Raw genomic sequence first — 144,179 nt, 5'->3', positions numbered from 1 at the left:
TTTCTCCCTCTAAGCAGAAGACTTTTTTTTGTTTTGTCCATTTCTAATGGAAATATCCCTGGCATGTAGTAGAAGCACTGAGTTTAAGGTTTGAATCTGGACTCTTCTGCTTACAATTGTGAACATGAAAAAATCATTTTGAGATAAATCTGAGACTTAGTTTCTTCATCTGTAAAAGAGGGTTTCACTAATCTCCAAGGTTCCTTCCAACTCTAAAATCTTTTGAGTATATATGAGTAATATTAAATGTATTACAAGAGGGGGGGGGCTACATATGAACAGAGATAAATGGACAGATAATTTGGAAGAAAGACATAGGGGGACAACTAGGTGGCACAGTGGATAGAACACCAGCCCTGGATTCAGGAGGACCTGAGTTCAAATCCAGCCTCAGACATTTGACACTTACTAGGTGTGTTACTTTGGGCAAGTCACTTAAGCCTCATTGCCCCACCAAAAAAAAAAAGATTATAAATTGAGAAGAAGGTGCTACCGGGCATTGCTAGAGGGTGTTTCCTCACCTCGGAGTTCCCTCTAACAATGAAATTGTAGGTCCAAACACCGTCTGGACAGCTAGATGGCCTGCAGTGGATATAGTGCTATGTGAAAAGTCAGGAAGACCTGAGTTCAAATCCAGCCTCAAGAGACACTTACTCCTATGTGACCCAGGACAACTCCCTTAATCTCTATTTGCCAACCTTCCCTCAACTGTAAATGGGGATAACAGCATCTATCTCACAGGTATTTCAAATGAGATAATATTGGGCGGCTAGGTGGTGCAGTGGATAAAGCACCAGCCCTGGATTCAGGAGTACCTGAGTTCAAATCCGACCTTAGACACTTAGCTGTGTGACCTGGGCAAGTCACTTAACCCCCATTGTCCCGCAAAAAAAAAAAAAAAAAAAAAAGAGATAATATTTGTAAGACACTTAGTACAATGCCTAGCACATAGGAGTTATTTACATGTTTGTTCCCCTGTAATGGGGATTTTGTGCAAGAGGGTGTAATTCTTTAAAGAGGAATTCCTAAGAACCCCAACCCCTACCCCAAACCCATACCCCATTTCCCCCATTACACCCCTTTCCTATCTAATAGGCATTCTACATATCTCACTTGATCCTCACAACAACCCTTTGAGGAACATGCTATGATTATTCCCATTTTACAGATTAGGAAATTTAAACTGAAAGGAGTTAAGTGTTTTACCAAGAGTCAACAAGTGTCTGAGGCAGGATTTGAACTCAGATTTTCCCGATTTCAAGGCAGGCACCAAGGTCCGGCTCTTTAAAATAAGCAGTTATAGTTACTAATCTATCAAAATTGCTTTTTAATGTAAACAGTTTTCAATATATGTTTAAAGAGGCTTGGTACAACAGTAAACTTTTAAGGAAGATATCTTTTATTGCCTTCCTTAAACAGTATAATGAACATAATTTAGTTCTCTATAGTAGCCATCCATAAGTATGCATAAACATTTCCTGGACTTTTTCCGTCCTTTACAATGACAAAATTCTCCCCCTCCTTTTGCTTGCTTATGTTAACCTGGAAATTAAGGAAACAATCAATACAGGAAAAAATAAGATCTTTAATGGGGCAGAGGAACGATAGCTAGGAATACCGAAAGATGGGAACAGAGAACAGGGTTTGTTTTGTTTTGTTTTTGTTTTTGTTTTTGTTTGTTTTTTTGGCAGGGCGAGGTGGGGTTAAGTGACTTGCCCAGGGTCCACCTAGCTGCCCGGAGGACAGGGTTTTTATAGGATAACAGAACAAAAAGGGAACCAAAAGATTGCTCCAGAGTGGCATACAACTTCTTAATGGAAATGAACCTTTAACAAATGAAACAATAGAACTGCTCCTAATTAAGTATAGGAGCTACTGACTCTGAATAGAAACTCCTTAATGTAGATGGACTCTTTTACATAATAACAAAGTCCAGAGAGTAAGGTTGGGGAACATGGGTAGGGGGAAAGTCCATAAGTCTATCAAGAGTCTGGAAATGACAAAGACAGTCTACCCCAGGAAATTCATTTGTCTGGGAAAGAGGGGACTGGGTGGGGAATCAGTTCTCAGTTAATTTTGTAGTTCTCACTATCTTCCAGTCCTCCCTCTCCCACCCCATCAGAGTTTCATCCTCTTGGTGATCTCCCTACTCCCTCAAACCTTCTTCATTTGCCACCCAAGGCAACTCGGTTGGAATCATCAGTCAATTTCAACTGTTTTTACTAGCATCCCAAAATGTCTTAACCCCTTGCCCTCTACCTCCCCCACTTCATTCATTAATGCCCACAGTCCCTGGCAAAGCAGTATTTACCTTCTCTGCTCCTGTTGGCAGGCAGCTAAGCATTGATGTGGAATGCCTGGAAACTTGAAGCCACTACAGATTCATGCTGTCCTACCTCAGCTGGGCCCACCGTGCTCTGGGACTTTTTATCTCACTCCCCTTAAGTGCTGATGGGAATCTCATCTACTCTTCAAATTCCCAGCTGTAGCCCAGCCTTCCCCACCTATAGATAAAACTTTGTTTAATTCTTTACGGAGAATGTAGAAGTTGATAGAAGCCACCCACTTAGTCATTAATTCCATTTTCCCCTAACTTTTGTCTCAAAGGGGAAAATGCCTATCCTCCCGCAGTTGGGAGAATGCTGTGGGACCCCAAGAAATCTCAAGATCCCAGCCCCCAAGGAATCCTTAAAATTGTCCCAAGGGAAAAGCACTTCAGGAATAAGGTGTGACTGAATATGATATAGCAGATAAGCTATACCAAGGTTTATAAGATGATATGCAGTATATGGATGCCCCATTATTCCAAAATCCTCTTCCTGTAGTTTCCCTCCCAGTGCTTGGCCATATTTTTCTCTCTCCTAATAAATCTCTTTTTCTTTTACAAGATTCATGATGCGCTTCCAATTCTTTGGGTGAATTAGCCCCCTCTCCCCCATCCAGGTCACAAATCCCTCCACTTGTCATCTCAATCACATCTCCTTCTGCCTCCACCAAAACCTGGTTCTATCAATTACCCCACCTTTCTCTTGCCTTTTCAACCTTCTTTCTTCCAGTTGTTCTTTCCATTTAGCCTACAAACGTGCTCAGATCTTCCCCCATCCAACTCCCCCAAAAAACAGTCCACCTTTTCTTTTTGTCCAGACTTATGATTTTATCAGTAAAATGAAGTCACTTGACCAAAACCAGATCTACAACTGTAATTTGCCCAAAGTCTCATATCCACTATGTAAATCCTATCTAAAATCCTTTCTTTTACTGAAAGTCTTTTCCCATCCCTCTTAAGTCAAGTACTTCTTATTTATCCTGTCTATAGCTTGCTCTGTATATTTTTGTTTGCACATTGCAATCACCACTAGATTGTGAGCTCCTGGAGGGTGGATTCATCTTTTGCCTCTTTTTGTATCTCCAGCACTTAGCACAGTCATTGCCTGGCACATAGTAGAAGCTTAATAATTGTTTAATTGAGAAGTTGACCTTGAACCCAGGCCTGCCTGACTCTGAAATGGGCTCTCTATCTACTATCTCTCTATCACCAGAAATCCTCAGTCTTAAATAAAATAAATAAAATTTAGACTTAGAATGTAGAATGAAACAATTTTTTTGGATATAGTCAATAAGGAATATTTGTTAAAAGGGTGTTTTTTTCTAATGAATATAAAAATTTATTAAGTGTTTGCTATGTGTCGAGTTGTGTTAGACAAAAGATACAGATAGAAAAATCATCCCCAAACAAACATTAAAAAAAATTCTAATGTTATCGTTCAGTTGTTTTTCAGTTATATCTGACTCTTTACAATCCCATTTGAGATTTTCTTGGCAAAAATACTAGAGTGGTTTGCAATTTCCTTCTCCAGCTCATTTTACAGATGAGGAAACTGAGACAAACAGGGTTAAGTGAATTGGCCAGAGTCACACAGTTAGTAGGTAGGTATCTGAGGCCAGATGTAACTTAGGAAGAGGAGTCTTCCTGACCCCATTACTGTTGCTCTTATCCACTGTGCTACTCCTTACATTCTAATAGGGGAGACTAAACACAAAGGAAGTGGGAGCCTGGGCAATTTGGTCTAAAAAAAATAGAGAGAGAATGGGGAATCTCGGGGTGGGAATGGGGGTAGGGGAAGGCTGGAGAGGCAGACCGGTAAGGACATGGAGGAAGTGGCCACCAGGTGGCCAGATGGAATAAAGGAAAGTGTGTCTTGGGTTTTCTTGAAATAGTGGGACAAAAGAAGCAGTCATCAGACAGGAGAGCTGCTCTTCCCCACTCTGTTCTTCCCATGGGGGCAGAGCAGGGAATAGAAGGGAGAGAAAATGGATTTTTATTAACTGAGGGGAAAAAAGAGAAAAAAATTTTAAAGAAAAAACAACATTCTATTGACCTTGCTATATATTCTATCTAGTATTTCTTTCCTCTCCTTCACTCCCATACTTCCTGAACATTAATCTTTCCTGACAGTCAGCAAGAGGTTCATCAATTTGGGGCTCAAAAGAACCTTAGGAGCTAGGTGGCGCAGTGGATAGAGCACCGGCCCTGGAGTCAGGAGTACCTGAGTTCAAATCCGGCCTCAGACACTTAACACTTACTAGCTGTGTGACCCTGGACAAGTCACTTAACCCCAATTGCCTCACTAAAAAAAAAAAAAAAGAACCTTAGGAATTACCTAGTTGTCATGGGGTGCAGAGCACCCCAGAAGTTTTCTGGGTCACATCAAGTATGCTTCTCCTTGAGAAATTAAACCAGAGGACAGATAACGCCTAGAGAGATAAGCTGAACCAAATCAGACTGAGCTAGCTTGGGATTCTTACCCTTCATTCTGGTCTCCCTTACCCTGGGGAGATCAATTTGGGTGTGGCTGCGGCCTTTGCATTCTGAAGAGGAATCTGTAGCCACCCCTCACCCAATTCCCCCAGCTACCACCAGTGGGGGATGGTCCTCTCTCAGGAAAGGAACAGATGGTCCACCCCCATCAGTCCTCTATAAAAGTACCTTCCAGTCTCCTGTTCGAGGAGATTTGGTACCTCTGAGCCATGTGCTTTATGCCAATCTCCCCATGAAAGTCCAAGGATTTCTTTCATGGTTTCCCTCCCCCCACCCTTCCCTTCCCTTGCTACCACCTTATTCTAACTAAGTTTTGTGTGCAAGAGGGTGTAATTCTTTAAAGAGGAATTCCTAAGAACCCCAACCCCGTACCCCATTTCCACCATATCTTCATTTTATAACTAAGAACCAAAGAAATTAGCTGATTTATCCTAGATCACACAAGAAATAATCCAGTGCTTTTTCTACTACACCACAGCTCAGCCCATATACCTTTATTAAGTGTCTACAATGTGCCAGGCACTGTACTAAGCCATTAGGGATACAGAAAGAAAGAAAAAACAGTCCCTGCCCTCAGGAAGCTCACAATCTATTAGGAGAAACAAAGCAAACAAGTTACATACTAGATAAATAGGAAATAATTAAGAGAGAGAAAGCATTAGGATTAAGAGGGGTTATGGAAGGATTCCTGTAGAAAATGGGATTTTAGGAGGGACTTTTTAAAAATCCAATAGGTGTTGAGAGAGGAGAGCATTTCCAACTGCTGCCTCAAAGGCCACCAGGAACCTCTTCAATGACAGGTCTTTCAGCTTTTCTCTATCTTCATTCTCTTACAAATCACTTTTATGGCATTGATTCTGCACACTCTCATTTCCTTCTTGGAAGGTTCCTCTCAGGGCTTCATCCCAGGTCTCCTCCTGTCTCTGTAACTGCTCCTCTGTCTCTTTTCTCTCATCTTTCTCCCTCAATCCACTACTAAATGTTGGTATCCTCCAGAATTCTGTTTTCATCCTCCTCTCCTTATTTCTTTCCCTTCCCTATCATGTTTGTTCTCTGGGCTACAACTATCAACTCTACCCAGACAACTTCCAAATTTATAGCTCTGGCCCCACTCCTCCTAAGAGGCAGCTCTAAATGCCTCTTAGACATCTCCACTTGCATTTCCTGTTGGAAAATTAAGGTTAACACCACAAAGATTCAACTCATCACCTCCCCCACCTCAAATATGCTTCACATCCTAATTTTCATATTTATATTGTTTTTTGAGGTTTGGGGGGTTTTTTGTGAGGCAATTGGGGTTAAGTGACTTGCCCAGAGTCACACAGCTAGTAAGTGTTAAGTGTCTGAGGCCGGATTTGAACTCAGATCCTCCTGAATACAGGGCTGATGCTCTATCCACTACACCACCTAGCTGCCCTCATATTTACATTAACACCATTCTGGCTCAGAACTCTGGAAGCCCCTCTGATACCTCAGTTCTTCACTTTGGCCTTGGAATATTGCCCTTTCTAAATGATTTCCAAAAGAAATGACAAACCACTCCAGTATCTTTGCCAAAAAAACTCCAAGTGGGGTCACAAAGAGTCAGACATGACTGAAACAACTCAACAACTATAAAAACCTCTAATCTCAACTCTTTCCAATTCATCCTACCCATTGATGCCTAACAAATCTTCTTCAAGCACAGGTCTGCTCTTGTCTCCCTGCTGCTCATAAGTCATATAGCATACCAAATAAAGTTTACCTTCTTGACCCTCACATTGAACTTGACTCCAGTTTCCATTTCCAGACTGATTTTTCAATCCTCCCCTATTAACCATTCTAGGCTCTAACCAAGGTAGACTACCTGCATCCTCTTCATATTGTCCTTACAATTTCCCACCTCCCTGCTCTTGTGGAACCAATGACGCACCTCCTCTGCCTAGAAAGCCAGTTGCCTTCCTCCATCCTTGACTCCAGATCTACCTATACGATTCCTACCCATGCTTCAAGCTTCATTCAACTATCTTCTTCATAAAGCTTTTCCAGAAAACACAGATATGCTAGGGAAGAAAAGAATTTGGTGATAACTGAGGAATATAGTAACACTACTTATCAGGGTAGAGAATTAAGCAGGAAATTGAAATGAGGATGGGGGTACAACTGAACAACATATATCCAAAAATCACATCAGACATTCACCAAACAAGTACCAGTCCAGAAACTTGATCAGGCAATCTCACCCTCCCCTGAGCACTTTGTAACTCTCTCATGACAATTATCCCTTTTATATCCTATGATAGTTATTTGCACATGTTTTATTGTCCTCATCAGAACCCAAGTTCCAAGAGGGTAGGGACTACATCTCATTTGTTTTTGTTTCTCTCATGTTACTCAGTAAATATTTGTTGAATGAAAGAAAGAATAATTTAGAATTGGACCTGTGATTTCATTGGCATTAGAAATTCCTTAGTGGGGCAGCTAGGTGGCGCAGTGGATAGAGCACCGGTCCTGGAGTCAGGAGTACTTGAGTTCAAATCCGGCCCCAGATACTTAATACTTACTAGCTGTGTGACCCTGGGCAAGTCACTTAACCCCAATTTTCTCACTTAAAAAAAAAAAAAAAAGAAACTCCTTAGTGAGGAAATTAGCAATGCAGGTAAGCACCTTCTCTGAAACATATATAAAGATGCCTGGATCACTGAGAAGTTTAGGGACTAGCCCAGGGTCACCAGGTTGATATTATAGATAAGAAGCAGACTTAAACTCCGGCCTTCCTAGCTCTAAGACCAGTTTTCTAACCAATATATGATATTGTCTCTCAAGGTTTTTCTTTTTATTGTAAACATGAATTACTGCTCTGTGCAGTTATTCTGGAGGTGGGTATTAGAATATACAGGGAGGCCGGAATGTGTCTGATTTTTGTAGATTTCCATCTCTCTCGTTTTGTGCATGTATATGTATGTGTGTTTGTGTATGTGTGTGTGTATGTATGTTTGGCTAGTCCTTGCTACTAAGATGTTCTGAGGTGTGAAACCAGAAAACCAGCCCTGCCAGACTTATGTCTAAATTGAGTAAATAGACCCTGAAGGAGGGCCAGGACTCCCAGGTGCATTAGCTTTTAGCTTACTTCCTCATTGTTCTTATCTGTATTCTGGAGGCCCAATATGACCTTTGGTTAAGTGGAATCCTAACCCTATCCTCATCCCTGCCTTATAGCCAGTTCTCCCAAGTCTCCTAGATACCAGGCAGTTCTTCTTTACCCTCCCTCAGCATATTTGTGTTCATCTTATCTAACTCAAGGTTTATGAGAGGTTCATATCTTAGATTCTTAGGAGATTGAGAGGATCTACCCCTTGGAAAAGGCCTACATATGGTACTTTCCATTCTAACAGATAAAGGAGGGACAGATGGAGGTAGAGATGGAAGGGGGAGAATGAGATAAATTTCAGTCAACTGAGTTCCAGAGGGATTTGTTGGGGTGGAAGATAATCGAGCAAAATTCTAAGATGAAAATTAAGATTCCTAGTTCTACCCTCTGGGAAGCACAATCACTAACACAAACTGCTAATCAACAGCATCTTATTGCCCCAAATTGCTTCAAAGTCCTGGCCAATTCCTGAAATTCTGGAGTTGTTTGGCTTGCCCTAAAGATTTGTGAGGTTAGGGTGGCTTTGGCAGGCTTAGGAAACATTTTCTCAAGGACGAGATGGAAGTCCCCATATTTCAGGGGATTCCTAGGGAAAGGGCAGTCAATTCAATGCCTTTTCTTTTCCCTAGCAATTTAGAAAGATGAAGTCAGAGGAAGGAGCAGAGGGAGGTAGTGAAGTCCCTAATCCTTTTTCCCAGAACTGCCTCAGAAAGTGAAGTGCAACAATACACTGAACTTGGAGTCACAGGAGCTGGGGTTCAAATCCCACTTTTGACACTATCCTGTGACCTTGGACAAATCACTTAACTGCTTTCTGCCTCAGTTTTCTCATTTGTAAAGTAGAGGGGTTAGATTCCCTTCTTAGGAAAGAATATGACTACCTTCAGGAGGATGAGTCATCCATACCTGGTAGGCCAGAAGATAAAGATCTTCAGTGCTTCAGTGCTGATTATTCACTATAGATTAAGGTGAGGGGCGGCTTGGTAGTGAGGTGGATAGAGCACCGCCCTAGAGTCCGGAGGACCTAAATTCAAATCAACCTCAGATACTAAATAGCTATGTGACAGGTCACTTAACCCTCTTTGCCTCCCACCCTAAAAAAAATAATAATAATTAATTAATTAGGGTGAGAGTAAAATCTGTTCACAATATTGTAAGCCCTCAACCCAGACACTGAGTATAAAAACTGGAGGATGAAGTGGGATTGGAGATGTGAAAAGAGAGGGCAAAATTTGAAATAGCTGAGGGGAGGGAAGGGCTGGGGCAGGGTAGAAATTGACTTTGGGATTGCAGGAGAAATGAATGTAGCAACAGTGAGATATAAATTGAGTTTTGACAACATGAATTTGGAATTGCTCGATTTTATCCAGTTCTGTATCACCCTCTGTCAGTGCTTGGCCACCTGGGAATAGGAGTGGAGAAAGCAAATCTGATATGATCCAGGGTTGGAGTATATACAAGCATTCACCTGAAGGTCAAGGGGTGAGAGAGCCTAAGGTGAGGAAAAATGCAGCATTGCCATAACTGACCTGAGGAAATAAGGGGAGGGAAAGAATCCAGTGAGACCAGGAAAGGGCTAAGGGTCTGGATAAAATGAAAGGGCACAAATAGGTCATAGGAAAGTAGAGAACTGGTTCTTTCCAAGGAATCTGTGGTCAGAGAAGGGATAATAAATAAAATTCTCCAAGAAAGAAGAAAAGCCTAGTGATAGGAAACCTAGAGTATGGCTTGGTTGGTGTGTGGCTGATATGGAACAGAGATAAAGGTCAACAGAGTGAGGAAGAGCTAGGAGCTATAAAGATGAGCAAAAGAATTTAACCAAGTTATTAACAAAGATTAGAGGAAACAGTAATACAGGAGGGAAAGCAGTGGACTGGTAGTCAAAGGATGTGAGGTCAAATACTCATTTTGCCACTATATGACTTTGGGCAAGTTGTTTGGCTTCTCCTGGACTTGTTTTTCTCATCCATCAAATGAGGAATTTCGAGTAAACAACCTCAAGGTCCCCTCCAGTGCTAACTCTATGATCATCTTCTGATAATATACCAACACAGCTGTTCTCTGATCATTTTCATGTCACCCTCCTACTCTCCAGTGTGGCAGGTCCTGCTCCTTCTTCCTGGAGGGTATTCACTTGACTGGGTAACTACCCCAGTCCAGACCACCACTCTGCCTCTGCCCAAACTCAGGTCATGCTGCCCACTGGCATACCTCTTCTTCTGCTTCCATCTCTAGGCCTGATGAAAGTAGTCAGGGGCAGCTAGGTAGTGCAGTGGATAGAGCACCGGCCCTGGAGTCAGGAGTACCTGAGTTCAAATCCGGCCTCAGACACTTAACACTTACTAGCTGTGTGACCCTGGGCAAGTCACTTAACCCCAATTGCCTCATCAAAAAAAAAAAAGAAAGCAGTCAAATCCATTCAACCATGCCTGGAAAGTACAGGTCAATCAATTATCCTACAACCCCAGTCACTAGTACTGTAATATCCCTGATCATAACACCTACCCTTGGCCACTCTTCCATTATTTGTGTTGCCTACCCTTATTCAAGTATAAGGTCCTTGTAGCCAGGGAAGGTCTTAATATTTGTATATCTGCATGCCCAGCACTTAGCACAGTCATTGGTACACAGTAAGAACTTAATAAATTTTTTTTATTCATTCATTTCTACATTTTTAGAAAAATGATTCGGGACAGCTAGGTGGCGCAGTGGATAGAGCACCAGCCCTGAATTCAGGAGGATCTGAGTTCAAATCCGGACTCAGACACTTAACACTTACTAGCTGTGTGACCCTGGGCAAGTCACTTAACCCCAATTGCCTCACAAAAAAAAAAAAAAGATTCATCTTGGCCAAGTAAGATTAAATGCAAAATGCATTTGTATTAGGAAAATAAGGTGAAACATCACATTGAGGGGGAACAAAAATCATGCTCATTTTGTTATGGTCTGAGGTACCCCCACCAATTTTCCCCATAACAATTTCAACACATACAGTAAATACTTTTGACAAAATATAGTCTCTTTTAATGACTTTTAAATGACTTTTAATGACTTTAAATATATTAAAAAAGAATAGGAATAGAAGGATTTTTTTCTTTAACATTATGTACAAGATTTACTTGAAATCAAGAATTGATATTGTGTGTGATACAAAAAAATCAAAAGTTTTTTCACTAAAACCAAGGAGAGAACAGTTATCCATTCTTGATAGAGGCATTTAACATTGTTTTAGAAATGCTTGCAATCATGAAAAGACAAGAAGAAGAAATAAAAAGGATACATTTTGGTTAGGAAAAGATTAATATCATTCTATTTGCAAGATTTGAGTGCCTCTGTAGCTACTAAATCCAAGGAATTCAAAAAATGTTGAGATAAATTAAATAAGGTTGTAAATTAGAAGATAAATCTGCAAGATTATATTAATTTAATACTACCAATATATAAAATAAGAACCTCTCTTTATAAACACTTTCATTTTAAAACATCAAGTGTTGAGGGATTTAAGACTTACTAGAAAACACTTGAGACTGTCATAAAGATCATTACAGAAGTCATGCTTTTATGGAGACTGTACCCCTCACCCCATTTGACTCATTCTTTTTAGTTTAGGTTGGTTTTTTTTAATTCTTTCTCGTCTCTCCCACCACTAAATTAGGAACTTAACCTTACAAAAAAATAATAATAAAGAACCTACCAAACAATAATCTCTAAACTACTTCTGTGACTCCAAATTCTCTTCCAACCTGTACCATTCAGACAGTTCATCAGCTGGATACATGTGTTTGTCCAAGGATTCATTTGCAAGTCAATTGTTTCAAACTTAGCATGTATTTCCTGGCAGAAGCAAAATTATAGATGTTAGCTTCTCCTGGTCTGTTAACAGAGCCTGATTAACTCATAATATACCTGAGCACACTACGAGTATCATAACCACTACTAAACCAGTATGTCTATAGGAAAATTCAATCTTTTTCATTTAAGTCCTTATCACATTCAAGGCCCTGTCCTAGGTGCCTAATGTGATACTGATAACTACAAATTTACTGAGAACTGACTGATTCCCCACCCAGTCCCCCTACTCAGGCTGGTGAATTGCCTGGGACTGACCAGTCTTTGTCAGTTCCAGACTCTTGATTGACTTATGGATCTCCCCTAAGAAAACTATCCCCTCCCAATGATTTCCCACCTTACTCCCTGGACTTTATGTTATTATGTAAAACGATCCATTGTACATTAAGTAGTTTCTATTTAGATGAAAGTAGCATCTATACTTGACTCAGGAGCAGTTCTGTAGTTTCTTTTGTTAAAGGTTTATTTACATTAAGTAGTTAGTAGTTTCTGTACAAGACTCTGGAACAGTATTTTGGTTCCCTTTGTTCTGTTACCCCATAAAAACCCTATTCTAGGGCAGCTAGGTGGCACAGTGGATAAAGCACTGGCCCTGAATTCAGGAGTACCCGAGTTCAAATCTGGCCTCAGACACTTGACACTTACTAGCTGTGTGACCCTGGGCAAGTCACTTAACCCTCATTGCCCTACAAAAAAACAAAAGAAAACAAACAAATAAAACCCTATCCTTGGTTCCAATATTTGGATATTCCTAGTTTCTTGCTTTGTCATGTCAGGAGCTATAGTTCCTCTGCCCTGATTAAAGACCTTATTTTCTCCTATATTGATTGTTTCCTTAATTTATAGGTTAACAGTACAAAAATATAGTATAATGGAAAGAGAGATTCATTTGGAGACAGGACCTATATTTGAATTCTGATTCTGCCACTTAATAGTTGTGTGACCTTAGATAGATCTCTTAGCTCCTGAGGGCCTGTTTCCTTATATGTAAAAGGGGAGGGGTAAAGTAGATCAAAGCTTCTTAAACTGTGTTGAGACCCTATATCTAGGTCACAAAAAATTTGGCAATGGTAAAAGGTTATGCCTACCTATTTTATATACTTGTATACCCTGGGTCATAGGTGAAAAGGGGTTGTAAGTGGAAAAAGTTTAAGAAGCTCTGACCTCCAAGGTCCCTTATAGGTCTAAGTCTAAGATCCCATCATACTGTTATGGTAATGCAGTGAGACTCCAAGAAACCTAAAGAAAGATCCCAATCCAAGAAATCCTTAAAACTTTTCCCAGGGAAAAGCACCTCAGGAATAAGGTATGGCAGAACATGACCCTGATTTTCTGATAAGCAATATCAAGGTCTTCAAGATAATATACAATGATGAAGTATGAATGACTTGACTATTCTCAACAATACAATGATTCAAGACAATCCCAAAGGACTGTTGATGAAACATACTATCCACCTCCAAAGAAAGAACTGATATTGATGGAACAGACCGAAGCATGTTATTTTTCTCTTTCTTTCATTTTTTTTTCCTTTTAATCAAGTTTTCTTGGACAAAATGACAAATATGGTGTTAATCTGGAAATTAAGGAAACAATCAATGTAGGAGAAATAAGGTCTTTAACTGGGGCAGAGGAACTATAGCTCCTGGTATTGCAAAGCTCAAAGCTAGGAATACCCAAAGATGGGAATAGAGGACAGGGTTTTTATGGAGTAACAGAACAAAAAGGGAACCAAAAGATTGCCCCAGAGTGAGTATAGCTACTTAATGGAAATGAACCTTTAACAAAAGAAATAATAGAACTGCTCCTAAATTAAGTATAGGAGCTACTGACTCTGAATAGAAGCTACTTAATGTAGATGGACTCTTTTACATAATAATCATAAAGTCCTGGGAGTAAGGTGGGGAACATTGGGAGGGGGTAAGTTGCTTGGGGGAAGGTCCATAAGTCCATCAAGAGTCTGGAAATGATAAAGACAGTCAGCTCCAGGCAATTCATCTGCTTGGGCAGGGGGACTCAGTGGGGAATCAGTCAGTTCTCTGTGAATTTGTAGTTCTCAATGGTAATGTTTTACATAATCATACATGTATAAACCATATCTGATTGTTTGCTGCCTCAGGGAGGGGGGAGGGGAGAGAGGGAAAGAGGGATAAAAAATGGAACCCAAAACTATAAATAAAAATGTTTATTTTTTTAAAAGATGATATACAAGATATGGATGGTTGCTGCATATTTTACTGATGCCCCACCATAATTCCCTCCCTGCATTTCCCTCCCACTTCTTTGTAATGCCCTTCCCTCCTCTTTGTCTTATAAAGATACAAAAGACCAGTCTTTTTATTTTACAACATTCATGATGAGCCTCCAATTCTTTGGGTGAGCTAGCCCTCTCAAACCAGGTCTTAAGTCTGCCCCAAACATTTCTGTCATATAGGACTGGTACATGGGCATAGTGTGACATCATGTCAACAGATACAAATTCCCAACTGAGAACTACAAAATTTACTGAACTGATTTCCCACCCAGTCCCCTCTTTCCCAGGCAGGTGAATTGCCTGGGGCTGACTGTCTTCGTCATTTCCAGACTCTTGATGGACTTATGGACCTTCCCCCAAGCAACTTATCCCCTCCCAATGTTCCCCACCTTACTCCCTGGACTTTATGTTATTATGTAAAAAGGGTCCACCTACATTAAGTAGCTTCTATTCAGAGTCAGTAACACCTATACTTAAATTAGGAGCTGTTCTATTATTTCTTTTGTCAAAGGTTCATTTACATTAATTAGCTATATGTCACTCTGGAGCAATCATTTTGTTCTGTTACCCCATTAAAACCCTGTCCTCTGTTCCCATCTTTGGGTATTCCTAGCTTTGAGCTTTGCTATACCACGAGCTATAGTTCCTCTGCCCCGATTAAAGACCTTATTTCTCCTATGTTGATTGTTTCCTTAATTTCCAGGTTAACACAACCATGAAAGAGGATGAGGAGGTAGTTTCCCGGAGAGTCATGATAAAGTGCAGAGAAGTTGTTACTGTTGTTCAACATTGTGGGTAAGCATGATGTCTTTGATTTGCTTGTGAGTTAGATTTGAGTGAGGCACAGCTTCACAAGGTCATCAGCCTCTCTCTTTTCCAGTAGAGTCACTGGGATCCAGTAGCAAGAAAAAGGTCAAAATGACTGGAGATGGCCCAGGATGTAGTGGTTGACTTTAGCCTTTTAAAATTTAGGCCATTACCAGGTCTTAGTTTGTCCTAGGCCATGTCCAATGACTAAAGGCTAAGTAAGAATTGAGACAAAAGATGCCCCAATTTACCATCACAAAGATGTCATGGGGCGCAGAGCACCCCAGAATTTCTCTGGGGCACACCGAGGAATCTTCTCCTTGAGAAACTAAACCAGAGGACAGATAAGGCCTAGAGGAACCAAATCGGACTGAGCTAGCTTGGGATTCCTACCCTTCATTCCGGTCTCCCTTATCCTGGGGAGATAAGTTTGGGTGTGGCTTCGGCCTTTGTGTTCTGAGGAGGGATCCATAGCCACCCCTCACCCAATTCCGAGGAGATTTGGTACCTCTGAGCCATGTGCTTTATGCCAAATCTCCCCATGAAAAGTCTAAGGATTTCTTTCATGGTTTCCCTCCCCCCACCCTTCCCTTCCCTTGCTCCTAAATAAACTATCACCTTGTTTTGTGTGCAAGAGGGTGTAATTCTTTAAGAGGAATTCCTAAGAACCCCAACCCATACCCCATTTTCCCACTATATCAAAGATATCGATCTAGGCTTTTAAAGACTGCTTTTCTGAACTGCATTTCAAGAAACCAAAAATGAAAACCGCACTAGACAAAAGTAAATTGTCTCGGATTTTTGAAAGGAGAAGAAGAGGGGTAAAGAGGAGAATAAAGAAGTGGAGAAGGGAGAAGGAAAGAAGAGATGGGGAGAAAGGGAAGAAGAAGCCATTTGAATGAAATAGACCTGCTCAAAGTCAACAGTCTTTCTCTCTAGAGTCATCAGAGTCCAATGGCAAGACAAGTCGAGATGACTGGCAATGGCCCAGTGCAGAAGAAGTTGAGTTTTGGAATCTTGTGAGTTTTGTAGTGTATGATATGATTATGGATTTGAGTCAGATTAAACTCTGAGGATGGGGTCTGGAAGGTACCCAGCCCTGACCCAATATAGTTTAGAAGTTTATTGCTTGTCAAATTCTCACTGTCTCCTTTAAGTTTAATTGCCAATTATTTCTTTGACTTCCCAACATAGCCGAAGATAAATTTTAACCCTGTCATCCTTATCTTTAGAGACAGGGGCCTGGAGAGGGGAGTCAGTGGGAACTGTGAGATTTGAAACATCTGACTCTCACTCCCCTGTTTCCTTTTCCTTTGGTTTGACCTTGTTCCCCCTCCCCTTTTCCCCCTTGCTCCTGGAACACGTATGCATGTCTCCATACATTGATCACGAGCTGAACACGCACCTTGGATGAGACAGGATTGGATGTTAGATTGTGAGCTCATCCACCCTAGGTGTACGTGGGGACAGTCCTTTTCAAGATTACTATAAAAACCTAGAGGATTGGGCATATCTTTGCAAGACTTCAATGTGTAATTGGGTTTTGCCCGTCCTCATGAGGATGTAATAAATCTGTCTCTGCTTGACTTGGTGGTCTCCTCGAGTTATTTGGGTAAACTGAGGCAGTTTGCTCCATACACTAATTAGGTCTTGTTCGAGAGTGTAATTCTTTCTTTTTTTTTTTTTTCTTTTTTTTTCTTTTTGCAGGCAATGGGGGTTAAGTGACTTGCCCAGGGTCACACAGCTAGTAAGTGTCAAGTGTCTGAGGCCGGATTTGAACTCAGGTACTCCTGAATCCAGGGCCGGTGCTTAACCACTGCGCCATCTAGCTGCCCCGAGAGTGTAATTCTTTACAGAGGAATCCTAAGGACCCACGTGCTTTCTCCTCTCGGTTTCTCCCCCATATCAAATTCTTAACAAAACAAAGGATAGAAGAGATCATGAAAGACAAAATTGGCCATTTCAATTACATAAAATTTAAAAGTTGGGGACAGCTAGGTGGCGCAGTGGATAAAGCACCAGCCCTGGATTCAGGAGGACCTGAGTTCAAATCCAGCCTCAGACACTTAACACTTACTAGCTGTGTGACCCTGGGCAAGTCACTTAACTCCAATTGCCTCACTAAAAAAAAAAAAAAAGTAGGTTACCTCCTCATTATCTTAATCCTCTCCTTGTGGGAGGTTCATGGGAGGTTTTATCCTAATCCTAATATGGATTTCCTGGGTTCCTAAAACAACCTCTGAGGCAGGTATGTTTTTCCTTGGAGGTGTGTTTTTGGGGTTTACACCATCATAAGGTGACCCTAAGGACACATTTGGTCTTCTCTGCGCATATTCCTAAAGATATGCTTAAACTTGTCAGGCCTAGAAGGTCTCTGTGTTTATATCTCTTTACTCAAGATCTGGTTTCTAGGTGTCCTGTCATCTAGGAATATTAATGGTCAATAGTCCCTAGTTACTGTCTCTGTGGATGGTGAGGGTTGATAGGGACTCAAACCCTCTTGGTTATTGTAAGAACATAAACCTTAGTTTCTCTGTTAACCCTTTTAGGCACTATTGATAGCTACTATTGATAGGTTATCTGTTAACCCTTTTAGCCTCCTCCAACATATAGAAGAGGCCAATCCCACATCAAGCTAATGTAGGAAAAGACTCTGGGAAGAAACTGACATAAGAGGAACCTGTCAATCTTCATCATGTTTCTATCCCAGTTAGTTATAGTAGAGACTTCAGGGAGTTTTCTCTTGGGTGAGTCTAGGACTTTCTCTTGTTTGAGATAAATTATCCCAATGGGAAAGCTCCTTTACTCTGTATTGTCTGGTATATATTCTCTTATCTATACCTTCTTTTTTTTTTTTTTTTTTGGCAGGGGTATGGGGGTTAAGTGACTTGCCCAGGGTCACACAGCTAGTATGTGTCAAGTGTCTGAGGCCGGATTTGAACTCAGGTATTCCTAAATCCAGGGCTGGTGCTTTATCCACTGTGCCACCTAGCTGCCTATATCTTCTTGTTGTGGGAATGCAGTGGGACCCCAAGAAATCCTTAAGACTTTCCCAAGGGAAAAGCACCTCCGGAATAAGAGGTGGCAGAGCATATCAAGATCTGCAGGATATGGATGGATGCACCATATCCCACTCCATTATTCAAACATCCCCCCATAGCTATCTTGTCCTTCCCTCCCCTTTGTTTTGTAAAGATACAAAAGAGTAGGTCTTCTCTTACTCCAGTAGGACCTTAGTAATCTGTCCCCCCCTACCCAGGGCCATATATTCCTCTCTCCCAATAAATTTCTTTATTTCACAGGATTCATGATGAACCTCCAACTCTTTGGGTATGCTAGCCCCCCAAACCAAGTCACAAGTCCCCTCAACACTTTTGTGGCTTTTAAAGTAATTACTATTGCTATAGGTATCAGTTTGGGGTAAGCATTTATTATTATTATTCAATATTATACCAGTAAAGGATTGACCACATGTCTCCCTAACTTCTCATGGTCTCAGGCAGCATGGTAGAGAAAACAGGAAGACAGCTTCAGCATGCCAGTTAGTGTGAACAGGAGAAAAGCCCCCAAAGACCCATGCTGTCCCAAAACAGAACAAGCATGTGGTCTCAAGGAGACCCAAGAGCAGCCTCCAATACCTAAAAGGCCCATAATACCTAGAAGACACCACAAAGACCCATTCTGGCCTAAAAGAGGGAGAGAGTCTCTTAAACCCAAAGGATCTCAAATGGGGGTTTTTACCCTCTTTCAGTTCATTATACATTGATCAAAGCTAATTGGTTAACATCATTCAATTCCATTGATTGACATGACTTGAAGGTGATCTACATTAAAATGAACTCTACTCAGGAAGTGGGGAAAAGAATGCAAAAGACCTTCACTCAAGTTGCTTAAGACAAAGTCCATTAATTATGTATGGTTTAATCCCTAGAGTCCTTCTCTGATCTAGACAAAAGAATCTAGCTCCATTTCTTTTGTTCCCTTGGGTCTGTCCCAGAGGAGTTTTAATAAAGTTTTATAAAGAGAACTGGGCTTTCTGTTTGGTTGTTTTTTTGGTTTTTGCGGGGCAACGAGGGTTAAGTGACTTGCCCAAGGTCACACAGCTAGTAGGTGTCAAGTGTCTGAGGTCAGATTTGAACTCAGGTCCTCCTGAATCCAGGGTCGGTGCTTTATCCACTGCACCATCTAGCTGCCCCCAAACTGGGCTTTCTGGAAGGGGGGTGGAGGAGGGAAAGGAGAGGAAGCACTGAGAAACTAATCTCTGGATCTCCCCAAGAAATCCATTATTAATAATTATTTTCTCACACTTCTCTGATTTCTCTTTTGGATACAGTTTGGATAAATATGTTTCTTTGCTATTCACTATGTGGGTTCATTGTGGAACTGATAACTTGGTAGGAAACAAATCAAGCATTGAATATAGGGCTTGGGGGCCCTTCCCCCCTAATACTGACATAGAGATCAGAAGTTAGATTGAACCCAATCATCATGCCTAGACCAATAATATTTGAGGGAGCAGATAGATATAATTCTAGCCTGATACCCCCCTCTCTCTGAGCCCCAACTTCCTGGTCCTTCTTTTCCTGGCAAGAATGAAAGTTTCCTCTGGAGAAGGGTTGGGAGGTGGGGGACTGGGGAAGAGCCTAGAGATGTTTATTATGCCTCCTTTCAAGCCATACAATGACATCCCTTGCCACAGAGGTGGGTCTCACTATATGTAGAAACAGAAAAACAGTTGTCCCAGCTTGGGGACGGGATCAGCCCCTCTAAAAACATAATATCTTGCAAAAAGAAGTGAATAGACATTATACTCCTGATATGGTGGGAAAATGGGGTACGGGTTAGATCAGGTTGGGGTAGGGGATGGGGTTCTTAGGAATTCCTATTTAAAGAATTACACCCTCTTGCACACAAAACATAGTTAGAATATGGTGGTAGTTTATTTAGGAGCAAGGGAAGGGAAGGGTGGGGGGAGGGAAACCATGAAAGAAATCCTTGGACTTTTCATGGGGAGATTGGCATAAAGCACATGGCTCAGAGGTACCAAATCTCCTCGAACAGGAGACTGGAAGGTACTTTTATAGAGGACTGATGGGGGTGGACCATCTGCCCGTGAAAAGTTCCTTTAGTGAGAGAGGACCATCCCCCACTGGTGGTAGCTGGGGGAATTGGGTGAGGGGTGGCTACAGATCCCTCTTCAGAATGCAAAGGCCGCAGCCACACCCAAATTGATCTCCCCAGGGTAAGGGAGACCAGAATGAAGGGTAAGAATCCCAAGCTAGCTCAGTCTGATTTGGTTCAGCTTATCTCTCTAGGTTATCTGTCCTGTGGTTTAGTTTCTCAAGGAGAAGCATCCTTGGTGTGCCCCAGAAAACTTCTGGGGTGCTCTGCACCCCATGACACTCCTATGAACAGAACTCCCACATGTAACGTAAAGGCCCTTCAAATAGATGCTATAAGTCACTCCTAATGAGAATCTCCCTCTGCCAGTATAGCCTGGCACCCTCTCTGTAACTTAGAGCCTGAGGGGGCTGTTCAGATAACTAAGGAGTTAAGGGACTTCACCAGGGTCATACAATCAGGATGTGTTAAAGATGAGACTTGAATCTGGTTCTTCCTGGCTCCAAATCTATTTTCTATCCATTGCACACCTTCCTTCTCACCTGAAGTTATAAAAATAAGTCATTTCCATTTACCATACTCAGTTTGAAAGGCAGGGAAGAATGGAAGAGGTTTTGCTTTGTTGTTGTTGTTGTTGTTGCTTTCTTCTTTTTTTTTTAAGGGTAATGAGGGTTAAGTGACTTGCACAGGGTCACACAGCTACTAAGCATCAAGTGTCTGAGGTTGGATTTGAACTCAGGTCCAGGGCTGGTGCTTTATCCACTGTGCCACCTAGCTGCCCCCGAGAGGTTTTTTAATTTTTGGTGAGGCAATTGGGGTTAAGTGATTTGCCCAGGGTCACACAGGTAGTAAGTGTCAAGGGTCTGAGGTCACATTTGAACTCAGGTACTCCTGAATCCAGGGCCAGTGCTCTATCCACTGCGCCACCTAGCTGCCCCAAGAGGTTTTAATCAAATATAATTTAAATGGGGAAAAAAAAAGTTTACATATTTAAGGGACAGATTCTTTGTCCCTGATACCCCATAAATAAGATAATACAAACTGCCCCTTAGACCTGTGTAGGCCCTTTCTATTTCAGTGGTGAAGGTGTCAGAGTGACCAAAAATGGTATAGAACACACTAATGATAGTAACTTTTTTTATAATATCATAAAGTTTGCAAAATGCTTTATATCTAGTATCTCATTTTATGTTTCATTTGATCCTCATAACTATTCTGTGAGCTAGGTGCCATTATTATTTCCAATTTTGCAGATGAAGAAACTAAGGCTGAGAGGTTAAGTGATTTGCCCAACACCACTCATCTAGTAAACATCTGATGAGGGATTCAAACTTAGGTCTTCCTGATTCCAAATCTACTCACCACTCTATCTACTATGTCAATGGCTAAGAAGAACACACCTTTTGAACCATCTACAAACATTCATTTAGCTGTTGGCACTCTGAACACAAGAACTTCATTCATTGACCAACAAGTTAATCCACAACCAGGAACAGAACCACGTTGACTTTTTCTGTATAAATGAAACCCTGGAAGGCAAAAACAACCCTAAAGGGAAAAGTCATTTACTGGTTTCCTTAGGGGAGACAAAGAGTTGATGAAATTAAGTCCATTGTGTGCCCATGGACAAGAAACACTTAGTTCTTGCCTTGTAGTGTTCAGATGAGAATACACACCACAAAGATAGTTATAGTTTATACAACAACATTTGTTGCAGGGTGGATTAGAAAAATCCTATTAAGAATTTGAGATCCTCTTCCACCCCAAAACCAGCTCAACCTCTGCCTTGATATTCAATGACTCTAATACAAATGTAGACATGGGAGATTGACTCTCCCTGTTTACTATGTCATATGTCTTCTATAATTATATAGGTAAACATATATGTCATGGGGGAGAGGTGGTAATCCTTAGGTATTCCTCAATAAAGAATTACACTCTTGTACACAGTCCAATCAGAATTAAAGTTGTCTTTTATTTGGCGCTACAGAAAGTGACCAAGTGGGCAAAGACTTCACCTGTCAGAGAGGAGGGCTTAGAAACATTCTCCTCCTCCCAGAACAGAGGGAAGGAAAAAGATTTTATAGAGGATAGATGCGGTGTCTACTTGAAAACTGGAAAGTTCCCTTTTGGGGTGGGGTGGGGAAAGCTTAGATGCTTGTCATATTCCTGAGAATTGAGGGGGAATTTTTGGAAATGATGGTCCTGACCTTTGGGGTTATCTCTATCTTCTGGTTCTGGTCAGGTAGTAGCCACAAGTAGTTGATTTTCCTGCTATAGAATTTTATCGCCCCTTACTTCTTAGGTATGTCTGTCCTGATATCTAGTCAATCTAATCTTTAATAGTCCCTTGATTCCTTGATATGTCTGTCCTGTTATCTGGTCATCTTTGGTTTTGCTTCTCACAGGAGAAACTTCTTCTAATTTATTCTAAGCTCTATGTCATTTACATCTACGTATATGTAAAAATATGATTCAGGATTAAGAAATAGAAGACAAAGGCTGGTAGAGTACTCAGAAGTCATACCCTATTTATCATTATTATTTTTCCCAAGAATTATATCAGGACTAAGAACATCCTTGAAGTGACAAACACTGAACAACCTTATCAAATATTTAATTTCATGTTTCATAACGCTTGTCTTCACAGAAAGCAAGGACTTGTTACACAGAGAAGTCATTTCATAATCAGTTGTCTGTGCTCAGCCAGGTCATTGGATTGTTTATATAGAAAAGTCAAAATTTATATCAAATTATCTTAAAAAGTATAGGGTGAGAGCAAGACATGGTGTGAAATTATAGCAGTTCTAAACTGACTAATTTAAATAGGCTTTTTTGCTCTGAAAAATAGGAAATGGATGAAAGCAAAGATGTTGGTTCTGATTACATTATATCTGGCTCTTCATTGCCACATTTGGGCTTTTCTTGGCAAAGATACTGAAGTGGTTTGTCATTTCTTTCTCCAGCTCATTTGACAGATTAGGAAACTGAGGTAAACAGTTAAATGACTTGCCCAGAGCCACACAGTCAGTAAGTGTCTGAGGATAGATTTGAACTCACAAAGATGAATCTTCCTGAGTAGAGGCCCAGAGTTCTATCCAGTGTACCACCTAGCAGTACTAAACACAGTAGCAAAACATCACAAAATAACACATACAAGCTTATTTGTAAAAATAACAGAGAATGACAGAAGATTATAGTGAGGATCCTCTCACAAAATAGCAAAAAAAAAAAAAAAAAGGAAGAAAAGGGAAAATAAGGGAAAACAAATCTGAAGCTTGGCAGGAGATCTAAGAAAAGCAAAGCCTCCTTGGGAACAGTTCTAAATGAAACTAGAAGGACAAAGTATCGTTGTGAAATGGAACAGATCTTTTAATGTTTCTATAGCAATCTGTTCCCATGACTCGACAGTGTACTACATGTGCAAGTAAAAATAACAGATGAGCAAACAAAGTCAGGAAAAGTTCCTGGATCTGACCAAATACATATGGAGGAAATCTGTGTGGAGCGGTGCAAAATGTTAAAGACCCTCAGGAATTAATTTTCAAGATAATCTCAAAAGGGGGGGGGGCGGGGAAATTCCAGAAGAATTAAAAGATATGGGACAGTTTTATTATATATATATTAAAAAAAGGCAAAAGTGAAGACATCAGCAACTATCAAACCATATGCTTAGTTGTTTGCAACAGGGTTTACAATTTCAATTCTATTAATTCTTTATGAGAATCATCTGTGCACATCCAGGATATGCTCTATAAAACTATAACAAGGGAGCAAGGCAGGTTTTCTCAGAAAATTTTCTAAAAAGATTATATCTTCATGAACATACAGTGAATCAACAATGCAACATGGTAACCGCACCCCCCCCCCAAAAAAAAAACTACTGTAATGTGAATTACAAGAGGGACAGAGCTCATAGCTCACAGGAGTGATAGTCCCGCTATAGTTGGTGCCAGTCAGATACCACCTGGAGTATTGTTTTTAATTCTGGGTGTCATGGTTTAAGAAGGATATTGGCTAGATGAAGAGTATCCTGAGGTATGTAACCAGGCTGGTGACAGGGCATCAAGACTGTGCCAGAGGGGCAACTAGGTGGCGCAGTAGATAGAGCGGCAGTTCTGAAGTCAGGAAGATTTTTTTTTTGCAGGGCAATGGGGGTTAAGTGACTTGCCCAGGGTCACACAGCTAGTAAGTGTCAAGTGTCTGAGGCTGGATTTGAACTCAGGTCCTCCTGAATCCAAGGCCGGTGCTTTATCCACTGTGCCACCTAGCTGCCCCAAGTCAGGAAGATTTTAAATTCAAATGCAGGGGGCAGCTAGGTGGCGCAGTAGATAAAGCACCGGCCTTGGATTCAGGAGGACCTGAGTTCAAATCCAGCCTCAGACACTTGACACTTACTAGCTGTGTGACCCTGGGTAAGTCACTTAACCCTCACTGCCCTGCAAAAACAAACAAACAAACAAACAAAATTCAAATGCAGCCTCAGACACTTACTAGCTGTGTGACCCTGGCCAAGTCATGTAACCCTGATTGCCTAAAAAACCAATATACAAAACCATATCATATGAGCATCAGTGAAGGAAGTAGGGATGTTTAGCCCAGAAAGAAAAGACTTTAGGGAACATGATAGATTTCTTCAAGTATTTGAAGGCCTATCATATGGAAGATAGACAAGATAGATTAGATTTGTCCTACTTGGTCCCAGAGAAGTAAGAGCAATTTGTAGAAACCACAAAGAGGAAAATGGGCTCTATGTAAGGTAAAAATTCTTAACAAAGCTATTTTAAAAAATGGAGATGATGGACTGTCCCTCGCTAGGAGTCTTTAAGTGAAGGATAAATGGCTACTTTGGGGAAATGTTGTAGAAAAGGTTCTTTTTCAGGTATGTGTTAGACTAGATAACCTCAGAAGTCCCTTCCAATATTGACATCTTATAATTCTGTGACAATTAACAGGGTGGTATAGGGAATACAAGATTTGTTTGCTGCTTCTATACCATATATGTGTGTGTGTGTGTGTGTGTGTGTGTGTGTGTATATACACACATATATATATTTGTGTGTATGTGTATATGCACATGCGTGCATTCGGAGGCAATCAAGGTTAAGTGACTTGCCTAAGGTCACACAGCTAGGAAATGTCTGAGGCTGGATTTGAACCCAGGTCCTCCTGAACCTGGGGGCTGGTTCTCTATCCACTGCACCACTTAGCTGCCCCTCCACAATAGAATTTAAGGACTTCCAGCCCATACAGAGGCAGGCAGTCCAGCTCCCACACACCTATCCTAGCATAAAACTAAAAGAAGCATCAGAGCAAATGTCAATAAGAAATTATCGTAAGTGAATTCATCCACTTTGGAAATGCACAAAAAAAAGTCAGCCAGAAGCCCACAGGCAATAGGAAAGTGGGCCCTCCAGAAAACCCAGCACCAGTACAAAACAAACAAGGCAGTAACCTCCCAGTGTGAGCAGAGATTGTTCAGAGAAACTTGTAGCCTGCAAAGTTCTGTATGTAGGGGCAACAAAAGCAATAGTTCCTACAAAGAAAACACTAGAGTCATAGGAAACTCAAAGCATTGAACTTGAAAGCAAAAGGGAGTAGCAGTAAGCAGTGAACATGTAGAAGCACTAAGATTGGGACATTTCAAGTGCAGGAGCACTTTGTTCAGAGATGCTATGGAGGATTCTGAGGACCCAGATTTCTGAACCTCAAAGACACACTGGTTGAAAAAACAAAACAAAACAAAAAAAAGGGGCAGCTAGGTGGCACAGTGGATAAAGCACCAGCCCTGGATTCAGGAGTACCTGAGTTCAAATCCGGCCTCAGACACTTGACACTTACTAGCTGTGTGACCCATGGCAAGTCACTTAACCCTAATTGCCTCGCCCAAATAAAACCAAAAACAAAGATACACTGGTTGAGGGGGTTAATTTTTTCTCCTTTAGGCTTTTATTCAGTTTTGCAAGGCAACTTTCTTGCTTGTCAGCTTATATCATTTGTTTTTGGAATGTTGTATTCCCAAAACTCTTTTCATCTATGGTTAAAGGTCATATGTGATCCTGACTGTGGTTCCTTGGTATTTAAACGGCTTCTTTTTCACAATTCGCAATATTTTTTTTTTGAGCTAGGTCTTATAACTCTAAGTCTATGCTCTCCTATGTCAAGAATAAAGGAATGTAATGATCTCAACAGAATCAGAATTACAGGTAAACCAAAGAAAAATGGAAAGGCACATGATAGGTGCAAGTAAATAGTATCATATTGCCAGTGATGACTTGTCAAAAGACACAATATAAAAGCTAAATGGAATGGAGAGTGGACTTGAAGTCAGAAAGGCCTGAATTCAAATCCTGCCTCAAATCCTTACAGGCTATATGCTCCTGGATAAGTTGCTTAACCTCTCAGTCTCAATTTTCTCATCTATAAAATGGAGATAATAATAATGCCTAACTCACTGTTATGAGGGCTATTATCAGGATCAAATAAGATAACAGACATAAAGTGTTTTGCCAACCTTAAAACACTACATAAGTACAAACAGTGATGATGAGCAATTCATGTAATGTCTCTGAGTCTCAGTTTACTTGTTTCTAAAATTAGACCACTAATATCTACAGTATCTACCTCACAGGACTTCTGTGAGGAGCAAATGAAGTAATAAATATACTCTATAAATATCAAGTATTACTGTAAAAGAAATTATCAAGGAAATGTATGGACCAGAAAAGGAGGTGGGTCAGTCATGCAGTGATATCAAGGGATAAGAGTTAAAGAGCCTTAATGATGGGAGAAATATTAAAAGGCCAAGAGGAAGACATCCAGGGACATTGGGGTTGGTTCTCCACAAAGAAACGATGGAAAGGTATTGAAACAAATTGCAAAGGAGAGGCAGGTGCTGATGGACTGAAATCCACACTGCCCAAGAAAGCACCAACAGCCATAGTATAAGATGTCAGCTCTAGTGAAGTGGAAAAGTGTAAAGTCTTCACAAGAATAAATTTTAATGACAAGGAAAATTTGCTCGTCCAGAAGGAACATCCTTACTCCCCAACGGTGCTGGATAAGCAAGGCATTGCAGTGGCATTATTAGGAGAGAAGAGAGAGTAATCACCATTTAGATGGAATTTTAAGATTTGCAAAGCACTTTGCTCATAACAAACCTATGAGGAAGGTTTTGCAAAAGTTACTATTCCCACTTTACAGATGAGAAAACTAAGACACAATGAGTTTAAGTGACTTGTCCATGGTCACATAGTGTCTGACTGGGGTTCAAATCCAGGCCTTCCAGCTCCCCACTTCCAGTACTCATAGAAACATAGATTTAGAACTGAAAGGGATCTTAGAGGTCATCAAGTCCAACCCCCACAGGTACTGGAAATATGTTGATTTTGTACTATGAGATTTAGTGAGACCACAAAGCCTGCATTGTTGTTGCTGTTATTGTGTCATTTTCTTTTTTTTTTTTTAGTGAGGCAATTGGGGTTAAGTGACTTGCCCAGGGTCACACAGCTAGTAAGTGTTAAGTGTCTGAGGCTGGATTTGAACCCAGGTACTCCTGACTCCAGGGCCGGTGCTCTATCCACTGCGCCACCTAGCTGCCCCTGAGGTAATTTTTTTTACAAAAGTGGAAGCGTCAGGAGCTTGTTCAGAAAAGAATAGAGAAAGACAGGCCAGATCCCATGAGTTGGGGACTTCTTTCCCTCCCAGGTCTAGGCTAGATGCCACAGCATTAAAGATCTGTTTGTTTCAGTACCCATACTAATGAGATTGCTTCTTTGTTGTTGCCTCAATTTTGTTGGACAATTACAAAATCTTAGGAGCAAAAGAGATTGTAAATAATCATTTGGTCCATTTCCCCTGCTGTCTTTCTAAATTGCCAATGTGTAGTCTCTTATGTTTGAAAAATGATTATAAGAGCTTTATACTGAAGGACTATTTAGTATGTAAAGAAAATGGTGGCTGTTACTTTTTTATCACCATTTATTGACTATTTTTATTACTTATTGTTTATTGTTTTTATTGTTATTTTATTATGTCACCATTATTTCTTAATTAATGGTCACTATAATAAAAAGACTTTTATCTAGCTGGGCCAGATATGTAGGTATGTAGTAGATGAATATGATATATAGAGAAATATAAGGATGGTAGGGTCTTAGCAAATGCTTGTGGAGAAGGAAATGGCAAACCACTCCATTATCTGCCAAGAAAACCCCAAATGGTGTCACAAAGAATTGAACATGACTGAAAATGACTGAACAACAATAGCAATTGCTTGACAGTGTACTTGGATTTGTTCAGGCTGGATTTGATCACTTGACTCACAGGGAGGAATCTAACCCCTTGGTTTTCTAATTCTAACCTGATCTGACTCTCCATGTCCCATCCACCAATTTGGACCCCGCAATTCCAGGCATTTGGATAAGGCAGTTTCCTGATCTCTAGATTTCTGGTTAAGTTGGAAGGCTGTGGTCATTTCCACTTATATTCCTACCAGCTGTAGCTCTTCTGAACCCCTTCATTCCCCTTTCTATAGGAATACAGAGATAAAATTCATCTTGTATTCACTTACTCCGGTGTCCTCCATTTCTTCGGATGCCAAAACAAACAAACAAACATACAAATAAAAACAAACCCCTGTGCTCCCTAGGACCTCTGAGGCTCAGGTAGAAGACATTTCCTTGCCTCCTTCCTGATTCAGTACTCTGTTAATGTTTTCAGGGTCAGCCAGGCAAGAAACCCTATTGGGGAGGGTTTCAGAGTTGTTTTTCCCAAAGATCCAAGTTCAAAGGCCTTTAAGTTCCCAGATGCTAATGAGTGAAGACCAAAGGTCACAGCTCTAGGATCACCCTTATCTCTCAGATCCTCTTCCAGTTTTGTTCATTTGAATTTGCTAATTAAACTGTCTGTCTGAGTTGATTGTTGATTTACAGAATCATGGAACCTCAGACTTGGAAGGGTCCTTAGAAGTTATCCAACCCAGTCTGTAATCAAATAGAAATCCCTTCTGCTATATCCATGGAAAGTAAGCATCTGCTTAAAGGCCTCCGTCAGTGTTCAGCAAGGAACTACATACCTGACAGCCCATTCCACTAGTGAATAGCTCTAATTATTAGGAAATTTCTCCTTATATCAAGTCAAAATCTGTCTCTCTCTGAAACTTCCACTCACTACTCCTAGCTATGCCTGCTATAGCCAAGCAGAATCACTTAAATCCTTCCATGTGACTGATATTTAGGTTCAGTTTATGGCCTATTTTCCATTCATTAGCAAATTTTTATTAAGCACCTACACTGGAAAAAGATACAAAATTGAGATAAAGGTACCCACTCATCAACTAAGAGGATAGGACAAGAAACACAATAGGTATAATACACAGTTGTAACCGGAGTCCTAAAGCCCACTGGTAACTCCCTTCTTGTTGATGGAGATGGCTAGTTCCTCTTCTTCCCACTCTTATTCTCCCTTCAGTAATTTTAAGTGGGGTTAACATCATCTATCTTGAAGCTGGAAGCCAGAAGTACCCCCAAGGTACTGCAGAGCCTCAAGAGACTCAATAAAGGACTTTCTTTTCTCTCCAACTCCACCCCACCCCTCTCTACCAATGAGGAAGAGAGACTCATGTCAATGAACTTTAGGACTCAGTTTCTCAATATTGGTAGCCATAGAATTTTTTAAAGTGCCGAGAAAAAAAGACCCTATTTGGATTCTTCTCAGAGCCCTAGGGACAGAGAGTGAGTCTAGTTTCAATTCCCACCACTTTGTTGTCTGAGCTTCCCAGCAGGGGGGCCACCTACCATACAAAGCTCTGAGGAGCCAAGGCCCTGGGACTTAGGCCTGAGCAGGGCCTGGAACGGGGCCTGCACTTTGTGGGAGCCAAACTAAGCTGGGAGTCCACCTTGAGGAGCCTGAGGTGATTCCCACATGACCCCAACATTCAAACCCTGATTTAAGTTTTGTTTCTTAAAAGGTTATGTATGTCAGCACAGCACTGTTTTGTTTGTTTTTTTACTTTTTAATTTTTAAAAAATTTTTGCAGGGCAATGAGGGTTAAGTGACTTGCCGAGGGTCACACAGCCAGTAAGTGTCAAGTGTCAAGTGTCTGAGGTCGGATCTGAACTCAGGTCCTCCTGAATCCAGGGCACTCTTATCCACCGTGCCACTCAGCTGCCCCCAACACAGCACTGTTTGAGTGAGGAACGGACATTCTTGCCCAGAATAAGGTTAAGGCCTGGTCTATGTGTTTTGTACAGCCTGATTGGCTGATTGGTACCATTTGATGGGTTTGTAGCACTTTGATTGGTACAATCTGATTGGTTGTTACTGTTATTCTGTATGTAAATAGGTACTGTAATGGAAATAGGGGGATAGTAAAATACTGTAATGTGATTGGTCTGGAGGGACCCCTTGGTGGGTATAAATCAAGGTGTGGGACCTCACTTCAGTGAACTCTCCAGGACATTCAGAAGAGTGCCCATCTTTGCAAAGATGAATAAAGAAGTCTTCACCCACCTTCTGCTGCCTGCTTAGATTCTTTGAGTTTCAAGCTTCTAGGAACCCTTGAGTTGTTAACACTTGAGCTGGGCAACACTATTCTAGCTGTTAGCTTCGTTTCTAACAGTGCTACATGAGATCCAAAGAGGAAGGTTAAGGATCATAGTTCTAGATCGGGAAGGATAAGGAAACTAACACAGGCATTCAAAGGAGTTTATTACTCACTAAGTGCAAAATATAATGTGTGTGGGGCAGCTAGATGGCGCAGTGGTTAAAGCACTGGCCCTGGATTCAGGAGTACCTGAGTTCAAATCCGGCCTCAGACACTTAACACTTACTAGCTGTGTGACCCTGGGCAAGTCACTTAACCCCCATTGCCTAAAAAAAAATATATATATATATATAATGTGTGTGTGTGTGTGTGTGTGTGTGTGTGTGTGTGACCACATGCAAGATATTATGTGGGATGTCTAAATATACAGACTGCTCGTATGTGGTTTGGACAGATATGATTTGAAATTTGGTCTACTTCTGTGGAGAGGAAGGAAATCAGGTGTCTTGTCTATATCACCAGAATGCTAACTGGGAATGAGGAGGAAATAATTAGGGAAGGTGAGAAAAGAGAAGGGCTTCTGAGGTTGGGCACTCATTCCTTCAGTATCTGAGAAACAAAATGGCCTAGAATAATACCTATCTGACACTCTTCAAATATCTCTAGTCTTAAGGTATAAGCTTGGATTCAGGAGTAAAGCTGTTTCCCAGACCACTCTTTTTTTTTTTTTTTTTTTAGTGAGGCAATTGGGGTTAAGTGACTTGCCCAGGGTCACACAGCTAGTAAGTGTTAAATGTCTGAGGCCGGATTTGAACTCAGGTACTCCTGACTCCAGGGCCGGTGCTCTATCCACTTTGCCACCTAGCTGCCCCCCCAGACCACTCTTAAAGGGTAAAGTGACCCTTAACTTATACTTACCAGCTTAACTCCTCCTTAAATGCTGGTTACACAAAAGACCATCACAAATAGTGAATAAGTAGAGTAAACCCACTTATACCAGAAAACAGCAAATAGAAATCAGGAAAGTTATATGGATTTGAATAGATTAAAAAATACAGAGGCATACATGAGTTCTTCATCTGGGAGTGAAATAAGATCTTAGCTCAAGCCAGAAGAAAAATAACCACCCCTAAGGATGTCCATTCTAGCAGTCTCTAGAGTCTCAAGCAAGTCCATAGACAAGATGGTGCCAACTTCCCATACCTTTCAATCGTTCCAAACTCTCTTTTCAGGGCAGCTAGGTGGCGCAGTGGATAGAGCACGAGCCCTGGATTCAGGAGGACCTGAGTTCAAATCCAACCTCAGACACTTGACACTTACTAGCTGTGTGACCTCGGGCAAGTCACTTAACCCTCATTGTCCCACCAAAAAAAAAAAAAAAATCTATGCCTTCTCCAAATTCTCTTTTCCTCCCTGTAGTAACCTCTATCCATGTGTTTTCTCCACCCAAACTTCATAAATCTCTAGAACCAACTGAGTAACTCCCTTATGCAGAGTTGCACTTAGCATTCTCTTCACTAATCAGATGTCATGTCTTTTGCTTCATATGCAGTAGCATGCAAAATATCACAGATTTGGGGAGAAGCTAGGGGGAAGCAATCAAAGGATGAATCTGAACCTAAGTCTTATGAAATTCAGGGTCATTTCTCCTTCTACTATATCAGAACAAAAAAAGTTTCATGAAGGAGATGGTATTTGAATTAATTAGTCTTTAAAAGATGTGTAGTCAATAATCAGTAAACATTTACTAAATACCTACTATGTGCCAGGTGCTGGTGATAAAAGGACATAAAACATCTCTTGCTTTCAAGGAGTTTATATTCTATTGGGGAAGACAATGTGTACATATGGAAATTGAAGAGAAGTATACCATACTCCAACCCCAAATGATGTCACTAACAGATTCTCTGTGCCTTGATACCTTTAGTAGGTAAGAATGTCTCTTTAAGTTACACAGTATATAATAAATCGATCAAAGATGTAAAATCAATGAGCACCTCTGCTGTGAATCAGTAAATCAAAGGGACAAACTAGGTATAGACAACCTAGTTATTCAATTTGAGAAGGAGTGAAGTGCTTGGAGATATTAGATGACTAAATGTATTGGTATTTGTTGATAGAATTAGATACCTCCTGTGACTATAGCAAAGAAGCAGATTCCAGTTGGAGCATTCATTTTTCAAAATTCTCTCCTCATCTCCCTTTCCTCCCTCCTCATTCCCATTAAGGCAAGAAAAACAAACCATTACAAATATGTTATAGTCAAGCAAAACTTATTGGGCTTTTTGGACAAATTGCTTTCCAGAACTGCTGGACCAGATCACAGCTCCACCAACAGTGCATTAAAGGACCTATTTTCTCACTGCCTGACCCAACTGTAGCATTTAAGCAACTACTCTGGGAATTCAGCTTTGGGCACTTTTGGCTGAGTCAGATCCTTGTATCTGTAATCAGAGGACATTGAGTTGGTGAGCTTCTAAACCCCAATTGATCCCATCATCAAAGAGACCAGACTACCAACAGATAATGTATCCAACCGGAGCTGAGAGGACAAAGCAGATACCCTGAGGAAAGGTAGCTTCATGGAATGTGACCTCTTAAGGGTAGAAAGAAGTATATCTTTTGGTCCTGACATTCAGAGCTTATCAGAGAGCTACCCACACCTCATGCAAACTTCATGAGAACTCTGAGGGATGAAAAGACTTCTATCCAACCAGAATGTTACCCCTTTGCCAGATGTGTTCTAAGCCTACTCTTCCCTGAACTTTCTGTGTACTTGTGGAATCCCAGACTTTGGGTTTTGGGTTTTGTTGGTGGTGGGGGTTTTTTTTGGGGGGGTTGAGGCAACTGGGGTTAAGTGACTTGCCCAGAGTCACACAGCTAGAAAATGTTTGAGACTGGATTTGAACTCAGGTCAGAGACAATGACCTATCCACTGTGTCACCTAGCTGCCCCAAATCAGACTTTTGGGGGAAAATATCAATCATTCTTTTTTTTTTTTAAATCAATCATTCTTACTGCAACATCTTAGGAAATGTTCCTAATTAAAATTAATTAACTATGGGTGGTGAATTTATATCAACTGTTTAATTAATGGGGAGCAAATTGATAGGGGCTTATTATGAAAGTATTAGAAATCCTCCTTACCCTCAGGGTTAGCCCTAGAACCCCAAAAAGATAAATAATCAGGGGCAGCTAGGTGGGGCAGTGGATAGAGCACCAACCCTGGATTCAGGAGGACCTGAGTTCAAATCTGACCTCAGACACTTAATACTTAACTAGCTGTGTGACCCTGGGCAAGTCACTTAACCCCAATTGCCTCACTAAAAAAAAAAAAAAGATAAATAACCAGGCACCCCCTGGGGACTCAACCCACCAAAATGAGTGCAAGTCAGGAGGTAGCCTAGAGACTGAGAAGGGACTAAATAAGTCTTATTCTTAAAGGAAACTAGAGATTCTAAGAGGCAGAGTTGAGAGGTAGGGGTACATTACAGTCATAAAAACAGCTGATTAAAAAGATAGGAAACAGGGGGCAGCCAGGTGGCAGAGTGGATAGAGCACCGACCCTGGATTCAGGAGGACCTGAGTTCAAATCCGACCTCGGACACTTAACACTTACTAGCTGTGTGACCCTGGGCAAGTCACTTAACCCCAATTGCCTCACAAAAAAAAAAAAAAGAGTACAGGCTCATTTGAATGAAAAGTTAGCCTCTAGCATCAGCTTCAATAACTTTATATAGAATGGGTATACATAAGCAGGAGGGATTCAATGAAATTTTACAGAAAGATAAAGGTCTACATTTCTAGGGAAAGATAAGGGTCTACATTTCAGAAGGGGGAAGATAAGGATTCTACAACAGGAAGGTCAGGGGCAGCTAGGTGGCACAGTAGATGGAGCACCAAGCCTCTAGTCAGGAAGATTCTTCTTTGTGAGTTCAAATCTGTTCTCTCATACTTATTAGCTGGGTGACCCTGGGCAAGTCACTGAACCCTGTTTGCCTCAGTTTCTTCATCTGTAAAATGTGTTGAAGAAGGAAATGGCAAATCACTCCAGTATCTTTGCCAAGAAAACCCCAAATCGAGTCCCGAGGAGTTGGACATAACTGAACAACAACAAAATCAGGAAGATCAGAACAGGAGCCATAATTTGTTTCTCAACCCTGATTGTGCAGTTGGCATAACAGAGGCAGCCAGAGTTTCCCATCATAGTCTTTCTCTTATCACAGTTTCAGCAAGAGTCATAATAACAAGGCTAGAAAGGTAGTTTGAAGGTAGATCATGAAAGGTACCAAACAGAGGAGTTTGTCCTTGATCTTGGAGGTAATAGAGAACCTTTCTGACTTATTGAGGTGCGGAATAACAGAGTCAGAAATGTGCATTAAAGGAAATTGGGAAAGGTGTCTTGTAGAAGGTGGGATTTTAGCTGAGACTTGAAGGAAGCCAAGGAGGTCAGGAGGCCTCATGGGCAAGAACAGCGTTCCAGGCATGGTGACAGGGCTGAAAATGTACAGTTGTCTTATGTAAGGGATGGCAAGGAGGCTAGTGTCACTGGATCACAGCAGAATAAGGTGGAAGACTACTGGAAAGGTAGGAAGGAGTCAAGTTATAAAGAGCTTTGAAAAGCAAACAAAGGATTTTATATTTGATCCTGAAGGTAATAAGGAATGTCTTTCAGGCTTATTAAGTAGGGAGGTGACATGATCAGAATGTGAATGTATTAGCAGGAGGGCTACAATGGAATTTCCCAGAAAGCAGAAAGAAGGGAAGATAAGAAAGTATCTATGTGTTTATACATACATACATGTGCATGTATATATATGTATATATTTATGTGTATGTGTATACACACATACATATATGTATTTCAGAAGGGAGAAGATAAGGATTCTGCATTCAGGAATCTGCCCTACCTTTTTTTTTTTTTTTTTTGGTGAGGCAATTGGGGTTAAGTGACTTGCCCAGGGTCCCACAGCTAGTAAGTGTCAAGTGTCTGAGGTTGGATTTGAACTCAGGTCCTCCTGACTCCAGGGCCGGTGCTCTATCCACTGTGCCACCTAACTGCCCTTGCCCTATCATTTTGACAGCTGAGTGGATGATAGACTGGAGTGGGCAGATAGTTAAGGCAGACCCTCTAGTTGGCTATTATAGCAGACCAGGTGTGAAGTGAGGAGGGCCTGCACCAAGGTGGTAGCAATATAACAAAGGAGAAAGAGGTTTATAATAGAAGTGTGTGAAGGTAGGATATGCAGGGCTTGTCAATGAACTCTGCTCTAATAAAACTTGCCTGCTAACTGTTCCCCAAACACAATATCCTTGTCCCATTTTTGTTTTTGTACAGGTGGCTCCCTAAGGGTGGAATCTACTGCTTCCTCATCCTGACCTCTTAGAATCTCAAGAGTCCTTCAAAACTAAGTTCAGGAGACACCTCCCATAGGAGGTCTTTCATCCTCTGTCAGGGTTCTCTTTTGAAATTACTTTGTGGGGCAGCTAGGTGGTGCAGTGGATAAAGCATGGGCCCTGGATTCAGGAGGGCCTGAGTTCAAAACCAGCTTGACTTGACACTTACTAGCTGTGTGACCTTGGGCAAGTCACTTAACCCCCATTGCCCCACTAAACAAAACAAACAAATGAAATTACTTTGTAATTTAAATTATTTAAATTTTTAAAAAATTGGGATCCCTCCTCCCTCCCCCCCCCCCCAGCAGGAGGTAGGTTCCTGGAGTGCAGAGATCCATAAGATCCTAGATTTAAAAAGCTGAAAGGAACCTTGGAATCTAATCCAATCCCCCTTTTTTTTTTTTTCGGGGTAATTGGGGTTAAGTGACTTGCCCAGGGTTACACAGCTAGTAAGCATTAAGTGTCTGAGGCCGGATTTGAACTCAGGTCCTCCTGACTCCAGGGCCGGTGCTCTATCCACTTCGCCACCTAGCTGCCCCTTCAAGCCCCTCATTTTATAGAGGAGGAAAACATGGTCTAGACAGGTCATGTTATTACGTGACCTACCGGACATCACACAGATAGTAAATGGCAGAGTCAGGATTCTAACCCAGGTCCTCTGACTCCAAAACCATTTTTACACTTCACCTTATTTTTGTACCCCTATCTAGTACAGTGCCTTTCTCATAGTAGGCCCTTAATAAGTAAAGGGTATTAAACATGTTGAATTTTCCCATAAAAAGATTGTTTTCATAGTACCTTATGAATTAAGCCTGGGAAACTAACCATCATTTAGAATTTTTCTTCTGTGAGGAAGGATATTCCAAGTTTGAAATAACTGATTTACAAATGAACTCTTGCATATATACTCACAAAAAATGTCCAAGTCAAGAACAGGCTGCATGTTATTAATCAGGAGAGAAACTGGAGTTAACAGGTTGTTTAGCAATTACCTTCTTTAGGTTTTGGAGGTTCCCCCCCACCCAACCCCGCCTGCTCTGGGTCAATTAAATTCCTAATTTGGGAGGTTTGGAGGAGTAAGAATTAAAAAATTAAAGAGTGAGCCAGCCGACCAGCATTGAAACAGGTTTGGAAATATAAAAAACAAGACTTGTGTGTTGTTGTTTTTTGTTTTTTTAAAGTTTTTGTTTTGTTTTTTTTAGTGAGGCAATGGGGGTTAAGTGACTTGCCCAGGGTCACACAGCTAGGAAGTGTTAAGTGTCTGAGGCCAGATTTGAACTCAGGTACTCCTGACTCCAGGGCCAGTGCTCTATCCACTGTGCCACCTAGCTGCCCCTTTGTGTGTTGTTTTTGCAAGTTGAATTAAATAATGAAGCAACATACTTGTTAAAAGCCAGAACATAAACCTTAATATAGCTTTTACTTTCAAGATTTCTTCAGGCAGGAAAGAAGTAAATTTTCATTCCTAAATGTGAAGGGTTGATAATCCACTATAGGGAAACTGTCGTACTATGCAGGAATACAGGGTTAAGATGTGCTTTCAACTTCATACTCTTAAAGGAAGAATCCCACTGCACCCACAATGTCCCAAGGTAGCAATGGTGGAAGTAACTGGTGGTTAACCAAGGAATATTTTCCATTAGGAAGTCCTCCGGGCTTTCATCCCAGTCATAATCCAGTAATTGCTGTGTCATCTCATGAACCTCCTCATTAATCTCCTCAGCCTCTGGAACTCAACCAGTCCACAGAGATTCTAAGATCAGTAGTGCAGTTTAGATATGCCTTGGGGCTAGCATGAGTCACTAAGTAATCTTGAAATCTGATTTCGTTAGCACTCTTATTATTTACCAAGACTCTCTTATCTATAGATCTAAACTGGGCTCTACTTTGTCCTGATGCTGGGAGATTCAAAACTGAAACGCATTCTGTAAAGGCAAGAAAAACACTGAAGAAAGACAAGGGTCAACCCATGTATGTAGTATAACCTTCATGTTAAGAACTCTTTTGGAGGGCTTGAGTTCACCTTATTATATTTTCTCACTTCTTTTGGTTTATAACCCCGACCCAGGATACCTCAGAGAACATTCATGGCAGTCTCCAATGAACAGAGGCTCATTCCCCATTTGCAAACACGCAGTTCACAATCTTACAAAATCTTACTAACATTCTTAGTTTCTAAGAATGAAAACAAAACAATTCCTTGAGTGAGAAAATATTTGTAACAGAGGACTGGCCAGTACCCCCTCACACTACTGGACCCTCAGTGACCAGCTCCCCATTATACATTCATTAATCCCAGAGGTATATGTAAATCTCTGAAGAACTGCTCTGTGATTCCGTAGTTCTGTTAGCTATATTAAATGTTTTACTGATTGATTGAAAGAATGAACCATCAATTATAAAATAATAACATTTCAGAGTGAGAAAGGACTTCAGAGGTCATCAAATCTAATCCAAAATTGACCAAGATTTTCCTCTACAACATCACCAAACAAACACTATGACAAACATAGTGAGTTCAAAGTGAATGAGGACTGGGATAAAAGAAAAAAAAAAGGCCATTGAATTTGGTTATTAGAAAGTCCCTGGTGACATAAAAAAAATTAATGTAGATAAAGTGGTAGAGATGGAAGCTAGAGTGCAAGGAAATGTGGAGGGAGTGGGTGTAACCAAAAAGTGCTATCATGCAGAACTTGCTAGAAATTTTATGCACAATTTGGGTCTAAAAACTTGGGGATTGGGGTAGCTAGGTGGCACAGTGGATAGAGCACTGGCCCTGGAGTCAGGAGTACCTGAGTTCAAATCCGACCTCAGACAATGAACACTTACTAGCTGTGTGACCCTGGGCAAGTCACTTAACCCCAATTGCCTCACCAAAAAAACCCCCAAACAACAAGAAATCAAAGACCCTACTTGCTATAGTAAATCCAAAGCAAAATTAGCCTAAAATTGGAAAGGACCTGAGATATCATTAGATTATAACTCCTCTCATTCTATAGATAAGCAAACTGCTTTAGGTCAAATATCTATTTGTTTAGTGAGAGCTTGAATTAGGACCCTGATCTCTTGACTGCCACTCAAACATTTTTTTCTACTTATAACAAACTGCCTTTCTAAGTTAGCTCTCTATTTTAGCTTAAGACCGACCCAAACTTATCATTTCTGGATGGATTTGAGAAGTAAAAGAGGTTTGGAAATGTGCAGCTCTGTCTAGGACTAACTAGATAATAAATTCTACTTGACTGATCAAAAATGCTGTGTCTTCAAAATTCAAACCAATAACAAAAAGAGACCAAGAAAAGACCCAAAGGCTCCATAGTCCAAACAGCTGTTGAAAATCAGAAAATTCTATTTCATAAAGAAACCAGGAAAAATTTAGCACAAATTTAAGGTCTACTAAAATTACACTAAATCTCAGAGTTGTAAGGGACATCAAACGTCATCTCAACCATTGGTTCTAAGTCTATGGGCCATAGGTCCCTGAGGACCATAGAGTTATTACAAGAGACCTGCCAGTCCTTAAGTCCACCAAGCATTTTATTTTGTAGACTGGATTAATGTCTTTTGCATGTATTTTTGTTGCTTTTTTTTTCCTCCCAGAGGTACACAGATGCTACTGTGATGAACAAAGGACCCTATTCAAAAACATTTCTGATTTCATAGCTGCTTCTGGTTATTATGCATTTAATGAATCACCACATACAAATAGTACAGCTAGTAGGCGGGAGTCTATCAAATGTTTTGACTTCTAAAAAGGAGTCCTTATTTTTTTTTTTTTCTGCAGGCAATGGGGGTTAAGTGACTTGCCCAGGGTCACACAGCTAGTAAGTGTCAGGTAAGTGTCAGGTGTCTGAGATCAGATTTGAACTCAGGTACTCCTGAATCCAGGGCTGGTGCTTTATCCACTGCGCCACCTAGCTGCACCCCCCTATGACCTTCTTATCCTGAAACATCCCTCCAGCTTTGTGGCCCTCTTCTCCCACTGATAAGTTTCTCCTAGAATGTCCATTTTGAAGAAGGCCCAGACCAGCCATTCTCCATTTCTTCTCCAGCTCTGATTTTGACTCTGGACTCCACTATCATACCCTGATGGGTGCCTTTCCTTTCCCCTTTTCTCTCCCTTTTATGTGTAGTCTTCTACTAGAATATAAACTCTTTGAGGTCAGGGACTGTATTTCTTTTTCTTTTTTTTTTTGTTTGTTTAGTGAGACAAGTGGGGTTAAGTGACTTGCCCAGGGTCACACAGCTAGGAAGTGTTAAGTGTCTGAGGCTGGATTTGAACTCAGGTACTCCTGACTCCAGGGCCAGTGCTCTATCCACTGCGCCACCTAGCCACCCCTACTGTATTTCTTTTTGCTTGTACTTCTATTCTAAGCACTTAGCAAAATGCCTGGTATATAAACAAGTGCTTAATAAATGCTTGTTGATGACTTAAAAAGGCTGGGAACCCCTAATTTAGTCCAACTTTTGCCTGAATAGCAATCTTCTCTATAATACTCCTACCAAGGGTTCTCACATCCCCTGTTTGAAAGTCTCTACAGAGGCAAACTGAGACAAGCATACCACCTTCTAGAACCATTCTAATCATTAGAGGTTGACTCCCAAACAGGATGCTTTAGGATAGGTTTTAGTCCTCAATGCTTTGCCAGAAGAAAGAACATTTCTTTCCCCTGAAGTCCACACATGCTGCACAGGATTCCTGGAATTTCAATTAAGGATTCCAGATAATCTGGCAGTACTGCTCCAACCCTACAGCTCATCAAAGCCACTGCCAGACGCAAACTAAGGAGATGATACATTGATCTTAAATTAAAATGTCAGATAATCCAAATTTGGCTCATGCAAACCCATTTTTCTTTACCACAATCCCCCTAAGACTTCTGTGTTTTTGTCCTACACAAAGCACAGAGCTTCTATAAAGAGTTAGATTTTGGCCTGGTCTTTCCTCTCATTCCTGATATCCTCAGGGAAGAAATACTAAGTCCAACCCAGACCATTTAGTTCATTTATTTATTTATTTTAAGTGAGGCAATTGGGGTTAAGTGACTTGCCCAGGGTCACACGGCTAGGAAGTGTTAAGTGTCTGAGGCTGGATTTGAACTCAGGTACTCCTGACTCCAGGGCTGGTGCTCTATCCACTGCGCCACCTAGCTGCCCCCAGACCATTTAGTTCATCTGTAGCCTAGGACCTCTTCCTTTTACTAGAAAGTAAGAAGGTGTAGTAGAACACGGCTTAGATTTAGAGTCCTGAAAGGCTTGGGTTTGAGTCCTGGCTGTGCCATGTTAAATTTTATTTAAAATTTTAATTATTTTTTAAATTAAATTTTATTTAATTTTAAATTTAAAGTTTGTGTGATCACAGAAGACATATGATCATGGATTTAGAGTTGGAAGAGATCTTAGAGGCCATCAACTCCAAGCCCCTCATTTTACATGTGAAGGAATTGAGGCCAAGAGAAGGTAAGCAACTCTCCCAGGATCATGCAGTTAGTAAGTGACTAAGGCAGAATTTTTATTTATTAAAAAAAATTTTTTTTAATTTAGAATTTTGGGGGCGGCTAGGTGGAGCAGTGGATAAAGCACTGGCCCTGGATTCAGGAGTACCTGAGTTCAAATCCAGCCTCAGACACTTGACACTTACTAGCTGTGTGACCCTGGGCAAGTCACTTAACCCCCATTGCCCCGCAAAAAAAAAAAAAAGAAAGAAAGAAAAGAAAATTTAGAATTTTATTTTTCCAAATTACATGTAAAAACAAATTTTGACATCAATTTTTTAAAACTGTTTTCCAGCTTCTCTTTCTCCCTCCCTCCCCACCCCGCCAAAGAACTCAAACAATTCAATATAAGTTATACATGAGTAGTCATGCAAAACATCTCCACATCAGTCAGGTTGTGAAAGAAAACAGACAAAAACAAAACTCCAGATTAAGAAACTAACAAAACAAAAAATTATGCTTCAATCTGTTTTCAGATACCATCATATCTTTCTCTGTAGATGGACTGCAATTTTCATAAGTCCTTCAGAGTTATCTTGGATCATTGCATTGCTGAAGATAACTAAGTCATTCACAGCAGATCATCTTACACTTTTGCTGTTATTTTGTATACAGTACATTTCACTCTGCATCAGTTCATGTAGGTCTTTCCAGGTTTTTCTGATAGCATTCTAAGGCAGAATTTTAAAAAATTAAATTAGTTTTGGCTTTTAGTCTGTGTTTTCTTTTGTAACATGGCTGATATGGTAGCTAGATGGCACAAGGATAGAGTGCTGACCCTCTAGTCAGGGAGACTTATCTATCTGAGTTCAAATCTGGCCCCAGATACTTGCTAGCCTTATGACCCTGGACAAATCACTTAACCCTGTTTAACTCAATTCTTTATCTGTCAAATGAGCTGGAGAAGGAAATGGTAAGTCACTCCAGTATCTTTGCCAAGAAAACCTCAAATGGGATCACAAAGAGCTGAACATGACTGAAATGACTGAATAACAAAATATGGATTTTGTTTTACATGACTTCACATTTGATCTTAATCAAATTGCCTTCTCAAGGAAGGGAGAGGGGAGTAAGGGAGGGAGAGAGTTTGAGACTCAAAATTTTAAAAAATGAATGCTAAAAAATTGTATATAATTTAAAAATATTTAATTAAATAAATTAAAATATATTGGGGAAATAAAATTAGTTGTTTTTTGTTTGTTTTTTTAGTGAGGCAATTGAGGTTAAGTGACTTGCCCAGGGTCACACAGCTAGTAAGTGTTAAGTGTCTGAGGCTGGATTTGAACTTAGGTCCTCCTGACTCCAGGGCTGGTGCTCTATCCACTGTGCCACCTAGCTGCCCCAAATTAGGTGTTTTTTTTTTAATTGGTGAAAATCCATCTTCTCTTCCTCTTATCTAGTCCCCTCTCCCACTGAAAAAGAAAGAAAAACAAAACTTTTGTAACAAATAACACATAATGAAACAAACAAATAAAAAATCCCAATTGGCCATGTTCAAAAAATATGTCTCAATATGCCACTGAGTCCATCACATCTGTCAAGTTAGTAGCATTTTTATCATGAATTCTGTGTGTGTGTGTGTGTGTGTGTGTGTGTGTGAGGCGATTGGTGTTAAGTGACTTGCCCAGGGTTACACAGCTAGTAAGTGTCAAATGTCTGAGGACAGATTTTAACTCAGTTCCTCCTGACTCCAGGGCCGGTGCTCTATCCACTGCACCACCTAGTTGCCCCTTATCATGAATTCTAAAGCAGAATTTGAACATAGGTGTTCCTCATGCCAAATCCAACACTCTGTCCATTGTGCTTCCCAAGTTGCTTAATATCCCTGAACTTCCCTTTATATAGTAGAATAGATAGTCTTGAAATACCCAGAAGTCCTAGGTTTGAATCCTGCTTCTGACACTTACTAGTTGGACAATTCAATTTCTCTGCTTTCATTTCTTCATCTGTAAAAGTGAGAATAGGGGCAGCTGGGTGGTGCAGTGGATAGAGCACTGGCCCTGGAGTCAGGAGTACCTGGGTTCAAATCTGACCTCAGACACTTAACACTTACTAGCTGTGTGATCCTGGGCAAATCACTTAACCCCAATTGTCTCACTAAAAAAAAAAAAAGTGAGAATAATAATAACACCTATCAGAGAGGGTTATTGCTGAAACCCAAATGAGTTATGTGCATAGAAATGATCATTAAACCAGTGGAAATTGTTGAGGTCACCAACTGAGAAGAAGATGTAGAGAGAGAAGTGGGTCTGAAATTCTCTTCTCACCTTCACCTTTTAAAATATCCAGTTTCGGGGCAGCTAGGTGGCACAGTGGATAGAGCATTGGCCCTGGAGTCAGGAGTACCAGAGTTCAAATCCAGCCTCATACACTTAACACTTACTAGCTGTGTGACCCCGGGCAAGTCACTTAACCCCAATTGCTTCACTAAAACATAAATTAATTAATTAAAATATCCAGTTTCCTTCAAAACTCAGTTCAAGTTCTATCTCCTGAATGAGGCCTTTCTTGATTCCTTTCCCCAAGGTGCTAGTGCCACCTGACTCCTGCTCCCTTTTCCAATCAAATTACCCCACATCTACTTTGATTCTAATTTGTATTTACTTATACCTAGACATGCTATTTCTCCTATAGAATGTAAGTTTCTTGAGAGGAAGGACTGTTTCAGTCTTCATTTTGGCATGTGTGTTGGTTGACTAGATGATTATAAGTATAAAAAAGAGTTTCTGAAAACTGTCCAATATCATCTAGTCTGATCTCCTCATTTTACAGATGAAGAAACTGAGATCCAGAGAGCTAAAGTGATTTGCTTAATGTCACACAGATACTAAGCAGAAGACCCAGGAGTCAAACCTGTGTCCTCTAATTCCAAGTCCTAGTGCATTCCACTACACTCTGATGTATCTTCTTGGGAATTTGCCCATGATTGATTTCTAGAATTAGTTTAATCTTATTTAACTTTAACACAATATTATTATTTGGAAACATTTATTTTTAAGTAGAGTAGTTATAGTTTCTCCCCACAATAATAATATCTGACATTTATACAGTACTCAAAAGTTTGTAAAACACTTTACAGACATTATTTCACTTGAGCCTCACAATAACACTATGAGGTAGGTACTATAGATATTATTATCCCCATTTTATAAATGAGAAACTGAGAATCATAGTGGTTTAGTGAGCAGTTAATAATTGTCAGAGGTAGTATATAAACTGCAATGGAATTTTTATTTTTTAATTTCCTTTTATTAATTTTTCTTATTTGGGGCTCAAGGTCATTCCTCCTGCAACTTTTGGTTAACTGAAATCCTGTCTTCTGTTAATATTAATCTCACCAGACAAGACCAAAACCTGTCTCATGAAAATTTACTGAAGTGAAAATTTACTTATGGTCTTCAACATTCCTTAGATAAGAAGCCAGAGGAAGAATTTCAACTGTCCCTGACTCATTGGAGACATGTAAATCTTCTCCCTCAATCAGCTTATTTGTGAATCCTCTAAATGTAGTTTAATCTGTAACCTGACTTAGTTTTCCTATAGTCTCTTTAACTAATATTGTTTACATATGAGGTTATGATTCTGCTTAAATAAGTTTGTTAAATTTTTATGACATTTAAGGAAGCATGTGATTATGAATCTTTGTTTTAATTTTTATGGGCTAAGAAGAATGTAAATGATTGTACAATATATAAATGTACACTGTATAATCATTTCTCTGTCACTGATAGAGAATAGACATTTTGTCTATAAAGAGACCTTGCTAGGATCCTAATGATTGTTCAGGTTTATTGTTCTCTCTGAGGCTTGAACCTATGCTTAAACATAATAAAACCTAGGTTTTCACCTCTATAATTGTGTAAATATAAGGTGGTAAATATATTTCAGCAGCAGTTACCCACTATATGAACACAGAGAGGAGATATTTCTCCCATAATAAAACTATGGTCTTCCAGATTCCCAGTCCATTATATCATCATTATGCACATTGTCTCATATCTAATTTTAGCGGCCTATCTGGGGAACTTCATGCCTAGTCTCCTTTTCTCCATGGATTCTGGCCTCCGCCTCTTCCATTGCTCCCTTGAAAATGGCAAAAACAACTGTTGTATTCTGTCACCCACACAGTCCCAACTTTTGGGTAAGAATGGGTGTGCGGTGGGATTTGCTGTACTGCTTAGCAATTCCTGATGCAGTAGCATCTTACCCAAACTTTTCCTGTTGTTACTTTTTTTTTTTTTTTTTGGTGAGGCAATTGGGGTTAAGTGACTTGCCCAGGGTCACACAGCTAGTTAGTGTTAAATGTCTGAGGCCGGATTTGAACTCAGGTACTCCTGACTCCAGGGCCAGTGCTCTATCCACTGCACCACCTAGCTGCCCCCCTGTTGTTACTTTTAACCCAGTTTCCTTCAAATTATGTTTACCAAAAGAAAAGAAAATCCCTTTGAAGAGTCAAAGATATTTTCTCTCTACCCCAAGTTCCCAAGTAAGTAACTTGCGTAGACAACATTATACTTGCATCTAATCTAACCCAAATAGGAATTTTTCAGAAAGTTCTGGATAGTATGTAAATGTACTCACTTGGCTTCCATAAGCAAAATGTTACAAAGACAGTTCACTAGCAATGCTAATTATATTAGGAAATATTTTAAAGGTTTTGCAATTCCTTGAGACTAAAGCCATCTAACACTAATTTTCCCATATTCTTGCCAGGTTAGTATACACCCCTCTCATTTTGTCTGGCAGCTCAAACATGTGGTCACCAGGTCACCAAGCTATTTGCCCTGGTCTCTTGATACAGCAGAGGCAATAGAGAACAAGCAAAAAAAAACCCTAAAGTGTTTACCCAGCCAAGTGCCTCAGAGCAAAGGCTGTGACATTGGTTTCCTGTACTGAGATAACCCCCTACCCCACCCTGGAATCTGCCTCTGCCTCCAAGAACTGCAGCCAATCATTAAGATTTAACCAACCCCAGAAACAGAAGCCTTTGGGGCTCTGCACATCTTCTCAAGTCCCCCTCAGCACTCTGCTACTGGAGAGCTATAATAATAATGCTGGATATCTTAAGGGAGGAGGCAAAAGGGAAAGTTTCATGAGCAGAAAAAAACTAAATTTTCACAACAACTCTTTTAGTCTCAGGTCCTTGGGGTCAAGTACTACTGCAAAGTGGCTGCTAAAGTGATCCCCTAAAGATCCTAGTTTTCTTGAAACCGTGTAGCTCCAACTGGTTCAGCACATCCCCAAGGTTCCATGGAGACCTTGGTGCACCACGAGGGGGTTAGGAGAAAACTAGTCTAAGAACCAGGAATTCAGTCCAAGGGAAAAACTCCCTTAATGATAGAACTGACGCCTTCTTCCTTTCTCTTTGACTTTTCCTATACAATCTTTTATTAACTATTGTTGTTTTCACCTTCAAAATATTTCTCCCATCCAACCCCTACTTTGTACTGCTACCATTCTGATTCAGACTCTCCTCACTTCTGCCTTAGTGTACCTGAAAGTGCTCCAGATTTGGAATCAGAGATGTGTGTTCAAGGCCTGGATGGAAATCTTGTCATCTGTCCTGCCACCCCTTCATCCTCCTTACCACTCAACTGAAATTGTCCATTCTAAGGTTACCAAGGGACTCTTTATTTTGAAACTTTATTTTTATTAATATTGGATTTTGTTAAACTCAACCGCCCTTTCCCAGACCTCATCTTTGACCTTTTTGTAGCTGCATGGAACATGGGAGAGACATGAGGCAGGGAGACCAATTTGCAAGCTATTGAAATAATCCGGGCAAGAAGTAATAAGGGTATAAGCAGAGAGAAGGGGATAGATAAATGTTGAAGACACAGAATTGACAGAACTTTGCAACTTAATGGATATTGGAGTGGTGTGTGTGTGTATGAAGAAAGAGTTAAGTACGACTCAGAGGTTGCCAGCTTGGGTGTCCTGAGCACTATCTTTTTGCATTGCGTACACATGATTATTGCACTCTCTCAATCTGATTTACATTATCATTGTATGAATCCCTTTTTTATTTCCCTTAGAAGACTTCAAATTCACTAACACAAAATCTTGTGTTTATCTTATACACCCTTCATTATGCCTGGTACTTTGTCTTATAGACAGTAGATACTGAATGGGGCAGCTAGATGATGAAGTGAATAGTGCATTGGCCCTGAAGTTGGGAGGACCTGAATTGAAATCTCACCTCAGATACTTAGTAACTGTGTGACCCTGGGCAAGTCACTTAACCCCAATTGCCTTAAAACATCCAGGAGCCATCTCAGTTGTTCTGATCTGGATCTTGACACTGGACCTAGATGGCTCTGGAGGAGAAAGTGAGGTGGATGACTTTGCATAGCCCTCAGTGCAAGTCATAACATCACCCCGATGTCACAGTCCTCTTCGAGAACAAAGGACAAACAATAACAACAGATATTGAATAAATATTTATTGACCTGAATTGAATTGACTTGAACTGTGGACACTGAACTGGAAATCTCCAAGGTAGGCAAGTGACCAGCCAAATAGGGCCATTATTTGTGCTTGCTGTTAGCAGATTTGGGTCCATGCTTGCTTCACTGCCCCTCCCCTGCAACAGTTCTGGAAAAAATTCATATTATAAGAAGTAGAGTTCAATTCATCAGGCATTTGCTGGGTGCCTGCTGTACACTCGGCACTATTCTAAGACCTTGGGTCTCAAAAGAACAATGATAACAACACCAATAATGATGGTGATAATAAGAGATCTGTGATTGTGACAGTTTGGGAAATCCCTGTTTTGACTAATCTGTCTCTCTTTTTTGAGATGGTCTCAAGAAGTATTGACTTAGTAAGGAGATTCTCCAAATTCAGCTGGGTTGGGCCTCAGACAATGGACAAGGCAAGTCCTTTGGTCCATCACTGGACTCAAGTCTTTCCAGCATGACAGATTTTGCTGGTATGACCCTCAAGAACTCAGGTTCACTTCCATAGCATCAGAATAGTACTTCAGTAAAGGATGTTATTATTGTAAAAATAGGAGTTATCATCATTATCATTCCCCCCCCCCCCAAGGTCTCAGTGTTTCCTCATGGTGTGGAGATGACCCTGGTTTCTCAAAGTCTATACCAATGAAGCACTAGGAGGCTGACCACCAGCTGGCCACAGTGATTAATGAAGACCATCTACTAAAGGACTGAGAAGTTATAATCTCATCTGCTTAAAGGGGGACAGCACTCATAATAATGCTACAAAAGATCCTTGAAGTATATCATCATATTGCACAAGCTATGGTTCCTGTCCTCAGAAAGTTTAGAGTCTAGTTGAGGAAACAAGGCATACTTACTGGAAATAACAATGTGCCAGTCACCGGGCAAATCTGAAGGAGATACAGGGACAAAAACATAACAGTTCCTGCCCTCAAAGAGCTTTCATTTTTGTTTTCTGGAGAGAAACTTGTATATAGATAAGTACAAAACAATTTGAGTAGGAAGAACACATACATAAAAACATGTATACCAATAAGTAAATTTAAAAAATTTTGAGTGGGGGAGGGGGTTTGGGAAAGGCCTCCTTTAGGAGGTGATAACTAAGCTGTATTTGGAAGGAAGACTGTGAGGAGAGCATCCCAGACAAAAATAAAGGTTAGAAGAAGGTGTAAACCAGGGCAAAATGAGTGGCTGTGTCAATAAATGCTATAGGAGTATGGTGAAGGGAGATCATTATGCCCTAGAGGAAGTTTCATAGACAAGAGGCTACGTTAACAAGATTTGGGTTGGCAAGATGAGAAAGGAATGCATTTTAGTGTCCTGAAGAGCACATTCAAAAGCACAGAGGAATGTTCAGTGAGTGAGGACTTCACCACCACCCATGGGAGAGCCATGAGAGATTAAGTAGAGTGCAGACAGATTATGGTTGTCTTTGAAAGGCAGTTCCCAGTCCAAACTTTATTTTGAAAGCAATGAGGAAGCTCTCTAAGTTTCTGAGCTAGGGGGTGAGATAAGAAATTTCTCTTTTTGGTGGGGTGGGATATTGGGGTTGGAGGGAAGGCAGGAAACAGACTCCTAGCAGGATGCAGAATGGACTGGAGAGTGAGACAAACTAGATGTAGGGAAGCTGTTTAGGAAACAATTATAAGTTCCCTCAGTTCCTGTGGCTTCTTTCCACTGATGAGTTCCTCCCAGAACCTCCATTTTGGAGAACGGGCCTAGGTGAGCCAACCTTCATTATTTTCTTAGCTCTGCTTCCGACTTTCTGGATTTCATCACCAGGACCTCAAGGTGAATATCTTTTCCCCACTCCCCCTTCAGCTCCCTTATATGGTCTTTTCTTATTAGAATGTAAGCCCCTTACGTGAGCTGATGATGAGTGAGATGAGCAGAACCAGAAGAACATTGTACACAGTATCATCAACATTGAGTGTTGACCTACTGTGATGGACTATATTCTTCTCACCAATGCAGAATGTACAGAAGAGTTCCAGGGAACTCATGATAGAAGAGGATCTCCAAATCCAAGAAAAAAAAAGAAAGAACTGTGGAGTATAGATGCTGATTGAACCATATTATTTCTTTTGTTTTGGGTGCTGTTGGTTTTTTTTTTCTTTCTATTTTGAGGTTTTGTATCACTGCTCTGATTCTTTCTCTTGTAACAGGATTAATGCAGAAATAGGATTAATGTTATTATGTGTATATATATGTGTGTGTGTATATATATGTATATGTATATGTATAGAGATATATAGATATAACCTATATCAAATTACCTGCTGTCTAGGGGAGGGGGGAGGGGTGGGAGGGAGAAAAATCTGAAATTGTAAAGCATATATAAACAAAAGTTGAGAACTAAAAAAAAATAAATAAATAAAATTAAATTAAAAAAAAAAGGAAAGGAAAAAGACAAAAAAACCCCAAACAAACAGAATGTAAGCCCCTTTAGGGCAGGGACTATCTTTCTTTTTGCTTATATTTTTAGTCTCAGCACTTACTACAGTGCCTGGCACATATTAAATGCTTAATAAATGCTAGTTGACTATAATACAGGTGTGAGGTAATAAGGTTTTCTACCAGGTTAATTAAAGTGGGAATGGAAAGCAATGAGTAAAAGATTGTTTCTAAATAGAAACAAAAACTTTGGAGATTAATGATACACTATGAAGAGGTATCCAAAAAGTCTGCTGTTCAATCATGTCTGACTCTGTGACCCCATTTGGGGTTTTCTTGGCAAGGATATTAGAGTGGTTTGCCATTTTCTTTTGCAGCTCATTTTACAGATAAGGAAACTGAGGCAGTTAAATGACATGCCCAGCTTCACACAGCTAGTGTCTGAGATCAGATTTGAATTTAGGAAGATAAGTCTTCTTGACTCCGGGCCCAGCACTATCCATGGTGCCACCTACCTGCCCCCAAAAGACTTCATGAGCTTTGAATTGGTCTCACCATTCTAGAAGACAATTTGGAACTGTGTTTAAGTCACTAAAATACCCAAGCTATTAAGTGGACTGAGGGATCTGCTTCATTCACAGAGCTTCCTGGAGTTGCTGAGGAGCTTGTTACCAGAGAGGTTGAAAAGGTACCTTTGAGAGCCTGGAGCATGTGTGATATTCTTTTTTTTTTTTTTTTTTTTGCGGGGCAATGGGGGTTAGGTGACTTGCCCAGGGTCACACAGCTAGGAAGTGTCAAGTGTCTGAGGCCGGATTTGAACTCAGGTACTCCTGAATCCAGGGTGGGTGCTTTATCCACTGCGCCGCCTAGCTGCCCCCCATGTGTGATATTCTAAAACTGTTTCCAGTCATCTAACCACACATGGTGAGTGAGAGGCTCTGATTGTGTACAGAGGCATTCAAAAGGCCTCAATCAGCTTTCACCAAGTCTCTTGCTTTGGTCTTTTTGGCTACTTTGGGACTCCTTTGCTAACAGTGAAAAATGATGCTATGAGAGGGAGGCCTTGCGGCCTTCTTCCCTCTCTGAGACTATGTGGCCCTGAGAAATGGGCCTCTGCGTTTGTTCTCGTACACCCTGGTGTCATGGGTGTACAGCCAGTGCTGCATCAATGTCCCTAGTAAGCAGGAGTGGCCTTCTAGTCCCTGCTTAATGGTAGACTAGAAGAGGACTCTAGTAGTTATTTCACACTTGGGCATAAACTTGGTGGCATCAGTGTTATATAGGAACTGACGCAAGAGTGTATCCCTCAAAGTGTGTGTAGGGAAATGTTTGTACATTTGTTCTTGCTCTAGCTTTGAAGTAAATGTCCCTTTGTAAAGGCTAATTGAGGTTCAATGGAACCAGGCTTCTCATCATTAGCACCTAACAATGGGGAAGAACATAACTGACTCACTTGAGCCAATAGCAAGAGAAGAGACACTACCAAACTCCTCAGGGTACCCTAGAACAGAGGTGCAGGCATAGCAAGCCTGGCCAGAGTATACCCCAAGGAGGACAAAGCCCCAAAATGTCCATATACAGATGTGTGCTAACAACCAGCTCTCAAAAATTGATATATAATGAAACACTTTGTAACATTTCCTCCGGCACTTTAAGTCTAGACAATCAACGAAACAGTAACTCAAGCCTTGATATGAAGCATTTGCCAATTTTCGATGTGCAAATGCTTACACTGAAATTTTAACAATCTGCTCAGCCAGTATATTCAGCTCTATCACACCATTGCATCTACCCCCAGGGTGAAAGGGAGGGGCATCTCCTGTAGGCACTATTGATCACCCTGGGCCTGGGGGTGTTAGGTGGATTTCTTGCCCCCAAAGCTGGACTAGTGAAAGCCTATTCCAAAGGGAGTGAAACAGTTAAGAGCCTAGACGATATGAATGCTTTAAATGTGCTTCAAATCTACTCAAGCTAAGTAACATTAAACTGACTTTACATAATCTCTACAGAGCTCAAATCCTGAGATTTCCTCTCACTTGCCCAATAGTTCAAATATTTTAAATGGGTACTTTAAAAATAATTACGTGTGCTGTGCCGCAATAGTCAGCACAGGCAAGGATCCAGCAGAAGTGAAAGGGAGTCAAGACTGAATCTCAGAGGTCTGACCTGAAGAGGAAAAATCTGGGTACTTCTCTACCCCTATTCAACCCCCCAGGTATAAGCAGTAGCTAACATAGGGTGGGCCAAAACTCACAAAGGGGTTTCAATATTTAATAATTTCTTTATTTTTTTTAAAATTTACAATAACTCAGCATCATACACAGCATATATAGAGGAAATAAATTGACCTACCCTATAGAAAAAGATGTGGCTTACTGAGTAGCCACTCAGGGCAACTCCTGCTTGGAAGGTAGGGTGGGTGTGGGGGAGGTGTAGGCTTAAAAGTGGCATTTTTTTTTTTTAGTGAGGCAATTGGGGTTAAATGACTTGCCCAAGGTCACACAGCTAGTAAGTGTTAAGTGTCTGAGGCCAGATTTGAACTCAGGTCCTCCTGACTCCAAGGCCGGTGCTCTATCCACTGCGCCACCTAGCTGCCCCAAAAGTGCCATTTTTATCATGTGTTGCAGATATATGAAGGTGCCTTGGAAGTAGTTGTTTGTTATCTGGTTTCAGTTAGATAAAAATTTCACCAATAATCATGATTCTCTTTTACAGCTGCAAAATTTTTCACCTGAGGTCTAAGTTTATCTAAGACAAGAAGTTCACAGGGAGTTAAGATAACACTTGAGGGGGGGGGGGGGCGGCCACAATATCAGATGTCCAAATAAAGAGGGTAGGTAGGAACTTTCAGTTTTATTTGTGTGGTGAAAAAGAAACAAAAACCACTACCAACAAAAACCAAAAAGCAATCTCCTATACCGGGAAGTACACCGGCTTCCTAATGGACTAGAATGCACTGAAATTGTATGTGGATGCTCATTACTTTGTCTGAGTAATGTACCTGTATATTACGATTAGAAATTTAGCTAAGTGGAACAAACCATAGAGTGCTAGGCTTGGAATCAGGAAGAGGAGTTCAAATTTGGGCTCAGATACTTCCTAGTTGTGTGATCCTGGGTAAGTCATTTATTCGCCTCAGTTACCTCATTTGCAAAATAGGAATAATAATAGCACCTGTTTCTCAGGTTTGTAGTAAGGATAGAATGAAATTTTTAAAACACTTAGCCCAGTACCTGGCATCTAGTAAGTGCCATATAAATGTTAGCTATTATTATTATCTGCCATCTCTGTTGAGAATCAGTTTTATATTTTTGGAAATAATTTTTATTACCAAAAATTATATTTAACTCCTCTAAAATGAAGGTACTGATTTCCCGTATGACAAATCCTTCTTTAGAGTCAACAGTAGCCAGTAGGTATACTTGTTTTCTACTTTCCTGGCATTGCTTTTCCATTTGGGATTTTTCTTAATTGAAGTGTTCTTCATGCCTGTCACTAAGAACTTCTTGTTTTTCCAGGAAGAAGTTCAAGTGTGAATCTAAAAAACAGATCCTGAGAGATATTACATCACCTAACTTTACAGGCTTTGGAAGGATCTTTGATAATTCTTCAGCAATCATTAGGTTGTAACTTGTAAAGCTTTTGGTCACCTTTAAAAACAACTTCATGCAAGCTGGGAAACAATTTTTGTGGCCAGTACTTCTGATAAAGGCCTCATCTCTAAAATATATAGGGAACTAAATCAAATTTATAAGAATCCAAGTCATTCCCCAATTGAGAAATGGTCAAAGGATATGAACAGGCAGTTTTCTGATGAAGAAACCAAAGCTATCTATTCCCGTATGAAAAAATGCTCTAAATCACTATTGATTAGAGAAATGCAAATTAAAACAACTCTGAGGTACCACCTGACACCTATCAGATTGGCTAAAATGACAATAAAGGAAAATAATAAATGTTGAAGAAGCTGTGGGAAAATTGGAACACTAATGCATTGTTGGTGGAGCTGTGAACTGATACAACCATTCTGGAGAGCAATTTGGAATTATGCCCAAAGGGTGATAAAGCTGTGCATACCCTTTGACCCAGCAATACCACTTTTGGGTCTTTTTCCCAAAGAAATCATGGAAAGGGGAAAGGGACCCACATGTACAAAAATATTTATAGCTGCTCTTTACGTGGTGGCAAGGAATTGGAAGTTGAGGGGGTGCCCATCAATTGGGGAATGGCTGGACAAGTTGTGGTATATGAATACAATGGAATACTATTGTGCTGTAAGAAATGATGAGCAGGAGTTCAGAGAAACCTGGAGGGTCTTGCGTGGGCTGATGATAAGTGAGATGAGCAGAACCAGAACATTGTACACAGTATCAGCAACATTGAGTGTTGATCTACTGTGATGGACTATATTCTTCTCACCAATGCAATGGTACAGAAGAGTTCCAGGCAACTCATGATAGAAGATCTCCAAATCCAAGAAAAAAAAAAAAGAACTGTGGAGTATAGATGCTGAATGAACCATACTATTTCTTTTGTTTTTGGTGCAGTTGTTTTTTCTATTTTGAAGTTTTTCATCATTGCTCTGATTCTTCTCTTATAACATGACTAATGCAGAAATAGGATTAATGTTATTATGTGTGTGTATATATGTATATATATGTGTGTATATATATATATATATACATAAAACCTATATCAGATTACCTGCTGTCTAAGGGAGGGGGGAGGGAGAAAAATCTGAAATTGGAAAGCCTGTATAAACAAAAGTTGAGAACTATCTTTACATGTAACAGGAAAAAAATAAAATACTTTATTAATTAAAAAAAAAGAAAAAAAAAACTTCATGCAACTACTCTTCTTCAAAACGTTCATCTTTCATCATCTGCCTTGAAGATTCCCTAATATCTCTTCTTTGGTTTTAGACTGATTCTTGGAAATTCATTGTTCAGGTAATGAAAACCTTTATTTTTTTGTTTTGTTTTTTGCAGGGCAATGAGGGTTAAGTGACTTGCCCAGGGTCACACAGCTAGTAAGTGTCAAGTGTCTGAGGCCGGATTTGAACTCAGGTACTCCTGAATCCAGGGCCGGTGCTTTACCACTGTGCTATCTAGCTGCCCCTATGAAAACCTTTATTATTTTGATCCATCACCTTGACAAAATTTTTCATTAAACCAAATTTAGTGGTAGTTAAGAAAGTCTTTCTTTTTTTCCCTTAAATTTATTGTGTATGTGTGTGTGTGTGTGTGTGTGTGTGTGTGTGTGTGTGAGAGAGAGAGAGAGAGAGAGAGAGAGAGAGAGAGAAAGAATCTGCACTGAGACCACTTCTCTCTCTTGGGGTGGGAAGAATTTTTCTTCATGAGTCTTCTGGAATTGTGGCTAGTTATTGTGTGATCGGTTTCTAAGTCTTTCAAAGTTGTTTGTTTGTACAATATTCTCATTGTATAAATTGTTTTCCTGATTCCACTCATTCACTTTGCATCAGTTCATACAAGTTTCCCAGGTTTTTCTGAAACCAATCCTTTAATCACTTCTTAGAATACAATAGTATTGGGGGCGGCTAGGTGGTGCAGTGGATAAATCACTGGTCCTGGATTCAGGAGTACCTGAGTTCAAATCCAGCCTCTGACACTTGATACTTACTAGCTGTGTGACCATGGGCAAGTCACTTAACCCCCATTGCCCCACAAAAAAAAAAAAAAAGAATTGAATAAGAATACAATAGTTTTCCATCACATTCATATGGTCTAACTTGCTTAGTCATTCCCCATTTGATGGGCAGCTCCTCAGTTTCACATTCTTTGTCTTCTTCATTCCAGGTTCCGAGTGGTTTTAATATAAACAGTTCTTCAGCAAGTAAAACAGATCATGTAACTGATTGCAGTTTGGGATATTATATCATGTTATGACTCAGAAAATCCTGATATATGTTAAATAAAAACAGTCCTAAGTTCGACGTTCTCTTTGCCATCTCCAAATTATAGGAGCTACAGAAAATTCATGACTAAATCTTTGTCTACAGTCTAACAAAAGTGAATTAGCACAACTGAAAGTACAAAGAATCTTAGTCATCTTCAAGGTGCCAGGCTCCTACACTCTAGGTGGCACTTCCAACCTGGCACTTAAGCTCCTACCCAGAGACTGTGTGCTTTTCATTGGTTAGATTTAAATCATCTTGCTCAAACCCAGACCCAGCATGTCACTTCCTAGCCATCTTCATGCCATGCTGCTGTATCTATACCCCCTTTCCAACTCCAGCTCTCAAAACAGTAATCAAATCAGCATTACTATTCTTAGAAAGACTATATCAATCAATTCCCTATGATTCCATTTGACTTCCCTTTCCAAAACACTCCCCTACTTGAAATGTCTTCCAATGTTACAACAGAAGCTGTTAAGGACAGGAACTGGTTTGCTTACTTGTATTTGGCTTCCCAATGCTTAGCACAATGCCTAACACATAGTAAGCACTTAATAAATGCTTTTCCCGCCTTCCTTTTATTCATTCATTCATTCATTCTCAAGCCTTATACTAATTGCAACCAAAGAGTTCATATTCTCAACTACTAGAATCAAGTTTTATCTCTGATACTTAAAAGTTAATTCTGCATATACCTAAGATTATTCTAATGGAGGACATACTTTAGTGGAATACTGAGAATTTAAGTAATGCATTTACAAAGTACAAAACCCTAATTAAAAAGGATTAGAGGGGGCAACTGGGTGGCCCAGTGGATAGAGCACTGGCCCTGGATTCAGGAGGTCCTGAATTCAAATCAGGCCTCAGACACTTGACACTTGCTGTGTGACCCTGGGCAAGTCACTTAACCCTTGTTGCCCCACCAAAAAAAAAAAAAAAGAAAAAAAAGGATTAGAGATAATAATGTTTACCAAATGACACATAGCTTACAACTGAGGTGACAGAACAATCAGTTGAGCTTCATTGAGTTATTTTATAACTATTAAGCTTCACGGTATGACTGAACCATATATGAATATGCCCTAGTATAGCCGGCCACAAATGTGGCACACAAACTAAGTCTTTACATGGCTTGGGAGAAAAAGCCAACTGCTGACCTCTAACTATCCTTGCCCACTTCCCCACCCCTGCTCTCAACTAAATTATATGTATTACTACCTCATATTGCATAATCTCTATCCAAATTCACATCACTCAATAGTACTGCTTAAATTTTAAAATTTAGTATTAAAAAGTACATAAAAGCCACCAAGAAACTTTCCTGTGACATAATATGTCTCATCTGACAGAAGAGAGATGCTTGGGCTTTTTTGCAAAGAGCACTGACTTTCCAGTCAGAGTCAGATGAACTGAGTTGAATCAAATCTTGTATATTCTTGGAGGCTTCCGTTTCCTCAAATGCAAAACGAGGAGACTGAACCAGATGGCATCTGAAGTCCTTTTCAGCTCTAGATTTATGTATTAGCAGCACCCAACAAAGCAGATGTTTCTGTTAACTCCGGTTTGTCCTCTGACCCAGGTTGGTTTAGGGATAACTTGATCTACAGGAGGCTGGTTTGTTTTCAGGTGTGAAGCCAAGAGGTGGCAAACAGTAGGTATGAAATGAAGCACACATTTTTCAGACACAGGCAATAGGTTGATTTGTTTTGCACAATTATATCCATTTATTACTAGGGAGACCTCTGGGGAGGGGTTGAGGAAAGTCAGTGTGAAGTGACAGTGATTTTCCTTCAAAGAAAAATGCGATAGGGTGAACAAACCAAGAGTCATGAATTGCACAATTCAAATATGGACAAAAATATCCTTCAATCGTGGTCGTATGAGTTGAGTAAACTTACCTTCTCAGGAAGCTTAAGAAACAAAATGACAGCTCAGTTCTCCACACCCTCCCCCGAGGGGAAGAGGACAGCACACACAGTTCTGTACAAAACAGAAGTTCCACTTAGGTTGAGAAGATTTAGAACTACCATTAGGGAAAGTGCTTGACCATACAGGTAACACAGTGTGCTGGCTGAAATAACTGCTTTGCAGCCTCGATCAGGTCCAGTGGAAAGGCAGATGGGAGGATGGGAATTTCAATATGACTAGGAGCAGTTTAGCTCTAAATTTACTATTAAAAAAAAAAAGATATGCAAGTACTGGAGTATTTATTACTAGGGAGGAAAAGGACACCCCTGATCTGGAATTCAGGAAGGTCCTCTTTAAACTCATTAACACGTTATCAACACAAGATTCAGCCAATAGTCCTCATTACAATCCTGGAATATCTCCACTTCTCACCTCAACCCCCTGAAATACACTGCTCCTTTACTCCTACCTGATTCCTGTCCTAGTCTTTTATTTGGAAACTGCATCAGGTTTATGATACAGAAGAGGTAGAAGCATCAACCCTGAATTTAGAACTCCCAGAAGACCAAATGAAGGTCAGCCAAGGGAAGACTCCTCACAAAAGAACTATAAGCCTAAAATAATACAAATATCACCTCTCGTTTAGTTGCTACAAAAGTAAGGCTCCCAGCCCACAAAGTACTCCTTCAACCAGGGCTGTTCCTTAGGAACAGGGAGCTTATTAGATTTCTCATCTGTTGGGAAGTAGGGTGGTGGTAGATCCATTGTAAATCTGTGGATAAGCAGGGAACAGGCAGCTGTTGTCATGTTTCTGACTATGAACTTTTCATAAAACACCTAGGAAAACAGATCTTGGATTCCTGCCAGATAAGAAGATATTTTCTTGGGGGAATATGTTATTTGCTATAAAAGAGCATGGTTAGACAGAAGAATATTGGCTACAAAGCACCTTAATTCAGCCCGCAGGTCCCCCATCCCTATAATTTTTTCATAGACTTCAGAGGAAAGCCAGCTTTCCTGAATCTGAATCTAAAGAGCCAATCCTTGGCACCTAGCAGAAAGGTGAGAATAATGACTTTCTAGATATCTGCCCCATGAAGTCTGTGGGGACTAACTCAAACAACCACCACCTTCAGAGAGATTCAGCATGCAGAATAAAATGGGGCAGGAAATCTGAGAACGCTAGCTGATTTACTTAAGTGGGATATGCATCCCCTACATGAATGGTGTACCTGTAGGCAATGAAGAACTTCACATTGGACATGTGCACAGAGATTGTGAAATAATGACATTGACCCTTCCCTAATCCCACACCCATGAGTCTGCCCAAAGGAAAAGAGACCAGGCCTTAGATCTTAATGCTACTAAGGCTCAAATTTTGTTCAGATCCATGATTAGCCTGGCCTTCTGTTTTCAAAGAGATTCAGTTCCACTTGACCCATCTGATGCTCCTTCAGTCCTCAGACAAACTGAGAGAGGTTGGGAACTTTGATGTTGATATCCCCAATGTTGATGTTCCGAGGGATTTCAGGTAGATTAATGTTCTTCACTGCTGACACAGCCCGAGCAGGGGCTGCTGAAAGGCCACCCTAGTGGGGGAAAAGAGATATATAAACAGGATGACATCATCATAGGCTCCTGAGTGCCTGTTTAATGCTAAAAAACAAGACAAACAAATGTTTATGGTCAATGTCAAACAACTACCAGATCCAAGGATCAATGATGAAACTAGGGCCTGGAGAGACTAAGTGAATTGGCCTAAGTCACACCAGTATTAGGTGGCAATTAGGACTCAAACCCAAATTATTTGATTTCAAATCCAAAACTCTTTTCATAGCATTATAGTACCTCCCAGTTCTGATTTTCTCCATCTCATCCTTCAAGTGTAACAAGCAGTTCTTCATATAATAGTCTCAAAGCCCAGTATAGGGAACTAAATTCTGCACTTTATTTGATATGGTTTCTCCATGCCTTAAGGCCAGGCAAATGTGTTATTACATTTGGAGAAAGATCACATACTTTCTTCTAAGCCAGATATCTTAGCAACTAGACTTGCATAGAAAAATAAAAGTCACAGAGAAACCTTTTTTGGAAGGGAAATGTAACTGTCTTGCTTTATTTTCAGTCATTTGCCAATGGGATTGCAAGAGACAGGAAAGAGTTGGCTTTTGGAAAGTTCACATGGATATAATGTGGGAACCAATGACACGCATGTTAAGTGCAGTACAATTGGTAGGACTCATAATGAAAATCATATGAAGGCAGCTGGTGGCCAAAAAGTCCCCATCATGTACAACAGGCATGGGGGGTGGGGTGGAGAGAAGGATTAGGAGGACAGTTAGAACAGTTGTCAGGGATGTTTCTCAAGATCTCCTTTTTCTAACTATCCATTTCCTGTGTATTAACATAGATACTACCCTCACCCATCAAGTCTATTTTTTCATCAGCTACAAAACCACTTGATCCTGATTCATTTGCTATTTCTAGCAGCCTGCTAGCCAACACTCCTAAAGAAACCACAACTGCCACTACGGCAGGAGTCTGGAGAGACTTTCAGATCACAAACTTCCAGGCTTCATGGAAGAGAGAGTTTCTTGTAACCCGGCCAAATAGAGTCATTTAATTGCTTGAGGAAACTGGGAGAATTCAAGGGGAGATTTAGTACACTAGATTCAAACATCAACATTAACCCAAACCTAGCTTCTTGGTTTCTAAGTCATCCAGCAAGGCAGCTAAAGCAACAAAGTACCCAGGAGGCAGTACGTGCCAGGCAGATCAAACCGCTGTCCTGACCCTGACCACATCTTCCTTTAGTCTGCAGTGGCAGCAATCCAGGACACTGGACTCAACAGCCCCAGGAATAAAAAAAAATAGCTCTTATCAAGCCACCAGTTCAGCTTCCAGCTTATTCCACAACCATTATTGACGGGGGCAACCCCTTTGGAAAAAACCCCACCATCCCAACAGAACCAATGCCAACAACCGCCAAAGGTCAGATAAGCCCAACTGTCCTCCAGACAATCTGCCCCTATTTTCAGCCCCTACTTTGGAAATGTCAATGGTCCTGCCTTTTTAGGAGCTACAGCTACTAAAAACCCAGAAAAGTTCTCACCACCAAAGTCTTTAGCACTGCCAAATACCTCAACATAAGAAACAATTATGGTTTTATCAATGTACACAGCATTAAAATTTAAAAAGAGGCTGCCTTGTCACTGCACCCCAAGGAGCACTGGGCCTCTCACTGGACCCAGAGCTAAAGCCTATTATATGTGCTGTCTCCCCTAATAGAACATGGGCTCCTTGAAATCAAGAATTCTCTTAACTTTTCCATTTGTATCCTTAGCACTCAGGACAATGATTTGTGCAGTTATCACTTATAAATGCTTGTTTGGAACTCTGACTCTAAGTGTGTGCTCCATTAGAGGCAGAGGACACACAAACTAGAAAATTACACCAGAATCTGAGAAGTTGATCCAGGGCTCCTCCAGAAGCCCTGTGGCTTGGAATAGGTACACAAATAACCAAAGCATGGACTAAAACACCAACAGTCAGGGGCTGGCTGCTTTTTTTGACATACCAATTGGCTTTCCCACCCATACTGCAAGCAGGAAAATCCTGCCATTTCAAATTTTATTCCTACCTGTTTGTTTTCTAGGTTTGGTCACTGCTGTAAGTAGCTTAAGAACCAACTAGGTAGTTCAGTGGATAGAACATTGGGCCTGGAGTCAGGAAGACCTGAGTTTAAACTTGGTCTTAGACACTTATTAGCAGTGTGATCCTGGGTAAGTCATTCAACCTGTTTGTCTTAATCCTCTGGAGAAAGAAATGGCAATCCACTCCAGTATCTTCACCAAGAAAACTCCACTGACAGTACTGGCTGTTGTCCACAGGCTCACAAAAAGCCAGACATAGCGAGCGACACATATGAACAACTGAACAACAAACAAGAAGTAAGTAGCTTTGTTGGAATAACTACTATTCACGTTTATATACTGCTTTATTATTGAAAAGTGCTTTGGGGAGGGCAGAGCTAAGACACTAAGCTCACAGGGCTCCTGATATAATAACCCCAAAAATAGCAAGAAAAGAACCCTTGGGGCAGAAAAACACACAAAAATACGGGCTGAGAGTTTTCTCCAGCTATAGATAGATTTCAGGGGGCCATGCTGGGCCACGAATAAAGCCTAACCCCACAATCGGGCCGACACACCAGACACCCGCCACAGGAATTTGCCCCAGTGCCTCTGAATCGGCTGCAGCACTGACATCTTCTGGAACTGAGCGCGCGGTTGGACTGAACGGCTGGCCTGGGAGGGGTAAGTGCAGGGGTACCAGTGGATTGGGGGGAAGGATTCGACTGTCCCACCCCAGCGGGCAACCAGGAAGAAATCCTGAGGGGGGGGGGGGAACCCAGGCGGGGGAGGAGAGCAGGGGAGCAGTCTCATCGGAAGCTGAGAAGCACACCACAGAAAGCTTTGCTGGTTGGTTTCTTAGTAAATAGGCCTGAGGTTATCTCCGGATCTGAGAACAGGCCAGGTGAGATTAAAGCCTGCCCCCCCTCAACCCAAAACACCTGGGACCCTCTGAAGCTGAGTACAGGAGTGGAGCCGAGAAGCAGGGCCCCCCCCCCCCAGTGGAGAGTTTAAAATCAAGTGTAAGTGAGGCTAGGCAGGCTGAGAAGAAGCCCAATCATCCCCCAGGCCACACTGTAGCTTGAACAGTGTGTCCTGGAAGCAGTACCACATTTAAAGAAGGAGTTAAAAGCCAAGAAATAGTAAGCCAGGATGAGCAGGCAGAGAAAGCAGAAGACCATCGAAAACTTCTTTGGGGGTAAGGTAGACCACAATACAACCTCAGAAGAAGAAGATAATAACAGGGTCAAAGCTCCAACATCCAAAGCTTCCAAGAAAAATATGAACTGGTCTCAGGCCATGGAAGCTCTCAAAAGGGACTTTTTTTTGGTTGTTTTGCGGGGCAATGGGGGTTAAGTGACTTGCCCAGGGTCACACAGCTAGTTAAGTGTCAAGTGTCTGAGGCCAGATTTGAACTCAGGTACTCCTGAATCCAGAGCCAGTGCTTTATCCACTGTGCTATCTAGCCGCCCCCTCAAAAGGGACTTTGAAGAGAAAGTAGGAGAAACAGAAAGAAGATGTAGAGAAAAGGAGGAAAGAATGGAAAGGGAAATGAGAACAATGCAGGAGAGTCATGAGAAAAAAGTCAACAGTTTGAAAAGCCAAATGGAAAAGGAGATTAAAAAACTGATGAAAATAACTGCCTAAGAATTAGGATTGAACAAATGGAAGCTAGTGACTTTATGAGAAACCAAGACACAGTAAAGCAAATCCAACTGAATGAAAAAATAGAGGGCAGTGTGAAATTTCTTCTTGGAAAAACAGCTGACCTAGAAAATAAACCTAGGAGAGATAATTTGAAAATCATTGGACTACCTGAAAACCATGACCAAAACAAAATCTTAGACACCATCCTCCAAGAGACTGTGAGGGAAAATTGCCCTGATATTTCTAGAAGCAGAAGCTAAAATAGAAATTGAAAGAATCCACCGATCACCTCCTGAAAGAGATCCCAAAAGGAAAACCTCCAGGAATATTATAGCCAAATTCCAGAACTCCCAGGTCAAGGAGAAAATATTGTAAGCAGCTAGAAAAAAGGAATTCAAATACTGTGGAGCTCCAATAAGGATAAATAAAGCAAGATCTAGCAGCCTCTATATTATGAGCTATATTAAAGGACCGCATGGAATATGATATTTCAGAGGGCAAAGGAACTGGGACTACAGCTAAAAATCACGTACCCAGCAAAACTGAGTATAATCTTTCAGAGGCAAAAATGAGACTTCAATGAGAAAGAGGTCTTTCAAGCATTTGTGATGAAAAGACCTGAACTGAATAGAAAATTTGAATTTCAAATACAAGATCCTGGAGAAGCATAAAAAGGTAAACAGGAAAAAGACTTCATGAGGGATATTAAAAGATCGAACGGTTTACATTCCTACATGGGAAGATAATACTTTGAAATCATAAGAACTATCTCAATAAGAAATTCAGGGGCTGCTGGGTGGTGCCATGGATGGAGCGTCGGCCCTGGAATCAGGAGAACCTGAGTTCAGGTGTGACCTCAGACACTTAACAATTAATAGCTGTGTGACCCTGGGCAAGTCGCTTGGCCCTGGTTGCCTCACCAAAAAACAAAACTAAACAAAACAAAAATTCTTCACAAGAAATTCACAGAAGACAGGGCTGAACTGAATATGAAGGGATGATATCTGTAAAGTATGTTTTGTTCTTTGTAGGGCAGACGGGGAGGGGTGTCTTATGTCTAGGGCTTGATTTGAGCTTGGGGGGCCTCCTGGGTCCAGGGCTGGTGCTTTGTCCACTGTGCCACCTAGCTAATCCATGATGACATCATTAAAATAGGGTTGAGGTGTAGGAGGAATAAACTGGGGGAGGGAGAAGGGGAGAGATGGTCTGGGGAGAGGTATTTCACATGAAGGAAACAAGAAGAAAGCTTATGGAGGAGAGTAGAAGAGAGGGAAGGAGTTGGGGAGTGAATGAACCTTAATATCATCAGAATTGGCTCAAAGAAGGACTAACATACATACTCAAGTAGGTATAATAATATACTTTTGCCCAGGGCAGGGGGGGGGAGGGAGGGAGAAAAGGGGGGGAAGGGAAGGAGGAAAGGACAGAGTGGGGGAGAGAGCAGTAAAAAGCAAAACACTTTCAAGGAAGATGAAGATGTTCTGCATTACTGCACCAGTATGACATATGGAATTGCTTGATCTCATAGATAGGGTTGAGGAGGGAGGGAGGAAGAAAAATTTAGACCACAGAATTAGCTCAGGGACCCTGATCTCATTGGAGTGGGCGCATGGAGGGAATAGCTTTCATACCCAGTTGGGAAGAGCAATCTATTTAACACTGCAGGAAAATAGGAGGGGAAGTGGACAAGGAAGGAAGGGTGAAAAAAGGGAGTGCAGAGCGAGGGAGAGGATAGTCAGAAGTAAGGCACCCCTGAGGAGGAATAGGTAAAAAGAAGATAGAGTAAATGTCATGGGAAGGGAGTGGGATGGAGGGAAATAGTTATGATCATTGATTATAATGGCAAAATGTATGGTACCTACTTTGCTGGGCTTTTGTGAAGAAGATTCTCTGTCAAGCTTAAGGTTGATATAGAGGTTGTGATGAACAGGATGCTATGGGGAAAACCTGGAGAGACCTAAATGAGCTGAAGCAGAGTGAAATGTACTGTATACAAAATAACAGCAATAGTGGGGGATGATCTGCTGGGAAGCATGTGGTTGTTTTCAGCAAGGCAATGATCCAATGTAACCCTGAGGGACTTAAGAAGATTGCAGCCCATCTGCAGAGAAAGAACTGATAGTATCTGAAAACAGATGGAAACACATTAAAAAAATTTTTTTTTCATTTCTTCTTTGACAATTCCTTAATCTGAAGTTTTGTTTTTTTTGACTGTTTTCTCTCACAACTAGCTAATATGGGAATTTTTCCATGACTACTCATGTATAACTTATTTTGAATTGATTGAATTCTTGTGGGTGGGGGATGGGAATGGAGGGGGGAAGAGAAGTTGGAACACAAAGTTTTTAAAAAATTGATGTTAAAATTTTGTTTTTACATATATTTTGGAAAATAAAATTCTATAAAAAAAAAAGAAAAGTGCTTTGTATACATTATACCCCATATAGCCTCATAAAAACTCTTTGAGGAAGATAACTTAAGTTATCCATTTTATACATTAGGAAACTGAGGCCCAAAGAAGCTAACTGACTTTGGAAATAAATCTGTCACAAAGCTAGGAAATTGTCTCAGATGTCTACATAAACATGTACAAAGTATGGCTGATAAAATTAATTTGCCATTTTAATGAAGGGGGCAATTTGGGCCTTTCAGTGATAGGAATCTCTGAGACTTGGTGGGATAAGACTCATGATTGGAATATGGTGATGATATCCAATGAGTATACTTGTTCAAAAGAAATAGAACATATAAAAGAGTACAAAGTGACACTAGAAATTATAAACATGTCTTCATGGAAGGAAACCCAGGAATTAAAAAAGGAAATAATGTTAGAAAGAATGATTCTTTTTTTTTTTTGGTAGGTGAGGCAATTGGGGTTAAGTGACTTGCCCAGGGTCACACAGCTAGTAAGTGTCAAGTGTCTGAGGCCGGATTTGAACTCAGGTTCTCCTGACTCCAGGGCCAGTGCTCTATCCACTGCACCATGTAGCTGCCCCAAGAATGATTCTTTAATAGAAGAAATGGAGCTATATTGTAATAGGACCACCTGCCAGGAGAAAATAGACAAGGAAACAGATCACAAACCTGGCCTAGAGACATGATATGGCAGTAATGGGGGACTTGAGATACCCATATAACTGCTGAAACCCTGTGCCAAAAGCAAAGCAGCTGAAAAATTGCTGTTTTGCCTTAATGAGAATTTTATTCTTCAAAAAGTAGCGGGGGGCAGCTAGATGGCACAGAGGATAAAGCACCAGCCCTGGATTCAGGAGTACCTGAGTTCAAATCCGGCCTCAGACACTTAACACTTACTAGCTGTATGACCCTGGGCAAGTCACTTAACCCCAATTGCCTCACCAAAAAAAAAAAAAAGTAGGGAAAGTGACAAATGGAGCTGCTATTCTGAACTTGATTCTGAACTTGATTCTGAAAAGTATGGAGGAATTGGTTGCTAAAGTAGAAATTAGAACCATAAGAGGAAGTTACCATTTCGTAATAAAATCTACACTAGAAAAGGACAGGGAAGATGAGTCGGATGACGCGTATCCTATATATATTGAAAGATGACTTCACATAGTAGTAAGTCATGACCAAAAATTCTACAGGGAACTCTGACAAGAGAGAGAGAATGTTCACAAGAATTAAATTTTGAAGATAAAACAAACATATAATCTTGACAAGGAAGAAAAAGAGGGAGTTGTCTGAAGAGACTGATTTGAATGAATAGAAGACTTACTATTACTGATTTTTTTTTTTTTGCAGGTCAATGAGGGTTAAGTAACTTCCCCAGGGTCACACAGCTAGTAAGTGTCATCTGTCTGAGGATGGATTTGAACTCAAGTCCTCCTGAATCCAGGGCCGGTGCTCTATCTACTGCTCCACCTAGCTGCCCCCACTATTACTGATTATTAAAATACAGATGGATGGAAACAAGAGCTAATAAATGAAAATGAATACAAAAGCAACCAGTTAACAAGCATTTATTGTTTCCTATATACCCGGCACAGTACCAGGTGCTGGGGACAATACACACAAAAATAGAATTGTCAGAGCTCTCAAAAAGCTCAATAAGGAAAAGAATGGCATTGTTCTGAAACAAACAAAAAATTTCCATCCCCACCCTCTGCTTATTTTGAAGTTGGAGATGAAAATTTTTTGTTTGTTTGTCTTAAGGAGTAATCCTCTCTCCAAAAATTTATTTATAAAACATTCATTTTTTTGAGTTCCAAATTCCTTCTCTCTAACCCCTTTCTCAACCATTGAAAAGGCAAGTGGGTATTACATTATACCCACTAAACATATGAAGTCATGCAAAACACATTTCCACATTAGCCATGTGTTCTACATGTTGCCCCCCAAAAAGCCCCCCCCCAAAAGGGGAGGGACAATATGCTTCAATCTGTACTCAGAGTTCATCAGTTATTTCTTTGGAGGTGAATGGCATTTTTCATCCTGAGTCCTTTGTCTTGATCAGAGCAACTAAGTCTTTTATAGCTTGGTACCGTTAAACTATTGCTATTACTGTGTAGAGTGCTCTTTGGTTCTGCTTACTTTACTTTGCATTAGTTCATATATGTCTTCCCAGGTTTCTCTGAAACCATACCCCTCTTCATTCTTATAACACAATATTATTCCATCACAATCATATACCACAGCTTGTTCAGCCATTCCCCAACTGACAATATATAATTCTTTTCAATTTCCAATTCTTTTTTTTTTTTTTTGCTGGGCAATGGGGGTTAAGTGACTTGCCCAGGGTCACACAGCTAGTAAGTGTCAAGTGTCTGAGACTGGATTTGAACTCAGGTACTCCTGAATCCAGGGCCAGTGCTTTATTTTTTTATTTTATTTTTTTTTTCTTATGAGATATTTTATTTTTTCCGTTACATGTAAAGATAGTTCTCAACTTTTGTTTATACATGCTTTACAATTTCAGATTTTTCTCCCTCCCTCCCCAGGGCCAGTGCTTTATCCACTGCACCACCAAGCTGCCCCAATTTCTAATTCTTTGCCACCACAAAAAGAACAGCTATCAATATTTTGTATACATAAGTCTTTTTTCTTTTTCTTTCATTTCTTTGTGATACAGACCTAGTAGTGTTATTGCTGGGTCAAAGAATATTTGAAGTTTTATAGTCCTTTGGACATAGTTCCATATTGTTCTCCAGTTAACAGCCCCACCTATAGTGTATTAGTGTCCCTATTTTTTCCATATCCCTTCTCCTACTTTTGTCATTTCCTTTTCTCTCATGTTAACCAATCTGATAAATGTAAGGTGGTGGTATCTCAGAATTGTTTAATTTTACATTTCTCTAATCAATAGTGATTTAGAGCATTTTCCATATAACTATTGATAACTTTGATTTCTTCTTCTAAAAACTGCCTGTTCATATCCTTTGACCTTTATCAATTGGGGAATGGTTCTTATTTTTATAAATTTGGTTCAGTTCTCTATATGTTTAAGAAATGAAGCCTTTATCAGAGAAACTTGCTGTAAAAGTTCCCCCACCCCCACCCCTAGTTTTCTGCTTTCCTTCTAATTTTGGCTGCATAGGATTTATGTAAAACCTTTTAAATTTCATTTAATTAAAATTATACATTTTACTTTCCATGATTCTCTCTATCTCTTTGGTCATAAATTCCTTCTTTATCCAGAGATCTGACAGGTAAAAGTTTTCATGCTCCTCTAATTTGCTTATATCATCCTGTATGTCTAAATCTTGTACCCATTTTGACTTTATGTTGGTATGTGGTGTGAGATGTTGGTCTATGCTTTATTTCTGCCAGAATACTTTCCAAATTTCCTAGCAATTTTTGTCAAATGGTGAGTTCTAGCAGCAAAAGCTTGGGGTCACAAAGAGTCAAACATGACTGAAAAACGACTGAAAACAACAAATAAACAACAAGAAGATTAAAGGAGGAAAGATGGCTGCTAGGGAAATGTGGAGAATGATAAATAGCTTCCACAGAGACGGAAGAACTATTCAAAGGTAATTTTGCTTCTATTCTTCTCTAGGAAGAAAAATGATAAAAAAAAAAGACTTCACCGGCCTAGGATGTAGAAACTGATGACATAATTCCTATGAAAAAGATCTGAGAGTTCTGTAGACCGACAAGCTCATTAACAATACAAAACTTATGCAATCTTGGGCTGCTTTAAGGGAGGAACAGTGAAGAAGAAGGGAAACAACAGTGCCCCCTGAATCTGTCAGAAGACCCTGGAAGTTCTATATTTAATTTTGTGTGCCACACCTTAGGAAGGCCACTGAAAAACTTGCACACATCCAGGAGGTAGAGAGGACTTCACACCATCCCCTCCAAGGGTAAGGAAGAGAACACTTCAGGGGCACAGGATGATTATCTTCAAGTCTATGAAGGGTTATCATGGAGAAGAGTATGTACAGAACTAGGAATGAGGGATGGAAGCTGCAGACAGATTTGACAAAGGGAAAAAAAATGAACAATTCCAATCATTCCCAAATGGAGTGGACTGACTCAAGAGGTAAGCCTAGCATGCCCCATCCCTAGACATTTTCAAGCAGACAATGAATAGCCATCAGGGCTGGGATGTGTAAGGAATTTTTCAAGTACAGGTTGAACTAGACAGACTCTGAGTTCCCTTCCAACTCCAAGATTCTGTGATCTTGACTAAGCCAAGATTAATCCAGACTAATCCAGGTTTTCTCCCTCATCTGGTGCTTCTCCTACTAGACCCTGCCCATCCCCATGGAAGAAGAAAAGGCTGGCTGTAGGAAGACAAAGTGAAGTATCAAATCTATACATTCTTTCTGCTGGCTGTCCTTCTCTAACAAAACCACACTCTCCCCGTGGGAATGGAATCCCCGGGGCTTACTTACCTCTGATTTTTCCAATTTGTTTTGAGCTTCAATCTGAGCCACAATTTCATTCATGTTCGTTTCCAGCACCATACCACCCATCACCACTTCTTGCAGGATATAATGAACCTAAAAGAGAGTCAATGATAAGAGGAATCAGAGCTTCTGGGTCTGAACTATGCACCTCCAAGAAGAAAAAGCAGGGACTATGCTGCAAACTGAGAATAAAAAGAGGAGACATGAACTGAGCTATAGTCAATGGTGAAGGGCTCCAACCCCAACTCCTAATCTTGTGGTCATACTTTTCTTTTTTTTTCTTCTTCTTCTTCTTTTTTTTTTTTTTTTGGTGAGGCAATTGGGGTTAAGTGACTTGCCCAGGGTCACACAGCTAGTAAGTGTTAAGTGTCTGAAGCCGGATTTGAACTCGGGTCCTCCTGACTCCAGGGCCAGTGCACTATCCACTGCGCCACCTAGCTGCACCTAGGTCATACATTTCTTAACGGAGGACAGGATCAGTTTCCACCAGGTCTCAAGTAAATCATAATGACTAACCTCATTTTAAGCCACATCTAGTAGGAGCATCTAATTGCATATGAGGCCCAGCCTATATGGTTTTACCATTAAGATTGGTAACAGAATAAAGCCATATTTGTCCTTTCACCTAATAAGATAAAGAGTCAAGCTGACATGGTTGAGAAGTAACTTCATATTAGCTCTGTATAAAAGATCTAGCTACTAAAAGCAAGAGACTGAGGGAAAATTAAGTCACTTCCTTCCCTCTACACAACCTGGAAAAATTTATGGCAGGGATAAGAAACCAGATTCTTCCTAAACTATCTTTCTTTCACTCCCCCTCTCCAATAACTTTTTATTGATAGCCCTTTTTTTATATCACCTACATCATCCAAAGTATCCCACCAACATACTGCCAAAGAGTAATTCTGTGTAAAAAAGAAAAAAACTGTTCAGTAAACTAAAGCAATATATTTTAAAAGTATGACATCATATGCAGTATACCACATCTGCAGTCCCCGATGTCTACAAAAAAGTAGGGTGGGGGTGGTGAGATGAAGGTGTCCTTTTGGGAGCCAAACTTGTTCAATATAATTTCATAGCCTGTTTACTTTTCAAGACATATCAGTAGACTCTGGCTCTGTCTAATTAGTGTTTTTCACACCAAAGGTGGAGGACATTCCATACCCTACGGCTGCCAACTCAGAATAAAGCCACTTGCCCAAGCTAATTCCACAGAAACAGTTATATACTTTGTGCTCCAAGGGAAAATACTGACTAAGCAAATGCACAAGTACCAGAAGGCCCAGAAATATCCAGTTTGGGGTCTGATAGGTGAAATTAAACAAATTAATAAAACAACATTTCCATAATATCTTTTATATGACACTCAGTATAGGAAATAACAACAAAACAAAAAGATAGTAAGATGTTTCCAATTGTTGCCAAGAGCTTATGGTCTGGTTTGGGAGAATAGATACATTCCAAAAAGATAACCAAAGGCAGCTTCAAAGTAAGGAATTTAAAGGTCTTGACAGTAACTTGGAATGGTATAGTAGAAAGAGACCAGGATGGTCATATGTGTCCTGTGATCTTGGGTGGGTCAATTAACTAATCTCTCTGAGGTGCAGTTTCTTCTTTTATAAAATGGGGATAATTCTTGCCCCGTATCCCTCACTGTGTTGTTCTGAGGACTAAATGAGGTAAGGTATGTGAAAGTGCTTTGAAAACTGTAAAATGCTATTCAAATGTCAAGTATTATTGAAGTATCATTAAGCAACTGAACGTATTCAAATACAGAGAACAAAGTGATGCCGGAGGCTTCACAATTTTAAAAGCATGCATGGATCAACTTAAGATAGCCCAAAAGAGGGACTCTTGAGAATGGAAAAGATGGCCAAAACTTAAGCCAAAAAACAATGATTTAGAAACTCAGTTTTCTTATGTATAAAGTGAAGCCGTTGGAATGGAAGATCTCTACAGTGTCTTCCAGCTCACCACTCCCTCAGTTCTATAAAAATTTGGGGGGGGGCAGGGCAATGGGGGTTAAGTGACTCGCCCAGGGTCACACAGCTAGTAAGTGTCAAGTGTCTGAGGCCGGATTTGAACTCAGGTACTCCTGAATCCAGGGCCGGTGCTTTATCCACTACACCACCTAGCCGCCTCAGTTCTAGAAATTTTTATGAGAATGGTCTATGCTTGAACATAAGGAGAGCTTTAATGAAAACATGATAGAGCAAATTAGGAGAGCAAGGAATAGTTTATTTGTCAGATCTATGCACAAGGGAAGAATTTATGACCAAACAAGAAATAGAGGGCATTACAAGATATAAAATGGATAATTTCTATTGTATTAAATTAAAATTATTTGCACAAACAAAAGCAATGCAGGCAAGATTAGAAGGAAAGCAGAAAGCTGGGAAACAATTACAGCAAGTATATCTGATAAAGGTCTCCTTTCTCATATATACAGAGAACTGAGTCAAATTTATAAGAATACAAGTGATAAATGGTCAAAGGATATGAAAAGGCAGTTTTCAGATAAAGAAACCAAAGCTATCTATAGTCATGAAAAAATGCTTTAAATGAAAACATGACAAAGGAGAAAGCAGGCTTTGGAGGATGCTCTTCTACACTGGTCATCTTAGGTATTATACAACTGATTCAGAAGTATACAAATATAAGATCCTATTCTATTGTCTGTTGATTTGAGGGGGGAAATCTGATTTAGTGGAACAAAATATTAAGAGCAAAAGATGTAGCTCTAAATTGTTAATTTTTTTCCTGTGAGGGCCGAAATTTAATATACGGACCGTTAATTGAGTGACTCGCCAAACTATTGGGGTCCCGGAAATAATGAGGGACCTTTGGGTTCAAAGCTCCTTCCCCTCTGAACTGCCCTTTAAGATATTTCTCCCAGGCCAATAAGAAAGGAGCCTTACAGCTTCTTTTCCACAAAAGGATCAGATTTTATTACTTGGGAATTAATTAAACAACAAAGGTGAAATTAATAAAAATCAAAGATAAGACTAACTGTGTGACCGTGGACAAGTCACTTAATCCCCATTGCCCTAAAAAAAAAAAAAGATAAGGAAGTAGAAAAAAGAATATACAGATAAATTCTCTTAACTCTAAACTTAGCCTATGCAATCCCCAGATTGTTTCCAATTAAGCTAATTCAAAGGAATTTAGGGTTTTCTGTGTTCACTCATCAAAACCTGTAAAGTCTACAGTAGCTTACGCCACTGGAAAGGCAGAAGCCAGAGAGAGAGAGAGAGCGCGCCTCCCCTCCCCTCAAGGAGCATTCAATCTTCCTCCCCCAAAAGGGGAGGTCCTTCAAAAACTGCCTATGGAGCATTCTCCTTCTGACCTCAGTAGCATATGTAACTTCAGGGTGGGCCAGGTGTGGCCCCTCCCAAATGAGTCAGCTAAAATTCCAGTAATTTTTTACCACATATAATTTTTAACCACATTCCCCCCTCCCCCTTTGTTTCTTTGGAAAACACGTATGGTTTGCTCAATGAAACAGCCAAAAATAACAGAATATAATACCCTATGCTAGCAAACAATATGTTAATAACAATATAGAAAAGGGAGAAAGGAAAATTTTGTCCAGAGGGGCAGTCCCTCATTCCCTTTGTCAAATCTGTCTGCAGCTTCCATCCCTCATTCCTAGTTCTGTACATACTCTTCTCCATGATAACCCTTCACAGGCTTGAAGATAATCATGCTGCGTAGCTAAAGTGTCCTCTTCCTTATTCTTGGAGGGTATTCAAACAAGATGTCACCTAAACATATGTTAAAATCACACAGGATTCTATTCTGTAACCTCATAGATACATAAATGTATACATAATAATAGTAATAATAGCTAGTGTTTATATAATACTTTAAGGTTTGCAAAGCACTTTACAAATATTATTTCATTTTATCCTCACTGCAACCCTGAAGGGGGGTACTATTATTATCACCATTTTACAAATGAGGAAACTGGGGCAGAGAGCAGTTAAGTGACTTGTCCAGGATTGCACAGCTAGTAGTGACTTGAAGCGGGATTTGAATTCACATCTTTTTGACTTGAGGCATAGTGCTCTATCCACTGCACCACCTAGCGCTGTATGTGTGTCAGATGCATGTGTATGTATAAAATGTAAATGTACACATAAAATATATACACAATACATATACATGCATGTTGCTATGTATGCATAGGTATACATATATGGGAGTGCAGGTACACACACACACACACACACACACACATATATATATATATATGCATGTATTATATCTATGTAGGACATGTGCTACAGACAGACAATGAACTGGGCCCAGAACTAATAAAGAGGAAATGAAGCTAGATCACATCTGGATAACTGTGTAATGCTTTCAATGGTCCTGGCTACTTGCTGTAGCAAATGTCTGTCCATATGACCAATATTCCCCTGTTCATCTTACATGGCTATGTATCATGGAACAGGGGCAACTAGGTGGATAGAGCACTGGCCCTGAAGTTGGGAGGACCTGAGTTCAAATCTCACCTCAGACACATACTAGCTGTGGGACCCTGGGCAAATAACTTAACCTCAATTGCCTTAAAAATTCAGGGCCATCTCCAGTTATCCTGATATCTTTCTTGCCACTGGACCCCGATGGCTCTAGAGGAGAAAGTGAGGTTGGTGACCTTGCACAGCCCTCCCTCACTTAAATCCAATTCAGTGCAAGTCATGACCTCACATCCCAATGTCATGGTTCTCTTTGAGAACAAAGGACAAACAACAACAATCACGGAACACCCAACCAGGACATATATATTCAGAAAAAGGGGTGGGCCAGCCAATACTACAAGTGGATATACTCAGTAGATTCTATGGAAGATTTATAGAAACACACATGCACATACACATAAACACACACACACACACGAACTATACAAAACAGAATGTGTAAAGGAATTATAATCTGTACTAAGATTTATGATTCTATCAAACTTCACCTGCACTCTCACTTTCCGAGTATTTACACAAGGTCATCTCCTGTGCTTTGCTCCTGGAAGCAATGACATAAAATGACCAGGCGGTCGCCTCTACTCCCTCAGCCCTAGCACCTGGTTCCAGGCCATTCTCCCCAGGGGTCTGTCAAGGTCACCTGCCCCTCTTGGAACTTGTCTTCCTCTACTTCTGTACCCTCCTGAATCTACCCTTTTCCTCAGTTTCTGAGGCATTAGAGGAGTCAAGGATCAGTGGAATAGTACACCAGAGTCTCTGGATGACAGATCACTCCTGTCTGGGTATGACTAAGTTGTGCTGCCACAGGCCCTGAAGGTCCATGTCTTTCACAGTAAGGTGGGTATCTCAGATAAGCTTCTCCCTCACTTCTGACTGAATTTACCCTAGGAGCTGTAATGTCTGCTTGTGTCCTTGGTCAGAAGGAGGGCTGAGCATAATCCCTATTATCCACTGCTGCTCCTAAAACCATCCAAGTACCACCATCCCTCAATGAGCTCTTTTTTTGAGGTACATCTAGTCTTCAAAACTTATCATCATTGCCGCTAACTCCTTCCATCTCTAGAAACTAGTTGTGAGAAGCATCCATACTCCTCACAAAGGGTAATCTTTCTACTTATATTCTTGATACACACTGTCTCACCACCTTCAGAACCTTGCTGTAATAATCATCAGCTTTCTCTTCTGTGTAATTGTTAAAAACAATTTATTGTACATTGAACTTCAGACAACCACAAACCAAAAATGCATTTAGAACTATTTACACTGTCACACACATTTCTACATATAGTATATCTGAAGCTTCTTCTACCCTTCTCTGTTTGCTCATTTATGACTTTATTTATTTGTATTTCCATTTCTCTCTCTCCAATGGTTCCCACAAATCCCTCAGGCCTTCACAACCATATCAAAAATCCTTCCTTTGACCTTTCTCTCCCCCTTCCTATTTACTAGTAAACACTGGGTATACAAATACAAAAAAGTGAGACTGTCTCTGCCTTCAAAAACTTACATTCTACTAAAGGAAAACATGTTTACAGGTAAATAAATACAAGTTATAGACAAAATAAATATGTAGGAAAGGCTAGTACTAACAACTATAATAGGAAAAAGGCTTCTTAAAGGAGGACACATATATGGTTAGACATTGTTAGACTATGTTAGACAACACAGTCATATCCAGAGAGGAGTGATCTGTCATTTTTTTTAACTGTACCATTGTATTAGAATGGAGAGTTCTTGAGAGAGAGAGAGAGAGAGAGAGAGAGAGAGAGAGAGAGTATGTGTGTGTGTGAGTGTGAGTGTGTATGTGTGCATGCTCATATCATTGGGTAGAAACAGCAATGTTTTTTTTGTTTTGTTTTTTTTTTTAAGTGGGACAATGGGGGTTAAGTGACTTGCCTAGGGTCACACAGCTTAAGTGTCAAGTGTCTGAGGCCGGATTTGAACTCAGGTATTCCTGAATCCAGGGCCGGTGCTTTATCCACTGTGCCACCTAGCCACCCGCAATGTTTTTTTTAAAAGCCTCAATGAAATATTTTAAAAAGATGTCTATATTTGATATATCTACTATCTATCAACCTCTTACCAACAACCATTTGCCATGATCGTTCTACTGAAACTACCTTCTAATCCTAAAATTCAAAAGCCTTTTTTTGTCTTCATCATCCTCATTGATTATTATCTACTTCTATCTTTTCTTTCTTCCCATGGTATCAGACACACATTCCTTGTAGATATGTTTACATGCCTTTTTCAAGAATAAAATATTATTCAAGTATAATTTCCCATTAAAGAATCCACGTTGCCCTTTCCCTAAAATACTGTGTTTTCAAAGATTCTACCCTTTACTTTATGTTCTACAAGCCCGCCTGGTATAATAAGACTGCAGTTCCCACAGTCTTCCTTGTAGTCTCTCTTATAGACAAGTAATGTGCCAGTCTTACTGGCACATGGCTATTTGTATCAAGAGGTTATATATTCTGGCCAATAGTTCCATATTTGCATTCTTTCTCATTCTTTTTTTTTTTTTTTTTTGGCGGGGCAATGAGGGTTAAGTGACTTGCCCAGGGTCACACAGCTGGTAAGTGTCAAATGTCTGAGGCCAGATTTGAACTCACGTACTCCTGAATCCAGGGCCAGTGCTTTATCCACTGCGCCATCTAGCCGCCCCCCATTCTTTCTCATTCTTATAATTTTTTTAAGTTTTCAGGGATGTGCCATTTAGTTCTGAGGATTTTTCTACCTCTAATTTGTTGATTTCGTCCAGATTATGCAAGACAATGACCACAGTTTGATCTAGTCCATCCAACTCATCCCAAAAGAAATTTGAAAATACAAATCTTATTAATTTCTCATTCAGTAGAGACCCAGGAAAATAATTCTAATTTAGTCTCTATTTATACATCTTTTTTAAAAAAAAATCAATTCAGTAGAATTTAAGTTTCTTGAAGGCAAGGACTGGTCTGTTTTTTTTCATCACATCCTCACTCTAGTGCTTAGGACGGTACATTGTTTGTATTTTTGTTGCTGAATCATTTTTCAGTCATGCCCAATTCTTCAATGGGGTTTTCTTGGCTAAGAAATCAGAAAGGTTTGCCATTTCCTTCTCCAGTTTATTTTACAGATCAAGGAACTGACGGTTTAAGTGGCTTGCCCAGGGTCACAGGGCTACTAAGTGTCTGAGTTGGATCTGAACTCAGGACATCCTGACTTCCTGGTACTCCATCTACTGCACCATCTACCTGGCCATGTTAGATAATTAATAAAAGCTGACTTCATTCACTCATTCAGCAAATGTTTATTAATCACCTACTACAAACAAGGAATTACGGAGAATACAAACATAAATGCTAAATGATCCCTACCCTGAAAGGGATCATTTTTTGACAATTAAAAAAAAAAATGACATGAAGACAAATAGCTATAAGACAAAGCTATCATATAAAACTGCCATAAAAATAGTAGAAAAGTTCAGAGGAGGGAGAAATCACTTTGGGATAAGGTATTTAGGGAGGGAAGGTTTTGTGGATGAGGTAGCATATGAAGAATATATAGAATATATAGAATTTCAAATGGAGAACTTGAGGAAATTTGGCCAAGGATGGAAGAGGTAGTTGTTGAAGACAATAGTAGAAAAACAGCAGGAAGAATCATTAAGTATTAATACAGGAAGAAGAGAATACATGGAGATGGTAGTCAAAACCTAGGAAAAGATGAAATTCACAAGGCAGTAAAATATAGGTTCCTCAAGTGTCCTGAGTAAATCCTAATATGGTGCAATCCCATAAGTGAGTACTTAAATATTAGTAGGTAAGACTTTCTCCCTAATTCAATAGACATAAAGTGATAAGCAATCCCTAACAAGGCAATTCGCTCAGCTGCTCTCAACTGGCAGAAGTTCACTTAGAAATTTTTTCTTGTCTGAGTTTAGACAAAAGTGTTATTGAGGGGCAGCTTGGTGGCACAGTGCATAGAGCACCGGCCCTGGAGTCAGGAGGACCTGAGTTCAAATCCAGCCTCAGACACTTAACACTTACCAGCTGTGTGACCCTGGGCAAGTCACTTAGCCCCAATTGCCTCACCAAAAAAAAAAAAACCAGAAACAAAAACAAAAGTATTATTGATTTGTTGGCTCTCAGAAAGTCCAATGGTAACTTGGTCTGAGGATGATCTAAGCCAGAAAGAATTATATCTAAATGGGCAAATTATTCTGCCAATCTCCATGAACTAATAAGCTCTTATGACTATAATAGATGGCAAAAGAGAAAAATACCACGGATGACTAAGCCTACAATACTACAGGTGTAATACCAGTAGGAAATGATAGGAAGGAAAGAACTTGTGTACATAATCACATTCTCCAACGTCAGATACAAGAATAAGCAATAAATTTATGGTCAAATGTTAGCGAGCAAAGGTTGGGTTCTACCGAGAAGTCCCAGCCCAGTTACATCACTTTGTCAAAGCTGTCAGCTATATGTACTGTCAGCATGCTGTTGAAAGGTTTATTCCAACATCAAATGCTTGACCATCTTATAAGACTCTCTTCTCTTCCTCATATCTTCTATTCCATTCCTTAGCGAGAGCAAGGCCTTCAATTTTCTTTGCAAGAAAGGCCATGGTCTACTCTGATTAGCCTCTCAGGAAACTGACAAGTAAACCTCTCTTCTCTGAAAGCAGTGAAACATGAAAAGGCGACCAATTACTCTGTCCATTTTGCCCCTCTGTTGTTTTCCTTCAATTGAGTACCATTTGAAAGCTTCCCATAGCAACATAGCTTCATGGGAAGGACATAGCTTTGGTGTTCCACAACTGATTCTTTTACTTTTAGTCATCATTGTAAAAGAAAGAACAAGTTTGAGGTACAGTAATACTGAAACCTTCCCCTCAGTTTTATAATATTCATAGGATGTCCTTTTAGAATTTGGGGTATCAAATACCTAAAGCTGGTGGCCTCCAATTGTGTTTAAAATTTTCATGCTGAGGAGGGGAAACATTTCTGAGATGATTGCTGTGAACAACGCCTTTTATACCGGTCCCTTCAGAAAAAATATTGTTGCCTATAACAAGACAGAGACCCTTTAAGCTTGCTGAACTGATACTGTGCTCCCATAATATTTCAGAAAAACCTGGACTTATATGAACTGATGCAAAGTGAAGTGCGCAGAACCAGAAGAACACTGTATACAGTAAAAGCAATATTGTATAATGATCTACTGTGAATGACTTAGCTATTTCCAGCAATACAATGATCTAAGACAATTCCAAAAGACTCATAATGAAAAATGCTATCTACCTCCAGAGAAAGAACTGATAGAGTCTGAATGCAGATAGAAGCATATTATTTCTCACTTTCTGTATTTTTTTCATGTTTTCTTTTTCCCCCTTTGTGTCTGTGTTTTCCTTTTACAACATGACTAACATCATTGAACATATATAACCTATATCAAATTGCTTACTGTCTCAGTGAGGGGGGAGGTGAAAGAGGGAGATAGAAAATTTGGAACACAATAATTTTGTTTATTTTGCTTTTTTTGGGTTTTTTTGGAACGCAACATTTTTTAAAATGAATGTTAAAAATTATCTTTACATGTAACTGGGAAAATATTTTTTAAAAAAACTAATCAAAGAAAAAAAGGATAGCAACTATAAGACGACCAGGACTCTTCTCTAGATTTAAGGGAGGAGATGGAAAGGTGCCAGGATCAACCAGCTCCACATAGAGACAAAAGATGTCAGAAGGCTGACAGGATGTACATTTGGCTTTCCTTCTTACCCCTGAAGCCATGGTAAGGTTCTAAGTAATTCCAAGTACAAAAGAAAACTAGGGCAAAAAAACCCAAAACAAAACCAAAAACCCACTGTAGCAAGAAAGCAATAAATATGGTTCCAAATAGAGTTAAACCCACATTTCTGAGGAGTGTCTGCTCCCTTAAACCCCCACCCCTACCCTAATCTCAATGAAAAGATAAGTGGAGGCAATTCAACAAACTGACTGTGAAACTAAAGGTAATAAGCAAGGGAAATACAAATCAAGGCATTTTTGTTGATGCAGTAAATACAGCACCGCCCAATTTATGAATAGATTGTGCTTTAAAAGTTTATGTGTAATTCAATGGTTTAGAAATGTGAATGTATTTTCTCTTAAAAACCATGTTTAAAATGGTGGTTAGAGGGGGGCAGCTAGGTGGTGCAGTGGATAGAGCACCAACCCAGGATTCAGGAGTACCTGAGTTCAAATCCAGCCTCAGACACTTGACACTTACCAGCTGTGTGACCCTGGGCAAGTCACTTAGCCCCAATTGCCTCACCAAAAAAAAAAAAAACCAGAAACAAAAACAAAAGTATTATTGATTTGTTGGCTCTCAGAAAGTCCAATGGTAACTTGGTCTGAGGATGATCTAAGCCAGAAAGAATTATATCTAAATGGGCAAATTATTCTGCCAATCTCCATGAACTAATAAGCTCTTATGACTATAATAGATGGCAAAAGAGAAAAATACCACGGATGACTAAGCCTACAATACTACAGGTGTAATACCAGTAGGAAATGATAGGAAGGAAAGAACTTGTGTACATAATCACATTCTCCAACGTCAGATACAAGAATAAGCAATAAATTTATGGTCAAATGTTAGCGAGCAAAGGTTGGGTTCTACCGAGAAGTCCCAGCCCAGTTACATCACTTTGTCAAAGCTGTCAGCTATATGTACTGTCAGCATGCTGTTGAAAGGTTTATTCCAACATCAAATGCTTGACCATCTTATAAGACTCTCTTCTCTTCCTCATATCTTCTATTCCATTCCTTAGCGAGAGCAAGGCCTTCAATTTTCTTTGCAAGAAAGGCCATGGTCTACTCTGATTAGCCTCTCAGGAAACTGACAAGTAAACCTCTCTTCTCTGAAAGCAGTGAAACATGAAAAGGCGACCAATTACTCTGTCCATTTTGCCCCTCTGTTGTTTTCCTTCAATTGAGTACCATTTGAAAGCTTCCCATAGCAACATAGCTTCATGGGAAGGACATAGCTTTGGTGTTCCACAACTGATTCTTTTACTTTTAGTCATCATTGTAAAAGAAAGAACAAGTTTGAGGTACAGTAATACTGAAACCTTCCCCTCAGTTTTATAATATTCATAGGATGTCCTTTTAGAATTTGGGGTATCAAATACCTAAAGCTGGTGGCCTCCAATTGTGTTTAAAATTTTCATGCTGAGGAGGGGAAACATTTCTGAGATGATTGCTGTGAACAACGCCTTTTATACCGGTCCCTTCAGAAAAAATATTGTTGCCTATAACAAGACAGAGACCCTTTAAGCTTGCTGAACTGATACTGTGCTCCCATAATATTTCAGAAAAACCTGGACTTATATGAACTGATGCAAAGTGAAGTGCGCAGAACCAGAAGAACACTGTATACAGTAAAAGCAATATTGTATAATGATCTACTGTGAATGACTTAGCTATTTCCAGCAATACAATGATCTAAGACAATTCCAAAAGACTCATAATGAAAAATGCTATCTACCTCCAGAGAAAGAACTGATAGAGTCTGAATGCAGATAGAAGCATATTATTTCTCACTTTCTGTATTTTTTTCATGTTTTCTTTTTCCCCCTTTGTGTCTGTGTTTTCCTTTTACAACATGACTAACATCATTGAACATATATAACCTATATCAAATTGCTTACTGTCTCAGTGAGGGGGGAGGTGAAAGAGGGAGATAGAAAATTTGGAACACAATAATTTTGTTTATTTTGCTTGTTTTGGGTTTTTTTGGAACGCAACATTTTTTAAAAATGAATGTTAAAAATTATCTTTACATGTAACTGGGAAAATATTTTTTAAAAAAACTAATCAAAGAAAAAAAGGATAGCAACTATAAGACGACCAGGACTCTTCTCTAGATTTAAGGGAGGAGATGGAAAGGTGCCAGGATCAACCAGCTCCACATAGAGACAAAAGATGTCAGAAGGCTGACAGGATGTACATTTGGCTTTCCTTCTTACCCCTGAAGCCATGGTAAGGTTCTAAGTAATTCCAAGTACAAAAGAAAACTAGGGCAAAAAAACCCAAAACAAAACCAAAAACCCACTGTAGCAAGAAAGCAATAAATATGGTTCCAAATAGAGTTAAACCCACATTTCTGAGGAGTGTCTGCTCCCTTAAACCCCCACCCCTACCCTAATCTCAATGAAAAGATAAGTGGAGGCAATTCAACAAACTGACTGTGAAACTAAAGGTAATAAGCAAGGGAAATACAAATCAAGGCATTTTTGTTGATGCAGTAAATACAGCACCGCCCAATTTATGAATAGATTGTGCTTTAAAAGTTTATGTGTAATTCAATGGTTTAGAAATGTGAATGTATTTTCTCTTAAAAACCATGTTTAAAATGGTGGTTAGAGGGGGGCAGCTAGGTGGTGCAGTGGATAGAGCACCAACCCAGGATTCAGGAGTACCTGAGTTCAAATCCAGCCTCAGACACTTGACACTTACCAGCTGTGTGACCCTGGGCAAGTCACTTAGCCCCAATTGCCTCACCAAAAAAAAAAAAAACCAGAAACAAAAACAAAAGTATTATTGATTTGTTGGCTCTCAGAAAGTCCAATGGTAACTTGGTCTGAGGATGATCTAAGCCAGAAAGAATTATATCTAAATGGGCAAATTATTCTGCCAATCTCCATGAACTAATAAGCTCTTATGACTATAATAGATGGCAAAAGAGAAAAATACCACGGATGACTAAGCCTACAATACTACAGGTGTAATACCAGTAGGAAATGATAGGAAGGAAAGAACTTGTGTACATAATCACATTCTCCAACGTCAGATACAAGAATAAGCAATAAATTTATGGTCAAATGTTAGCGAGCAAAGGTTGGGTTCTACCGAGAAGTCCCAGCCCAGTTACATCACTTTGTCAAAGCTGTCAGCTATATGTACTGTCAGCATGCTGTTGAAAGGTTTATTCCAACATCAAATGCTTGACCATCTTATAAGACTCTCTTCTCTTCCTCATATCTTCTATTCCATTCCTTAGCGAGAGCAAGGCCTTCAATTTTCTTTGCAAGAAAGGCCATGGTCTACTCTGATTAGCCTCTCAGGAAACTGACAAGTAAACCTCTCTTCTCTGAAAGCAGTGAAACATGAAAAGGCGACCAATTACTCTGTCCATTTTGCCCCTCTGTTGTTTTCCTTCAATTGAGTACCATTTGAAAGCTTCCCATAGCAACATAGCTTCATGGGAAGGACATAGCTTTGGTGTTCCACAACTGATTCTTTTACTTTTAGTCATCATTGTAAAAGAAAGAACAAGTTTGAGGTACAGTAATACTGAAACCTTCCCCTCAGTTTTATAATATTCATAGGATGTCCTTTTAGAATTTGGGGTATCAAATACCTAAAGCTGGTGGCCTCCAATTGTGTTTAAAATTTTCATGCTGAGGAGGGGAAACATTTCTGAGATGATTGCTGTGAACAACGCCTTTTATACCGGTCCCTTCAGAAAAAATATTGTTGCCTATAACAAGACAGAGACCCTTTAAGCTTGCTGAACTGATACTGTGCTCCCATAATATTTCAGAAAAACCTGGACTTATATGAACTGATGCAAAGTGAAGTGCGCAGAACCAGAAGAACACTGTATACAGTAAAAGCAATATTGTATAATGATCTACTGTGAATGACTTAGCTATTTCCAGCAATACAATGATCTAAGACAATTCCAAAAGACTCATAATGAAAAATGCTATCTACCTCCAGAGAAAGAACTGATAGAGTCTGAATGCAGATAGAAGCATATTATTTCTCACTTTCTGTATTTTTTTCATGTTTTCTTTTTCCCCCTTTGTGTCTGTGTTTTCCTTTTACAACATGACTAACATCATTGAACATATATAACCTATATCAAATTGCTTACTGTCTCAGTGAGGGGGGAGGTGAAAGAGGGAGATAGAAAATTTGGAACACAATAATTTTGTTTATTTTGCTTGTTTTGGGTTTTTTTGGAACGCAACATTTTTTAAAAATGAATGTTAAAAATTATCTTTACATGTAACTGGGAAAATATTTTTTAAAAAAACTAATCAAAGAAAAAAAGGATAGCAACTATAAGACGACCAGGACTCTTCTCTAGATTTAAGGGAGGAGATGGAAAGGTGCCAGGATCAACCAGCTCCACATAGAGACAAAAGATGTCAGAAGGCTGACAGGATGTACATTTGGCTTTCCTTCTTACCCCTGAAGCCATGGTAAGGTTCTAAGTAATTCCAAGTACAAAAGAAAACTAGGGCAAAAAAACCCAAAACAAAACCAAAAACCCACTGTAGCAAGAAAGCAATAAATATGGTTCCAAATAGAGTTAAACCCACATTTCTGAGGAGTGTCTGCTCCCTTAAACCCCCACCCCTACCCTAATCTCAATGAAAAGATAAGTGGAGGCAATTCAACAAACTGACTGTGAAACTAAAGGTAATAAGCAAGGGAAATACAAATCAAGGCATTTTTGTTGATGCAGTAAATACAGCACCGCCCAATTTATGAATAGATTGTGCTTTAAAAGTTTATGTGTAATTCAATGGTTTAGAAATGTGAATGTATTTTCTCTTAAAAACCATGTTTAAAATGGTGGTTAGAGGGGGGCAGCTAGGTGGTGCAGTGGATAGAGCACCAACCCAGGATTCAGGAGTACCTGAGTTCAAATCCAGCCTCAGACACTTGACACTTACTAGCTGTATGACCCTGGGCAAGTCACTTAACCCTCATTGCCCTGCAAAAAAAAAAAAAGAAAGAAAGAAAAAAAAAATGGTGGTTAGATCTCCTGGTCAGTCTACAAGTCTATTTAACTCATAACATAGCTTAAATACATTAATGGTATTGTTTCACATACATTTAACAATCATTTTATAATCATATGGAGAAATTCCAAATTTCAGCATGAGACATCAGAAACACATTCCAAACATTTGCAGCAGCAGTAAGGACCCCCAAGCTAGGGAATGGCATTGAAGGGAAAAAGATATTATGAAGTACCACCATGTCAGTCATTTCAGAATGCTCTGAATTAGGGAACAAAGGGCAGGTGTTTTCATATAGAAGAGGAGTCAGAAGTATGAGCTATGACCTCCCCTGCCACCAGTTCTTATGTATGGATATTTGTCAAGTATAGTCTTCTACTAGGGGCTACAAAGTAATAAATAATATTTCTCATATCACTGTGTTTTAGATCAGAGATGTCAAACTCACTGGTGGGAAGCCAAGTGGCCCACCAGATTTAAATGTAATTGAGAAATGTTTAACAAAACAAATAAAAATATAATACAAACACAGATAATGTTTATTTGTGATTTTCTAAGCCAAAATGTGGTTTTAAGGTATCTATTTCTATTTGAGTTTGACACTGCTGTTCTACATAAATTGCCAGAAAGCTAGATTCTTTGATAGAGTGATTTTAAATATAAAAGTATTATACTGATATGTTATCTAATTAAATGATAGAAATTGTCTGCAATACCACTTAAATAGTAAAGTGCAGAGTGCTAATTAACTATTCCTATTAAATCAAGAGAATTACAATATTAGAGCATATAAACTTTTCCAAAAAAAAAACAGATAAAAGGTAACTGTGGGTTCCTTTCTGTCACTTAGCATTGATTCCAGTGCTCTCCAACCACAAAACTAAAATGGAAAGCATTTTACATTTTATAAAGAGGCTTGTTTTCTTGACTCCTTCATGGTTTAGTAGGTTTTAATGGTCAAATGAGATACTAATAAAGGACTTAGCACAGTGCTGGGCACAAAGCAGGTGCTTAATAAATGCTCATTTCCATCCTTTTCCCTTTCTCCTTTTAAGAGTCCCAAGTAATTGCCTTCTAGGAGAAGAACAGTAAATGTTCTACCCTTGAGGATGTGTTAAATTTCAGTTCCTGTGGGAAGCTTAGCCATTCTGGAAAAAGCCTTAGAGGGCAGTCAAAGAATCAAGAGGAAGGCTCCCAGAGGCAGCCACACAGAATCTCTAGTTCCTATATTGCAATGGACGTCCAATTACATATTTTTAATAGGAAGTGAAAAAAGGGCAAAGGATCCAGAAACATCCTCTCAGAGCCCAGTGAATAACTTCCTCCTCTATAATCTATTTGACCAAGACTTTCTTCTTTTTGTAGAGCAGTTTATAGTTTTCTCTCTCTCTCTTTCCTGTGTTATGACTTGGGAAGGTAAAGATCAATCCCACCAAAGGGCAAGGAGTCAAATCTCTAGCGATCTTGAATGTTTTATCTTTTTAAGGGGACTTACATTCTAGTGGAGGGAAGCTAAGGGTGCAGTGGATAGAGTACCAGGTCTAGAGGAAGGAAGGCTCCTCTTCCTGAGTTCAAATCTGGCCTCAGACACGTACTAGCTGTGTGACCCTAGTAAAGTCACTAAACCCTGTTTGCCTCAGTTTCTTCATTTGTAAAATGAGCTGGAGAAGGACATGGCAAACCATTCCAGTATCTTTGCCAAGAAAACTCCAGATGAGATCACAAAAAGTCAGACATGACTGAAACGACTGAAGAACAACAACAACAACAACAACAAAACCCAGTGTTGTCTCTAGGGAGAGAAGAGTTATCTTTATTATTTAAAGGCTCATGGGGTTCTTTATGCCTTGCATTTTCAGCCAAGTGAAATAAAGCCTGTCCTATGTGTCATTAGCCAGGGTGCTTACAGGCTGCTGAAGGCAAGATATGTACCCTTTTCTGTAGAGACTTAGAGAAGAGGCAGATTCTGATGTTTCCAAGGGAAATCCTAGATAGAGGTACAAATCATAAAGATATTTTAGTGAGAAGCCCCAAAGACTGAAAATGGTTTATATAAATATTTAGTTTTAATTCTGGGCTATGGATTACACATATATCAAGTGAACTAGTAGGAAAAAAGTTGACTAGAGGTCAGAATAATTAGGAAAATTTATGAAAGAAGTGGTATTTGAGTGGGACTTTGAAAAAATAGGTAGCATTGTTTAAGTGGAACTGGAAGGGAGGGCGGTCTAGAGGGTAGCAAAGGCACAGATCAATTAATCAACAAGCATTTCTTAAAGTTCTATGTGTCAGGCACTATGTTAGGTATTGGGAATACAAAGATGAAAGTAACAGTCCCCGAGTTTACATTTTATTAGTTAGACAATATGAGCATCACTACTAACAACAAAATAAATACAACAAAGCTGGGGGCGGGGGAGGGGGATACTAGCAGTTAGGATGGAAGGGCGCCAAGAAAGACTTTTTTTTTAAGTGAGGCAGTTGGGGTTAAGTGACTTGCCCAGGGTCACACAGCTAGTAAGTGTTAAGTGTCTGAGGCTGGATTTGAACTCAGGTCCTCCTGACTCCAGGGCTGGTGCTCTATCCACTGCGCCACCTAGCTGCCCCAAGAAAGACTTCTACTGATGATATAGCTTGAGCAGAATTTCTGAAGGGAAAAGGAGAGCTAGAAGCAGTGATAGGGTGAGAAAACACTGTGGACAAGGGGAATAGACAGTGCAAAAGTACAGAGATGGGAACTGGAGTGCTGAGTGTTAGAAACATGAAGAAAGTTAGTTAGTTTATTTATTTAGAATTTTATTTTTCCCAAATTATGTGTAAATACATTTTATTTTTTTTTGCGGGGCAATGGGGGTTAAGTGCCTTGCCCCAGGGTCACACAGCTAGTAATTGTCACCTAGCCGCCCCCTAAATACAAATTTTGACACAAATTAAAAAAAACAAACTTTATGTTCCAAATTCTCTTCCTCCCCCACCCTCCAAAACTCAAGCAATTCAATATAAGTTATATGTAAGCAGACATGCAAAACAAAGAAAGTTAATTTGGCTGGAAATGATGGTAGCATTTACATGGTGTGCACGGAGAATGAAGAGGAAAGTGGTCTGATTGGCACAAAGAGTTTGTGCTGGAGAATAATAAATGATGAAGTGAAATGACTAAATTTGGGCCAGACTATAGAGGACTCTAAACACAGGCAGAGTAGAATTTTGATAGAAGAGGTATTAGAAACCACTATAAGTCTTTAGCAGGGGAATGATACAAGTAAAGGGAAATTAGTCTGGCAAAAATGTTTGATGTGGCTTAGCGAAAAGAGGGGTGAAAGGAAGATGTTGCAGTAATCTACAAATAAAGTTAGTAGCATCTAAATTATATGTGATAGGAGAAGGACAAGTCAAAAAATAGATCAGTACAATTTGGTGAATTAGAACACAGGAGACACAGGAAGAATAAAAGTCAAAGATCATTCCAGGATTTCTACCTGGGAGAAAGACATATGTCACTGATAGTTATAAGAATGTTAGGAAGGGGAAGTATTTGGAAGACAAGAGCAGGAAGAATTTGTCTAAGTACTGATTCTACCATTATTTTTTTCAGGACAAATTATCTCATCTTTCCTTCAATTTCCTAAGCTATAAAAAGGACTAGTATTCCTGCTTCACCTCTGAAGGTTGTAAAGAACTACTTAAAAGAAAAATTCTTGTAAAATGACTGATGAATTTACAATGGAAATATGAAATATTATGAAGATCCATAGGGCAGGTAGGTGGCAAAGTGGATAATAAGCTGGCCCTGATGTCAGGAGGACCTGAGTTAAAATTCAGCCTCAGATACTTCCTAGCTATGTGACCCTGGGGAAGTCACTTAACCCTGTTTGACTCAGTTTCCTCATCTGTAAAATGAACTGGAGAAGGAAATGGTAAACCACTCCAGTATTTTTGGCAAGAAAACTCCAAATGGAGTCACAGAGAATCAGACACAACTGAAATGAATCAGCAACAACAACAAATGAAGATCCATGTTGGGAAGTGATGCTTCATAAACTATTCATTCTAAACCCTGAATTGAATGAAGAGAAGGGTCACAATGGAGGTACAGGGAGCAGGTACGATAAGTAGGAGGGACAGCAAGAGAAATTTTGATACACCAGCCCCAAAACTGAAAGACTTAACCCCCCAAATTTTAGGAGCTGATGGAGAGCAAAGCCTTCTTACCATTTTTGCTGAGTCATGTTGAATCAACTAACTACTGTACAAAGTCTCTTTGCTGTTCAGCAGAGATAAGGCCCCACCAAGTTTTATGAGTACTAGTTTTCCTATCTAAGATGCAAATGAAGCATATCATCATTTGATCCCAGTTCTATCAGGAACATAAAAATACACAGCGCTAGCTATGTGTTCCCAGGTTCATAAAAGTGCCTTAGATAGTATTGTAAATTGATTAGTCTTTTTAAATTGGTGCTGTGAGTCTTGTTATACACATTCACCATTGCAAACAACCCAGGAAACTGCAATCAGGTAATCAAGGTTTTCTAAATCCAAATTACAAGCAAATAAGCAACTCCTATGCCAGTTTGCGTTTTAAAAAATAAATATTTTATTTTTTGTTATTCTGAACTTAAACTCTAATAAATATTAGCATTTCACTATTCAAAAAACATCAGTCTCCCTTATATGCAGCTTGGATTTTTTTAAGTCTATATAGTACATTCAACACATCAGTTCCAAAGCCATTCCATTTGTCCATGCCTCCCTCTAAACCTCTTTCTATTCCATACTGTGTTCTCATCATTCTTTGTTCCCCCTTATCTCACCATCATAACCCAAGTTCAGATCTTTAGTCTCAGAGCAGCAGATAGCAGGTCAGTGTATCTCATTTGACCCTCAGAACAATTCTGTAATGTAGGTACTATAGATATTATCATCTTCACGTTTTTAAAGTATTAATTTTATTCAGATTTGTTTTGTTTTGTTTTTTTGCAGGGCAATGGGGGTTAAGTGACTTGCCCAGGGTCACAAGCTAGTAAATGTCAAGTGTCTGAGGTCAGATTTGAACTCAGATCCTTCTGAATCCAGGCCCAGTGCTCTATCCACTGTGCCACCTAGCTGCTCCCTTAATTTTATTCTGAATTTAAATGAAACAAACATTTCCATAATACAGTAGAATAGTATTAGAGAATAATCCCTCCCCTGCCACCTCCCTGAGGTGGCAAACAATCTGATATGGGCAATACATGTATGGTCATTTAAAACATCACTATACTTGTCACTCTGTACAAACGAACTAAAATCATAAAAAAAAAAAAAGTAAGCATGTGAAAAATAGCCTGCTTCAGTCTGTTCCATCAGTATCAGTTCTTTCTTTGGAGGTGGATAGTATGTTTCATCAACAGTCCTTTGAGATTGTCTTGGATCATTGTATTGTTGAGGATAGTCAAGTCATTCGCAGTTCTTCATCACACAATATTGCTGTCTCTTGTGTACAGTGTTCTCTTGGTTCTGCTCACTTCCCAATATATCATTTCATATATGTCTTTCCAAGCTTTTCTAAAGTCATCCTGCTTGTCATTTCTTATTGTGCAATAATGTTCAATCACCATCATATACCACAGTTTGTTTAGCCATTCCCCAATTGATGGGCATTCCTTTGATTTTCAATTCTTTTACAATTCAGAAAATTAAAGCTCAGAGATGTTAAATGTCTTGCCTGTGACTATACTTCCAGTAAATGTCTGAGGTAGGATGCTAAGCAAGATGGAATGATAAAAGATTATGATCAAATCATAATCCTCAGATGCCTTAGTTGAGGGTCTTTGGGAGCTGCTAGGGCAAAAGAATTCATCACTATGGTCAACCTGGTGATAAGTTTTTCTAACTTCCCTAGGATGTTTCTCAGATGACAAAGTCTATCACTAGGTCTATAATCTGAAGCTCTTCCAACTTGGCAGGACTTTCAACCCTAGAGCAGGCAAAATACAAGGTTAAAGCCTTGCCCAAAATGCTGTTATTTCAATACACAGCTCTCCAAGAACTAATTTATTCACATGATTTCAACTATTACATTTATGAAAATATTCCCAAATGTGCATCTGCTATATTAACCTATTTCCTGAGTTCCCAACCAGCATTTCTAACTTTTCCACCTGGATGCCTTACTTCAAGTTCAGTATGTCTAGAACTAAACACATCAAAAACTAAAAGTAATACAATCATACCTCTATAGGACCTTCATAGAATCACAGAATTTGAGAGTTAGAAGGGACCTCAGCAGTTAATTTGTCCAATCCATACACTAACAACAAATACTCACTATAACCCAATAAATGGTTATTCAACTTCTGCCTGAAGGCCTGCAAGGAAAGAGCAAAGCCACAATCTCCCCAAGCCTTCCAATCCACATTTTTTCTTTTTCTTTTTTTTTTTTTGGTGAGGCAATTGGGGTTAAGTGACTTGCCCAGGGTCACACAGCTAGTAAGTGTTAATTGGCTGAGGCCGGATTTGAACTCAGGTCCTCCTGAATCCAGGGTCAGTGCTTTATCCACTGCGCCACCTAGCTGCCCCAATCCGCTTTAAAAAAAATATATAAAACATTACCATATTAGTCATTTTTATAAGAAACCTTGAATAGAAGAAAAAAAAATGAAAGAAAGTGAAAAACAGCATGCTTCAGTCTGTGTTCGTTCAATATCAGTTCTTTCTTTAGAGGTGCATAGTACGCTTTATCATTAGTCCTTTGGGACTGTCTTGTATCACTGTACTGCTGAGAATAGTTAAGTCATTCACAATTCATCAAACAATATTGTTGTCACTGTGTGCAATGTTCTCCTAGTTCCGTTCACTTCACTACACATCAGTTTATGTAAGTCTTTCCAGGTCTTTTGGAAATGATCCTGCTTGTCATTTCTTATAGCACGATAATAATCCATTACAATCATATACCACAGCTTGTTTAGCTATTCCCCAATTGATGGGCATTCCTTTGATTTCAAATTCTGAGCCACCACAAAAAGAGCTGCTAGAAATATTTTTGTACAAGTAAGTCCTTCTCTCTCTCTCTCTCTCTCTCTCTCTCTCTCTCTCTCTCTTTTTTGGCCAGTATACTACTTTTGGTAGCTCTAATTGTTAGGAAATTTTTCTTGACATTGAACCTAAATTTGCTTCTTCACAAATTTCACCATTTGTTCTAGGTTCTGTCCTCTGGGCTACACTGAACAAATCTAGTCCCTCCATCACATGAGAATCCTTTAAATATCTGAAGACAACTATCATGTTCCCCCTGAGTCTTCTCATCTTCAGACTAAGCATGTCTTGTTCCTTCAACCAACAACAATGGAAGTCATCTAGTTTTAGATTCACTTTACAGATGAGGAAACTAACACCTGAGATGAGGTAACGTCCAGATTTACACAGCTAGTAAGTTGTGATGCTGAGAGTAAACTCACATTCTGTCATCTTTTCCCTAAAACCACTTTATCCTTTGGACATCTCCATTTTTATCCACCATACGATTATTCCTCCAAGTACTTAAGCTCAAAATATTGTAATCTTCCTCCCCCCCCCCTTTCCATCTTCTTCTCCATACCCACTCATCATTCAGGTAATTTCTACTCTTTTTTTCTAATGTTTCTCCTATCCTCCCATTCCTTTTTTTTTTTTTTTTGAGGCAATTGGGGTTAAGTGACTTGCCCAGGGTCACACAGCAAGTAAGTGTCAAGTGTCTGAGGCCGAATTTGAACTCAGGTACTCTTGACTCCAGGGCTGGTGCTCCATTCACTGTGCCACCTACCTGCCCTCCTCCCATTCCTTTTTATACCCATTGTTAAACACATTAGATCAGACCTTTATCACTTCAGACTGGGAGTATTTCAATAGTTCCCTAAGTTTTCTTGACTCCAGTTTCTCCTCCCTCTAATCCAAATGCAACATATTTAATAAATGTAAACACCAGCTATATACAGCTCACTATGCCAGGTAATAGAGGAGATACCATAATGGATTTTAGACATGTTTTTTGATTTTGAAGGGCACAGTTTGGTATGAGAAATAAATTATAATTAAAAATAGAACATAATCAAGTTAAAAAGTGCTGATGAAGAAAGATCATTTCCAAGTGAAGGAATAAAGAAAGGCTTCATGGAGGAGGTGGCGTTTGAGCTGGGTTTGAAGGCTGAGTAGAACTTCAACAAATTGGGAATTTTGGGGAAGCAGTGTGATATTAAGTTATAAATATAAATTAACTTGAGATTATAGAGAGCTTGGAATACCAGGAAAAAAAATCGTTCTTTATACTTCAGGAAATGAGAAGCCACTACATGATTCTGAGCAATCAATCAACAAGCATTTATTAGGTGCCAACTGTGCAACATGCACTACATTACGCAAAAGAATGATGTGATCAGCTTTGTCCATAAGGATGATTAATTTGGCAGTGATGGGGGCAGCTAGGTGGCGCAGTGGATAAAGCACTAGCCTTGGATTCAGGAGTACCTGAGTTCAAATCCAGCCTCAGACACTTGACACTTACTAGCTGTGTGACCCTGGGCAAGTCACTTAACCCTCATTGCCTCACCAAAAAAAAAAAAAAATCTGGCAGTGATATCAACAACTGCTGGAAAGATGGAACATGGAAATGGGGAGGCTGATTAGGCTACTGCAACAATTCAATTAAGAGATGATGAAAGAATATACTAAAGTGGTAAGAGCAGGAATGAAAAGGAAGATATAGTATCACAGAGGTAGAAATGAATAAATGTGGATGATATGGGAAAAGAAGAAGTCAAAGATGACAACAGGTTTGAGATAACTCTGAGACATCCTGGTAGAGATATCCAGAAGGTAACTGGCAATAGACAGCTGATGTTCAGGGATATAAATTTAGTAGTCTTCAGTATAGAGATGATAGGCAATCTCATATGGGCACATATGATCATCTATACTTCTTTGAGCATAATAGGGTCAGAATCAGAGTTGGGCTTTAAAGAGATAAAACTAGTTCAAATGGTTGCTGTGGAGAATGTGATAAGGAACTCAGAAAAGGTGAATAAAAGGACCTAGAAACAACAACGAGAGCCTGTCTGAAGTTAAGTGCATAAGTTTATAATGGAGAAAATGAAGCATTTTGTCTTTTTTTTTTTTTAACAATACTGAGTAGCTTCAGGGCATAGAAGGGAAATCAGGTGGAAGGTTACCAAGGGTTAAAGATTAACAGGATGGGAATGGTACAAGATAATTTCCCTAAAATACTGCTTCAAATGAGCAATTTTGGTCAAAAAGAACAGATAATGAAACAAACTTCTCCATTCTTGCTAGAGAAATAGAGAACTATGAAAAAGGAATAGTGCATGTGCTATTAGTCATAGTCATTGTTTTGCCCAGCTCAGCTTAACCTGTTTAATTCTAACTCGTTACAGGGTGGAGGGGAAAAATAAATGTAATACAAAAAATAAAAAGAACCAATAAAAAATTAAACACTGCTTTAGACATGGTTATTTCCTTATTCAAATCTTTTTACTGGCCCTCTATTTGCTCTCATATACTCAAATGGATCTAACATCTCAGAGATGTGGATGGTTCCTCCAAGAACTCAAGCTGCAGCCCACTCATCTCTGCCCTGGGAGATTCTTGTCAACATCTTTTTGTAAATTCCACGCAATCCTCCCAATATGCTGGAGGACCTCCATCATTTCTCCTAATGTCTCGAGTACACCAGTGGAGAATTCAGGTTATCTCCCTGTTAGCCTTCACTCTTGCCATATAATCAGGCCACTTTTTCTTCCTTTCATAAGTAGTCTTGATGACATCTTTGTCTTCTGTTTCAAAACACCTGACTGGTTCTAAGTTGTAAGCTGCTGGCACCCACCATGCAGCTATGCACTGCCCTCTGAGTGACATTCTTTTCCAGTCCTTCAGAGACTGCTATGTTCCATGTCTCACAGCCCTACAATAGCCCTGGTAGAAGGTTAGTATTAAAAAGATGAGTCTTCCTCTGTGCCTGAGAAAAGCTTAGCATCTTTAAAGGAGCATTCTAATTCCAGAAGGCAAATGATCCTGCTCTCCCCCTCCTGTTTAATTCTGGGCCCAACTCTGTCCACTTGCACCATCCGTTCCAGAAATACATAATCATGGACAAGCTCTGTAGGTTCTCCATCAAAACGCATGTCATAATTTGGACAAAATATTGATATTTCCTATGTGTATGGTCAGGACTTACAGATCTCCTCCAGGAGGCTCTGGATTGTTCTGGAGTCTGAGGCTACCAGCACAATATCTGAAAAGTGAGAGCATGTGGAGGACTTCATCCTCCACAGGTTATACCTAAGTGCTACAATATAAAGAAAATCCAAATTTTTGGCACTTAAGGCCCTGCAAAAGTTGGTCCCAAACTATCTCTTTCTCATGTTACAGGTTACTCAACTAGACTCCCTCACTGTGGCTAGGCAATCCTTTTACACTTCCCTAATTGATTTACTTACTATCCTACTAACCACAGTAGTTTTTCCAGACTTTTTCATCTCTCCTCAAACCTTCCATGGCTAACCCTTTCCCCACCCTCTCAGCTGACAACCTTGCCTCATATTTCACTGGAAAAACTGAGGCCATTCACTAAGGGTTCCTTCTTCTCTCATTATTATTTTTTAAAATTTTATTAAATTTTTTTTTCTAATTACATGTAAAGATATTTTTTTGAGTTTCAAATTTTTCTCACACCCTCCCTTCCCTCCCCCCTTCCAAAGCCAGCATGCAATCTTATATAGGTTATACATTACAATCATGTTAAACATATTTCCACACTAGTCATGTTTTAAGAGAAGAATCAGAACAAAAGGGGGAGGGGAGCAAGAAAGAATAAACAATAACGACCAAAAAAAGCAACAACAAAACTGAAAATAGTATGCTTCAATCTGCATTCAGACTCCATAATTCAAACTGAATGTGGAGAGCATTCCATTATAAGTCTTTTGGCATTGTCTTGGATCATTGTATTGCTGAGAATAGTTAAGTCTATCACAGTTTCTCACATTATTTTAATGCCTTGCCCTACTATCTCCTCCATTATCCCTGTCTCACACAAGGCCCCTCTTTCCAAGGCAAATCCCTCTACCTGCACAAGTGATCCCGTTCCATCCCACGTTTTCCAACAGATTCTCCTCCACTTCCCTTTATCACCACTGTCTTACTCTTCTTCAAACTATCTATTGGTTGCTTCCCTGCTGACAAAAACAGCCATGTTCTCTCCCATTGTCTCCTCAAAAAATGCTCCGATTGTTCTGTCTGTAAGCTATTCTGCTTTATTTCTGGTCCTTCTCATAGCATCTTTCTCCTTGAGAAGCCTGTCTGTGGTCAGTACTCCACTTTTACCCTATACAACAACTCTCCTAGAAACTTAAAGAAGATTAAGGAGAATTTTATGTACCTGGTTATTGTACAGACCCATTTTATTAATTTGTATCCACATTAGAAAACTTGTATACTGAAAACATCATCCAAGGACTTTTGTTTAAAATGAGTCATAGAGGGGGCAGCTAGGTGGTACAGTGGATAAAGCACCAGCCCTGGATTCAGGAGGACCTGAGTTCAAATCCGGTCTCAGACACTTGACAGTTACTAGCTGTGTGACCCTGGGCAAGCCACTTAACCCTCATTGTCCCACCTAAAATAAAATAAAATGAGGGTGCAGCTAGGTAGGCGCAGTGGATAGAGCACTGGCCCTGGAGTCAGGAGGACCTGAATTCAAATCCAGCCTCAGACACTTAACACTTACTAGCTGTGTGACCATGGGCAAGTCACTTAACCCTCATTGCCCAACCAAAAATAAATAAATAAATAAACAAAACAACAAAAAAGAGTCATAGAAGATCCTAGCTCTCCCACATATAATCTGCAAAGAACTAAAATAGACAGCAGAGCAAATAATGACCAAGAGATCCAAAAAGAAACAAAAGTAAACTTCTTCATACAACTCAGGTCTAAAAATAAAAACTAGAATCAATCAATAAAACAGCCTGACAGCTATGGGCTTTTGTTTGTTTGTTTTGGTTTTTTTGCAGGGCAGTGGGGGTTAAGTGACTTGCCCAGGGTCACTCGGCTAGTGTCAAGTGTCTGAGGCTGGATTTGAATTCAGGCCCTCCTGAATCCAGGGCCAATGCTTTATCCACTGTGCCACCCAGCTGCCCCCGCCCATGGGCTTTTTCTTTTTTTTTTTTCATTGGTGGTTTATTTAACACAAATAAAAATGTGCAAATTTTTACTCATTTTCTTCATTCCTCAGTCTAGCGTTTGGATTGGTAATCTTGATGGCTAGCTGAGTTGCTCTCTCAACTGTGACTTTCCGATTCTTCAAGGAAACATTGTGAGCAATTTCAGCACAGTAAGATTTGTTGCACATCAGCAGCACTTCTAGCTCTTTGACGTTGTGCACCAGAAACTTCCTGAATCCACTAGGTAACATGGGTTTTGTCTTCTTATTGCTTCCATAACCAATATTGGGCATCAAGATCTGGCCCTTGAATTGTCTTCACACTCTGTCGTCAATGCCTCTTGGTTTTCTGTTTGCTTGTTTGTTTTTGTTTTTTGTTTTGGTGAGGCAATTGGGGTTAAGTGACTTGCCCAGGGTCACACAGCTAATAAGTGTTAAGTGTCTGAGGCCAGACTTGAACTCAGGTCCTCCTGACTCCAGGGCTGGTACTCTATCCACTGCGCCACCTAGCTGCCCCCAATGCTTCTTGATTTACGACAGTTTCTCTTGATCTTGACATATTGGTCTGACTGTTGACGAATGAACTTCTTGGTCCTCTTCTTGACGATTTTGGGCTTCACGAGCAGTCTGAGGGCAGGCACGGTGCCAGTGAAGAGAGAGCTGCCCCTCCCCATGGGCTTTTGAAAAGGGATCCTACCAAGGAAGTTAGCTTCAACATAGGCAAGTGAGCCAGAAACTTGCCAGTGTTCTGACCAGAGAAGGTCCAAGGGGCTGTGAAGTCTTCAGTACTGGAGGAGAGGGACCTGCAATATTTGAAAGGGGAACTGCTAGCAGAGAGGGTGATGAAAACCCTCAGTGCTTTGTGAAAAAAATACCAGACATCTGTACTACTCTGACCTGATGTGCTCCCAAGGACCCTGAAGAATCCAGAGCTCTTACCCTGGGAGACCCAGGGGGTCTTGCCAGCACTACGGGTGTAGACATATAAGAGGAAGTGGAAGCCAGTGGCAGGAGCTCAAGAAATTGAAGGTCAGGATCAAACATGGCTTACTTAAGAGTGTGGAAAGGGAAGAAGAAGAGTCTAACTGGCACTAAATCACAAATAAGGAACTGAGGCAGGAGAGATGACTAAACAGAAGATACTGAAATATTATGGGTTAATATATGATTAGGATTTAAACCCAGAAGAAATAAATAATTCCCCAATTACTATAAGCAGAACCTTAGAGAAAAAACAGCTCAGCCACAAGGACAATGAAAGTACATGGAAGAAATGAAGCAAGAGATAAAAGATGAAATTATAAGTGAAATAATTGTTCTGGTAAAAAGAAGCATAAAGAAAGAAAAAATAATTTCAACAGAAGGTAGAAAATCCTTGCCTATATAACAGACTCTGAAAATTAGAATGGCGCAAAGAGGACTCAATGACACCATAAAACGGAAAGAAATAATCGAACAAAATCAAAATATTTTTAAAATAACTAGCAACCTTTCCAATAAGATCAAAAGTAAAACAAGAATATTTGGTATCAATGCTATTATCTGACATACTGCTAAAATGCTAGTTATAACAATAAGAAAATGAAATTCAGGGAGAAGAACAGGCAAAGAAAAAACAAAATTATTCACTTTTGCGGATGAGATGATAGTTTATATAGATAACCCTAAGGAGATAAGTTAAAATTAATTGAAAGAATTACATTAGCAAAGTAGCAGAATATAAAATAAACCCACTTGAATCAGCAACATTTCTATACAAGATTAGTAAAACCTGGCAGAAAAAGAAAGGAAGAGAAATTCCTTTTTAAATAACTAAAGTATCTGCAAAATATTTAAGGGTTCACCTACCAAGATACACATAGGAAGTACATAAATACAATCATAAAACACCTTTTACAGAAATAAAGATAAACCTAATCTAAATGAAGAGTTACTAATCTCTCATAAATAGGCTAAAATGACAATACTTTCTAAATTAATTTACTTATTCAGGGTCATAACAAAGGATTACTTTGCAGAGAAGAAAAATAATATCAACATTTATTTGGAGGAATAAAATGTCAAAATTCTTGAGGAAAAAAATGATGCCCTTTGGAACAGGGCCTCAGAGGAAATTTGCCTGGACTTTCACAGGGATCATTTAAGATACTGGGGTCCCTGGAGAAACTTGGTGTGTCCTATGCAAAAAGGACCACCTAGAAATTCTGTTTTGACCACAGTCAGACGTCCTTATGGGCTGAGAGAATCATGAAAATGTTTTACCTAGAACAGTCTGGTTTCTCACCTAATTGTGCAGGGATGATTACTAGTCAACTCCAGGTCTCTAATCTCTGTGGGGAGAGGCCTCTTGGATCCAATTTTGGTTTTGTTGCAGCACTTGGTAATTGATTGAGTTCAGAGTAGAAAGGCCTCTTCATAGGAGCTAAAGGGCAAGGACGAAGTCCCACTGTTGCCAATGTTGCTACACAAGCACCAAACCAAATTCGTTTGGTTTTTCAGAAAGGTAAAGGGCTGACTTCTACTGAACCCAATCCCTGTGGGATGAGGCCCATACTTTCAGAGAACACTATAAAGGGGCAGTAGGTTAGGTAAGGACCTTTAGAAAGTACCAAGATAAGAATCAATTACAATTTTAAATTGTTTTACAACGTATTTGGAAGTATGGAAGAATGTTAATTACTGGCTTTGATTATGAACTACAGAACACGGATTTTTCTGGAGACACACACCAGGGAATGCATTCAGAAAGGAAATGAAGAATTTCCCCAAGCACTGAATGAACTGTCCAGGATTTGGGATTAAAGACTTTACCAAACACTTTCCAATAGATTCTCTGGGAATAGCACCTATCAAAACTGGGGAGAGAGTGTAAGGGTGAAGTTGATTGTACCCCACCCCACTTAAAGTAATAAGATACTTTAATACTTTAAAGAAGAGAAAACAAGTATCAATTAATTAATTTCAGTGATAAGCTTTTATTTTTTTTTTCCCCCGGGGAATGGGGGTCGCACAGCTAGTAAGTGTCAAGTGTCTGAGGCCACATTTGAACTCAGATCCTCCTGAATCCAGGGCCGGTGCTTTATCCACTGCACCACCTAGCTGCCCTCCATAAGCTTTCATTTCAATCAGTGAAACACAAGACTTGAGACTAAGTAGGAAAAGTTCTTAGAAATGGAATGACATTGATGCTGCACAGCAATCATGTTTGGATTGGCTGAGGAAACTCGGTCACAAGCTGGGGCCATTTATAAAATATCTGGCTAGTTTAGAACCAGGGTTATTCCAGAGATCGAAGGAACATAGCATGTAAGCAAAACCTGTGAGGAGGGACCTCTCAGGGAGGTGGGGTGGAGAGAGGAGATGCCCCTGGCCCGATAACTTTAGTCAGGCAAACCTGGGAATGGAGTCATTATACTGTGTTTCTAAATTTAAAGCAATAAAATACTTAAATCAAGAATGAGGGTGACATTTCTAGTGTCTCTTTTTCTTTTCTTTATCTTCTGTATTTGAAGAGATTAAGTCTGTCTCAAAAACAGAGAGATAAAATCAAAGGTGAGTTTGAAGTCCTACCTAACAAAATTATCTTAGGCAAGATACCTTTCTGACACTCAGAGGGTTGTGGTTTCTGATTTACCTTCTGCATTGTTTGTCACCCAACAATCACAAGGGTGACAATCCTTTCTGATGACACATGAATAAAACATAATAAACAATCTAATAAGTTATAAAAAGAACTTGTGACATCAGCAATATCTTTATAGAGCCAACATGAAGATAAGCACTGTAAGGAAGAGCCACGACAGCTGTTTTGTGGCTATTTACCTCTCTTCAAGAACAAGTCTTATAACATGACAGTCTATTTGAATTGCTTTACTACTTTATGAAAATTATTACAAATGTTCAAATAATTACATTAGAATGATAAGGCCACGAAAGGCAGAGGAAAGGAACCATTACGTCCTGTGACATTCTCAAAACCATATATTCTTGGTTTTGTCTCTTCAGTAATGTGACAGGGAAGCAGATTCTTACTTTAGATCTCCTTGCCAGATATATGATAGGAGAACAGAAGCTTTAACAACTAATTTATTCATCATACAATATAAAGGACTTCAAATACCTATACCAGTAGCCCTTTGAGACTTCTAGGATTCTTTCTCATGATAAAAGGGGAGAGTAGCTGTTCAAAAACTTCCCTAAAGTCTTTGAAAGCTGATAAAACTGTCCAAGAGTCCAAAGAAAAGCAAAGAAAGAAGGAGCAGGAAGCCATGTTTTTTCTGCACATATTTTAGGCTCTCTTCTAGAACTGTAGGAATCATATATTTCATAGAGTCCAAAAACAAAGCCATGTAAGGATACCTAGTTCCATTCCACAGTTCTTCACTGAGCTTAATGACAAGACAGGGTAAAATGCTGAGACAAAGGAACTTATTCAGAATTGAAAGAAAATGTCTTCAAAAACAATACTATCAGGGCAGCTAGGTGGCACAGTGGATAGAGCACTGACCCTGGATTCAGGAGGACCTGAGTTCAAATTTGACCTCAGACATATAACACTTACTAGCTGTGTGACCCTGGGCAAGTCACTTAACCCCAATTGCCCCACAAAAAACAAAACAAAACAAAACAACCAATACTACCAATGATTTGCCTAGGAACATTTAATTTCACCACAAGAAAAGTCTTTTAGTAGACTCTAACTTACCTCAAAGACAAACTTCCAACAAGGACAATGGATCCCAGTGATGGCTCTTACTAAAGGGAGCATCACTAAACATGAGTAGTTTTATGGAAGCAGACCTCCAAAAGAGCAATCTCATACCTGAGATAACAATGGGTACACATGTTTGTCCTGGTAAGATAATATAGGCTCAAACTCACATGCTGTCTTCCAGGTTCCACCTTTGAACATTTAATTACATCGGGTAGCCTGCCTTCGAGGCAGTGAAGGGATAGACCATGTCCCATAGTTGTAGTTGTAAGATGGATCTAAGACTACATTCTCTGGCCTACCCCTACCTTCCTCCCACTCTAAAACCCATCTTAGCAGTCTACTCCCTTTTTGGAATATAGCCCAGCCTTGAATTATGTCACTGTCATTTTAGTAACTACACTTTTCAAGATAAATTCATCCTTTGAAAACTACAGCAAAAGTCCCCACGGTTTTGGTAAACTGCAATTTGCCCCTGGCCAAAGCATAGAATAACATTTTATTATCTACCCAGATCTCACCCTGGTATTCAATTACTCTGAGTTCAGGGAATGTCTGTTTCTCTCTACAGAGATGAATAGAGGCTAAGCAGTTTAAAAACAAAACATGCACTAAATATATTAAAAGCAGCTCTGGGATCATTCCTAAAGTAGGAGATGGACAGAAGAAGAATAGGTAGAGGGGGTGGAAATAGCCTGGATCACCTAACTTAATGGGAACCTCATTCTAGGACAGGATGTACCTTATCCATGTGGAAGATCAAGTCCAACTCACAGACATTTTCAAAGCACTTGTCCAGTGTCTCCACAAAAACCTAGAGAAAGAAGAGAAATCGATGTAGACCAAATTGGAAGAAGAAGAACAAGTTCCTATATCCCTGAATGTAAACTTGTTGGGGAGTGAGACAGCTATAACTTAAGTTTACCCCTTCCTCTCAAAAGAATTCCAGCAAATGATCTTATGTACCAGGCCTTTAATAAAGTGTTAAGGGATCATCATCTAACCCCGTACAGGGAATGCAAAAAGTTTCTGGGGGAAAAAAAAATCCCATATTTTAATATGGCCCCATTATATACAGACACAGGTGGCATACTTTCACGGTGTGACCAAAAGTTTTTAAATAGTAAGGGTTTTCCTCTTTACTTAATCACCAATTCCTCAATCCAAGCTTTTGTTTGCCTGCCTTGCAAATTTTACCCAGAGGGTTGTTCAGAAAGACTTGACTCAGAGCACCACCTGCTGGTCATCAGACAATTCTGTCTTAGGTATCCACCTAAGACCAGTAAAAGGTGACTGGATGACACAAGGCAAATCTTGCCAAGGAGCCCCGGGAAGGCCCAAATGATAGAGGAGATGAGCAATGACAGTGTGGGACAGGCAACTGACAAGATTAGCCATTACTGGCTAAAGCTTGGTGCCATCTTACTACCACCTCACCCCAGGATTCCAGGATTTGAGATCTGAGCTGGGAGGGGGCTCAGAGGTCATCTAGTCCAACTCCCCCTTGGTTTACTAAGGCCCTAGGAAGTTAAATGCCTATTCTGCTGCTCAACAAGTCCACCAGACATACCTGAATGAGGTCCAAGATCCCCAGTTCACTCTCTGAAGAATCCACGCAAAACACAAAATACAAAGTGGCGTAGTGCCGGTAAATCAACTTGTAGTCAGAACCGCCGATCAAACTGCGGGAACAAAAGACAAGCCCCCGAGAGAGTTGAAATACTCTGCTAGAGCAAGTGTGATCTCCACTATACCACACTGCCTAAAAAGCCACAAGACAATTCACCAGACTCACTCCCATTCAAACCTGGCAGGTGACACGTAGCTCGTCTTCACGGTGAGATAAAAGAGGAAAGTAGAAGAGAAATGAATTTACCAGCACAGATCAGCCCTAGAAAAATTCAACAGGGCTTCTTCATGAACATCTCTGTCAAGGCTAAAGGCAAGGAATGTCCAGCCTGACACTAGCCTTTAGTTACAGGACTTTCAGCTGACCAGACCTGGAAATCAGTAGAGAAAAAGTAAGCTGCTCACTCACCTCCCTCCTTCTAGGAAGTTACAGATGTTGTCATCCCGCTTGAGGACAAGATGGAACGTCTCCCTGACAATCTGCTGTTGGATCTCTTCTGGCTACAGGAAAAAAGAACAGTCAGACAAATCAGTGTGGGCTTGTTTGAGACCCAGAGTGGCCACAGACATGAGGAACAAGAAGCACTATCAAATATGTAAGGGATGCCACTCTGCTATTCTGTGACATTGGAAAGAGTAAGTTTTCAGTCTTCACCATACACCTTCTTCCCTACCCTGTCCTTTCCCTCTCCCCTCTAATATTATCAGGAGCTCACATAACTTGCCCTGGACCAGCAGTTCTAAAACTTTTTGCCATCAGGACCCATTTACATTCATTTTTTTTTCCTTTTAGTGGGGCAATGAGGGTTAGGTGACTTGCCCAGGGTCACACAGCTAATAAGTGTCAAGTGTCTGAGGCCAGATTTGAACTCAGGTACTCCTGAATCCAGGGCCAGTGCTCTATCCACTTTGCCACCTAGCTGCCCAACCCATTTACATTCTTAAAAATTGAAGATCCCAAAGAACTTTTGTTTATGTGGTTACATGTATTAGTATTTACCGTATTAGAAATTATAGCTAATAGATTTAAAAATATTTAGTTCTTACTACACTTAAAATAATAAATGTATTACATGTTAACATATATAACATATTTTTAATGAGAAATAATTTTTCCAAACAAAAAAAAATTAGAAGAGTGGCATTATTTTACACATTTCTGCAAATCTTCTTGAGGTACAGCTTAACATAAGACATCTGGATTCTCGTATAAATGTTCTGTGAGATATCGTTTTGATTGATGTGCATGAAGAAAATCTGGCCTCACACAGATATGTAGTTGAAAAAGAGAAGAGCATTTTAATAGGCAAATAATGTATTGTTAACATCATCATGAAAATAATTTTGACCTTGAAGGCCTCCTTAAAGGATCTTGGGGACCTCTCCAAAAGTCTTACAATCACTTTGAGAACTGCTGCCCTAAAGCATTACTACCTTCAAGTAGTTGATGGTCAAGTCTCCCAACTCTAGCATCACCATTGATGAACTCTAAAGTAAACAGTTCCATGAATATGAGACACAGGTCTTGCAACACAATCAGTCCCAGCTCTATCTCTTTTTTTGGGGGGGGGGGGCAATGAGGGTTAAGTGACTTGCCCAGGGTCACACAGCTGTTAAGAGTCAAGTGTCTGAGGCCAGATTTGTACTCAGATCCTCCTGAATTCAGGGTGGGTGCTTTATCCACTGTGCCACCCTCTATCTCTTGATTAATCTTTTCTGGGACCTTGAATAGTATCTTCCCATACATAGTTACAATCATACTCCATTGTCCGGGTCACAGCAATACGGATTATCTCAGTTATACCATTAATCCAAAGAAAGTTAAGGAGGACATAACATTTTATACTAAGGATCCAAGAAAAAGCTCTTTAAATATTACCATCACTTCTGTTTGAAAGGAATTTGATCACACCACTCCCCAAAATACATTCTCTCAGTCCTGAGACTCTTTTCCTATAATTCTCAGAAGCAATAAACTTATGGAAAGTATAGAATCAGAGACCTAATTCCCCAAATACTTCTTTAGAAGAACTGTCCGCTGAGCAAAAATATACTTGCTCTTGTTAGTTACCCTGTCCCCATCTTCCATCTATTGTGAAAAACTCAAATCTCTCTAAGATATTTTAGAAAAATCCAATTAGTCATTTCAGTGTTAGGAACCAACTGTCCCCTCCAACCTCATAATGTCTCTCTGCCCTATTCGTCACGAGTACTTCTGTCATATATATGGGCAAGGTTAAGCTTTGTTCTCTTTTAGAACAATGTGTACTCCTAGATAAGCTACACTGAGCTCCAAGTTATGATTTAACCTTTTAAGACTTTTCTCTGGAGATAAGTCTATGTGTTTGAACTCTCAGTAACAATCCCTTCTGTACAAGTGAAGTCTTTTGGATCTCTATCACTCTTCCTAGCTGGATAACTGCAGTATTGAATGAGACCTTGAGACCTAACGAACAAACCTCAGGGTGGCATTCACTTCTAGTAAAAGCTTAGTGGATAGATAGTTAAACTTCAATCCCAAAAGCTATTACCATGGGAACTGACTAAAGTGTTGGGAGATTTAATTTTTTTTGTTTTTTCCAGGAGTTCTGAATTTACCTTGAAGATGTACTTTCTTAGGTATATATTTCTTTTTTAAATAACAGTTTACATTTATGTAGCAACTTAAAGGCATTTAACTGTTGATTTCTGTATATCAAGTATTATATGCCCATTTTTCACACGGGGAAACTAAGGCTCACAGAGGTTAAAAGAATTGTCTACGATCACATAACTTAATAAGTGTCAGATTTGGGGTCTGAACCCGGTCTCCTCCTGACTTCTGGTATTCTTAGCTGCTTTTGGATGGTTTTAGTTAGAAAAGCAGAGTAAATATCCTACACTTTCAAAGAAGGAGGATCCACAAAAGTATAGAAGGATCCACACTGCAGCCCAGTAGTAACCTTTTCTGGGGATCTTTACTACTACCAGAAGGGTACTTCCCTTTACTTACCACCACCTTTCCACTGATGTTGGATGGCTTTTATTCTCCATTAGCATATGAAGTCTAAGGTACTGACAATGAGTAGATGAGGAATATGAGAAAAATAATGGAAGAAAATAATAGACTTTTCATTTGAACCTTGTGTAGCAAACAAAAACTCAAATGGATCTGGTGATCTCATGAATTGGATGTTTCTCCAAAGCTACATATTGTGAATCATTCCTATCTGTCCATTCTGAGCAACTCTTTTCAACAGCCTCCCATAATTTGCAATGGAAGGTCCATTCAAAATGTTAGAGGCCTTCCTGAACTTCTGATACCTCAAAAATCCAGGGCAGCACCCAGTTTGTACACCTGCTGCCATTCCTTGACCAAACTGGCCCATTTTCCCATTATCTTTAACCTCAATAATATTTTTACTCCTGTTTTCCTTTGAAGTTCTTCATTGCTTATAGTTGCAGCCTGCTCACACCCACTGTATACCTATTTATCTCTGCTTTAAGAAAACTGCAAAGTCACTTTAATGATTCTAAGCTTTTCCCAAAAATAAAGGCGCATTTTTTTAATGCTTCAATCTGTATTCAGACACCATCAGTTCTCTCTCTGTAGATGGATTGCATTTTTCATAAGACCTTCAGAGTTGTCTTGGATCATTGCATTGCTGAAAATAACCAAGTCATTCACAGCAGATCATCTTAAGTATTGCTATTATTTTGTATACAGTACATTTCATGTTGCATCAGCTCATGTAGGTCTTTCCGGGTTTTTCTGATAGCATCCTGCTCATCATTTTTTTTTTAATAGTAAAAGGGTGCATCTTTTTTTGTTTTTGTTTTGTGGGGCAATGAGGGTTAAGTGACTTGCCTAGGGTCACACAGCTAGTAAGTGTCAAGTGTCTGAGGCCATATTTGAACTCAGGTCCTCCTCAATCTAGGGCTGGTGCTTTATCCACTGCACCACCTAGCTGCCCCTAGGGTGCATCTTTTAAATACCAATATTCTATTGGTTTTCTTGGATGGAGTTATTGTAAAACTAAGACATAGAAGAACCCTGCAGTCTCTGAAGAATTAAAAATGATTATCAAACAGAGATCAGTGGAGAGACACCTCTGTTTGCCAGTTTTCTCAGTTTTTGTTTGTTTGTTTTTAGTGAGGCAATTGGGGTTAAGTGACTTGCCCAGGGTCACACAGCTAGTAAGTGTTAAGTGTCTGAGGCCAGATTTGAACTCAGGTACTTCTGAATCCAGGGCCGGTGCTCTATTCACTGTGCCACCTAGCTGCCCCTATCATCTTCATTTTTATAACTGAGAAAACTTATCAACTTTGCTCATAACTCTTTTATAGACATTTTACAAACAAAATATTATATTTTCTATTAGGCACTTCTGCCTATCTTGTGTCCTCCATTCAAATATCAACTGCTTGGAGCCAGAGAGCTTTCTCATTTATCTTCTTGTACATCCATTGCCTTACACTTGGTAAATACTCAATGTTTGTAGAATTAAATGGACAAATCAAATTTTCTTTTTTGTTTTGTTTTGTTTTGTTTTGTTTGCAGGTCAATGAGGATTAAGTGACTTGTCCAAGGTCACACAGCTAGTGTCAAGTGTCTGAGGTCATATTTGAACTCAGGTCCTCCTGAATCCAGGGCTGGTGCTTTATCCCCTGTGCCACCTAGCTTAAACAAATTTTCAAAAGACTGCCACTCTGGAAGACAGTTTTCCAGAACACAAGTCTAAGTGTGAGCATGAGAAATGAAAAATATTATGAAGGACTAAGGAAAGGGGCTAAGATCTAAGAACAGAAAAGTGGTAATGGTAATGACAGAAGAGTAAGTAAGCATCTCAAATCAATAAAAAGAAAAGAAAAATTACTGACATTTATATATTTGTAAATCTCTTTACATATACTATTTCTTTCATCCCTCATAACAGCCCTGAGAGATAGGTACTGGTTCAATTTTTTTTGGGGGGGTGAGGCAATTGGGGTTAAATGACTTGCCCAGGGTCACACAGCTTGTAAGTGTCAAGGGTCTGAGGTCGGATTTGAACTCAGGTCCTCCTGAATCCAGGAGGGCCCGTGCTCTATCCACTGTACCACCTAGCTGCCCTGGTACTGGTTCAATTTTGAAGATGAGGAAACTGAGACTCATATTAATTAAGTGATTCAAACATAACTAGTAAGTGATATCAAATACAGGATTTGAATCCAGGTCTCCTGACTCCTAAGTCCAGCATTGCGTACATTTTATATGATACAGACTCGTCCACAATGCCTTTCAAGGAAAAGGACCCAGTCCTAATGGTCTTTCTTGGTGGTAAGTCATAAACCCATTGATTTAGAGCTGGAAAAGACTGTAGAGATCATTTGCCCTAACATTCTCATTTTCCAGATAAGGAAACTGAGGCTGGTTAAAAGGGACGGACATGTCCAAAGTGGTAAGTAGCAGAGCCAGCATTAGAAGCCTAAATTCTCTGACTAGAGGGCACCTGTGAAATGTATGCATGGGACCAAAAGAATCGTTTTCAGGGACAGGAAAAGGGTCCAGACCACCAACAGACAACATTTGTACAGCGCCTTCATCTCCTCAAAGCACTTTCCTATCTAACAACGATTAAAACAGGGTAACCCGGGACAAGAGCTGAAATGCAGGTGGGCATACAGCAAGCCGGGACAGAGGGCCATTAACCTAACGAGGTCAAAGCCAAGGAGGCTTAGGGGCTAGAAAGGGGCATAAAATAAGCAACTACTATCTCCAGCCTGCCATGTCGTTAGGATAGGGGGCTTCTATTCATTCAGTATTTATTAAGCACAAGCAATGGGTATACAAAAAGGAGGCAAAAGATAGTCCCTGCTTTCAAGGAGCTTACAATCTACCGGAGGGGAGGAGGAGGGTAGCATGCAAACAAGTACATGCAAAGTAACTTATAAACAGGATAAATAGGGGATAATGAGCAGAGGGAAGGAACTACCACGGGGCAGGAGAAGGATCAACGAAAACCGGAAACGATTTTTATCCTAAAGTAAATTATCCAATCTCCTCCCACTCACGCCCAGTTTACAAATAAGGAAACTGAGGATCCGAGAAGGGAAGTTGCCCGTCCAAGATTGCACCGGTAGTGTCGGGGTGAGGGCCCGAACGCTGGCAATCAAGGGCCCAGGGTTCGAATTCCAGCCTTGCTGATGCCTTACCAGTGCGACCCTGGGCAAGTCACTTGCCCTCCCTGGGCCTCAGGAAAATGAGGGCTGAGCGCCAAGATAAACTCACTAATCGGGGATTATAAATCTCCAAACCTAGCCCTCTTTCTTCTTCACCACACCAGCCGCCTCCCAGCATCACGGGAGGACTAGCGCGGCAGGTGTAGACGCCGGGGCAATGGCATAGACGCGACTGGAGGGAGGGGTGAAGGGTCGAGTGGCAGGGAGGAGGAGAAGGAGGTCCTGACGAAGAGCGAAGGGGGCCGCACTCACGAAGCGCTGGTAGAAGCGGACCAGCCGCGGCTTCCCGTGGTTGTTAAACACCAGAATTGCCTGGATCATCTTTCCAGGGACCGACGCCGCCACCGATTCTCAGGCACCGCTTCCGGCTCCTTCCGCCAGGACTGACGCTTACTTCCGGCCCGTTCCTCTGCCAATAGTGCTCCCCTCGGAAATCTAGTGGCGGTGCTTAAGGCCTGCCTTCTCTCGTCCTTTCTTAGGGTATAGTGCTCCTTGACTAGGACTCGATTTTCCCACCAGTTTTTTTGTAATCCCTAGGAGCCCATCACTAACTTTTGCAGCACCAAAAATTAGGGTTCCCATTCAGCCTCAGACCCTTAACACTTACTAGCTGTGTGACCTATGGCAAGTCACTTAACCTTCATTTCCCCGAAAAAAAAAAAGTTTCCTATACTGATGGTGAGGGTCTGGGGGCATTTTTTTTTCCTGGTCCAATGTTCAAAGGTCCATATCCCTGCCGTGTTCCAAATAAACAAGATGGTTGGGCATAAGGGATAAATAACAGACCCTGGTGTGCAGGGCCTGGAGTCTACAGACCTAAATTCAAATCCAGTTGCAGACCCTCCTCACTAGCTGTGTGACTCTAGGCAAATGACTTCATCTGTTTCCCTCAGTTTCCTCCTCTGTAAAATGGGGATAATAATAGTACCTACCTCCCAGGGTTGTTGTGAGGATCAAAATAGATAACATTGTACTTGTAAAGTGCTCAGCCCAATGACTGGCATATAAGAGATGCTATATAAATGTAAGCTATCAGTATTATTGTGATGATGGTGCTGGTGGTGGTAGTAGATAAATAACATACCCTGTCTTCATTGCAGTAGATAGAGTGCAGGGGCAGGAGTCAAGAGGACTTGGGTTCAAAGACAGCCTCAGATACTCACTAGCTATGTGATCCTGGGGAAATCACTTAACCTCTGTTTACCTCAGTGTCCTTATCTGTAAAAGGAGGATAACAATAGCACCTTCTAGGGTTGTTGTGAGGATCACATGATAATAATTGTAAAGTGCCTGGCACATAGTAAATATTATATAAATGCTAATTATTATTATAGTATAATGAATTCTTTGCTCCCAAAATTTTATCCACAAAATAATTGCTTAAGTACAGCAGGCAGTGAAATGACTTAAAGGCACCTGTTAAATCGGTAACAAAACCAGGGTGGTGTATATAGAACACTGGACTTAAGAGCACAGAAGATCTATGTTCCAATCTCACCTCAGCCAGTGGCTAGCCGTATGACCTCAGGCAAATCACTTCACTGCTCAGGGCCTCAGTTTCCTCATCTGTAAAATGAGAGGGTTGATAGCTCTAATTCTATGAACCTCTGATCTTCACGAATTCTCATTCTACCAGGCTAGATTGACTTTGCATTAAAGTCACTGGGCCTCAGTAAGACACAGAGTTTATTTATACCCAAAGTCATGGGTCCCAGAATTAAACCCTCCTTAAAGACAGGTGGGAATATGTAACTTCCATGATGTAAGGATAGTTTCTAACTATCCTTTTTTTTTTTTTTTTTTGCGGGGCAATGGGAGTTAAGTGACTTGCCCAGGGTCACACAGCTAGTAAGTGTCAAGTGTCTGAGGCCGGATTTGAACTCAGGTACTCTTAAATCCAGAGCCGGTGCTTTATCCACTGCACCACCTAGCCACCCCTTCTAACTATCCTTTTAACTCTAACTCTATAGGTCTTTGTAAATTTTTTCATCTGTTCTGCACAAGTTTCTTAAGAATTGAGAAAATGTACCTTCTTGGGGCAGCTAGGTGGCGCAGTGGATAAAGCACCAGCCCTGGATTCAGGAGGACCTGAGTTCAAATCCGACCTCAGTCACTTGACACTTACCAGCTGTGTGACCCTGGGCAAGTCACTGAACCCCCATTGCCCCGCAAAAAAAAAAAAGAAAGAAAGAAAGAAAGAAAGAAAATGCACCTTCTTGTTTTAGGTGTGAAATATTGCATATACTGTGGGACAAAGAAAACGTGCTGGTTTTGTTCATCTATTTCTGTTTTCTTTCCCACTATTTGTTACAAAGGGTAGCTCTCTGGGAGGGAATTATATTCAGAAATTAAGATGACAGAAAACCAAAAGGTATCAGTCCCCCATTAATAAAAACCAAAATAATAAAAATTAAACAAAATATATGTGATGCAAGATGCCTTTTAGGCAGTGGAAAGGTCACTGGGTGGACCTGGAATCAGGAAGACCTGAGTTTAAATCCAGCCCCAGACACTTACTAGTTGAGTGACACTGGGAAAGTCACCTAACTGCTGTTTGCCTCAGTTTCCTCAACTGATAAATGAAGATATTAACAGCACCAACCTTGCAGGGTTGCTGTGAGGATGAAATGAGATAACAATGGTGAAACGCTTAGCCCAGTATCTGGCACACAGTGGGAACTTTGTAATGCTTGCTTCCTTTCCCTTTAAAAGAAAATAATATGAGGGGGTTTAATTCATTGGGGCACCCTGGAATGTGGAAAAATAGGATTCCATCCTGGGCTATTGGACGTTTTTCTATTTGCCCATCTGACAAGTGATACTGACCAGGAAAACTTCAGACAAATACATTATTTTTCAGAACTTTCCTTTCCTTCAGGATTTGCCTTTCTTTGTATCCCCAGTGCTGAGCACAGTCCCTAGCATATAGTAGGTGCTTAATAAATGTGTATTAACTGACAAAACTGAGTTGTGAAGCAAAAGGCCAGTTATTAAGCAAGTTTATGTCCAGTCCTGAATAAGGAAGGAACACAGATTGACTTAACAATCCCAAAGTTGATCTTTGTATCTCTCTACCTAGTGTAATACCAGGTACAGAGTAGATATTTAATAAATGCTTGCTGACTGATATTCTCAGAATGTTTTGGATAGTCTTCAAGTCATCGAGGTCTCCAAGGCCCCAACTGGGCCCTATTCCTTTTTCAGAAAAAGTAGATTTCAGGGGCAGCTAGGTGGCACAGTGGATAATACACCGGCCCTGGATTCAGGAGGACTTGAGTTCAAATGCGGCCACAGACACTTAACACTTACTAGCTGTGTGACCCTAGGCAAGTCACTTAACCCCAACTGCCTCACCAAAAAAAAAAAATTAAAAATTAAAAAAAAGAAAGATTAGTACAGTTCCTGGCATACAGTAAGCACTTAAATGCTTGTTGACCTGACTCAAACTAAGAAGCACATACTTAAATAAGAGCTGTTTTGTGTTCTCCCACCCCAGAAATTTACTAATTAACAAAAACTGCTGATAAAATTAGCTCGTGGTATAAAAGATGTATAAAATACATTAAAAAACAAAACATTCTAGATTGGTAGGGTTAGTTTTAGGGACAATTAGATACAACAGTGGAGGTGAATAACTGCAACCCTCTGGCTCTTCCCTATCAATTGCTCAATTAGTGCTGGCCAAATCCAAGGGATCTTAGAATCAGGAAATGGAGATTAAAATTGCCAGCCCCAGTGAGGGGACAATTAGCAGAGGGACAAGGTGAAATTGGGGGATGAAGGCTACAGTGTAAATGGAAATATGGCTGCATTGCCAAGAGAGTTAAGAGGGGTATGGGGCTGTAGGAGAGAATATATGAATCTGTGCAAGGCACAAAGAGGAAGAACAGAGGAAATGACATGCAACTTCAGTTTTTCAGGGGCTCATGCAGGAAGTTAAAGCCAAAATGACCAACACAGGATTCACCAACTTGTTCCCATGAGCCACAGTGTCTCAGCTGAGTGAATCACTTTTGTTCCCTCCAAGTGCAGTTATAAATAATTCCAATTCATCTTGGAAGTATCTGGTCACACCCCAAGAAGACTCTTAAGCCACCTGAATAAGGAAATAGTGACCCTTCCTGAACAAGAAATAAACACGGGGAAACTCTAAGAAGAATGGGCCTTGAGTCCGGGGACTCCAGGAGTCACAACGAATGGACTAGTCCAACCTCGATAGGATTTTAGCAGAGGTGGGCTGGCCTGAAGTATATTCCAACCACCTGCTAAGATGAGGTGAGGACATCTTTCTCTCCTAGTGCCACTGTTCCATAAGAAGCATCAAAGATGAAATTAGGGTAAAGGGATTCAAAAGAAGTTTCATGCTGATGGCAGCCACCACAGAGATGCTCCACTTCCTGCTGCTCTCAGTCATCCTGAAGAAACATAAAGAAAAAAGAGAACAGTTATTAACAGGGAGCATTATTTGAAATGTTCGAATTGGTCAGGATCAGGTTTTAGCACTCTGAGCAAAAAAGACTCAGAACCCGGGGCAGCTAGGTGGCACAGTGGATAATGCACCAGCTCTGGATTCAGGAGGACCTGAGTTCAAATTTGGCCTCAGACACTTAACGCTTACTAGCCATGTGACCCTGGGCAAGTCACTTAACCCTAACTGCCTCATCAAAAAAAAAAATAAATAAATAAAATAAAATCTCAGAACCTATCAGTGAGAATTATTCAGGAGCCCTGGAACAAGAAAAGGATCAGGTGAGTCAAACCACTGCTACCATCTCCCCTCAGGTCCAGGGGGAAACAGTCAAAGAACCCTAGGAACAGAAGTATCCCTCCCCCAGGTCACTGGCCCTGCTTCCAGCCTGACCCCTGTAGCCACCAAGTGCTGACCAACTGCCTCCAATGGCAGAGAAACCTAAGAACCCCAGGAATAACAAAGCCACCTAGATCCCACTGGCTTTGGTTCTATCCCATCCTCCATAGTCATCATCCAAGGGGAGTAACTCTTGTGAAGCTGGAAACCATCTCTGTAGGTGACTGCAGCCCCTGCCTGCTCAGCAACCACAGTTGCCAAAGACCCAGAAGAAAATGTTCTCACGACCAAAGGGCTTGGCCTTATCACCTGCCCTGTTGCTGCTCCCTATGGACCACGGTGCCTTCCATCTGAGTTGAAACTGAAACCTCCTAGATTTATTGTCTTCTCCTATTAGAATGGGAGGTTCATGAGAGCAGAGGCTGTCTTGGTTTTCTACATTAGAACAATGCCTTGCACACAGTAATAGCCTAATAAATATTTGTTTATCCATTCATTCCATGGAACATCTGGCCCTAGGAACTGGTCCAGTGATTCTTAACTTTTTAAAACGTGTTACCTGCTTATTATTTTATAATTTTATCATCTGGGAAATTCTCAGTATGGAAACTGCTTCCATCAACTATAACATACTAGCTTGAAAAGATGGGAAATTACTTATCCAAGGTCACACAGTCATGCCTCAGAAGCAAGCCCTGGATTCAGATCTAACTTACTCCAAGGATTCCTCTCCTAAACCAGTCTATTAGGAGAAAATATAACAAAGACCAACTAACCTGACTGCCCTGTTTTCCATTACAAAAATAATAATTTTGTGGTTCATCTGCCTGGAAAAATAACCCATTGTAATGGTTACTTTTCTCTAAATATTCAATTGAGCACTTTAAAAAATATAAACTCAAATCTGCAGTGAAAAATACGTATTTTTAAAAAAGAAACATCTCTGAATATGGCCTACAGACCAATCAAAACAGGTCCTTTTGAATGAATATGAATAAATCAAAGAAAGATGGAAATACTTGTTGGGGGGGTGTTGATTGAATAAGTAAATAAAGTTACCATATCCCATTTAAAGTAAATGACATTCTGCACAAACAAAATGAATGCAACCAAGATTAAAAGGAAAGAAAAAAGCTGGGAAATAATCTTTACAGCAAGTTTTTCTGATAAAGGCCTTATTTCTTAAACATAGAGGGAACTGAGCCAAATTTATAAAAATAAGAGCCATTCCCCAATTGATAAATGGTCAAAGGATATTACCAGGCAGTTTTCAGATAGAGAAACCAAAACTATTTCTAGGCATATGAAGAAGCACTCTAAATCACTTTTGATTACAGAAATGCAAATTAAAACAACTCTGAAGTACTACCTCACATCTATCAGATTGGCTAATATGACAAAAAAGGACAATGATAAATGTTGGAGAAAATGAGGGAAAGTTGGGACACTAATACACTGTTGGTGGTTTTGTTAACTGATCCAACCATTCTGGAGAGCAATTTGGAACTATGCCCAAAGGGCAACCAAACTATGTATACCCTTTGACCCAGCAATACCACCACTAGGTTTGTATCCCCTAGAGATCATTAAAAAAGGGAAAGGACCCATATGTACAAAAATATTTATAGGTCTTTCTGTGGTGGCAAAGAATTAGAAATTAAGAGGATGCCCATCATATGGGGAAAGGCTGAACATGCTGTAGCATATGAATGCAATGGAATACTATTGTGCAATAAGAAATGATGAGTGGGCAGTTTTCAGAAAAAACATGGAAAGACTTGTATGAACTGATGCAAAGTGAAATGAGCAGAACCAGGAAAATACTGTACACAGTAACAGCAACATTGTATAATGATCAACTACGAATGACTTAGCTCTTTCTCAGCAATACAGTGATTTAAGACAATTACAAAGGACACATGATGGAAAATGCTATCTACATCCAGATAAAAACTGATGGACTCTGAATCCAGATCAAAGCATACTATTTTCACTTAATTTATTTTGTTTTTTTTCCTTTTTGTCTAGTTTTTTCTTTCACAACTGTGACTAATAATAAATGGGTTTTACATGACTGCATATATATAACCTATACCAAGTTGCTTACCATTTTAGGAAGAGGTGAGGGGAGGGAGAGAAAAAAAATTTAGAACTCAAAATCTTGTAAAAAAGGAATGCTAAAAATTGTCTTTACATATAATTGGGAAAAAAGAAAATAATATTTTAAAAAGTAAATGCTAAAATGTCCTATTACCTTAACTAGGTGAGAATACATCAAAAACAAATGATTAATCATAGGCTTTAGACTAAAATAGAAAAAAAAATCCTTGATCAACTGGGTTGCATAGGAACTATTTTCTAATTAGCTGAGGAAACTTGGTAATGTTCTGTGGAGTTTATATAAAACCAGGGATCTAATTCAGAACCCTAGAGATTTGAACAGAAAGGGCAGTCTTCCATCTGAACCCTTGAGAAGGAATCAATTGGAGGAGAAGAGTAGAGAGCCTTACAGCCACAGTCTCTATCTCCTCTCTCCCTCTCGACCATGGGACCTCATGAGTTTCTGATCTTTCTACCAGTGTCCTAATGGTGTGCCTGGAACAGCCGATGATGGTGTTTGCATCAGAAGGCAAAGACAAACCAGATTCAAGACTCTCCAGAAAGCCCAAGAGAAAAACTATCATACCCAATGTCACCAACTTAAAGTCTCCAGCAAAAAGACTTTAAGGAGGAAATGAGGAAGATCAACTACTGTTCTTAAACTTGTAGTCCAAAAGAATTGGTCTAGGTAGTAATAAAAAGTTAAGTGACTTGCCTAGGGTCACAAAGCCTGAGCCCAAGTCATTCTGCCTCTCCTAGGTATAGATCACCACAAAGTGATCGATTCCACTATAAGCTATAACCAGAGTTCAAACATAAAAATTAGGAAAAGTCCCTACTCACCAACCTTACTAGACCTTGAAGAAATTAGAGGTGCCTTGTCTATTATGAAGTGATTAACCAATCAATGATTATTCGATTAAGTTTGTATTCTGTCAGTTGCTAACTCTCCAAAACTGCACAGAGGAACTGACAAAGGTGGGGTTTCAATGGACAACACTCTTCCCTGTCTCCACCTTCCTCTCACCCTCAACTTTAAGACTCACTTCAGAGGCTCGAGAGGCACTCCCAACTCACCCACTCATCATCCTCTGCCCCGTCCCCCTGGCCTCGGATCTCAGATGTTGCTTCTTCTGAGGATTTCTGTGCCAGGATATTTTCTGTCCAGGATGCCCCTGTCTGTCCATCGCCAGCAAAATTGCACTTGGTCACTGTTCCAGCCTCAAGTTTTGCTAGAGAGCCTAAAAAAAGAGAAGGTTGGAAGGACTACTGTCATTGGGGAAGAAAACATATTCTTTTCCATTGAGGAGAGCTGATTCATTCTCAAGAAGTCAATCAAAATAGGGTCAAACAAACCCACAAATTACCACCATGGGTATATTGTGCATAGATACCAATTCAGGTACCAAATGGTAGTTCTTAGATCCGTGACAAAAATTCCATAATATTATGGTACCCCTCACTCAAAAGAGCTGGTGAGGACACTGGAGACTAGGGGCTCCCATGGGATTTGCTGTGAGACTTAAAAATGTCCCATGGTGACATTGTATCCCATGCACAGAAAAAGCTCTGCTGGACTCCCATGAAGAAAGATGGGGTGGCCTTAGAAGTGAGACCCACGAGAGCCCCTCTATTTATATGAGCAATCGGAAAACTGATAGCAAGGGACCTGTGAGAAAGGAAATTACCTCTCACCTATGAAAGGACTATCACCCTGGGTTTTCAGACGAATTTCTGAACCTAGCTCCAGCTCAATCTTCTCCATCTCTATCTCTGGAATCCAAAATGCAAGTGCCTGGTCTGGAGTGTGGCTTCCCGTCAATGCAAGCAGCTCTGGCTTTTCCACAAGCTCCTTCAACTCCGTGGGTGAGAGTCTGTCCGTGTCACCTTTGGCTTCTACCTCTGACCACCAGACCAAACAAAATTCTGTTAGAGGCCTAGAACTCCCAGGCAAAGCATCTTTCTGGCTCCACAAGGTCTCTTGGGTAAAAATGAGACCCCTGCGGAATCTGGGAGAAAACAGGAGGCCTTCCTGCTCACTTGCTGGTCTAGCCTGATCCTGTTCTCTGTTTGGAGATCTTTCCAGGAGTAATCTGACAGCTTCTTCTTACCGTTAGGATCTTAAGCCCTCAAACCCCAGGGATTATTTCTTGCCTGTCCTATCAGAAATCCTCAGGTTTTTGAGGAGAAAAGATCTCTTCTGACAGTGAGTGTATTTTTATGAGGCAGCTGGATCCCACTGATGCTGAATACAGCTGCTGGCCCAAGTAGAGTATTTCCATCTAGAGCTCAGGTTCTCCGTGTTTTGGGTGATGCTATCAGAGCCCTCCCCACAGGCTAGATCAAAAACCTTTCACAACCTGGCCCCTTCCTACCTTTCCTTTCTTCTTACACTTTCCTCCCCTCCACATACTCTAGGATCCATCTATACTGTCCTGATACTGGCTATTGCTTGAATGACGCATCATCTCCTGATTGCACGCCTTGGCAATGGGAGGCTCCCAGGCCTGGAAGGCTCATCCTCCTTGCTTCTGCCTCCTAGCCCCTCCTCACTTCAGCCACCTAGCCCCTCCTCACTTCCTTTAAGACTCACCTTGTAAAACACGGCCTTTCCTGGTTTTCTTCTCTTCTCCCATTCCCCAAGTCCTCCATAGCTAGGGCCTTCCCTCTGAGATTGCCTTCCATTTGTATGCCTTGTATGGAAACAGTCATATACATGCTGTCTCCCTCAGGGATCCCTAGTGCTCAGTACAGTGCCTGGAATATACTAAGCACTTAATAATAATCATAGCACACATTTACATGGCATTTACTATGTGCCAGGCATTGTGCTCATCTCTTTCTAAATATTATCTCATTTAATCCTCACAACAACCATGGAAAGTAGGTGCTATTATCCCCATTTTACAGTTGGAGAAACCGAGGCAGACAGAAATTAAGTGACTTGACCAGGGTCACACACTCTGGTCTTACTGATTCCAGGTGCTCTATTCACTATAGGACCTAGATGGACCAAATGCTTGTTGACTACTGGAAAGGGTGGGGCCAGATTATGGGGACTTTGGAAGCAGACAGAGAAGCTTAGACCTGATCTAATAGATAAAAGGGAACCACCACAAAGATCATAACAATAATAATAATTATGACAATATGATAACAATAATAATAATAATGACAGTGGTAGCAGTAGCTCCTATTCATCTAGAGTTTTAAGATTTGCAAAGAGTTTTACATATATTATCTCATTTGGTTTGGGTTTATAAGCAGATAAAAACAATATTTATGAAAGAAAATAATTACATTTCACATTTGGATAACCCATTACACTTTTCTCAGAGACTGCATAGAAGTTATCTTACAGTGGTATACAGGAGTATGATATAATCAGTATAATCATTAGAGCAACTGACCTGGAGTCAGGAAGATCCAACCTAGCCTCAGATACTTCCTAGCTGTGTGACCCTGGGCAAGTCACTTAATATCTGTCTCTCTTAGTTTTCTCATCTATAAAATGGGGGTAATAATTAGCACCTACTTCCCAAGGTTGTTATAAGGATCAAATGAGATAATATTTTTAAAGTATATTGCTGCTGCAGGCTACCACTACCACCATCACCACTTTCCTTATCCATAAAATGGGGCTATTAATATCTGAAGGACCTTAGAGGGATTTTTTGTGAAGATCACATAATATAATATACGTAACGTGCTTTATAAGCTTTTAGGTTCTACACAAAGGTCAATTATTTTTGTTATAATGGAGGCTAAAAGATGAATTCACTCTTCAGGGAAAAGTTTTCCAGATGCTCCTTTTTGTACAAAACACTGTGCTGGGGGGCGGCTAGGTGGCACAGTGGATAAAGCATCGGCCCTGGATTCAGGAGTACCTGAGTTCAAATCCGGCCTCAGACACTTACTAGCTGTGTGACCCTGGGCAAGTCACTTAGCCCCCATTGCCCCGCAAAAAAAAAACAAAAAACACTGTGCTGATCTGCACCAAAACCTAGAATTTTCTAAATGAGGACCATGGCTGCTAAAATAAAGAGAAGAAAAGAAAAGAAAAATGGTTTAGCCATTTGTTCCAGAAATAAAGTAGAGGAAAAATAAAGATTGTCCATATTTACACCTTTCATTTGGACTGGCAGCACACTGTCGGGGCTCCAGTTCTATGAGTATGTGTACCTTGGACAAGCATTACAGTTACACAATGAGCTGGGCCCACAACTAAACAGGAGAAGAGCACTGGGCTGGAATCAATTTGGGAAATCACACCATACTTTCAGTTTTTCCAAATGCCTCCCTGACACAAAAGCCCATCTGTCTATTCAACATCATAATTCTTCTGGTGATAGGACAACCAGGTAGTACAGTGGATTAGAGTAATAGGACTAGAGTCAGAAGACCTGAGTCCAAATCCCGCCTCAGACACTTCCGAGCTATGCATGCTTACTAGTAAGACCCTGAGCATGTCAGTTAACCTCTTGTTTGCCTCACTTTCTTCACCTACAAAATGAGGATTGTTGTGAGGATCAAATGAGGTATTTGTAAAGTGCCTAGCATGGTGTCTTGTACAGAGTAGTTGCTATATAAATCTTAGTGATAAGGATGACGATGATGTCAAGGAATACCATGATCTCAGAAATTAAGAACTGCAGGTAACACTTTAAACTCATCAAATTCGAAAAGACTAAAATATTCAAGGCTAAGAGGGCTATGGAAAAATAGACATAGTAATTGACTGACAGTGGAGGTATGAACTGGTCTATTTCCAAAAGCAATATGGAATCATATAATAAAATTCACATAATTATCCCTATCTTTTGACCCAGTTATTCATTAAGAGGTTTCTACTCCAGGGAGGTCAGCGACAGCAAGAAGAGACATTATCTTTATACAAGTTTCCAAAGAAGCACCATTCATAAGAGCAGAAAGCTGCAGACAAACCATGCACCCAGTGCCTAGAGAGTAAATGAATAAATTGTGGCAGATGAATGAAATAGAATATTCTTGGAATGACAACTATGAAGAATTCAGAGAAATGTGGGAACGCTTCTGTGAAATGATGTAGAAAGTAGATGCAAAGGAAACTATTCATCAGACTAAAACTGCGTAAATGAAGATGACCTCAAACAGCAACAAAATTCAGGCGACAACAATGCTCAGTGTTGTAGTACTCTGTATGAGTTAAAGGGCATGAGCATTTTTCTCTTTTAACAAATGGTTGTTACAAAAGCCAATGGTAACTTGGACCACTCAGAGTCACAATCACTCACTCTTTTGGGCTCTTCTGCTGAACTTTTGGTGGGAGCCATACTTTGTTTTTGATTTGTCTTTTGGATTAAAACAAAATTTATCCATTAATTTTTTTTTCACCTATCCCAAAGGCCAATGGATAGACATACAAGTAGGCTGCAGAATATTATCACTGATGACTTTCAATAAAGAGTGACATAAATGGTGTTATCAAGGGACTAGTAAAAGAGATGGGTTAGTCACATAATAAGAAAGGGCACACATGATGAACTCATACCTCCAAAACAGCTAAGGAGTCCAAGGAGGGTAGGTCTTCCATAGAATATTTACAGAAAGACATGGGCAAAAATCCCACAGGATAAGATGGTGTAGTTGGGCCACAATTTGCCCAAGGGTAGGAGTAATCATATTGATGAGATCACAGACCCATTAAAATATCAGAAGTCTAAGTAAGTGCTAAATTATCTGTTGCACACTATGATTGCCATAATTTAAACAAAGGAAATGCTAGAGAGGACCTGGAGTAGTCAAGGGAAAGGTTTTTTGGATGAGATAGGACTGGAAGTAGGACATGAAGGATGGACAAGATTTGAATAGGGGAATGGGAGAAAGAATGGTATCTGAGACAAGGTTAGAAAATATGAATGAGGGGGCAGCTAGGTGGCACAGTGGATAGAGCACTGGCCCTGGATTCAGGAGGACCTGAGTTCAAATCTGGCCTCAGACACTTTACACACTTATTAGCTGTGTGACCGTGGGCAAGTCGCTTAACCCCAATTGCCTCACACACAAAAAAAAAGAAAAGAAAATATGAATGAAAACATGGAAACAGGAATGAGCATGAAGATAGCCTTACCAAAGCTGACAAAAGAAGCTAAAAATACTTAGAAATATAGTTGAATTCGTAGGGCAGCAGCATCTTTCATTTTTATCTTGTTTTCAAAGCAACCTTGAACTCTCTCTACATTATGTTGTTTATGTTTATTAGTAAATTTTAACCCTGACATAGTATGGTGACCATATCTTAGCCTCTAAGGAGGGATAATCTGTCCTAGGATCATTTGTTCAATCCTAATTCTTAGGCAATTATTTTCTTCAGAGAGCTTTTTTTTTTTTTTTTTAGTGAGGCAATTGGGGTCAAGTGACCTGCCCAGGGTCACACAGCTAGTAAGTGTTAAGTGTCTGAGATCGGATCTGAACTCAGGTCCTCCTGACTCCAGGGCCGGTGCTCTATCCACTGCACCACCTAGCTGCCCCTTCAGAGAGCCTTTGTATCTCCTTTTCCATTTGGCTTTTCAAGCTGCTGACTTTTTTCTCATGACTTTCCTGCATCGCTCTCATTTCTCTTTCCATTTTTTCCTCTACCTCTCTTAGTCTTCAAAGTCTTTTTTGATCGCCTCTATGACCTGAGACCAATTCATATTTTTCTTGGAAGCTCTGGATGTATGAGCCCTGACGTTGCTATCCTCTTCTGAGAGTACACCTCGATCTTCCTTGTCGCTAAGAAACTTTCTTTGGTTCTCAACTTTCTTTGCTTGCTCATCTTGTTCATTTTTTACTGGACTTTTCAAGCTACAATGTCCCAAGCTTTAGAGGGTCCCAGGCATTTCAGTTTAAGGAAGGGAAAGTTCTTCACTTGCCTGGCCTGTACTCTGATTTGTAGATCTCTGTCCTAGGATCAAATGGGATAATAACTGTAAAGCATTTAGCTATGTGCTTGGCACATAGTAAATGGTATATAAATATTAGACATCATCGCCATCATCCTTATTGCTAGGATACTCCGTGAGTCAGGGGCTAGCTAACTTTGGGATGAAGCCTGGTTTATTGCTGCCCAAACCTATGTCTAATCCAATGAGCCACACTCCCTAATCCCCTATTCTTTATATCTGTTAGGCAGCAAAATTAATATAACCGGGACTACATTTTTATCTATGTAAATCCCACTGGACATCAGGGTCAGGAGAAGAAAAGATTGTTTGGCTGACCTACCACACTCAGCTTCATCCTTGTAGGAAGAATGGAAAAGAATCAAGGAGAGCAGTGATGGAGAAAAAGGTAAAAGGAAAGTAAGCAGACCAGTTGCCATACTGTTAGACACCACCACATCTGACATCACATTGGATCTCTCATGTATTGGCAGGCTATCCCTGGCTCAGAGATGGAAGTTCTAGATATCCTAAGGGATGAGGAAAGGTAGGGGGTGGCAAAGGGAGATAAATCCTACTCCTCTCAAGTGATTCCCTCTCAGGGGGTTGGCTGGGACCGCTTCACAAACTAGACTGGTCTGCCACCTGATTGAATTGGCTTGCTCTTTTATTTATAGGCCTAGAGACGTGTCTGATTCTCTCAGCCAATCACAATCCTTTCCTGTGTGGCATCATCTATTTTAAATCCAATGATTATGCCTCTTGAACTGATTAAGCAAGTTCACATTTTTAACTGATTCAATTAGACCGGCTGAGATTTCTTTTGTTGGTGGTGGAGTTCAGTACTGTCTACTCTGTCACCCCATTTAGGGTTTTCTTGGCAAGAATACTGGAGTGGTGTGCCATTTCCTTCTCCAGCTCATTTTACAGATGACGAAACTGAGACAGAGTGAAATGACTTGCCCAGGGTCACACAGCTAGTATATGTCCAAGGCCAGATTTGAACTAAGGAAGATGAGTCTACCCACTGTGCCACCTAGCTGCTAGGATTAATATAACCAATTCCCATCCTTACAATTATATTTCCCCTTCCTCAAATAACACACACACACACACACACACACACACACAAATGTTTTCAGGGAGAGGTCTGTGATTTCATAATTGTAAAATATTTCCAGAAAACGTGCCATACCACTGCAGGTCAGCATTGGTTCTCCTCGGGATCACACAAAACCAGTCTATGTTTGGGAGAGACTTGAACTGAGCTCCTGAACACTTGACTCTGAGTCTTGTTATTTATCCACTATACTACTTCTGCCTCATATTTTGAGAAGAAAATGGGGAGAAAAAACCAAACCTGTGTCTCCCGCTTAATTTTGTGTCTGCCCTCTTCTCCCCTGTGAAGAGTACTGCCTGAGGAATCTTCTCTAAATGTAACTCATTTTGCCCCTGCCAACACAGATAAAGAGCTATATTACAAAAATCAGCCAGCCTGCTCAATAGTGTCTAGAACAGTAAAGGGGGAGAGGTAGTCAGCATTTTCTCCTCTATGCTACCCATCTATCTACTTCTCTTTTCTTTCTCTCTTATTTATCTCTTTGGACTGGTAGGATAAGATTGGCAGGTTAACCAATGTACCCTCCAGCCCTACAGGGCCCTACCAACCAAATTATATTTAAGGCTGAAAAAGCTTTCAAATGGTGCATTCAGTGGTGTACAACTCTTTGTGACTCCATTTGGGGTTTTCTTGGCTAAGATACTGGGGCAATTTGCCATTTCCTTCTCTAGCTCATTTTATAGATGAGGAAACTGAGGCAAACATGGTTAAGTGACATGCCCATGGTCACACAGCTAGTAAGTGCCTGAGGCTAGCTATGAACTTAGGTCTTCCTGACTCTAGTTCATAATTTTTCAAGACTGATTTAATACTGTGAGAACCAGGGACCCCTGCCCCCTGATGAGAAAGCATTTGACCTTTCTGAGGTTTCTAAGGTTGAATTGGCGTCCCAGAAGTTGCCTCTATTCATAGACCGCCTTTAAGTCATGTCAGTCAATGGACTTGAATGCGAACAACCAATTAGCTTGGAGCTGTGTGTGGGGACCACTTCTCTTCCGGTTCCACAGGGGGCTTCTGGTAGAACTGAGTGAGAGTCTTTCTCTTGGGAAGTGTGAGAGGCTACGTGAAGGAGCTCTTTCTTTCTCTTGAGCATAGGTCTGAGCTAGGGTTTTTTCCATTCTTTCAGAGACATGTGCTCTCCTTCTCTCTTTACTAACTTCTAATATACTTTAATAAATGCTAAAAAGCCTAAACTGTTGCTCAATTTATAAGTAAACCCTAAGTAGTTTCACACATACACACACACACACACACTGGGGAGCAGGTAAGGACACACACATTAGATTTTAATCATCACAATACTAAGATGAAACTTACAAGGTATGAAGAAATCTGGAAGTCTGGAAAAAGAAAGAGAAGGCTGGAAGAAGGAGCAAATAATGAAAGTCTAGGTGGGGAGAAGGGAAAGAGAGCTAGAGAGAATAAAGCAGAAGAGAAGTGGAGCCTTTGGTAGATAGGCAGCTTGGAATTGTGCCAGGGATACCTACTATATGAGGACATGAGGAAGCCTGTGTTCACCTTCCTGGTGTTGCTGAAGTTTGGTTCTATCTCATTTCCCTCGGAGTCGAATTTGCGGCGATGGATGCGACTGGGTCTGATGTATAATACATAGTAACGCTCCTAGAGTCAAGCAAAGAGAAAAAGTAAAAGAGGTTTCCCTGTCTCGTCCTACCTACTTCTGGGGACTGGCTTGCCCCCATCAACACATTCTACCTTCTCTCTGTGCAATCCATCTATTACAACTGCCCACCTTGTATTGAGCCACACCTAGTGCCCCACTTTGATGATTGGATCCAGGAGGAAACAGTCCATTGTGTATCTTACCCTCCCGCTGCTGTAATTCTGTTTCCCTTTTTCTTTTTTCTTGAGGGGCAATGGGAGTTAAGTGACTTGCCCAAGGTCACACAACTAGTAAGTGTCAAGTGTCTGAGACTGGATTTGAACTCAGGTCCTCCTGAATCCAGGGCCAGCACTTTAACCACTGCGCCATCTAGCTGCCCCTGCTGCTATAATTCTGACAAGGAGAGTTAGGCTGGATATGAACCAGAGCTGAAATTAACCTGGCGTAACCAGGGCAATGCCCCAAATGGTGACATAGAGACTGTTTCCTCCCCACTATAGAATAGCTGCTGTAAACAGGTCTCACTCCCTTGCCTGGCCCAGGATGCCACCCCACCCCACTGCCAAGATGCCATAATTTTTACACACCCTCTCTTGGGGCTGCCACCTGGCCTCAGGAGTGGCACCCTGCTCCCAAATACTAGAACACTAACTACCAGCACAGAATCAAGAGAGGGATCATCGAAATAAGGATCAGAAGAAAAACTGGCAGCTGGCACACAGTCCCTGACTAACAGAGGCTTATTCACTGAGTCACAGGTTGGTTAATGTTATGCTGGCCCCCCACCCCCACCTCAAACTATTATTCCTTGGGAAAATGGTACTAATGCAAAAATATTTAATGCAAAAAAGAGCAACTTTTCTGTTGTTATTGGAGCAACAAAGTGGAAATAAAATGGATGCTTGTCTATTGGGGACTGGCTGAAAATATCATGGTGGACAAATGGAATGGAATATTATTGTACCATGAAAGAGACAGATTCACAGGAAACCAGAAAACTCTTACAAACTGATGCAGGGTAAAGTGAGTAGAATCAAAAGAACAAGTTTGACAATAACTAAGACAATATAAAGGAAAAAAACTCTGAACTCAGAACTCTGGTTAAAGCAACGACCAATTATGGCTCCAGAAAACTGATGATAAAGCATGCCTGTGAATACTTCGTGGTCACCATCTGAATGGCTGCTATCTGTGAGGTGGCTAAAATCCTAGCTATACTGTCTAAAAATCTAATGAGTAGTCGCCAATGAATTAGAAGCTTTGGCAAGAGTTTAGACTTTTAAGCATTTATTAAGGAGCATAAGAATTTGGTGAGGAGAGAGAAAGAGGCCAAGGTGCCTACATCTATCTATCTCAGGGAGCCAGCATCTCCAGCCCCACTCCCCACAAGGTCCTAGAGAGAGAGAGACAAAGACAGAGAGAGAGAGAGAGAGAGAGAGAGAGAGAGAGAGAGAGAGAGAGAGAGAGAGAGCGCCTCACCCCTTCTTCATCCCACAAGCCTCCTGTGAAAACTGGAAACATCCCATCCATACACACACACACACACACACACACACACAGAGCTCCAAGCTAATTGGCTGGTAGCTTTGATCGACAGTACCCACGAGCAAACATCACTTCCTGACACCAAGGAACTGACCTTCCAAGCCACATGGTTTGCCCTCAAATGCCTTCTCCTCATGGCAGAGCTTTCCTACAGTATCTCTCCAGCAGGGGGCGTCACTCCAATTGTCACACCTGCCTTCTCTTAATAATAAAAACTAACCCTTATATAACACTTACTACACTGTGCTAAGTGCTTTACAATTATGAAATTTAGTCCTCAAAACAAGCCTATGAGGGGGGGCGGCTAGGTGGCGCAGTAGATAAAGCACCAGCCCTGGATTCAGGAGTACCTGAGTTCAAATCTGGCCTCAGACACTTGACACTTACTAGCTGTGTGACCCTGGGCAAGTTACTTAACCCCCATTGCCCCGTAACTGCCCCCCCCCAAAAAAACCAAGTCTATGAGGTAGGTGCTATTATTATCCTCATTTTACAGATGAGGAAACTGAGGCAAACAGAGCTTAAGTGACTTGCCTAGGGTCATACAGCTAGTTAAGTATCTGAAGCAGGATCTAAACTCAGGTCTTCCTGACTCTAGGCCCAGCTGTGTCAGGTGATAGACTAGAGATATGGAATGAGACATCTATTCTCAGATACAGGTTTTTTCAAAATGGAGGGGATAATACTTAGACAACCTGCCTCAAAGGATGATTGGGAGGAAAGAGCTTTGCAAATTGCAAAACATTTCAGAATGCAAGGTTAAGGTGTTGCACCCTCAGCTGGCACCCAAAGGACCATTACAGTTATAGGGAATAGTAAAAGGAAAAAAGAGATACAATTTATAGATTATTACAAAAGGGCTTCCCAGTTTTATCAATGACAATAAATGTTGCTGTAGTTTACAGATGGACTTTAGAGATTACCTAATCTATCCTGTTCATGTGAGAAACTAGGAAACTGAAGTCCAGAGTGGTGACCTGATTTGCCCAGTATTACAAAGCCAATTAGGAAACCTAAGGTGCTAACCCTGGTGCTGCCACTCTCAATGATCCGAGCCCCAAGAAGAAGACCTTGGGAGACACCCATCACAGCTGCCTTACCCTTTGGTTGTTTCTGTATCATCTGTGTTACTGAGCTGGAAGGCCTAGCAGGCAGTAAATAAACATTTGTTTAAATGAATGCAAATTGGAAAATGATCAAATTAGGTATCCCTAGAGTTATTTCTTATAGTATTTGTAAAGAGTCTGAAAGAAAGAATCTTAACCCATTGTTGTCTGATGAATTTAAGAGAGAAGTGACTAGTACTAAGCACCCACTGTGAAAGAGCAGAGAATGAGAAACTCCTTACTGAGAGTTGGCAAAGCATCGGAATGCAAACTCGTTAAAAGAGGTGGGCAGGAGGAAGCACATTCTCATTCAAGTTTAGGGTTGATTAGAGTCTCCTTTTATCAAACTCTGATTTCTTCTTTTTCATTATTTCAACATGTTCATCATTAAGGCCATGAAACGTGGGAACAGAAAACTATATCTGTCAATGAATAATTATGACAGACTTATTAGAAAGGACATTTACTATGTCAAAAGGATCTATGACGGGGCAGCTAGGTGGTGCAGTGGATAGAGCACCGGCCCTGGAGTCAGGAGTACCTGAGTTCAAATCCAGCCTCAGACACTTAACACTTACTAGCTGTGTGACCCTGGGCAAGTCACTTAACCCCAATTGCCTCACTAAAAAAAAAAAAAAAGGATCTATGATTTCATCAATGACCAACTTTTATCATAATCCTTCTGCAGGGTCTTTGAGGATTGTGTGATCCCCAAACTAAGCAACCTGCTATCAAGGTGCAGGTAAATTTCTCTGAACTTTGTTGGTGCTCAGACAACAGATATATGCAGCCACAAAAAAGACGTACTAATCTAATGTCATTTTGTTGGGTAGAGGTAACCCCACTACTGCTTAAATGAATTTGCCTCAGATGTCAAAATTCCTAGTTACTGCTCTGATCTGATCTCACTTCAGTGTCATCACTTGCCCCCCAGACCAGTACTTGGTGTATGTGGGCTTACTAGCCCATCCCAAACCAATGAAAATACCACATGCTAAAATAACAACGAAAGAGGAGAAATCCCAAAGCCAAACAGCAGAGGCACAATGGCCTTAACACCACACTGAGCCATTCAGTCTCAACTGAACTCTTTTTTTTTTTTTTTGCAGGGCAATGAGGGCTAAGTGACTTGCCCAGGGTCACATAGCTAGTAAGTGTCAAGTGTCTGAGTTCAGATTTGAACTCAGGTCCTCCTGACTCCAGGGCCAGTGCTCTATCCACTTTGCCACCTAGCTGCCCCCCAAAGTGTATTTTTTTTTGAAACACATTTTTATGGATATTTTTTGTGTTTATATCATCTCTTTTCTAACTGTATCCCTCCTGTTTCCCCTTCCTAGAGAACTGTTCTTTATAATAAAGAATGGGGGCAGCTAGGTGGCGCAGTGGATAAAACACTGGCCCTGGATTCAGGAAGACCTGAGTTCAAATCCGGCTTCGGACACTTGACACTTACTAGCTGTGTGACCCTGGGCAAGTCACTTAACCCTCATTGCCCTGAAAAAAAACCAAACAAACAAACAAACAAAAAAAGAATGAAGGGGGCAGCTAGGTAGTGCAGTGGATAAAGCACTGGCCCTGGAATTAGGAGGACCTGAGTTCAAATCTGGCCTTAGACACTTGACACTTGTTAGCTGTGTGACCCTGGACAAGTCACTTAACCCTCATTGCCCCACCAAAAATAAATAAATAAGGAAGGAAGGAAAGGAAGGAAGAAAGAAACAAAGAAACAAACAAACCTGATTTGGCAGTGCCCTAGCCTTGAAAACACATGGATTCCAATCCTGTCTCTGACACATTTTCACACACATATACATATACATATATATACATTTATACAAACACACACATACATATCAACTGAAATCAGGAAGTCCTCAGTTCAAATGGATTTTTAAATGATCTGAGATCCAGTCTCAGACACTTGCTAGCTGTGTGACCCTGGGCAAGTCACTTAACTCCTATCTGGCACAGTTTCCTCAACTGTAAAATGGGGATAGTAACCACACCTACCTCACAGAGTTGTTGTGAAAGTAGAACAATATTTGTAAAGCATTTATCACAGTGCCTGACATCTAGTAGGTGCTTAATAAATGCTTATTCCCCCTTCCCTAAATATCTCAGTAAAAATGTTGGCCCAATTCACTGCTGCCACCAAGTGGCATATCATGTGCCCCTTCTCTACCTCCCTTCTCCACTTGCCTGAATCTCCCAAAGGCTTTTCCAGTTTATGCTTCACAGACTCCCCTTGCTCATCAGTACATCATGCTCACCTTTTTGCCACTGGCATCTGAGATGTTATGCCGAGAGACTTCAACCAGTTCTCCCTCCAGAAGGATACCATTTCCCCTAGTAAAAAGAGAAAAAGGAGAGATCAGCCTAGCTATAAATCTTTAAGAAGGAATCATAACGGGGTGGGGGGGGAGGGGAACTAGGTGGCACAGTGGATAAAACACCGGCCCTGGAGTCAGGAGTACCTGAGTTCAAATCCGGCCTCAGACACTTAACACTTACTAGCTGTGTGACCCTGGGCAAGTCACTTAACCCCCATTTGCCCCCCCCCAAAAAAAAAGAAGAAGAAGAAGGAACCATAACACTTTTGTCACAAGCCACACTAACACAGAACCGTGACCTAAATCATCCATTTCTGCCCCTCTTGCCCAGGGCTAAAGAAAAACTAAACAGAATGAAAAATGTCCTATCCACTTACACAGTACGTTCTTCTACGGATTCAGAGGCAAATTATATCAATAAGAGTGGCTATGTGTATTATGCTTTAAATTTTGTTTTTGTTTCTTTGTGGGGGCAATGAGGGTTAAGTGACTTGCCCAGTGTCACACGCTAGTAAGTGTCAAGTGTCTGAGGACAGACTTGAACTCAGGTCCTCCCGAATCCAGGGCCGGCGCTTCATCCACTGCGCCACCTAGCTGCCCCATATTATGTTTTAAAGTATGAAAAAGACTTGATATCCATTATGCCATTAGATCAAATGAGACGCAGACCCTAAAAAAGGAGCAAAAAAGGGTAGATAGAGCCTAGTCAATCACTTGTCCATTTGTAAATCTCCAGCAGGCAGCTGGTGATGGGGAATAGAGCTCAGGAGAAGGAAGAAGGTTCATTATGAACATCTGGGAGTCATCTTCACATATCTCTCTCTCTCTCTCTCTCTCTCTCTCTCTCTCTCTCTCTCTCTCTCTCTCTCTCTCTCTCTCACACACACACACACACACACACACACACACACGACAGAATGATGGTTGAGGAGAGGGTTGTTGTTTAGTCAGGTACAACTCTTCATGATCTCCATTTGGGGTTTTCTTGACAAGGATACTGGAGTGGTTTGCCATTTCCTTCTACAGCTCATTTTAAAGATGAGAAAACTGAGGCAAACAGGGTGAGGTGACTTGCTCAGGGTCACACAGCTAATAAATGTCTGAAGCCAGATTTGAACTCAGAAGAAAGATGAGTCTTCCTGATTCCAAGCTCAGTGCTCTGTCTACCGTGCCATCTCACAGCCCCAGAGGAGAAGGCAGAAAGCCCTAATTCTTAAGCTTTTAAGATAGAGAAAAGCTTCTTCTGGGGCTCAACCAATCTTGGTTGCCTGGTCACCATAGCAGTGCCTGGCATTTTGAGGAAAATGTTTCCCTCAAACGACAGAACTGTCCCCCATTCTTCCCACTTACATTTCTTCTTGGTCGTGCATATTTAAATTATACTAATGATGGAACATGAAAAGCCTGTGCTGTTTGATGGATGCCTTGGAGCAATGTGAGCTCAGCCTTGACTTCACCTACAGCAGCTCCAGTACGGGCTTCCCCTAAGCCCCCTATTCCCAGCAAAGGAGATAGAGGGCAGAAGGGTTACTGGCCATCAGGGTTTGAGCTTTCTCCCAGGTACCCAGGAAGTAAGTAATCCAATCAGACACTGTCAATCTCCCCCAGCTGAATCTGTAGAAAGGGTCCTAGTCGCTATAATAGCTATTATTCAATCTATCCCCCATCCCAACTTTGGTGTCAACAGGTACACAGGGGAAGGGTAACACACTCCATCAGGAAGACCCCCCAAAATGAGTCAAATGAGCTACCTTAAAAGCTTCCACAGGGGCAGCCAAGTGGCACAGTGAACAGAGAACCAGTCCTGGAGTCAGGAGGATCTGAGTTCAAATCTAAACTCAGATATTTACCAGCTGGGTGACCCTGGGCGAGTAACTTAGCCCTCCTGCTTTTTTTAAAAAAAGATGCACAAAGTCTTTCCCGTTTTAAATCGACTTTGCCCCTCCTGGTCACACCCTCTATAAGTCTTTGCTTTTTCCTTTATTTCCTGATGTTATGCCTTCTCAAACTGGGAAGCTGTTGCCTTTCCCCACAAACACCCCCCCCCCTTACCCTTTTATTTATTTATTTTATCATAAAAGCTGAAAAACAACACAGTTCCCAAGTTTGGAGGCTAGCTCCTAGATCCAAGCCAAATTTGTCAAGCCCTGGTTTAGTCAATGACTTCATTGTCTACATCCCCCATAAGACTAAAACTTCTTGAGAAACAGACATGTTCTCCAGTTTAACCACACAACATCTAGGACCAAATTGCACAAACTCATCGCTCCGTACCAAATCAGGAGACTACAATGCGAATACTGTTACAGTTCTTTGTATCTTGGCAGCAATTAACAGGACATCCACTATCCCAGTGGGAAGCTGGCACAAGATGGTGGAGGAGGCACGGTCTGCACTCAGGAAATATTAAGCAATTAACAGGGTGTTAGACTGAAAGTCAGGTGTCTTTTTGGAGAGCCCCCCCTCTCCTCCTAATTCTTGCTGAGAGATGTACAGCAAGTTATTTTGCTTCTCTGTAATTTGGCTTCCCCATCTGTCAAAGCAAAAAAGAATTCAGACCCAGCTTATAGGGGAGGGTTACCAAGTGCTGGGTTGTTTTGTTCTGTTTTGTTCTTGAAAATATTTAAATCGGCCTCCTCAGTGCCACAGTGATACAAAGCACAATAAACACAGTTTGACTAGAGCTCATAACCATTGCAGTGGGAATGAACTAGTACCCTTCGATCAAAGCAATGGAATCACCCCAAATAGATATATCAGAGGTATTCTGTTTCCATTAACTTTTTTTTTTTCAGTGAGGCAATTGGGGTTAAGTGACTTGCCCAGGGTCACACAGCTAGTAAGTGTTAAGTGTCTGAGGCTGAATTTGAACTCAGGTACTCCTGGCTCCAGGGCAGGTACTCTATCCACTACACCACCTAGCTGCCCCTCCCATTAACTTTTTTTTTGTTGTTTGTTTGTTTGTTTGTTTTTGCGGGGCAATGGGGGTTAAGTGACTTGCCCAGGGTCACACAGCTAGTAAGTGTCAAGTGTCTGAGGCCGGATTTGAACTCAGGTACTCCTGGCTCCAGGGCAGGTACTCTATCCACTGTGCCACCTAGCCGCCCCCTCCCATTAACTTTTAAACAATCTCTCTTGGGTGCCAAACTTTCCATAAATCTTCCCTCTTTCTCACAAGGTCTAGTTAGAAGGGGGGAGGCAGAGTGGGGAAGGACTTGTTTTGAATAAAAAATTCACATTGGTCAAATTTTGCCCAAATTTGACCTTACATGGGGAAAAAAAAAAAGGCCTACAGGTGATACAAGTTAAATTTCAAGTGCTTTTTTTAAAAATTGAACTGTTAATACTTTAGTGACCAAGACTAGAGATTGACTTCATGTCAAAATAAGAGGCAATTTAATGTAATGTTCAAATCACACCCGAGACATTATCACTTAGAGGTACCAAAGCTATTATCACTATTAAAAAGGCAGTCATATGGGAAGATCAGGAAACACAAATTTATCATGAATTAATCACTTTTCCTAATGTAGTTACTCTATGGGTATGAGCAAAATGCTTAACTTAAATAGAACATAAGTTTTGAGAACAGGAACTGTTTTCCCCATTATCTTGGAAGCCTGGTGTAGTGATTTAATTTCGTTTTAGGTAATTGTCTGAGGCACTGAAAGATTGATCAACAAGAATTTAACCAAACCAAATAAGCTGGGCACCCAAAGGATACAAAGAAAAAGGAAAAGCAGTCTTTGCCCTCCAAGAACTTACACTCTAATGGGAGAGACATGTATATAAATAAATATAAATATAAATATAAATACAGCATGGATAGAAGGTAACCTTAGAAAGACTTTAGGGATTGAGCTGAGTCTTGGACAGAGCAAGGGATTCTAAGGCAGAGGTGAAGGTGCTTTTCGGAGCATTCCAGCCAAGCCAAAGGCACATAGAGAGTCGACAGAGTTTCCTTCCGGAAGAAGAGGAAGTAAACCAGGTTGGTAAGATTGTAGCCCTCATAAAAAAGTATAATGTGTAAGAAGACTAGAGACTAGGTTATAAAGAACTTTGGAAATACCAAACAGAGGAAATAATAGGCTACTGGGGTTTATTGAGGAGAGTGGTAACACGGTCAGACCTCTTAGAATCATTTGGCAGCTCTATGGGAAAAAAGTGGTGTGCATAGCTATGTGAGGGAGGGAGACAAATCAGGAGGCTATTGCCAAAGACCAAGAAAGAGGAGTTGAGAGCTTGGACTAAGGTTTCCAATGAGGATAATCGGGAGAAAGTGGAACCCTCCACAGTAACAGGGAAGTTCCGAGAAGGTTTTGGTAAGTAAAAAATGAATTCTATTTTGGGATGCCCATTCTGTGGTCACCCGGCTATCAAGTTGTAGGTCATCCTAACTCCAAGGCCAGCCTACTTTCTATTACTGAGACCACAGCTTCTCAGATCTTATGCATGGTCCACACTTAATGAATGCTTTCAAAATGAATACTAAACACAGAAACAAAATGGGGCTGCTGTCCGTGGCAGCTTCACCACATTGTTCTGTGTGACCCTGGCAAATTCGCTGAACTTTTTTTGCTTCTCAGGGTACGAGAATGGTGCTGTTAAAAAGTAAATTGTCTGAAGGAAGAGTGCTGTGAACTATGGGGCATTATTAGGACTGTAGAACCAAGTCTGGAAAAAGAAAGAATTTGGGACTCGATGTCAGGATATTTGTCGTGGGTCCCCAGAATGTCACTGCCCTCTAAGAGCCGGTTTGGGTATGCTCGGTGGCATAGCGGATGGAGCACCAGCCCTCGAGTCAATGAGACCTGAATTCAAATTCGGCTCAGGCACTTACTAGCTGTGTGACCCTAGGCAAGTCACTTAACCGCGATTGCCTGGGGGGCGGGTGGGGAGCCAATTTGTTCATCAGTAACTTGGAAGTAGGGGCAGCTAGGTGGTGCAGTGGATAAAGCACCAGCCCTGGATTCAGGAGGACCTGAGTTCAAGTGTGACCTAAGATTACTTGACACTTACTAGCTGTATGACCCTGGGCAAGTCATTTAACCCTCATTTCCTCGCAAAAAAACCCACAAACCTTGGAGGTAATACTTGCACCACTCCACCTAAACGGACTGAGGTGAGGACAACCTCAGTACCTTAAAGGATTATGTGAACCCGGCCCTTCGAAGGGGCTGCCAGAGTCAGGAGGAAGGAGATGCGCGGCATCAGCGCTATCACACATCCCAGACTCCGGATCTTGCGCGCGCTCAAGTTAACTCAGGTAAATTTCAGCACGCTTGGGAGTCCTGTCCTTGGCTAGGATGGACTGGCGTTACTTAGGCGTTTTAACCATTAAAATTCATTTTTTCCAAAGAAGAAAAACAGTGCAGGAAAGCTGAGACACCTTCCGCCCCAAAGCAATGACCATGACAACTCCTTCCAAGTCCCCTTCTTCCCCACCCTCATTCCCAGCTGGGAGGAAAGGAGTCGAAGCCTATGGAGATAGAGAGGAACAGCAGAGGCCCCGCCCCGTCCAGTCTCCTGGCCCGGGGAAGACAGGGGGTGCAGAGATCCCAGAGAACAGCTGCCCAATCCCCAAGCGCAGGACGGAGCCCAGACGGGAGCCCTACCGCTGATAGGCAGCCGGGTCCCAAGAGCCAGGAAGCCGAGTGCTGTGCACCGCCTTGTTCCGGAGGGCGCTGTCGTGATAGATGCGACTCATCGGGATAGAGGATGGGATTTAGTTGGAATGATTTTGCAACTACTTCCTCCCCGGGACGGGACAATGGGATGCTTGAGGTGGGGGTGATGAAGGCGTAGGGACCTGCTGGAGCATAGGTAAAATCAGACAAGTATTAACTTTCAGGACACATAGAGATCAAGCTCCCGTCATTTCAGCCAGGCATAATCCTCGAGGCCAGCTCTGGGAGATCAAGGTCTATACCTCCCCTACGCCCCAAAACTCTTCTCCTCCCTGTTTTTACGGAATGGTATGGTCCAGGCCGTCCCTTTCCAAGATTTGTCTTTAAAGGACTAGAGCTCTTCCTAAGAGAGCTGTGCAATGTACCTTCTTCCCTGAAGGGGCGCAACACTCGACTTGGAATAGCGTCTCCGGCTGTAAGAGAAGAACACCGATCAGTGTGAATTTAGGAGCAATAAAGTAAACAAAGTAATAAAGAATCGTGAAGCAGAACCAGAAACCAGCCCTGTGGTTTCCCTTCTCCGTGTGCTAAAGAAATAAGAAACCAAAGATCCTGTAAGGTCCTGCTTAATGTAAGTTCAGAATGAGTATAGCTCAGGACAACACTGAGAGAATCGATTTCAGAAGAGCCAGGGCCTTAAGGTAGAGGAAGTGATGGCTATATCCCAAAAGAGGCTGTCACATGGTGCCTGCCATTGGACTCAGCTGCTTCTGAGCATATGGTATACTTTTTTTTTTGTCGTTAAAGAATCAGGAGAAACCAAGCCATCTTCCCAAAATAGAATGCAACCTGAATTGGACTACAAGGCAAAAGACATGTTTCCCTGGCACTGCCACTAACAGTGTGACTATGGCTAAACTCCATCTCTGAGCCTGGATTTTCTTATGTAAAATAAAGGGGTTGAATCTGTAAGGGCCCTTCCTGTGCTAAACCCCATCATCTCTCACTGAGTTGTCGCTTCACTTTCCAAGTCTAGAATTTCCTTCCCTTTAAAATGAGTTAGGGGGCAGCTAGGTGGTGCAGTGGATAAAGCACTGGCCCTGGATTCAGGAGTACCTGAGTTCAAATCCGGCCTCAGACATTTGACACGTACTAGCTGTGTGACCCTGGGCAAGTCACTTAACCCTCATTGCCCAGCCAAAAATAAAAAAATAAAAAAAAAATAAAATGAGTTAGACTAGATGCTTTCTAAAGACACTTGCAGCTCTGAAATCCCATCATTCCAGGTATTGTACTAGAGGTAGGAATTCTTAGCCCAGGGCTCTTGTCAGGTCTCTTAATCTTTTGGGAAAGGACACAAACTTCTTTCCTCAGTTTAGTTTCAAATATTTCAAAAGATGCATGATTTGATCAATGTGGAAATGCCCTCAATTCAGTTAAACAATCACTTTCTTCCTTCCTTTCTTTCTTTTTTAAACGGGGCAATGGGGATTAAATGACTTGCCCAGGGTCACGCAGCTAGTAAGTGTCAAGTGTTTGAGGCTGGATTTGAACTCAGGTCCTCCTGAATCCAGGGCCAGTGCTTTATCCACTGTGCCACCTAGCTGCCCCTAAACAATCACTTTCTAAATCTCTTAATTCATCTAATTCACAACCTCCTACTTGCCTTAGTAGAATTCCAGGGATTGCTATGGCCAAAAACAATTACCACCGGGGCGGCTAGGTGGCGCAGTGGATAAGCACTGGCCCTGGATTCAGGAGTACCTGAGTTCAAATCCAGCCTCAGACACTTGACACTTACTAGCTGCGTGACCCTCCGCAAGTCACTTAATCCCCATTGCCCCGCAAAAAACCCAATTACTACCTACTAACCAAACTTTGCTCCGTTCCTTTAATAACTAACACACTGACAGGTGCTTGCCAAGTCTTCCCCCTAAAAAATTTTAAGGTCTGGCCTGGACTTGAAAAACCCAGGTTCACCTTTACACCAGAAAGAGGTATTGGAGGACTTGAGTGGGGAAAGTTAAATTTACAGATGAAGAAATACAGAGGAGTTCCACACAGTGAGTAGAATGAGGACCAAATACCAGTTTATCCTAAATATACTAGATATATATAGCCTCCCACAAATTGTATCTCTTTCTACTTGTAGAGGTAATAAGATTTGAATATGTGCATCACGTGTAAAAGTTCTAAAATAAAGCCAAATTGGGATAGACAAAAAAAGAGAAGAGAAAATATATCCTCTGACTTTATCCTATCCAGAGTATCTTATTCCCTACCATTCCTCATTATTCACCATCTAGTACCATCAGAAAATGATTTTGATAGTGTCAACTAAATGTTATTGGCCATTTTTCCATATTAAGATCCCACCTTTTCCTGACATAAAAATAACACATTCTGCTCTTTAAAAATCTGTAGATTTCAGTAAAGGGGAAAAGGAACAGATGCTGCAGTATGCCAACATCTTGGCTATTAGATAAGCACTTTATGCTTGAACAATATAACTAAAATGATGACAGCATTCTGGACAAAGGAAGAAAGAAGGAGGAAGAAGAAGAGGAAGAGAAGAAAACAATTGAGCAAAGTGCTATTACTCAGGCACGCTCTTATCATTGTGTTTCTGTGGCACTACATCATCATGATACAATTTCTCCTTGGCATCACCGCTGAGACATAAGAGATTTAATTGCTTCTGGTCCTACATACCCTAAAATCAAACAAATCCTTTAAGTCAAGGACTAATACTCTGAAGTCTAGGAGAAACACTACCCAAGGATTGAAACTGCAATCAGGGTTAACTGAGTTAACACCCATTTCTGGCCAATGGGTGTGGTCTCTTGCAGCAGGGTGCCAATGATTAGGGTTCATAGGCATCCGTAGGACCTCTTCATTGACAGGTCAGGCCGTAGGACGTGAGGCAAGAGGAATAATCTCCATCATACCACCCTCTTCCCAGGAGATTTTATCCATTCCTACAACATGCAATCCTCACCTTTATGAAGATGATTCCTAAATCATGTATGTTGTACAACTTAGTTCCTATTCTCCATTTCTAATCTTCCTGCTGTCTCTCCCTATCCAGATATCTCTCATCACCTCCAACTCAAGATGTCTAAAACTAATCTTCTTCCCCAAATTAGCTGATTCTCTATTTTATACAATCTTAAAATGTTAGTCTTGGAATGGACATGAGAGATCAACCTGTATAACCCCTCCTGTTTTACATGTAGCATCCTCTGGCACTGGAAGCTTAGACTGGTTCCTAGGAGGCTTTTCTTCTAACACCACAGCTCATGGGGCTCTACCATTGTGCTTCTACTTAACATTCAGCCGGTAGATTCTGTTGGTTTTTATAAAAGGCATTATTTATATGACACAGAAAGATACAGAATCTATGAGGGGAAAGTGTGGGTTCATACTTAAAATTACAGTGGTAATAAGGCACATACATAGGGAATCCATGTGGCCAAGGAAACTCACAACTCTGAAACAGCTAGGTCTCAGTGTCCTTTCTTTCTCTGGAGAGGCTTCACAAAGTTCACTATGGGGTGAAGTATTGGTTTAGTGATGGATAAATTGCTCCGCTGCTAGGCTGGGTTGTCTTCCCTGGGAGAACAACTCACCTGGACTTGCAGCATCTCAGCCAGACGGTTCAATCTACTGCTGGCCTGGGTCAAGGGGGTTGGATTGTCTGATGCTGGATTGGACTAAAAAGGCCAGATGGAGCCAGATTATGAAAGGCTTTAAATGCCAAGCAGAGAGGTTTGTATTTTATCTTGGAGATAATAGGGAATGACTGATGGTTCTTGAAGAAGGTAGTGACATGCTCAGATTGATGCTTTTACAATATTATTTTGGCAGATGGGTGGAGGATAGATCAGATAGACAACAGAATGGAAGCTAGGAAAGCTTGTAGCAATAGGCCAGGAAAGAGGTTCTAACGACTTGAACTAGGATGGTGCCTTACCATATTTCACCTTCCCTGTGTGAAATCTTTGTCACATGGAAGAGAAATCCATGTCACATGGAAGTGATCCCTATACTCCCAGAAAACTTTTTGCTACTTATATGTTATTTACCATGTATTGCTTACATTATAATTATTTGTATAAATAGAATTATAAAAATCATAAAATGGGACCTAGAAGGTATCCCAGAAGTCATCTAACCCTCATTTTACAGTTAAAGAAACTGAGGTCCAAGGAAGGTAGTGATTTTCTCAAGTTTATACAGGTAGTAAATGGCAAAGATGAGATTAGATTTTTCCACCATACCGCACTACTTCCTACCTCCCCTGATAGATTTTAAGTGCCTTGAGAACAGGGCCAGTTTCTAATGCATATTTCTATCTCTCACTGCAAATTATATATAATAGATAATAAATATTTTTAAACAAATTACATCACAAGTACCACAAATGTGTAAGGTGTGTGAATTAAAATAATTTAAGACAGCCTTTTCTCTCTTTAGCATGCCTCATTTGGACAACCCATGCTGAGCACGTCCCATGGTTTGGAGGCTGCTCCTTCCCCTTCATTGTACCAGATTCCTGAGGTCTGCTGAGATGATGTCAAAAGATAGAGAGATCTGCACTGCTCTGGAGAGACCTCAGCGTGGGGGAGGGGATTCCACTGTAGACAGGAGAATGGAATTCCGCAAGCACAGAATGGCACTTTCTGGATATCTTTTGTGCAAGGATCACTATGTGTATTGACCCATCTTGTGAGGCCATAATGTGCTTTCTCATTGGCAGGATTGCAGTAGATCTCTCCCCCTGGAGTTTGCCTTATCCCACCCCCTCACTCTTATCTTCCCTCTCAAACTGGGTTCTCTCTAGAATATAGCCATGGAATTGAACTTCATCATCTGAAATTCAGAGAAGCCCAAATATGTCTTTTGAAAGTCACAGCTTAAGGAACTATCATTTATCTGTTACACTCATTGGTCTTGAATGGTCATTCTATGCTCTCTTAAGTTGGTACTATTTTATTTATTTATTTGTTTGTTTGTTTATTTATTTATTTATTTTTTGGCAGGGTTAAGTGACTTGCCCAGGGTTACACAGCTAGTAAGTGTCAAGTGTCTGAGGCTGGATTTGAACTCAGGTTCTCCTGAATCCAAGGCCGGTGCTTTATCCACTGTGCCACCTAGCTGCCCCCAAGTTGGTACTATTTTAAATGGTTACATTCTTGGTCATTGCTCATTGTGAGGATGAATTTACTTCATAAGTCAGTAACAGGTTTTTTCCCTTTAGTTAATTTTTGGGCAGTTTGCCTGCCCCCAGACTGACATTTCAGCTAAAAGCTGCTATAGAATTTGTTATCCTAAGCAATGTCTCTCACTCTTATCTAATTACAGAATATTAGAGGTGAACCAGTGGTCATCCAAACTGCTTGAATACCACCTTAAAATGTAGCCCATTAATTGCTAAACAGTCCTGTTTGTTAATTTAATTTGTGCATTGAATTATTATTTTTTTTAATTTTTAACATTTTTTTTTGTAGGGCAATGAGGGTTAAGTGACTTGCCAAGGTCACACAGCTAGTAAGTGTCAAAGTGTCTGAGGCCTGACTTGAACTCAGATCTTCCTGAATCCAGTGCTTGTGCTTCATCCACTATGCCACCTAACTGCCCCTTGTGCATTGAATTCTGATTCAAGTTCTTCCAGTATAAAGCCAAGATCTGTCTCTTTATGATCTTACCCACCGGCCCCTTCAGAGGTTGTTGGGGGTTTAAAAAAAATTTTTTTTATGGGGAAATGAAGGTTAAGTGACTTGCCCAGGATCACACAGCTAGTAAGCATCAAGTGTCTGAGACAGGATTTGAACCCAGGTCCTCCTAAATCCAGGGCCAATGCTTTACCCACTGCTCCACCTAGCTGCCCCATAGAGGTTGTTTTGTCTGAAGCAACAAGGCAGAGAATAAGTTCTGAATAAGGAACATCTCTTAGACCAATTTGCTTGGGAAGGAGAGTAATATGAAATAGAACCTAGGTGGGTACCATGTTATGGAGGGTTTTGAATGCCAAGCTCTTACTCAAGAGATAACAAGGAAGTATTGAAAAATTTTGAGTAAGGGAACAAGTGACATGGTCAGATTTGTGTTTTGGAAATGTGATAGGAAGCTCTGTGGAAGATGCATTGGGGAGAGGAAAGATGAGAACCAGGGAAAGCAATTAGAAGGCTAATTAAAGAATCCAGGCAAGAGGTGATAAGGGACTAAGCTAAGTTAGAGGTTTTGTGAGTGGAAAAAGGAGGATTGATAGAAGAGCTACTGTGGAGGTAGAATCAGTAAGACTGAGTTGATTGGATGGGAGGTGGTATTGGGGTGAGAATGGAGAGGGAAGAGCCAAAGATGACACAGAAACTGAGAACTATGATATCTAAAGGATGGTGGTGTCCTCAACAGAAGTAGAGAAGTTTGGGAGAAGAATCAATTTAATGGAAAAGGTAATGAGTTCTGCTTTAGAGATATTGAGTTGGAGATAGTTGTGGAACATCTAAATAGATATATCAAGCAGGTAGTTGAAGATGGGGGATGCAGTAGATCTCTCAGGAGAGGTATGAACACTTCATCTATAAATCTGGTGGTCATTTTTCTAGAGATGACCATTGAACCTATGAGAACTGATGAGATCTTGAAGGGAAAGAGCTTAAAGAAGAGGAACCAGTATAGAACCTTTGGGGAGTCCCACTGTGAGAGATAACACTATGTTTTTCTCAGAGGAACCATATCCTGGTCATACATTTTA

At 40.5% G+C, this 144,179-nt stretch overlaps 2 protein-coding genes across 2 annotated transcripts; both read right to left on the bottom strand.

The window, feature by feature from the left end:
* Positions 1-57,882: 57,882 nt before the first annotated feature.
* AP3S2 (adaptor related protein complex 3 subunit sigma 2) lies at positions 57,883-110,672 on the bottom strand. Its single transcript, XM_043984933.1, has 6 exons — positions 110,517-110,672; positions 104,473-104,564; positions 104,005-104,116; positions 103,177-103,248; positions 70,235-70,342; positions 57,883-59,687 (listed from the first exon to the last, which is right to left on the bottom strand). The coding sequence occupies exons 1-6, from the start codon at positions 110,583-110,585 to the stop codon at positions 59,559-59,561; spliced, it is 582 nt and encodes a 193-aa protein (XP_043840868.1). The 5' UTR covers positions 110,586-110,672; the 3' UTR covers positions 57,883-59,558.
* Positions 110,673-112,444: 1,772 nt separating this feature from the next.
* Positions 112,445-137,549, bottom strand: ARPIN (actin related protein 2/3 complex inhibitor). Its single transcript, XM_043984932.1, has 6 exons — positions 137,411-137,549; positions 131,736-131,811; positions 126,681-126,813; positions 118,867-119,073; positions 118,249-118,412; positions 112,445-114,679 (listed from the first exon to the last, which is right to left on the bottom strand). The coding sequence occupies exons 1-6, from the start codon at positions 137,500-137,502 to the stop codon at positions 114,671-114,673; spliced, it is 681 nt and encodes a 226-aa protein (XP_043840867.1). The 5' UTR covers positions 137,503-137,549; the 3' UTR covers positions 112,445-114,670.
* Positions 137,550-144,179: the final 6,630 nt, after the last annotated feature.

The sequence above is a fragment of the Dromiciops gliroides genome, chromosome 2, assembly GCF_019393635.1.
Source record: "Dromiciops gliroides isolate mDroGli1 chromosome 2, mDroGli1.pri, whole genome shotgun sequence".
NCBI classification, from domain to species: domain Eukaryota; kingdom Metazoa; phylum Chordata; class Mammalia; order Microbiotheria; family Microbiotheriidae; genus Dromiciops; species Dromiciops gliroides.
This window is presented reverse-complemented; position numbering and strand designations above follow the sequence as displayed.

Coding starts and splice junctions, on each gene's coding strand:
- AP3S2 (XM_043984933.1), bottom strand. CDS start 110,585: ATGATCCAGGCAATTCTGGTGTTTAACAACCACGGGAAGCCGCGGCTG. Junction 104,565..110,516: donor TCCGCTTCTACCAGCGCTTC/GTGAGTGCGGCC, acceptor TTTTTCCTGTAG/CCAGAAGAGATCCAACAGCA. Junction 59,688..70,234: donor ACAAATTGGAAAAATCAGAG/GTAAGTAAGCCC, acceptor TTCCCCCACTAG/GGTGGCCTTTCAGCAGCCCC.
- ARPIN (XM_043984932.1), bottom strand. CDS start 137,502: ATGAGTCGCATCTATCACGACAGCGCCCTCCGGAACAAGGCGGTGCAC. Junction 126,814..131,735: donor CAGATGCCAGTGGCAAAAAG/GTGAGCATGATG, acceptor GCTTGACTCTAG/GAGCGTTACTATGTATTATA. Junction 119,074..126,680: donor CTTCCTCATGTCCTCATATA/GTAGGTATCCCT, acceptor TCTGGTGGTCAG/AGGTAGAAGCCAAAGGTGAC.